Genomic DNA, 140,273 nt, shown 5'->3' on the forward strand with positions numbered 1-140,273 from the left:
CCAAAGAGTTTATCACTTTTTTATTATTCTATGGTTTTCCCCACAGCCCCGGATTATAACCGCTGGTCTGTCTCCCTTTCCTCTGGACTATGCACTCCCCTGAGCCAAGCTAGAGCAAGCGCCCCTCTGGAGTCACCTGGACCAGGTTTGAATCCGGCTCCACAACTTACTAGCTGTGTGACCTTCGTTTAAAAACTGGGCTTCTCTGGGCTCTCCTCTGGAAAGTGGCTAAGTAATGTCACAGACCTGATGGGGCTGTGGAGGGACAGAATCTGATCAGGCAGATTAAGTGCTTGGCCTTTATTTTGTCAAGCCTCAAGGTTCTGTTTCTCAACAAATCTTTGGTGAGCAGTAGGAATTTGGCGACAGTGTCCAGAACTGGAGTCGGGAGCTTTGACTTCCAGCCCTGAACGGCCGAGTGACCTTGGCCAAATCCTCCTCCCCTTTTCAGGTCGCAGGTCTGGGGTCTGAGCACAGACGGAGTTTATCCTGGCGAGGCCCCTCCCGGTTGGTGACATTCTAAGATTCCAGGAGCGAATGACTTGGGGGGTGGAGGGGGGGGGGGAGGGGGGACGGGGGGAGGCGGGACGAGCCCGATTGGGCCCCGCTCGCCACGTGTCCGGCCCGGGAGCCGAGGACTGTCCTCCCGGCCCGCCCCTGCGCTGCGGCTGCTGCTGCTAACGGGCTCTGACCCAGCGAGCTCCGCGTCCGCGCGTCCGCCTGCTCGTCTGTCTGTCCGCTACAGGAGGCTTCCGCCGCGCGGTGAGTAGGTTGAGGTAGGAGATGGGATCGCTCCAGTCGACTCCCACCCCTTCCGGCGGGCTGCAGGGGTGCGGGGGGCGAGCCATAAATGCCCAGTCATCGCTGACCCACGCCTGCCGCCGGCCCCGGGGAGGGGCGCGGGATGTGGGGGGCCGCGGGGCCCGGGAACCCGAGGGCGCGGGAACCCGAGTGGGTCGCGGGCAGGGCTCGTCTGGGGCAGCTCAGTGGAGCAAATCCACTGCCGCAGGCGGGGAAGCGGAGGCGGACGGCGGGCGGGCTGCGGAAGGGAAGGGAAGAGAAAGGAGGGGAGGGGGAGGGAAGGGAGGGCCGGCTCTGCAGAGGGTGTGGTGGAGGGGCGGGGGGCACCTGGGCCGGGGCCACGCAAGCTGCTGGCCGTGCTTTGAGGGACTGAAGCGACTCTGAAGGCCCGGGGCTGGAAGCAGCTGGACGGAGGACGGACCCGCAGGGAAGGGTGTAGCTGAAGCCGAAGACTGAGGGCATGAAGAGTCCGACCCTGGGCTGCACCTGAAGTGGTGGTCGTTGGGGCAGGGCTCTTCGTGTGCCGACGGATGGGGGACCGGCTGTCCACACCTCAGGGCCCTAGTGGACCCTCCCGCCCTCTTGGGGCCACTCCTCGCCTCTAAAGGAGACTCCCAGCTGGGCTGCAGGGGCCTTGTGATGGGCCAGAGGCCCCACCCTTCTTCCTGCTCCCCCTCAGCCCAGTTTCGGCCTTTCCAAAGCTTGGGGGCGTCAGATGACTCCGCAGATGCTAGCATGGGAGTGAAATACCCTGAGTCGGAATCCCAGCTCCACCAACAACGTGCAGTGTGACCTTGAATCCCTAGCTTTCCCTTTCTGAGCCTCAGTTTCCTTCCTCAAGTCCAGAGCTGATAAACCCAGCCTCTCAGAGGAAACAATGGCTGTGAAAATTGATTTATCTGTCAGCTGCAAGGAATGATTACAGGTTTGGGAAGTCTTGATTACAGGCCTGGGAAGCCTGGCCTACCCAGCTAGGCCGTGCAAGGGGATGGGGTGGGGGGGTCGTTTGGGAGGATCCACCCTTTGCTTCCTCCCTCCCCCTCCTTTTCTCTAAACTCTGGTGGGTCTTCCCCAACAATACCAAATTTGGACATACGGCTCCTGGGTTTGTAAAAGAACTCTGGTTTCCCCGGTCCGCCCTTTTCCCTCACTTCCCCTTCCTCCCCTCTACCCAAAGCACACCTTAAACCGCCCGCCCCACTGACCCAAATGGGATATCGTGACCTGCTTAGCCCTCCCTTTGGAGGTGAATGACTGCCCAGTTTCAGCTGCCATGGACCCTGCCCCCTCTGGCTGGCAGGCCCTGTGCCATGGCAGAGGGCACTGGCCTAGGGGCCAGTGGAAAGCTGGGTCACAGTTCCAGGTGCCAGGGGTCCTTGGGCAAGCCCCTTCCTTCTCTGTGCTTTAGTTACCATTCTGTAGCAAAGTCTGCTGAACTGGCTGACCCCTTGCAGTGCTGGCGTTCTAGGATTCAACTGTTCTAAGATTTAGGATTGTGGGAGTAGGGTGGGGCAGAGGCCTCTATCCCCCTATGCAGCTGTGACAGTCACTCACCCATCTTTCTTTGCCTTCCACTCCTTGTTCCCAAGGCGCGGGCTGCTGGGATACAGAAAATATTTGTGGTTTCCGGGTAAGGGTCACAGCTGTTGCTGGGGCAGACTGTGGATGTGAATGTGCAGAGGAGGGGGCTGCCCCTGGGAAGTCAGGGACCTGGCCTCTTGGGGCTTGTTCCTGGGACAGGGTCGGGGAGCTCTGCAGTGTTGGGTAGCCGCCAGCATCTGGAACATCTGCACTGCAGCACCAGAGGGAGCCCTGGGCCACCAGGCTCCAGCCACACCCGGTCCCAGCCTCTGCCCTGCCACTACCACCTGGAGCCCTGGGGACACGCCTACCCCTCTGAGCCTTAGTGCCTGCCTCTCTAGAGGGACAAGAGCTGTGCCCAGGGCACCCAGCTGGTAAAATGGGTTGGAGTTGCCTGGCTCTTCTTCATGGCCATTCTAGAATTTTCCAGGGACGTCCAGTAGTGTCACCAGCCTCACCCCACCCAACCCCTCCAAGATGCTTCCTGGGTGGGGACAAAGCACAGGATGTGGTCTCTACCTTGATTTTCAAGCAAGCATGTCCCTCTACCTCCCTCTCAAAAGAGGAGAGGAAGTCTTGGGTGAGGGTGCCTTTTTTCATCCTTTTAAACTTCTTGGTTTGGAATCCAGCCATACTCCCTTTCCTCCTGGGGTTGAGAACCCTCCCCACTCACCCCACCCCCAGACTGGCTAAGGAGGAGTGCCTGTCCTTGGGTTCTTGGAGCCTCAGATCTCCTACCTGTAAAATGAGGATGAGGTTGATAGCCCCCTCATGAGATTATAAGATGGGAGATGTGAAAAAGTGCCTTGTAAACTGTGGAGTGCCCTGCCCAGAGAACCAGGTGCTACTGTGGTGTGGTGCCACAGAAGGGTGTGGTGCTTGAGAAAGCAGGTGACCCGAGCCTCAGGTTCCTCATCTGCAAAACGGGTGTCCTTGTAAATAATAGTAAAATAGTCACTTCTATTATTTATGGAACCCTTCTAACTTACCAGGCCTTGGCTGAACCCTATGTTAGATGCTGTTACCATGCCCATTTTGCAGATGTGGAAACTCAGCCCTCAAAAGTTTAGGGTAGAAAGAATATTAAGACTTACATAGGGTGTCCTGTGTGCCAGGGCGTCTTCTAAGCACTAGATATGTCTTAATTCTTTTCACGCTCACCACAACTCCCCTGAGGTGAGCATAATTTTTATCCCCCATTTTACATTTGAGGTTAAGTACGTGCCCAAGGCCACACAGCTCCTAAATAACAGGTCAGGCTCCGATCTCAGGCAGTCTATGCTTTGCTGTCTCTCACAAAAGTGACCTGAGCATTCCAACCCAGGCCAGTCCAACTCCAAACCCGGGGCCCCTGGATCATATCCTGGGGCCTTGTCCTGCCTGAGGATCAATGATTCTGGGTCAGGAGAGGGAAAGACTCTGCTCTCTAAGAAACCCTAGTGCCCTCAGCTGGGGGGGTGTGCCTGGGCACAGGGCCAGGAATGGTATTTACTCTGGCTTCATTAAAGGCAGGTCCTGGAGGGCGGAGGGGCTGCTCTTTGGTGTCTCCCTGCAGACTGGGGGAGGAGCCATCAGGAAAGGGGAAAGGGAAGGGTCTAGATTTTGTAGGCCAGGGGCCTCCAAAGTGAGGTACATACAACCTGGGAGACACTAAGATGATTTTCTGGGATGCCGGAAGAAACTGTTAGACTTCTTACTATATATGCTTTTAATCTTATGCTTAAAAAAGTATATGTTTGTTTATCATGATGAATGATCATTTTTTTTCTTTTGTTACTGGTGGTGTATAGGATCAAAAAAATTATCAGATCACTGCACAAAAATTTGTCAGTTTCGTTGGGGTGGGAGATTCGTCTGTCTCATTGTCTGTTCTACCCCCAACTCCTGCCAATAGGCATGCAGGAGGCGCTCAATAAATAGGATTTGAAAAGTGAGCCTCTGCTTAATCACTAATTTTCCTTATGAGCTGGGCAAGTTACTTAACCCCTCAAGTTATTTCCTCTCCTGGCTGTATAATGAGTCTGAAAACCAGTAGGCAAGGTGATTCCTTTTTATTCTGTGATTTTTCAAGGGAGTCACTAAAGAAAGCATGAAAACCACTCAGTACCTTTCACTCAACAGTCCTTATGAACCACACTTAGTAGTAAGGGTACATTAAGGAAGCATATACAATAATTTTAAAGAAAAGGTAAAATCATCCTTCAGATATAAAAATGATCATGTGCTAAAGATTTTATTCTACTCAATAATCAGTGACTGGACCAGGCAGATGTTAGAACCAGCTCAGAAGAGAATCAGCAGATGCCTCTATATTGAAAGGAATGTACAAATGGAGGCAAACTTGTTTTTCCACCAGAGGTGGGGGAAGGGAAGGGAAGTCCACTGAACCTTTATCAGATAGGACAGAATGAGCATGTCTCTAAGGATTATCGTGCATTTTTACAGATTTTTTTTTTTCTCACAATACCTTGGAGACAAGCAGCCTCCATCTAATTGAGGAATGATAAATCCACAGTGGTGGACCCAAGCCACTCACGAGTAGATGGTTTTAGAGTCACACTGTGGTTCAGAGGTGGGAGACATCCCTCCTGGCTTCCTAGAAAAGTTAGCAGAATCACCTAGGAAAGTTTTCAAAAATTACCAAAGCCCAGGCTTCATCCCTGGCCTGTTGAATCTCTGGGGGTGGCCTTATGTGTTGGTAAGTTCGAAACACTCCCCAGGTGGTATTAATAAAGCCAGAATTGAAAAAGCACCGGTATTGATGCTAGAAGGCTGGTTAGAAAATGCCAGTGGAAGAGATTCCTGGTTTAGGGGGGAGAGGGTGTGGTAGTGGGTGATGAGGAGGAAGGCGAGGGCAGACAAATCAGGAAGGGTGTTAGGGGCCGTGAGTGCAGAGCTCAGAGGGCCTGGATCGAAGGGGGGCCGTTGGAGGTGAGTGGGCAGAGTCCCTCCGGCACTCCTGGGGCGCAGAGGTCTGGGTGATTTTTTTTTGCATGATCTTCCAGGTTATTTATAAAATTTTTCTCAATTTGCCCTTACCCCCCACACCTGATCTCACCCCCTAATACTCAACATCTCCTCCCTCCTCTCAAAAGTACACTCTATTCCACCAAAGCCCACAGGCTACATTTTGAGAACAGAAATGCTTTTTCTTATGCCGGTGTTTCTTCTCCCCTCTTTCTTCTCCTTCCTCTGCTTCATTCCATCGAGTCCAAACTTTTTTTTTTTTTTTGGTTGCAGCAGGCGGGCTCCTTAGTTGCATCATGTGAACTCTTAGTTGCGGCATGCATGTGGGATCTAGTTCCCTGACCAGGGGTCGAACCCGGGCCCCCTGCATTGGGAGTGCAGAGTCTTAACCCCTGTACCACCAGAGAAGTCCCGAGTCCAAACTCTTGATTGTGTACTTCTATCAGCCCTAATATGCATCTTTAACTTCATATATGTATAGCAGACATCAACAATGGAACATGAAAGGACAAGATCAATTTAGAAAGTTGTAATATTCTCATTCTGCACCCCAGTGGATCGTTGTGCCCAGTACCCCACTTTGGAGACCACGGCTGTAATAACGGTGATTGTGATAACAGAAGCTACCACTTACTAAACATTTACTCTGAACCTGACCACGCTAAGTATTTTACCTGCCTTACGTCATTGAATCTTCACAAAAACCTTATGAGATTATCATTTCTGAGATGAAGAAACTGAGTCAGGAATGATGTAACTCACCCAAGGTCATGAGCAGTCAGGATTTGAACTCAGGCCATGACTGCAAAGCCCGCATTCTTTATTACAGTGCCACCCTGACTCCTTTGTAAATGTTTGGGACTTCGTATGCATCTTGTAGATGTGGAAATTGAGATTCATATTTAGGTAACTTACAAAATTACTAATTGCTGGGGAGCCGAGCTGTGACTCAGTCCTTTTGCAGGACTTGGACAAGACCTTCTGTCTGGCTCTCGGTTTCCCCAATGCTATAGTTAGGCAGTGGTGGTTGAGCCAGCCCTGGTATTCTCTACCCCAGAGTGTTCCTTCTGGAGCGAGTCCTGATTGCTTGCAGCCTAAAGGACTAAGGCAGGAGGTGGCCAGAGCAGCACAAGGCCACCAGGCAGCTCTATCCTTGAATGGGTTTCTGGCAAATGGGTTTCTGGAATGATTTGCCATCATGAGCCTTCATGGAAATCCAGGTCCAAAGAGATTCAGGGTTCCTGAGAAGAGAGAGGCACTGGTGTATAGTGACCATACCTGCCAGTCTTGAGAAGCTGTTTCAACCAAGATGGTGAAACTTGCCTCTTGGGGGTGGGGTGGGAATAGAGAGGAGTCCTGTGGCCTTGGGGGAGAACTCTCCTAGGACTGATATTCTGAGATTTTGCTGTGAAAATCCCTGGTTGATACCTACAAAAGCCTCTCACATCCACTCTGGGTTTTCCCAGAGAGGGAGTGATATTATCCACATTTTGCAGATGAAGAAACTGAGGTCTAGAGAGACAACCTGGCTTGTCTGAGGTTACAGAGGGGCAGGCTGGGAACCAGAACCTGGGTCTTTTCCTTCGGCCTCTTCCTAACGTCCCTGTTATTACCCGGGGGTGGGATGCAGGGATGTCAGCCATTGTCTGGGCCTGGCAAGTCACTCATCCTCCCTGAGATGCCTTTACTTCATCTAGAAAGTGAGGGGCTTGGAAGTGATGGATTGTTAAGGGCCCTCTGGGGTTCTGAAACATTGGATATAAAACATTTGTTCAGGCAACCTGAGAAGTGTGGTCTGGGTCGCCCTGGGAAGGATCAGAGCCCCTCGTAAAGCCGGGGTAGATGGCGCCTCTGTGATTACCTCCAGAGCTTCCCTGAAGCCTCAGAGGAGGGGCTCTGGGAGCTTGGCCCCCCTGAACTGCAATCAGAACATCTAGTTCTGGAAGTTTGCTTTCCATGTATACACAAGACGTGCACTCACAAGAGGCACATATAAACTGCTCTCAGAGCTGAGAGTATTTTCCCAAAGACTCGGAGGCCCCTCCTCTGAGCCGTCCAGATGGGCCTGGGCTGCTGCCAGCAGCTGAAGTTTCCAGCAACAAGGCCAAAGGAAAATGCATCGAGGCTGGAGGTGCAGGTGACGGGCCTCAGCTGACTTCCTGGGCCTCATGCAGTCCCTTTTTGTCTGCTGGCCTTGGAGCTCCCTCACCTTTTGCCCACACCATCCCCCAGAGCTGGGGAAACCCAGAGCTGGCTCCTGGCCAGACCCTAGGGTAGATGTGGGTTCCCGCGCTCCCCCTCGGGGGAGTTTCTATTTCCTGAGGAGAGCTCAAGTTTGTACCAAAGGGCCCCTGGTTGTCAGGGAAACAGCAGGGTTTCCGCAAGTTCTGCTGTCAGCTCGCCGCGGTTACAGGCAGATCACTGCCCTCTGCTCTTCACTCCCAAGCCCATCATGTCACGTCTGTCTGCTGACTGTAGTTTGGGGGACTTATATGCAGGCAGTGGGGACATATGGGTAAATATGACAAAGCCCTGTCCTCAGAAAGTCCCCCTAGCACACTGAATGCCACCATTTACTGAGAACACATCTCTGCCTGGCCTTGACATAAGTTGGGTCTCATCCTCCAACTCTCCAAGGCAGGAAGGGGAAAGCCCCAATTCTGTACTTAAGATAACCTTGAATTCAGAGATGAGCAATGTGCCCAAGGTCACATAGCTAGTAAGTGACAAAACGGACTTGAATCCAGGTCTGTCTGTCTGACTCCAAACCTATGTTCTCCCTGCTGTGTCACATGTCTCCTGTGGCCCCAGAGTGAGAGCAGGATTATGGACTGAGATCAGGGGCTGATTTCCCCTCAGTGTTTTTTTTTTTGGCGGGGTGGGGTAGGGTTGATGGTATGTGAAGAACTGGAGAACATTGAGGTTACGCATCTCCTTTGTTTCTACCCTCTGTTCTAGTTCAGTTCCTTGTAGCTCTTACTGGATATAAGTCTGATAGAGTTTGTAATTTTTACTTTTAAAAAGTAATACATAGACATGGTTTAAAAAGATCAAATTGTGCAGTCCTGACTACAATGGACAGCACTGGTCCTTCCTTCTCCTCTTATCCCAAGAAGATTGTGGCTCTCCGTCTCTGCTCCTGCAGAGAGCTCTCAGTAGCCCACCCGCTCCCCCTTCTCTTCCCCTTTCCAAAGCAGCAACGTCCCTTTTTACATTTCTTTTTAGATAAGATATCTTTGTTTCTTATTCCTTCACTGCAGACCCTGTGTCCTGACACCCCTTTCAGTGAGGTCGTGTGTCCTGTTTGTTCAGTTCCCCACCCTCACCCATGATCTGTCCCATCAGAGAAAAACCCAAGTCTTTACAGTGGCCTTAGGCACTGGTCCCTTGATGCCGCGTCTTACCAATGTCCCCACCCCACTCCCTGCCGCCATATCAGCCACACTGAGCTCCTTGACCTCACTGCCTTCAGGTAGCCACGTGGTTCAGGAGGCCTCTGGCCACTCCACCTGAGATCACACCCCTTGTCACTCTCTCCCAACCAAGCTTCATCTTTTCTCCTTAGTTTTTATCATATGTTTGTTATCCTTCCGCATTATAGACGAAGCTCCAGAAAAGCACATGTTTTAGAAAGTCTCTTTTATTTACTGATATATCCTCAGTGCCTAGATCAGTGCCTAATAGGAGTAGATGCTAAAGAAACCATAGCCCATCAGATATTTGCAACAGGTGACCCAGAGCCCCTTGAGGGTGCCCATCTACAGACTGTTAAGCCCTGAATTCTGGAACTGTTCTTGGTGACTTGGAAAGAGAGCATGCGTGGTGCAGACGGCATGGACCCTGGGATCTAGACTTTGTTGAATTCAGGGTCTTTTTTTAATTTAAGTATAGTTGATTTACAATGTCGTGTTAGTTTCAGGTGTACAGCAGAGTGATTCAGCTTTTTCAGATTCTTTTCCATTATATGTTATCACAAGATATTGAATGTAATTCCCTGTGCTATGCAGTAGGTCCTTGTTGTTTATTTCATATATAGTGAATTCAGTTTTAAGCTGTATGATCTTGGGCAAATTATTTAACCTCCCTGAACCCCCATCCTCAGTTTCCTCCTCTATAAAAAAGGGGAATTTGACTCCAGGAAGGCTTGCTGTGAGGATTAAGTGAGACAGCATCTGGGAAAGTGCCCTGCATGGCCTGGAGGAATCGTGCTGGTTAGTGGTCGTGCCCTTTCCCTCTTTCTAGTTCTCCTGGTTCCAAGAGTCTTTCCCATCCTGGTGTGAGCATCTGGACACTGGCTAGTCCATCCATTATCCTCCAAAAACTGTGCCTGGCCCTGAGCTGGGTCTTTGGGTGTGATTGAACCTGAAGGGCTGGAGGCAGCAGGAAAACAGCAGCGGGAGCACACTCTCCCTTGAAAGGAATGAGGCTGAGGAAATTTAGGGGAAAGAATGGAGGGAATCACAGTGCAGAGGAATCTCATGGCATTTCTTTTTTCTCCACAGTGTTTTCTGCTGCAGAACCCGAGACCATGGCCAAACTAGCACAGGTAAGGAGCCTTTCCCCTCCTATAGTACTTCCCCTGGGCTTGGGCTTCTCCTAGAGTCACTGGGCCTGCAGCACAGATCCCTGGTATCTTCAGTTAGAAAGGAGCTGGGGAGGTTCTCAGGCTTTGCTTACTCCTATTATAAGTCACAGCTCTTTCAGATGCAAGTAACCAATGACAACACACAACATCCTAAGCAGAAGGGAGGTGTATTGACTCACATGACTGAGAAGCCCAGGGCTTCAGGTCTGGCTGGATCCAGGGGCCCACGTGATATTGTCAGGATTCTGCCTCCGTGAACCGGGCCTCCTCTGGGTGGCTTCATTCTTGGACACATTCTTCCTTAATTGTTCATACTAGCCATCAGCAGCAGCTCTAGGCTTCCATTCTGCTTCCTGGGCAGCGTGCAGGATACAACATAATTTATACCAAACGATTCCAGGGTAAGTCTTGGGATTGGTTTTCATTGGCTGGGCCTGGGTAACTTGAGTCCAGGCGGTAGAGCTGGTCCCACCTGAACTGCCTGGCCCAAGAGTGGTTCCCCCAGGAAGAGAGACAGATGCTGGATAGGTAAAAGCATTAGAGGGTCCTCTCTGCTCTGGAGGTGGATTTGGGTCCTCTCTGTCACATGCATTTGGGATTAAGTTTCCCTGGCTTGGGAGACACCAGTCTTTCATGCTGTCTGAGTGCTTTGCTGGGCTGTGGAGTTTGCGGTGTATCAGAGCTTTTACTCCTGTGTGTGGCCAGGATTAGGTTCTGTCCTTGGTCAGAGCTAGGTGTTGTTCTAGGGTCAGGGTTTGCCTGAGAGTGATCCCTGTTGGCTGGCCTTAGAGAAAAAGACGTGGTCACTGCAACAGTGGGGTTGAAAAGGGAGAATAAAACAAAGGGACCCCTGACTTGGCCCCTTTGGTCCCTCATGTCGATCATAGAGCTAGTGGCGACAGACATAATACAGGAGCTGTGTGTTCTTGGGTGAGTTCTTTACCTTCTCTGCGACCCCAGTTTCCATTATGAGGTGATTGAGCTCAGTGATAACTAAACTTTGTCCGCATCTTCATGACTTGCCACCCAATGAACAAGGGCCTTAAGGATGTCTATTCACAATTTTTGAAGAGCGCAGTGTGTTATATGATGTAGGATCAGTACTCAAAAAAGTCTTAGCCGTGGCCTGCCTGTCGGCCTCTGAGGAGCACACTTTGCACAAGTGGCCTCTCTGACCAGGAGAGAGAGTTAGTGGTTATAGACGAAGATATACCACTTCGTCTTGCTTCGTTGTTGCTACCCATTTCCCATGGGTAATCGTCCCAGAGTTACTTCCTGAGAGGCATTCGAATTGCAGGGTTCTGGATGACCCAAGCGGACAGATCAGGTCCTGGGAGACCAGGGTGGCCAGGACCTAGGGCACACATCTTTGGACTCCTGGACCAGTGCTCCCAGACCCTGCTGTCTGCCTAGCTGACCTGTGCTTTCTTGTCGCCATGGACCAGCAGCCGTAGACATCCTACAAGCGAGAGTCCTAGGATGGAAGAGCCTTAGGGGGCCCCTTATCCTGTGGGATGAGTTGGAGCCCCCATGCACAGGGCTAACGCTCTGGTGGGAGCAGGAAAGGAGCTCTGGGGGCACGCAGGTTGAGGAAATAGGAAAAGCTGCCTGGAGAGAGCTACTTGAGGAAGAACAAGGGAGCTGAGAGTGCTTTAGGTAGAGGGGATGCTGGAACAGAGGGGCAGAGGGGAGAGAACGTAGTGTGTGCAGGGCAGTAAAAGCAATTTGGATGCTTGGAGCGCAAGGGTCGGGGGAAAGAAGAAGGGGGCTGAAGACAATACAGATCTTCCTTGACCTACAATGGGGTTACCTCCCAGTAAACCCATGGTTAGTTGAAAACATCATGAGTTGAAAATGCATTTAAATCCACCTACCCCGCTGAACATCAGAGCTTAGCCTCACCTACCTTAACTGTGCTCAGAACTCTTCTATGAGGCTACTGTTGGACTAAATCATCTAACACACAGCCTATTTCATAATAGAGTGTTGACTATCTCATGTAATGTATTGAATACGGTACTTAAAGTGAAAACCAGAATGGCTGGGTACAGAATAGCCGTCATAGTGTATTAGATGACCACCCTCGTGGTCGCGTGGCTGACTGGGAGCTGCGGCTTGCTCGTGCTGCCCAGCATCATGAGAGAGGACCCTACAGCATATCGCTAGCCCAGGAAAAGGTCCAAATGTACAATTCGAAGTACAGTTTCTACTGAAAGTGTATCACTTTTTGAAAAATCGAAGTTGAATCAGTTGGGTACTTCCTGTGCTAGGGAAGAGTGAGAAAGGTCTTCCTTCCACTGAGCTGAAGTGTGTGTCTAATGCTCCCAATTATTAGCACCCCAACTCTGCTCCTGTGCACCCCTTCCCAACACACACATGCGTGCACACACGTGTACACACACACACACACACACACACAAAGGCACAGAACAAGCCACTCCCTCTTTTCTCTGGTCCAGGTCGCCCCCAGTTACTTCTACTGTGATCTCTGTGCCAGTTCTCCCTCTTTCCTTCCAGAAGGAGGGACCCTGAGGCCCAAAGTCATAAAGAAATAGTGTGGCGTCATAGAAAGGCCCAGAGGCATGGCTCTGTGACCTTCATTTCACAGGGGTGTTCTGGGTTTGAACGTGAAGGTGAGCATAAGAACGCTTAGGGGACAGGGCGAGAGTGGCAGGTGTTGGTGCCTGCAGCTCCAGGAGCTGCAGAGGGGAGGCCTGGGCCAGGCCCACTCAAGGCGGCTCTCAGGTGGAGTCCTGGCTGGGCAGCCACCTCTCTGACTCACGTGGCTTAGGTTCCCGAGCGGCCTCGGGACTCCTGCTCTAGCAGCAGCCTGGGTGGAGCCTGGGGTCCAGGCTGCTCACCAGCTGGCATCGGGGCCTGCTGAATATTTCAGGGTGGAAAGTCCTTTCTCCTCTTCTCTCCCCTCCCCTCGCGGGTACTTGAGGCCAGGAACCTGTGTGCCGGAGGAGTGGCAGGCAGTCAGGGTGAGGGGGAGAAGTGGGGACAGCTGTGCAGGTGGCACTTGGAGATGCAAATTCACCAGGTTGGTGTGAGAATGACCAATGTTGGGAAACCTGGGTGACTTGAAGGACTGTCCCTGCATCTCTAAATGTGACCAGTGCTGGGGCCCCCCTGCGCCACCCTCTCCCCATGGCTGTGATCCTGCAGGGTGCTGGGATAACTAGTCTGACAGCCTACTTATTCTTTTTATTTTTATTTTTTTAACGTCTTTATTGGAGTATAATTGCTTTACAATGGTGTGTTAGTTTCTGCTTTATAACAAAGTGAATCAGTTATACATATACATATGTTCCCATATCTCTTCCCTCTTGCGTCTCCCTCCCTCCCACCCTCCCTATCCCACCCCTCTAGCTGGTCACAAAGCACCGAGCTGATCTCCCTGTGCTATGCAGCTGCTTCCCACTAGCTATCTATTTTATATTTGGTAGTGTATATATGTCCATGCCACTCTCTCACTTTGTCCCAGCTTACCCTTCCCCCTCCCCATATCCTCAAGTCCATTCTCTAGTAGGTCTGTGTCTTTATTCCCATCTTGCCCCTAGGTTTTTCATGACTTTTTTTTTTTTCTTAGATTCCATATATATGTGTTAGCATACGGTATTTGTTTTTCTCTTTCTGACTTACTTCACTCTGTATGACAGACTCTAGGTCCATCCACCTCAGTACAAATAACTCAATTTCGTTTCTTTTTATGGCTGAGTAATATTCCACTGTATATATGTGCCACATCTTCTTTATCCATTCATCTGTTGATGGACACTTAGGTTGCTTCTATGTCCTGGCTATTGTAAATAGAGCTGCAATGAACATTTTGGTACATGACTCTTTTTTAATTCTGGTTTTCTCAGGGTATATGCCCAGTAGTGGGATTGCTGGGTCGTATGGTAGTTCTATTTTTAGTTTTTTAAGGAACCTCCATACTGTTCTCCATAGTGGCTGTGTCAATTTACATTCCCACCAACAGTGCAAGAGTGTTCCCTTTTCTCCACACCCTCTCCAGCATTTATTGTTTCTAGATTTTTTGATGATGGCCATTCTGACTGGTGTGGGATGATATCTCATTCAGACTATACTACAAAGCTACAGTAATCAAGACAGTATGGTACTGGCACAAAAACAGAAATATAGATCAATGGAACAGGGTAGAAAGCCCAGAGATAAACCCACGCACATATGGTCACCTTATCTTTGATAAAGGAGGCAAGAATATACAGTGGAGAAAAGACAGCCTCTTCAATAAGTGGTGCTGGGAAAACTGGACAGGTACATGTAAAAGTATGAAATTAGAACACTCCCTAACACCATACACAAAAATAAACTCAAAATGGATTAAAGACCTAAATGTAAGGCCAGACACTATCAAACTCTTAGAGGAAAACACAGGCAGAACACTCTATGACATAAATCACAGCAAGATCCTTTTTGTTTTTTTTAAATTTTATTTATTTATTTATTTATTTATTTATTTATTTATTTATGGCTGTGTTGGGTCTTCATTTCTGTGCGAGGGCTTTCTCTAGTTGCGGCAAGCAGGGGCCACTCTTCATCACGGTGCGTGGGCCTCTCACTGTCGCGGCCTCTCTTGTTGCGGAGCACACGCTCCAGATGCGCAGGCTCAGTAGTTTTGGCTCACGGGCCTAGCTGCTCCGCGGCATGTGGGATCTTCCCGGACCAGGGCTCGAACCCGTGTCCCCTACCTTGGCAGGCAGATTTTCAACCACTGCGCCACCAGGGAAGCCCCACAAGATCCTTTTTGACCCACCTCCTAGAGAAATGGAAATAAAAACAAAAATAAACAAATGGGACCTAATGAAACTTAAAAGCTTTTGCACAGCAAAGGAAACCATAAATAAGACCAAAAGACAACCCTCAGAATGGGAGAAAATATTTGCAAATGAAGCAACTGACAAAGGATTAATCTCCAAAATTTACAAGCAGCTCATGCAGCTCAATATCAAAAAAACAAACAACCCAATCCAAAAATGGGCAGAAGACCTAAACAGACATTTCTCCAAAGAAGATATACAGATTGCCAACCAACACATGAAAGAATGCTCAACATCATTAATCATTAGAGAAATGCAAAGCAAGACTACTTATTACTGTTGTGCAAAGACCCACATGGAAGAGAGACCGACTTGCAGCTGGCCAAGCCCGCCTCTAAGGGAGCATTTTGATCGGGCCTTGTGTCAGCTGTTAGACTTTCTGTCCTCCAGCATGGCATTGCCTCAGCTTTCAGGTGCAGCCTCTGCCCCAAATGCTGCCTCAACCACCGCACTGGGTGAGGAGGGAAGAGAGGGAGGAGGAGGAGCAGCAACAGGAGAGAAGGTGTCAGCTTACTGCTGGGACCTCTTCCCTTCTTCCTGGGGGCTCCGCTTCCATCCTTCCCCTCTCCTCCTCCTTCCCTCCTGGCCACTTACAATCCCACGATCTTGGCAACTTTGGGCATCCGCAAGAGCCCTGAAGAATCTGGGCTTGCTTTCCTGACTGTTCTTGTGTGCTCTCGGCTCCAGGCCTTTGCCATGCTGTTTCTCTGTATGAAGCCTTTTCCTTCCCTCCCCCACCCCTTGGGCCAGCTGTTGCTCATCCTTTAGGGCTCAGCTTAGCATTCCCCTCCAGGAAGTCTTCTTTGATTGCTCAGGGTATGTTCACAGTCATGTATCCGCCCGTACACCTATCCACCTAGGAAACAAATAGTGCCTAGTTGTGGCAAGCCTTGAGCTAGCTGCTGGGAATACATCAGTGAGCAAGACAGATACGCGTGGAGCTTTCTAAAGGGAGTATCTCTTTTCTGGTCTGGGTATCTGGCGTGTGTTACTCTTTCTTTCTCTGCCCAGCGGTGTGATCAGGTTGCAGGGGATTCACAGGTGGCGGGAAGAGGGCCGTGTCCCTTTCTGGTCATCCTCCCTGCCAGAACTTTAAATAGCAACCCTGCACCCACGCATGCATACCTTGGAGGAGCCAGCAACGGCTGACATAAACCAACAGAGCGTTCAAATGCCAGGCCAGGTCCTGCAGTGCAGGTGCCGGGAGACACAGGACGTGGTCGGAGGCTCATTTGCTGCCTGCCGTGCACTTCTTACTGCTCTAGGCACAGTTATGCGAGCCACCTCGCCCCTCCCATGAAGCCTGTCCTGGTTCCCTCATCCAGCTGGAATTGCCCCCCACTGTTTTCCCAAGTTGCTTTGCCTTTGTCATGGGGTATTTATTGCGAGCTCTATGCTAATTTGTGTTCTAGTCTCTCTCCTCCACTGGGTCAGAAGCTCATGAAAGTCAGGCTCGGGTCTTCTTTTTCCCTGAATCTTCAGCCCTTCGCATCGGACCTGGCACAGGCTAAGTGCCCTGTCACTGCACTGTGTGCTTAGTGCCCTGGGCTCTGGCATCCGCAGCTATCCCAGCTGTCGCTGCTCTCCGGGGCCCCATGGCTGACCCATATCTGACTTCTCTGTGAACCAACCCATTGTGCATTCAGCTTCGATGTCTAAGATTCTCTGACTCTGCCTCTCCCCGCCTTTGTCCCAAGGACCCAGCCAGCTTGTCCTCAGATGCCAGTTCATGGCTCAGTTCACTGGGCCCAGAAGAGCAGCACCTCATCTGGGTGTTGATTCTGAGGGTGGCTCTGGGCTCCCCACCCTGCGCCAGGACCCCACCCTCAGAAGCTGGCAGCTGCAAGGTTTCTGGAGCTAGAGAGCAAAGGGGAACTGGACAGAGATGTGGGTTCTGTGTGACCCCAGCGAGTGGCTTCCCTTTGTGGGGCTTGGTTTCTTTGTTTCCGTGATAGAGATCATCTTAAGCGCTTCTACAAGACACTAAAAAAATCACACTCATGGAGGTGAAAGGGCTTTGTACACCGTAAAGTGCCGTAAACATATGTGGGGCTCTGGTTACTTTTGCAAGAATCATTCCCACCACCTGCACTCAGTCTGGCTTTTATCTCTCCTGGGTCCTGGGAAAGTGGTGCAGAGCCGGGGGCTTGGCTGAGCTCTCCTCCCGTGGGGAAATGGCACCACCCTTGGGGCAGGCGGTGGCAGGAGGTACAGGGAGAGTCCTCCGTACCCTTGCCTGGGCTTTCTGTAGCCAGCGCTCCGTTTTAGGGGCGGGGAGCTCAGCCAAGCTCCAGGTGAGCGACGACGGTGTCTGGGGTAGGACAGTGCAGGTGGGGATGGAGAGCAGTGGGCAGATTCCATCTCACCGTGTCCTGGGTCTCTTCAGAGAACTGTGAAAATACATCCCTGGGTCTTGCCGTGGCCATTATGGGGACTGGGTTTGGGGATTTGTGACAAATATCTGATCATTTTAGGGACAGCGGGGACCTTTATCCTGTGGCTAGGGCTGGGAACCCCGTTCAGGGCCAGCACCTCACCCTCTGCTGTTCTCTCCACAGGGTGCCAAGTACCGGGGCTCCATTCACAACTTCCCGGACTTCGACCCCAGCCAGGATGCCGACACTCTGTACAACGCCATGAAGGGCTTCGGTGGGTGCTTGGCCGCCAGGAGTGGGGCCCCAAGGAAGAGAAGCGGGATTCAACTGGGCTTGAGCATGTCCCCATACCAAAAGGACAGCCCTTTGGGTGGGCGGTGGGGTGGGATGGTGAGATGTACTCGGTCATTCTTTGGTCTCCTCTTTTTATTCTTATAATTTTATAATGAACTGTTCCAGACAAATAAAAAGATCTAAGGAGTAGGAGAAACTTTACCCATAGACCTGCCACCCAACTTGAGAAATAGCACTTGCTTCCTCATACAGTTGAAACCTTCGTGGTAGGTCCCCCTCCTGATAGCATCACTCTGTCTTTTCCCTTGGGGGTAAGCACTACCCTGAATTTGCTGCTTATTATTCTCTTTTGTTTTCCCTGTCACTGAAAGAACCCTGTCCTGGGCGTTAGGACACCTGGGTTTTTCTAAACCAGGCTCATTGGGAGACCTTGGGTGAGTCGTTGCTCCTTTCTGGGCCTCAGTTTCCTTATCCGTGTGATGAGGAGCTAGATCACGGGCCCTCTGAGCTCAGATAGTACATGTGCTAGGATCTCTCTCAGTGGTGGCTTGTCAGGTCCCCATAGATCCCCCCTCCAACGTCACTGCCTCACGCAAGCAGAAGGCTGATGCTGAGGACTTGCAGGGAGCAGCCCTGGCGGGCTTCCTGGAGGCAGGTTGGGGTAGGGTGACAGGTGCCTCCCCTCTTCTAGGCAGTGACAAGGAGGCCATACTGGAGCTGATTACTTCCCGGAGCAACAGGCAGAGGCAGGAGATCTGCCAGAACTACAAGTCCCTCTATGGCAAGGTAACCATGGCAACTAGAGGGCGGGTGGGATGGGGGGGTGAATGATTTCATTCACCTGTGTGTTCAGGGCCTTTCCTGAGTATTTTACTCCAGGTCAGCCTCTGTGCTGGCAGTTCTGCCCTTTTCTTTTTCTTTTTCTTTTTTTTTTTGGCTGTGTTGGGTCTTCGTTGCTGTGCACGGGCTTTCTCTAGTTGTGGCGAGCGGGGGCTACTCTTCATTGCGGTGCGTGGGCGTCTCATTGCAGTGGCTTCTCTTGCTGCGGAGCAAGGGCTTAAGTAGTTGTGGGCGCGTGGGCTCAGTAGTTGTGGCGCACGGGCTCTAGAGCACAGGCTCAGTAGTTGTGGCGCTTAGTTGCTCCATGGCATGTGGGATCTTCCTGGACCAGGGATCAAAATTGTGTCCCCTGCATTGGCAGGCGGATTCTTAACCACTGCGCCACCAGGGAAGTCTCCTCCTTTTTTCTTCTCTCAGGCAGGGACCATTCAGCCACTGGAACATCTAGAGCACCTGCTTCACACTGGGCACTGTGTTATGGGTTAGGGCTACACAGGTGAATAAGACCTGACTGAGGGTGTTAACCCTATGGACTCACGGACCGTGGGAGAGACACACAGTGAACAAGTAAACAGAACACGGCGGGGAAGAGGCACAGTGCTGTGGACTTGAATTCTGCCATTTGCTGGCTGCGTGCCTCTGGGCAGGTTACCTGATGTCTCTAAACCCATTTCTGAAGGCTGATGATAGTATGTACCTCCACGAATGAGGATTAAGTGAGATTACTTAGCCCAGTGCCTGTACAGAGTAAGTGCTCATTAAATGTAATTCTTATCATTATAACTGCTCTTCCATCTCCTCCTCCCTCTGCCCCGCAACCAGGACCTCATTGCAGACTTGAAGTACGAGCTGACAGGGAAGTTTGAACGACTGGTTGTGGGTCTCATGAGGCCACCTGCCTATAGCGATGCCAAAGAAATTAAAGACGCCATCTCGGTATGAAGCCTGGGTCTGCGCATGTGTGAGGGTTGGGGGCGTGGTTAATGGGAGGTTCCAACCTCTCCAGCAAGCGTTCAGTGAGCCCTGCACCCACCCCGCACGTGTGCCCTGCTTCGAGGCAGCTTGCCCAAATCCTATCCCGGGGGGGCGCCACGGTCTCCTCCAGATGGACAGCGGTGGGACAGGTGTCGGTGTGAGGCCCACACGCCCACCCCAGCAGCTTACAGTCCCGAGGAAGCAGGACACAGGGAAGTGGAGACAGATTGTGTCCAACACCCAAAGGCCAAGGGCGTGTTAAAGGAGGTCATGAGGACAGGCCCTGGGCTCGGGGTGGCTGGAGAGGGCGTCACAGAAGATGAGAGGATCGAGCTGGGCCCAGAGCCTGGAGAGGATTTGGTTGATCAGAGTGGGCTGGAGAGGAAATGGCAGGAGCGGCTGAGGAGGTGTGTTCAGGATCTGAGGAGCAGCCCAGGCTAGTGGAGGTAGAAAGTCGCTCCCCACCAAGCAGGGAGAGACCAAATGCCCTTGAGTGTACTTAGCACTTTACAGTTTATAAAGTGCTATGATCTTTGCCTCAGGTGAGCTAGTAAACATGAATTTGTTTCTAACTAATAAACTTAGCCAGGTAAGAGGTTATCACCTTCTCATTTTTCCTGTGAGTTCAGTAGAGCAACTAGTATCATCTCCATTTTATAGATGAGAAAAGAGAGGTGCAGAAAGATAAAGTTTTTTTAATGAGCAATCATAAAGCAAGCTGCAGGCAGAGGTGGCTCTAGAACCCCTGTCTCAGGGCAGCAGCTCCAGCTTGGTGCCTAAGAGCTGTGTTAGGGGCACCCTGAGTGCTGCGGGTTTCCTTGCTCTGACCACCCCAGGTTCCCATCTCGGGGCTGGTGGCCTCCCATCCCAACCCTTGACTCACATGCCCCTTCCCTTCTCCCAGGGCATTGGTACCGATGAGAAGTGCCTCATTGAGATCTTGGCTTCGCGGACCAACGAGCAGATCCACCAGCTGGTGGCAGCGTACAAAGATGGTGAGAAGAGCAGGAGGGGCCATTCAGGGTTTTTCAGATGTGTAATGAAGGTGATCACAAGAGTAGGGACCCTAAGACTCTACCCGTTCACCTTTTTTTCTCCTTCCCTCTGTTCTGTCCATCCATCCAATAAGTACCTGCTCTGTGCTGGGCAGTGTGCTAGGTTCTCAGGATATGGCGGTGGGCATCCGTATAGTTCCTGCCTGAGAGCTTATAGATTAATGAGGTAACGAGGGATACAGATAATAAACAGGTAAACAAATGAACATGATGATGACTTGTTGTGGCGAAGAGTTATGAAAGAAACAAACAGAGAACAAGCATCCGACTTTAACTGGGGAGGACGTGCTTCAGACAGGTGGGCAGGGAAGCCTGTCTTGGGAGGAAACGAGAAGGATCCAGTTGTACACAGAGTGGGGAAGAAGACCCAGGAGAGGGAATGGCAAGACCAAAGGCCCTCGAGCAGAATAAGCCTGGTATCCAGTGCGAGGCTAGAGCAGTAGAGGGCAGGACAGGATTACACAGGGCAGTGTAGGCCAAGAGAGAGAGACAATGTTTATTCCAAGCCCAGTGGGAAACAGAGGAGCCCACGATGAATGTGGGCTTTAAGACAGTCCCCCATGTTGCTGTGGATTGGAGAAGCAGAGAGAACAGTCAGAAGGCTGTAGCCACTGTCCAGGTGAGCGACGATGGTGTCTGGGGTAGGACAGCGCAGGTGGGGATAGAGAGACGTGGGCAGATTCCATCTCATCACATCATGGGTCAGTACAGAGAACTGTGAAAATACACCCTGGGTCTTGCCATGGCTGTCCTGGAGACTGGGTTTGGGAATTTGTCACAAATATCTGATCATTTTAGGGGCAGCAGGGACTTTTATCCTGGTTTCCTGGGGTGTCCTGGGGATGGGGCTAGAGCTTGTGTTCCTTCCCCGCAGCCTACGAGCGAGACCTGGAGGCTGACATCATTGGGGACACCTCTGGTCACTTCCAGAAGATGCTCGTGGTCCTGCTGCAGGTTGGTCCACCTTGGGGCCCTCCCCAAGCTCTCTGCCAGGGTGCAGGGGGCTGTGAGCACCTTCTCCCTGTTTTCTCAAACAGGGTGGCCCGTGAGGGCCTCCTTGGTGGTTCTGCACATGTAAAGTCCTCCTTGGTGTTTTGTGGCCTCCCCTCCCCCTCTGCCCATCTTATCCTCAAACTTGAGATGGTTTCTCTCTGGCTCACCTGGGTGTGGAATCTGAGCGTCCAGGGTCTATTCTGTCCCCTGTGGCTTGCACAGGCAGGTGACCTGCATTTCTTTTCACATACCCTGTCTCTCTTGTGCTCCTGTGTCCTCCTTCCTCTCTCCACACATACCCCTTCTCCCTCCTCTCCAGCCTCGCTCCTGCCATGGCTTCCCCAGCCACTGCACCTACCTGAGCTCACCAGCAGGGGCGCCAGCGGGGGCATAGCATCTCTGGAGCTGCCTGCGTGGCATTCCCCCGTAGCCAAGCCCTGCTACTCCCTCCCACCCACGGATGACAAAAAAAGAGAGCATAAAGATGCTGCACACAGTGTCCATGGCTGAGTTCTGCCTGCCCAAGTTGGGTTTTTTCCTTTGTTCATTTCCCCCCACATACGTTTTTTTTTAAAAAAAACACTTTGAGTTAGTTGCTAACATTTAAAACTAGGGAGATTTTGGTCCAAAACCAGATCTCTAGATTCTTTTGAGTAATCGAAAGCTCTGGCAACAACAGGCCTGCATTCTGCACGACTGCGGTGTCTGGAGTACACATCCCACCCTGCTGCTTATCCTCTCCCTGCCCAGCCCCATGGAAACCTCTGTGACCGCTGGCCCCTTGGGAACAGGCACTGAGGTATCTCAAGTCCAGCTCCAAGGACCAAACTTTTAGGGAGCTTTATATATAAAGCCACCTCTTTGTTTCTTTCATTGCCCTCCCTCCCCCCGTATTACAGCAGCTGCTCCCAGTTCTCTTCCTCGTGTTACCATAACTATCCTCATTCCGTATTAAGCAGCTGCGGAATTATCAGGAGATGATCTTCAAGAGTGGGAAAGCGTGGCCTTTGCCCCCATTTTCAAAGCGCATGTTCCGGACAGGAGCGTTCCAGCCTGTATCTTGGAGTCGAGGATGTGGCCTCCTCAGTATCTAACATCTAGCAGGCGGTTACATAGCACCGATTGTAAGCGTACCGGCTCTGTCTCCTTAGGCTGACTCCCAAAGAGAACCAGGGGGTTTGAGATCCTGAAATGCACAGTTCAGGGGGAACAGGAGATAAGCATAGGCTTGACCTCTGCCCACATAACTAGGAGCCCAGTATGGCTGGCCCCTGGCCCCCATGAGTATCCCCCTCTGTCTGATGGGGCATAGGGCGTGGGTGGAGTGACAGGAACACAAATAGGATTTGGTGCCTTCACAGCTTGTGAGCTCAGATCTCAGGCCCCCAGTCTCAAATCCTCATTGGTGAATTCCTTGGGTTAAGATATAGGAGCCCCTAACAGAATGCAAATATGCAGACTTTTGACCCCTATGATATTGTTGGATGGCCTCGTGGGCCATGCCAGGACTTGTGGCAGGAGTCCTATCCTCAGAGATGTTCTCATTACAAGGCTTCCTCTGGGGTGGAGGCACCTAGGAAGACATTGGTTATTCTCAGGACTCCCCTGTTTGGTCCAAGCTCCAAGGATGAGGGAGAAGCCAGTGGGAGGGGCCCTATGATTTGCTGCAAAATAGATGCTGTGGTCTGTTTTTTTTTCTTTTTGTTTTTTTTTGGCTGCACTGCGCGGCGTGTGGGATTTCAGTTCCTCAACCAGGGATTGAACCCAGGCCCTCAGCGGTGAGAGCTCGGATGATAACCACTGGACCACCAGGGAATTCCCAGGTGCTGTGGTCTTGATCCAGTGGCTGCTGTCAGTCTCTTCTCCTGGACACTCTGGGCCACCACGGTTTTCCCAGTCCTCCCTGTCTCCACCACTGGCATCCAGGCTTTGTCCTGGCTCTGGTATTTGAACCACGTGTTCCTTGTCTTTCTGCCCAGGGAACCAGGGAGGAGGATGATGTAGTGAGCGAGGACCTGGTGCAGCAGGACGTCCAGGTAAATCAGCACCAGTGGAGGTCCCCGGGCACAGCGAGGCAGCCCTGAGAGAAGGGGAGAGGTTGGGCATCCAGGGAAGGGCTGGAGGCAAAGTAATTTGCATCAGATACCAGAAATAACTGACTCACAGCCATCATTTATACAGTGCTTTGTTGAAGAAAGGACTTAAGTTAGCTTTCAAAGGTACACAGTATGTAAAGTTGGTGAGATGTATTTTGGAGCTTTTCATCATTTGTTCATTTATTCATTCAGTTAATTAATATTTATTGAACACTTACTATGTGCCAGGCATTCTGCCAAGCACTGGGGAATCCTAAATGAACAAAGTCAGACAGCACTGGGGAGACAGGCATATATTAATCACACAAACACCTTCCCTATGGATATACCATACATTCCAGGTGTTTTGAGCTCCCACTATGTGCCAGTAACACTGCAGCAGTAGATACAGAGAATATAAGACATAATTCCTGTTCTTGAGGAGCCCATGTCATAGTGGGAAGCAAGGCATATAAATATTATAATATACACTGGATCAAAGCTATAAAGAAACAGGAAGCCTAGAAGAGGGAGTGAAGGAAAGAGAACTCTGCCTAGGGACATCAGGAAGTGCTTTGAGAACAGGTGGGACGTTTAATCTGGGCCCTGAAGTTTGAGTAGGAGTTTCCCCAGAAAGAAAGGGAGAAAGCTGTACAGGTGTATGCAGATGTCCTGAGGCTACCAATTACCGGCATGTTCAGGGATCTGACAGCAGTTCTGAGTGGCTTGGCTGGTGAGTTCTGTCTCCTGCGGTTTCCTCTTTTAGTTAAGTCCCACCTCTTCCCCTTCAGGACCTGTACGAGGCAGGGGAACTGAAATGGGGAACAGATGAAGCCCAGTTCATTTACATTTTGGGAAATCGCAGCAAGCAGCACCTTCGGTTGGGTAAGCTCCAGGGAAGACCTACAGCTGCCCCCTTGGGGTTACGCCAAGATTTCCTTTCTCTTTTCCTTTTCTGCTAAGGGAGCATGATCGCTGCCTCGTCCACAACCCAAACACTAGTCTTGATTTTATTAGACGGTGGTTTGTATAGGCCCTCATGAGAGGCCTTAACAGGATGTTCAGCCCCTCCGTCTCAGTACCAGTCCTGTCTTCATGTTGGAGCAGGAGGTGTACGCAGTCCCTCACAGCGGACGCAGCGAGGCTGCATGGTGGCTGGTGATGTGCACGACCTCCCTGACCCTCCCTAAGTGCCAGCCCTGCCTTCATGGTGGCACTGTGGTCCTGGCCACTGTGCCTCCCCCTCTGAAGTCCCCATTCCTTCCAGTGTTATGGGGGTGCTCTTGACACCCCGTTCTCTCTGTCGGACTCAGTGTTTGATGAGTATCTGAAGACCACGGGGAAGCCGATCGAAGCCAGCATCCGAGGGGAGCTGTCCGGGGACTTTGAGAAGCTGATGCTTGCTACGGGTACGTCCTGACATTGCATTCCCGGGGCCTTGGAGGGATCCAGGGATTCTGACCCAGGAACAGGGGAATTGTATGGTATGGAGGTGGGAAGGAGAAAACCAGATTGTTTGCAAGCCAGACATTTCAAGAGACAGTATGTCAGCCTGGGGTAGGTTGTGTGTATGTGTTTCTTGGGGGAGAGCTACGGCCCAGCCCTCATCTTGCCCAGAGCTATCCCCCACCAACCCTGACTATTTAAAGTAGTCAGGTTCTAGCCCACTCTGCCAGCAAGATCCAGAGGTTCAGCCGGTACCTTTCTGTTGAGGAACTACCTTTCCCAGCCCCATCCCAGATGCTTCCCCATCTGACCCAGTTCCCTGTGAAACCCCGAAGGACCAGAAAGTGGAAGGGGGTCCTTGCAGTGCACTCCCCACATTACAACAGGCCCATTTCCCAATTTCTCTATCCCCTGGGTTTGTGATAAAAGTGGTGGGTCTGGGGTGCTCTAGGACTGCGGCTTATCAGGAACCAGGTTCTTCCCAGGTTTGAACTTGGTGGCCCCCAAGGAATGGAAACAAAAAAGGGCTCGGGCCACCCCTTCGTCCTTCCGAGGCAGCCAGAATAACTACCTCTTCCCCCCTCTTCTCAGTGAAGTGCATCCGGAGCACCCCAGAGTATTTTGCTGAGAGGCTCTTCAAGGCCATGAAGGTGCGTGGTGGGGTTGATGTGAATGAGGTAGGGGGATGGGGGCTCTGCACGCCTCCGCAGGACTGTCGGGTGTCTGGCAAATCCTTGGGGTCCACCGGCCAAAGAGAGTGTTCAAGGCGTTGACCACAGGACAGCATGATGGCACTTTGTCCCAGGTGAGCTCCAGAGCCTGGAGTGCTGCCCGGTCACACACCTGCCTACCCAGTACCTGCCCTGTCCTCATGATTGATCAGAGGGTGCAGTGACCGCCTGCACCCGATCCAGCTAGCCAGCTGGGCTGGAAGCCCATGCTTTTTTTCTTTTTTTTTTTTTTAATTTTTATTGGAGTATAGTTGATTTACACTGTTGTGTTAGTTTCAGGTGTACAGCAAAGTGAATCTGTTATACATATACATACATCTGCTCTTTTTTAGATTCTTTTCCCATATAGGCCGTGACAGAGTATTGAGTAGAGTTCCCTGTGCTATGCAGCAGGTCCTTATTAGTTATCTATTTTATATATAGTAGTGTGTATATGTCAATCCCAATCGGAAGCCCATGCTTTTTAAGTACTATTAAACAGAATGTTTATATACAATGTACGTAAATAAGTGAAAAACACTTTGGCATTTTCTGCCAAGATTCGTGATGTTCATCCCTGGGACCTGGGTACTGAGGATAGTGCTTCCCAGGACTTTACACACATGACACACAGAAAGTGGTGATATTTCCATAGTGCACCAGGCTGAATGAACACAGTCACTTGTTGCCAGAGGCCATAGGCCCAAAGTCCCTGCATGGCCGTCCCACAAGGACAAGTGGCCTGTAGCCCATCCTCTGTCTTCCAGCGCCAGAGTGAGCTGGACAGTTTGCCTGTATGATGTGTTCATAAGGACGTTACAATAGCAGTATTGTCCATATTATGAAAGAACTAGAAACAACCCAGTGTCCATCAGGAGCAGCATGGACAAATAAATGCATAGTGGTGTATTTACAGAGTTCCAAAATGTGCAAACCTAAACGACGTATTGCTTAGAGTTACAAAGTTAGGTAAAATTATGAGGGTATCAAGGATGGGAATGACATGAGGTGGGGGGAGGAAGGAGATAAAAGCAGGAGGGACACACAGGGAGCTTTGGAGGGATTGGCAATTTGCTTCTTTCGTTCTTAATTTTAACATTTTATCACAAAAAGTTGTATTTTCAGTTGAGCTGGGGGCTGTCAGCACTCCAGCCTCCTCTCAACTCCCCGTCCCCCAAACCCACTTGTCTTGCAGGGGCTGGGGACTCGGGACAACACCCTGATCCGCATCATGGTCTCCCGCAGTGAGCTGGACATGCTTGACATCCGGGAGATATTCCGGACAAAATATGAGAAGTCCCTGTACAGCATGATCAAGGTGAGGCGCTCACGGGGGTACAGAGAGGGCTGGGGAGCTCTCCCAAGAGGAAAGGCACTGTCCTGGAAAGCTGGGCATCTCATGGGGATTCCAGGAGCCTCAGCCTGTGGCACCTTCAGGGAATTTAAGGCAGCCCAACAGAGGAGCAAGTGTCCAGGGTGCTTGTAAGACATGAGGCACCTCTTTAGAGGAAGGCAGGGCGGGGCCGTGAAGAGCATGAAGTTGAATCCAGATTGAGGACTCCATCCCTAGGGCAGTGAGAGGTCAGCCTGCTGAAGGCAGCAGGAGGCACTGAAGAACACAAAGGAGGGTTTATTGGACCTGTTGGCCCTGGGCCAGGCGATGACTCTGGGCTGTCCAGCCCACGAGACTGGAGACAGGAGACAGATGCAGAGCTGGTTGGGTTCTCCTTGTTTCGGGTGAGTGGGATAAAGCTTTCTGAGTTCAAGCTGTGCTCCCCAAAGTGTGTTTCTTTTTTTTTTTCTTTATAAATTTATTTATTGATTTATTGATTTTTGGCTGCGTTGGGTCTTTGTTGCTGCACGCAGGCTTTCTCTAGTTGCAGTGAGCGGGGCCTACTCTTTGTTGCCATGCTCGGGCTTCTCATTGCGGTGGCTTCTCTTGTTGCGGAGCATGGGCTCTAGGTGTGCAGGCTTCAGTAGCTGTGGCTTACGGGCTCTAGAGCACAGGCTCAGTAGTTGTGGCGCACGGGCTCAGTTGCTCCGCGGTATGTGGGGTCTTCCCGGACCAGGGATCGAACCCGTGTCCCCTGCATTGGCAGGCAGATTCTTAACCACTGCGCCACCAGGGAAGCCCCCCAAAGTGTATTTCTAAATAGGAATTGTATAGGCATTGTGTGCAAAAATGTCCCATGGAAAACGTTTGGGAAAAAGTAGAATAAGCAAAGATAAGTCAGCTTCTTTACCTCAGAACTTCTCACAGCCTTCACTATAGTATGTCCATTATGAGGCTCCAAGAGGGATGTAGAATATGCCGTGTCTATCAAATGTACATTTGTTTGTTTGGTTTTGGCACTCCCAGTGTTTTTGCTCAGGGAGCCCTATTTTATGGACTATTTCATGTGGGAGAGCGCGGCTGGGGATTATCTGGTGGCAGGGGTGTGCTGACGCCAGCTGTCTGGGGACGGCATCTCTTCTTAATTCCACATTCAGTAAAGGCATATCGGTAGCTTGGAATTGTCCATTGGAGGTATTTACACCACGGAAATTGGCAAATGCTACAAATCAGGGCGTTTTTTTCTTTTTTTCCCAGACAGCCAGTTGTTAATACTCACCAGTACACCACTGTTTGGTCTCAGCCACCTCCAGACAGGAGGAGAGTCAGGGCTGCTGTGAATATGTGGTCAGCCTCCCCCTGTTTGGGGGAGAACCTCCCCTCCTTGTCTGAGAGGATCCCAGGGCTGAGTGAGAGGTAACCTTTCTCTGTCTTTCTCCCCAGAACGACACCTCTGGCGAGTACAAGAAGACTCTGCTGAAGCTGTGTGGGGGAGATGATGAGTAAGTGACCTCCTGGCCGAGGACTGGAGGGCGTGGCCGGTCAGGATTCTCTTGGCCTCATCTGGATGGATGGGTGGATGGATGGATGGATGGATAGATGGATGGATGGATGGATGGATGGATGGATGATGGATTGGATGGGCTTGGGGATTCCCCGAAGGTCAGAGCACCACACAGATGAAAGTCTGCATGTCCATGTATGTGCACATGAGTGTGGTCTCCCATACATGGAGACGTCTACTCCTGTGAACTTGGAAATTAGTCTGGGGGTGTGGACCAGGAATCAGAATGTGAGGGTCTAGGCCCCGCTACTTTCTTCACAGGTGCTTCTCGGTTTCATCATCTGTTAAATGGAAAACATACAGATGCCTGCTCTGACTGCTTGTTTATTCAGCGTCTCTGTATTAAGTATTCTCCACGTGCAGGCATTGAGGGGAAGCACAGTGATGATGCCTCCGGCCTAGAAAGGCATACAGACCAGGGTGTACGTACATGATGGGGAAGTATACGAGCCTCTGAGAGCCCTCAGAGGGTGCACTATCCCAGACAGGGCGGGGAGGCTCCTGGAGATAATGAGGCGAGACGCAAGGAGGAAGGCGAAGAGGTGAAGACAGGGGCTGGAGGGCGAGTGTTTGGGGTGGAGAGAGGGCCTAGAGAGGAGAAGGCACCACCTGGTTCATTTATGTAACTGAGGTCGCACTTTTGTAGCATGCTGGGGAGAGATGAGGCTGAGAGGTGGGCAGGGTCCGGGGCCTCTTCCTGGCACACGGACCTCACCTAAGGGTGGCAGAGAGCCAGCCATTGGAGGCGTTAAATTGGGGCATGACTTGACCAGATTTGGGTGCTAGGAAAGGAACTACAGGTACTCTGATTTCCCTTCTCTGGGGCTTATAACGATCCAGTTAAGTAGGGAATACGAGAGCCTCCTGTTTACCTTTGTTAAGCGCCTTAGGGGCTGATTCAGTTCAGCAGATATTTACCTGGCAACTAATAAACCGGGGTGCTTAGCAGAAGGAGAGGTAGAGATGCCATGGCCCTAAGCTGGTCATGGACATGTCTGAGAGGGGAGACTTGGATAGAAGTCACTCAAATTATAAAGAGGAAAGGGGAGGTTGAGGGACTAGAGAAATCATCTCCTGCATGGGGCCTGGCGCCAGGAAGGCTGCTGCTCAGAGCCAGCATGGTAGGGGGGGTCACAAGAGAGGGTAGAAGTTTCTCAGAAGTGGAGGGAGGGCTATGGTGAATGGGTGAGGCCCAGGCTGGAGAGAAGGGAAAGCCAGATGGATTTACTTAGAGTGTGTGTGCATGAGTGTGTGTGTGTGTGTGTGTGTGTGTGTGTGTGTGTGTAAGCGTGTGTTGTGTGTGTGAGTGTTGCCCATGATGACCTTCCCTCCTGTCCTCTCCCTAACACCCTCCATTCCAGTGCTGCTGGCAAGTTCTTCCCGGAGGCAGCGCAGGTGGCCTATCAGATGTGGGAACTTAGTGCAGTGGCCCGAGTAGAGGTCAGACCCTCCCCCCCTCCTGCTTGACCTCTTGACCGCAGCTTCCACTCTTCCGCTCGCACCTTCCTGCTGCTCTGGTTGGCACCCAGCTGCCCCCTGGTGGCCAACCCGAGACGTTGAGTCTCACGTCTTGAAGCTTCCTGTTCTCCGCAGAGTGATGGATGGGAGGGTGGGCACTGTGGTGTTGGCATCTGATTCCTGCGTTCACCTCTCACACGCTGGGAGGTGTTCTGCCCCACTAACTACTAACAGACCTTGCCAGATGGAGACCTGGTTGGTTCAATAGCGGGGCCTATCCCATCCTGGGTCCGACAGTTGGGTTTTGGAGGCATGAAAGCTGAGAACAGATGGGCACCCCTGGGTGCACTGGGGGATTCTTGGTCATCCTGACCATCCTCAGACCCAGGGCCCGCACAGGGCAAGAAGGAAGGGTTTCACAAAAGTACTCAGGGCAAACGCATCCAGGGACTCTGGTAGCACTTGGCCCCTACGAAAATGTTTGGAACCTAGGACTCTATTACTCACTCGCTAGCTACCTTAGGCAGGTCCCCACCTCTCTCTGTCTCCATCTCTCAGATGAGGCTGTTAGACATGGCAGTCTGGATGCCCTCCAAGGGCTCTTGTGCTCTGATGTTCTAGGACAGCGTTTCCCAAATTATAAGGCAAGAGCTGTCATTGCAGATGATCTTCAGTCATATGAGAAATGAATTGAGTTTTTTTTCTGGGGAGGGGGACCTCCATGGCATTAAATAACCCTGACTCCACATAGTGAGAAAGCTGCTCCACTTCACTTTCATCAACCTTATTGTTAATGTCAAAGAAGGAGTCTCAGTTTGGTGCCACATCTTTGCCATAGTCGCTAATTTCCCCTTTTCACAAAGAGCTGAGAGAGCTAGCTTCAGGTTCACAGCTTTTGGCAAGCAACGGTGTCTTGTTAAATTTGGTGGTATTTGAAAACATGTTTTTTGTTTATATGACGTTTATTTTCATGGGTTATTATCAGTTTATGGCACATGACACCAACTTTCTATTCATGATAGTGATATAAAATTATTTTCATTCATTAATTCATTGAGCAAATTTTTTTTTGAGAGCTTACCCCTGTGTCAGGCACTGCTGCAGGCTCTTGGGATATATCAAAGAACGAAATGGACCAAAATCCTTGCCCTTTAGGAATATTTAAATGCACTTCAAAATGAATGCATTTAAATAAAACAGAAAAGAAGCTGAATTAAGTTAAAATATTAAGAAATAGCATAGGGCGTACACAAATATAGAAAACATTATGAAGGTCATTCAGGAGTGATTGAAATTTGGGCAACTCTGTTCTGGTATTTCAGAACATTTCAGCTGCCTTTTCAGGGAGAGCGTTTCTCTGAGAGGCAAGAAGACCTTGGCAACAGGGCAGGGTTCTGAGCGACTGGGTTCCAGTGCAGCTGGGCCAGAGCTGACTCCTGGGGCAGGAGCCCGGCCTCTCTTCCCCTGACAGCACTTGCCCTGCTCCCAGACCTGGGTCTGTCTCTCTCCTCCCTCTCTCAGCTCTAGGGCAGGGGTCTGTCTGCTGTGCCTTCACCCCCGCCTCTTTCCCCCCAGGCTGCTTGGTTTGGGGCTCATGGGGAAAGCCTCCCCTCCCTCGCATGCTCCTGTCTTGGCCTGGCCCCTGGGGGGGCCTCCAGGCACCTGCTGAGTCACCTTCTGCTTCTTGCAGGTGAAAGGAACTGTGCACCCAGCTGGTGACTTTAACCCTGACGCAGATGCCAAAGCCTTGCGGAAAGCCATGAAGGGACTTGGTAAGGGGCACGTGAAAGGGACCAGGTTGGCCTCTGGAGCAGCAGGGGTGGCAGGTGTGGCAATGGGCCTGGCAAGGGCAAGAGCTGAGGCCTCAGACTGGGGTCTGCAGGATGACGGGCACTTTATTTGCTTTGAGTCTCCACCCCCCTGGAGTCTCCAGCTCCCATGGTATAGGGAGGAGGGAAGTGAGGGGGTTTGTAAGGAACATTCCCAGAGACCAAGGTGCTCCCAGGCCCTGGTATAGAAAAAAGTACTAGGTGATAAGGCTGGGTTTTTGCTCTGGCTTTGCTGCTGACTCACTGTGTGACTTTGGGCAAGTCCCGTAACCCACCTGGGGGTCTCAGTATCTCCATGCATAAAATAAGGGGTGTGGACCCTGTAACCCAAGAGGCCAGTTCTGGCATGGGAACACCCCCTGCTGGTTACCCATGTCCAGGCCTCCATTTGGCTCAGGTGAGAAGAACCACCTGTGGGTGGGTGGCCTGTCCTCAGGAAGGCCAGCGGGGACAGAGCATCTGGGTTTGGCTTCCATTGCCCTTTCTCCCCGATCTGTCTAACAACACCTCCCAGGGGACCTCGGGCTAAGTCTTTTACCTTCTGGGCCTCATTTTCATTTGTCTCATGGGAATAATAATATCTACCAAGCATATCTAGGACTGTGAGATGACAGGGGTAAAAATGCTCTTGAAAGATAGAGTCCTTAAAAAATTAATTAATAAATAAATAAGGACAGAGTCCTGTGCCAGGTCTGAGGTTGATGGCATTGATCTGAGGGGCAGGAAATGGTACCCTGATGCCTTCCAGAGTCAACCTGCTGTGGTTAGAGGGACTTGGGGTCCAGCTTTCAGGGCGTTATAGAGAAAGGACACAGGGTCCCCAAAAGGACTTAGGTTGTCAGGTTGGAAGGATCCCTTAGTAACCCCTCCAGCTCTTCATGAAACAGAAGGGGAGGGGACTTGTCCAAGGGGATAGCCATTGCCAGAGCTGGGACTGGAACTCAGAAGCCCTGGCTCTCAACCCGGTGCTCTCTGCTCCCCCAGGGGTCTTTTTTTCCTCAGCTAGTGACAGAGCAGAAAGAAGTGCAGAAGGAATCCAGGGGAAGTTAGTGGCTTGGGCCAGAAGCAAGGCTCCTGCAGGGACTTGGGGGCATAAGACTGCCTAGCCTGGCCTCTACCCTGACAAAGGTGGATGGGGCCCATCACTGGGGGACATGGGGGAGCTGGGCCAAGGCCTTCCTCTGAACTGTGGCTTTGGGGACTCAGGAACTGATGAGGGCACCATCACTGACATCATCACGCACCGCAGCAACGCCCAACGGCAGCAGATCCGCCAGACCTTCAAGTCTCACTTCGGCCGGGTAAGGACCTCAGCCTGGGCCCTGGGCCCCACATCCACGCTCCTCCTTGGAGGGAGCTTGGCCTGTCACAGCCAGCTCTGCACCTGGGTCTTCATGGCAGTGGGACCCCCTGTGGCCACGTGTTCTTGGAGTGTCTCCAGCACTGGATTTGGGCTGCCTGCACACACACCTCTCCCTCCCACTGCACCCCAGGTTCCTTGTGGTCAGCAACACGTGCGTGACTGGCTCCACTTAGAGCTTCGATCAGGGATATGAGTTGTGTTAGTGGCATCTAGTTTTGGCTGACCGGTTTTCGCAGGATGGAAATGGCACTGCCCCCTTTCCTTCCCCATCTCCTGCCTCCAAGGAGAACAAGCGGGTCTTCCTCCAGCTTGGTTTTTTTCCCCCACCCTCTTTGGCTTCCTCAAAACAGTGAACCCAGCATCAGCCAGGACAGACACAGGCTCCCACGATCCCTGCATCCACTTGGAGCGCCCTCTCCTCCTTCCATGTCTCCTCCCTCCATGTCTCCTCCCTGTCCCAAGTCACATGTGGGCAAGTGCTGTTGTTGGCATGACCTTGGCTCTGCCCTCTGCAGGACTTGATGGCTGACCTGAAGTCTGAGCTCTCTGGAGACCTGGCGAGGCTGATTCTGGGGCTCATGATGCCACCGGCCCATTATGATGCCAAGCAGTTGAAGAAAGCCATGGAGGTAAGGTGTGGGCACCACGGGAGTGGGGTCCAGTCTATGTGGGTGCTGGGGGGGGACACAGGCACTCTTCCCAAGCCCAGGTGTGTTGGGTGTAACTCCTTGGTAGAGCCCCTCCCACGCCTCTCCTGGGCTCAGTGTCTTAGCTCAGTTCCCTGTCTCATCAACTCACAAGGCAAGGCTTCTCTTTTGTCCCCATTTTACAGATGAGGAAGCTGAGGCTCAGAGCTTAAGTTACTTGGTTAAAGTCATAGCACTAGGAAGTAGCAGAGCTGGAATTCGGATCAAGTCTGTCTGATTCGAGCGCCTGACTTGACAACCACATGAAACCACTAGAGTTTTCGGCTCCTTAAGGATTAAGAGGAGAACAGACATTTCCTGGGCAAAGCAAATTGAGATTATTGTCCTTTTAAAATTCCTGGACAAAAAAAAATGAATGACTTAAAAACATGGAATTAGGAGAAGGATGGGGCTAGACCATGGATCTCAGAACACTCTGAGGATAAGGCTGTCCTCATCACACACCAGCTTTTAATAAAGAGACTGTTGAAGCTCTCCTTCAGGTCAGAGAACCCAGGGACCGGTTGACCACTGCGCAGTAACCTCCCAGGACAGAGACACGTCTTACCTTTTTTTATAGCCATTGCCCCAGCAGCTTGCACAGTGACTGGCACATAATGGCTGCTTAACAGATATTTGAATCCATCAGTCAACCAGTATTGTCTGCCTCCTTCCCGCCCCCAAAGTGGGGACCTGAGAATAATGGGTTCCCCAGCTGCCTCAGTCCACGTATCGTCCATCAAATCCAAATGTAAACAAATGTAGCTTGTTGTTTTCCTTAAAGCACGGAACTTTTTTTTTCTTCTGACAAATATGTGTTCACCATGAAAGCTTGGGAAAACATACACAGAGCAAAAAAGAAGAAAATAAAAATCATCTGTGATCCCTCACCCACCCGGAGACCACAATCACTGTTACGCTGTGATGCATGTCCTCTGTCCTTTTTATGTACTTAGATATAAATACTTATATTCAGATATATATGCATATAAGCATTTTTGTACACACACACATACCCATATCCTGTATATTCTTTTCTTTTTAAAATTTTTGGTCCAAAGCACTTCTCATGGGAGGTTCTGGAAATCTTTACAAGCTAGTGTGGTCCCTTGATCGTGCCAAGGTCTGGTCTGGGGGCCACATCTGAGAGTAAAAAGAAAACTAGGGAAGGCTTGGTCTGAGCGTTGACGTCCTGCGTGGTTTCTTGGAGCAGGAGTCTCTTTGACCTGGGCCCCTCGGGCCTCTGCACGGGGGTCAGGGCTGTGGTTCAGATCCTCTTTGCCTTGACCTTCTAGGGAGCCGGCACAGACGAAAAGGCTCTCATCGAAATCCTGGCCACTCGGACCAACGCCGAAATCCGGGCCATCAATGAGGCCTATAAGGAGGGTGAGTGTGGGAGGCCTGGGGCCAGTGCCGCTGGGAGGTGGGGGGTGGAAGAGCAGGTCCCCCAGCTCCTGGCTTCACCCTACAGCCCTGCCCCATCTCCCTCCTCTCAGGCCACGAGGCTTTGATAAGCCCGTTGGGTGTGCCCAGCCCTGTGTCTGGGGAAAGGGTGCCCCAGACGGAGTCCCAGCAGGACAGAGGCCTGGAGGTAGAAGAGGGTTTGACTGGGAGTGGGAGAGAGAGGGTGGCTTCATGGGCGTTTGGCCTGTGCAGTCACACAGGGCCCCGCATTCAGAAGGCCCCGTGCCTGGTTACATGCTTTGCTGTCACCGTCTTGAAATTTTTAATAAATTTTTAACAAATGATCCCATATTATCCTGAAGAACCTTGCGTGTCAGTCAAAAACCTTTTAAGCATTTTCTCTTCTGAGCAGCTTTAAAATGGTAGAATCTTTGAGCAGGGAAGTGACATGATCAGAGCTGTGCTTTTGGGTCCAGCAACTGCCATGCAGGAGCGAAGGTAGGAAAGAGAGTGAAGACAGAGAGGCCGTTGTATGGGAGAGGGGAGAGGCACTGAGCCCTCAGCAGGGACAGGAGCAGAGGGAGATGATGGACCGATGGGCACATCACTGTCAAAATCAACAGGAAGGTAGCTGGATGCCCCCAAGAGCCAACTACAAACTCCTTCATCTCCACCACCCCGCCAGCACTGCTCTGACTTCAGTCTGCACTTCTAGGACCCCTTCCCCATCCCATGTCCTTCTTGGCCAGCAGGTGCCCACACCTCCTTTCTCTGTCTTAGACTATCACAAGTCCCTGGAAGATGCTCTGAGCTCAGACACGTCCGGCCATTTCAGGAGGATCCTCATCTCTCTGGCCACGGTGTGTGAATTCACGGCCCCAGGCCTGCTTGGCCCTGTGCGTCCCTGGGAGTGGGGGAAGGGTTGCTGCAGGGAAGGGCAGGGAGTTAGGAGTCCACTCCTGATGAAGAGAGGATGTCTTCCCCTGCTGCCTCCTCAGAGTCTTACCACTGAGGCAGTTACTACTTGTGCAATGCCTTCTCCATTGTTCACTTTTCAAAGCTGGCTTAGTGCCCCCTTCTCCAGGCAGCCTTCCCTGATTGCCCTCAACCTGGCTTTTTGGGCCCCCAGCTGACAGGACAAAGCCATGTGGGTGACCTTTCCCTGTGTCATCATCCAAGAGCTTCTGTTACCATCTCTTGAATTCTCACAACCCAGGCGCCAGGCCCTGATGCACAGTTATGGCAAGTTCAGTGTGTCTGAGTGAGACATTGGGCTAAGTGCCTTCCCAATGTTTGTGTTAATGCTCATGACTGCCTACCTTATGAAGGCAGGTTTATTGTCCCCATGTTACACATGAGGGAGAGGGTTCAGAGAGGTGAGTGGCTGAGCAAAGTCCTGTGGCTACTGAGGGACAGAGAGGGTGGATGTTTGGAGGCTGAACTTTCTTACTGGTCCTGCTGCAGGGGAACCGTGAGGAGGGAGGAGAAGATCGGGACCGGGCGCGGGAAGATGCCCAGGTGAGACACCCCACCCCACCCCATCCCCTGCCCAGTGACTCCAGCTGACACCTGTCCATGCCAGGCCCTGGCTGTCTGGGAGTGGGGAAGGCATCTGGCAGGACATGGCTGGTGTGACCGGCTACACTTAGACTCTTGGCCCCTGCACCTCTCCACCCTTAGAAGTGAGACTATGACAGTTTCCAGAACTTTCAGAGAGATGCTTGGGAGGGTGGTGCTGATTCTACTGACATTTCCTGTGTGAAGAGTAGAGCTCGAGCCCTAGACCCTCAGAGCTAGAAGGAACCTGTGGATTGTCCAGGTCAGACCCCTCGTGTTACAGTTGGAAATTGGAGGCCCTGAGAGCATGAATGACTCCTGAAAGTCACACAGCAGATCAGTGGCCCAGGTGGAACTGACCCAGAGGGCGCTGGTCTGGGAGCTTGCTGGGAAGGGGGCCTAAGTGCTAAATGTCTCAGTTTATTATCTATAAAATGTGACCGAGTTGAAGGGAATGAATGTCCTGGGAGACCTAGAAAGGGAGTTCATCTAGGGCTGGTATCTTTGTTTTGCTCACTGATGTATCCAAAGTGGCACATGGTTGGTACTCAATATATATCTGTTGTTGAGTGAATAGGGGGGCAGGGGCTTCTATAGGGTCTCTTGGCTGCTCTGCTGCTACCCTGCTTCTAAGGCTGATGAGCTTGAGGTGTGGAGATGGCTTCTCATGGAGGATGGACAACCCCAAATGCATTGTCCCTCTGGGTCCCCATGGATGGGGAGTCCCTGTTGAAGCCATCTGCACTGTCCCCCCTCACCTGTGCCTTGTTCCCAGCATCCTCTGGCCCGGCCCAGGTCCAGAGGTTGGGCATAGATACCACAGCCAGTGTTTTCAGCCCCCTTCTTTTACAGTTGGTGGGTTGAAAAGAGCCCTGATAGACTGGGAGTCAGGGCACCAGCCCTGTTCTGAATACTGCCAACAGAGGTGTGAAATGTTACAGCACCATCTGAGCTGAAGAATCTGTAGCTGTAACCCGACAGCTACAGAACTATCACAGTGTGTACTGAGTGTGATGCTGAGGCTATTTCGTACTTTGATAGGACCCCGTTTTCTTACTGGAGGAAAAATGAAGCCCCTTACCTATCCAAGGGTACAGTTTCTAAGTGGCCATGGTGTGATTTGAAGCCAGGCCTGCCTGACTCCAAAACCTGCACTTAATACCATTTAATATCCTCCAGGACCCAGTATAGTCATTTCCCTGCAGCTTCCAAACCATGTAGCTGCTGGTGTCTAGTTTTCCCGCCCCTTGTTTGGAATACAGTTGTCAGAAGCTGCAGGGTTCCATTCAGATAAGGTATTCCAAATGTGTTATAGATATGTTTATGGGGGCTAGCCTGGGAACCCAGTCTAGGGAAGCCCCCACCGCTAGACTGGCTTGCTGAGGCCACATTTCATCCCCTCATTCAGCAGGTATTTATTAAGTACTGCTGTGAGCAGCCCCATTGTGCCGTTAAGGGTCTTTGAACCTGGCTTCCTCCTGAAAGCTCATCCCAAATCCATCCTTCACCCTGAAATTCATCCTCCGGGGAATTCTGCTTGGCGCCTGGTCCGCCTAGGAGGCTGTGCTTCTAGTTTCTGCCAGCAGGGGGCAATGGTGGACCTTGCCGGCAGCCGCTTTTCAGGAGAGAAGCCGGGAGAGAGAACCTGGGTGGAGTCAACCAAGGGAGCCAGAGCCAGGCCCCGCCCAACTCAGCTGCTTCTCCAGATTCACAGTTGCTAGACCCTGATCTTAGTGTGGACTCATTTCCTTATAGCTAGAAATATTTTGTTTCTCAAGTAATACATATTCTTTTGTTGAAACTTTAGAAAATAGACAAGTAAAACCAGAAACAAAACCCCATAACCTACTACTAATAATAGCTATTGTTAATATTTTAGAATATATTATTCTAGTTGTCTTTTTATGTATTTATAAAAATGGATTCCTGATTTATAACAGTTAAAAATGAGTATTCTGTGAATACGGTAACATATCATTTTTAAAAAATCAATAGCATCATTTAATGGCTAAATACTCTTCCATTTAAGAATCTACCAAACTTCTTTTAAAAAGCCCTCTCCCTGGTAACCAACTCTCATCACATTCATGATTTTTTTCCTTAGAATAGATTTCTAGAGGTGCATTGGGAATGCTGGAGGAAAATGTATGCAAAAATTGAAGGCATTTCATATGCAGAGCCAAGGTCCCCCAGAAAAATAATGACATTAGTGCTTGACGGTGTGTGCTTGCTGGTTTTACACCTCCTCCTTCCCAAGCTCTCGCTCTGGGCATCGAGAACAACCTCAAGCTCTTGGAAATCTGGGTCTGTTATGATCAGGTGACATATGGCCAGTGTTTACCTGTTGCCCACAGTATTGCAGATAGCTTGCCCTTTACTCTCAGTGTTCCAGTGTGAGCAGTAAATCATGTAAATGATCTAATTATTATAGAGCCAGAGTGAAATGAAGAATTGTGGCCATTTTTAGATAATTCAATCTCCAGGTTATTTTTTAATATAACAGCTTTATTGAAATATAATTTGCATACTATCTATTGACCTATTTAAAGAATACAATTCGGTGGTTGCTAGTGTCTTCACAGACTTGTGCAACCGTCACCACAGTAATTTTAGAACATTTCATCACCTTAAAAAGAAACCCTGTACATATTGCGGTTCCTCTTATTTCCTCCCAACACCCCAGCCCTAGGCAACCACTAATCTACTTTCTGTCTATATAGATTTACCTATTCTGGACATTTCATATAAATGGAATCCTACAATATATGGCCTTTTGTGGCTACTTTCTTTCACTTTATTATAATATTTTCACAGTTTGTCCATATCATAGTATATATCAGTACTTTATTCCTTTCCATTGCCAAATAATATTTCATTGTATGGATATATTACTTTTTTTTTTTTTTAACCTCCATTCATCAGCTAATAGACATTTGGGTTGTTTCTACTTTTTAGCTATTATGAATAATGCTACCATAAACATTTGTGTACAAGTTTTTATGTGCACGTATGTTTTCATTTTTCTTGGGTGTATGTCTACGAGTGGAATTGCTGGGTCATGTGATAACTCTAACTTTTGGAGATTAATTTTGGCATGAAGTGGCTCAGCTAATAAGGAAAAGCTTTTGTGTTGAATATCTGGAAAATTATTGTAGTTACCCACTGCATTTTTCATATTACAAATAGGATGGTCTTAAAGTGCTTTGAAAAAACAAATATATCTGGGGGTTCTCTCATCCAAATAAGTAAAGAATCTTTGACACTTTAGATTCCATTTTGTTTAATTTTTTAAACATTTCCCTCTTTTTAATAGCAATACTAGACTTTTTAGCATAACTTTTTTAAAAAACCTGTGGTAAAATACACGTAACACATCGTGCAATTTACCATCTTAACCTTTTTGAAGTGTACACTTCATTGGCATTAAGTCCATTCACGCTGTTGTGCAGCTATCTCCACCATCCATCCACTGATCTCTTCATCTTGCAAAACTGAAACTCTGTACCCATTAAACAGCAACTACCTACTCCCCCTCCCCCCAGCCCCTGGCAACCACCACTCTGCCGTCTCCATGAAGTTGACTACTCTAGGGACCTCATATATTTGAAATCATACAGTATTTGTCCTTTTGTAACTGGCTTATTTCACTTAGCAAAATGTCCTCAAGGTGCAACCAGGTTGTTTTTAATATGGAAAAGTGATAATAAAAACCAGAAGCATCCCATAATCCTAGTAGCTCTGATAACTCCTATTTGACTTAAAAAAAAAAAAATTAACGTATTTGCATGTTGAGGAAATGTAAACATAAAATTTCAGGAAAAAATAAAGCAAAATGCAAAAGCTCTTCCCCCCGGTCCTTCTCCTTGAAGAAGGTAAACCACTGTCAACAGTATCTTGACTGCCCCTCTAGCACAACTTCCCCGTAAATATGTAAGAGTGAGCATACATTTATCTTTTCTCATCTAGATAAAAGGAACACTTATACACAGCATGCTGTATTTGACTTTTTTGCTTAATTTAAATGGAAACTCTCTCCTTATCAGCCCTGTAGTCCAGTCTCATTCTTTTTACTAGCTGCATGGATTTCCATTACTAAATGAACCATTGCCTGTTTAACAAGTGATCTAGTAATGGTTTCCAGTTTTTCTCTATTACAGTGAACAATATTTCCAAAGACTTTTGCTGGTTTATTTGTGAGAGAAATTCCTAGCAACGTATAGTTGCTTGATCAAGCGGTGTGTGCATTTTGAGTTTTGATAGACATTAAAAATTTATTTAATGAAAAGGTTTCTAAAGCCTAAGGCTATTGAGATGTTTATAAAGAGGATGATTTCAGTCTGCCCAATAGAATAAAGTAGTTGGCAGAGTTTCGGAAAAAAAAGAAAAGGCAAAACTCAGTCTGGGGTACACAGGACTGGCTATATTCTGTTCCCAGGCCCTGCGAGTCACAGCTATTTGCCTAACAAAATAGTGTCCTAACCTCAGAATTTTGTGTTCAGCATAACGTGATGATGAAAATTCACCCTTGTAAGATGACTTGAACAGCTGGCATCTTCCCACCTGATCGGCTGCACATCCCCTCCAGGCCTCAGCTTTCCTGTCTCCTGTCTGTAACATGAGGGGGTAAATGACAGGTCTCCTGAGGACCCTTCAGCTCCAAATGTGGTAAAAGGTGTAGGAAACAGGGCACGTCTCACGTCGAACGTCTCAGTGGCTCTGAGGAGTCGCCCTAGGTTGCCAGGCATGAGGGGTAGAGTGTCCTGTCCTGTGCCCTCCTCTTGCCCCTCCAGTAAACACTTTCATCGTGAATTCCCAGACCTGTCCTCATTTTGAGCTCCAGCCCAAAGGTCAAGGGAAGGTGTCTCCTCCCAGCCCCTTCCCCACCCCCCACTGTGGGACCTCTGCCACCCTGAGCCAGGCTCCCTCCCCTGCACCCCAGGGCCCCCTCTGACTCTTGCCTTCCCCTCTCTCTCTCCTGTCTCCTCCTTGCTCTCAGGTGGCTGCTGAGATCTTGGTGAGTGCCCTATTCTTCACGTGGATTTTAACGGTCTGAGTCTGGCTGTGCCTCTGGGCGGAGCTGAGGGGCAGAGTCAGGCAGTGATCTGGGGGCGTGCCCCCCAGGTTCTCTCTCTCCCCTTCAGGGCCTCCAAAGAACCCCGGTGGGTGACATATGGGCCGGGCAAGTGTTTCCCAAAACTTCACCACTCACCGTCCGCCTGATTTGTGCCACATACCACCAGATGTGAATAGTTTTCTTTAAATGGACTCTTTTCATTTTAACCCAAAATGAGTTATTTTAAAGGAAATTTCATATCGATGTAAATAGAACTGATAGCTGGCTAGAAGATCACTGTGGAAGCCTACATATGCGGTGTGTAAAAATATGTTTGCCTGTTTACCCCACTTGGGGGAACACTGGCTAGGCCATTTTTCCTTGCACACGTGCACAGACGCACTTCCCCAGAGGGGCTTTCAGAGGGGTTTAAAGATAGAAGGAGAGCTCTGAGTCTCCATGCCCAGTGCCTGTTTGCCCCTCCCCTGGGCCCAGTCCCGTGACCCTGAGGCCAGGGTGGAAGTGCTCTGTGCTCAGCTCCTCTGGGTGAGCCCACGGGGTCTCTGGGAACTGAAGCGGGGATGTGGAGTCCGAGGAAGAAGGAAGGGGCCAACGTCAGCCTCCTTGGGTGGCTGAGTTAGCCCAGCTTCTAACTGCCCTCGGCCCAGGCAGACATGAAAGTGAATAACAAACAAGGCTTTCTCGTGTCTTCCCTCTCACATTCTCGCCCCGACCTGGGCTCTGCAGGAAATAGCAGACACGACCAGTGGAGACAGATCTTCCCTGGAGACACGTTTCATGACGATCCTCTGCACGCGTAGCTATCAGCACCTCCGGAGAGGTGAGGCCTGACTCCCTCCCCCTCCCAAGTCAGCAGGAAGATCCCCTAGTCTTGACAATAGGAGCCAGATGCCCACCCACCCACTCCTTACCCTAGCAAGGGAGTATGGTGGCCGATGGGGACCAGGAGCCAGGTCTAGTCCTGGCTCTGCTGCTAACGGCATCATTCAGCCTCAGGCCAACTCTCTTCACCTCCTTTGGGAAGCACGTGGGATGCCTGGGATAAGAGATGGCAGGTGGCTTTTCCCTCCAAGGCCCACTCCAGTGGATTGGTAGTGGCTGCCTAGAATGCTGTGTTGAGAAGGATTCGAAGGTTCTGTGTCATGATTGTTTGGTGACGTCTGCCAGGAGCAAGGCAGTGAGGGGTGATAATGACACAAGGACCATGTACACACACAGGCTGCCACGTGCACAGGGCACACCTATATGTGGTGGCCCTGACATTAGGTGATGATGAAGTGCCCTTACCACTAAGACATGGACATTTTGACGTGCATATGCCTGGCACTTGCCAGTAAAAGTGCTTTAGCACAGTGACTAAAAGAACGGACTTGGGAGCTGGAATGCCTTCACTCAGATCTCCCACTTATCAGTTGTGTGACCCTGGGCAAGTTACTGAATATCTGTGCCTTAATTCCCTTACCTGTAAATTTAGGATTTTAATTCTACCTCACATGACTGTTGTGAGGGTACAAAAAATAAATACACAAAAAGCACTTAGCACCTGGTAACTTCCTTGGTGTTATCATTGTGATTACTTACATTAGTCTCTATCCCGACTTCCCTGGTGGTCCAGTGGTAAAGACTCCACGCTTCCACTGCAGGGGACATGGGTTCGATCCCTGGTCGGGGAACTGAGATCCCGCGTGCCTCAGCACAGCAAACAAGCAAACAAACAAACAAACAAAAACGCTATCCAGGAGGAAGGGGAGGCCCAGAAAGGGGGAGGGGTTCACCCCAGGTCACTTGGTAAGCTTGTGGCAGAGCTGTGAATAGGACACATGCTCCTTCTACTACCCATGCCTGCGTTCCTGGAACTTGTCCAAAGCTCTGGGGCAGTGTCTGACTTGGTAGAGATTTGACTCTGAGCTCAAGGCAGCCCTGAGGTCAGAACATCCCTTCCACAACAGTCCTGACCAATGCATTTAGGTCTGGGCTGCAGCCATACCTGCTGCTGCTGGGTGGGTTGGGGAGGGGTGATCTTCCCCCCTTCCTCTGAGTCAAAGCTCATCTCCCACCTCCGGGGCTTCTCTTGGGGCCAGTCTTCCAGGAGTTCATCAAGATGACCAACTATGACGTGGAACACACCATCAAGAAGGAGATGTCCGGGGATGTCAGAGATGTGTTTGTGGCCATTGGTAACTGGTGGGGACCAAGGGAAAGGGCTGGGGGGCACAGGGAACATGGCCAGATTCACTGGATGAGTGTGGCCTGTATAGTTTCCTAAGCTACTAGTACTGGAAAATAAGCACTGCCACTTCTTGGGCTCTGCCTATGTGTGATTGGCAGGATAACACAAGAACTTGTTCTGGGTTGCAGGGCAGGATGAGGAAACAGTGCTCTCTGGGTAAGTGGCTGGGAGGGTGATGGCCAGGCTGGGTAGGGGGTGCAGTGTCCTGCAGGACTTGGGTGTGTACACACACACACAAACACACACACACACCTACCTTTCCCTCCTCCCAGCACCTGGATCTCTTTGGTTACTCTCTTATTGTGTAATTTGAGTTCTTGCCTTTGAAAAAGTCTTTCCCCTTTTGGATCTCAATTTCTCCATGTGTATAAACGGATGAGTAGATACGAGCAAAGGTCAAACTTGTTTTTATTAGTATTAGTGATTAGCAGTATCTTATTTATGACTACAAAATGCATTGTATTGATGCACATTTTTTCTTCATCTTACCTGGAGGTGTCAGTGAAAGGTTTTCACATAATTGCCATCAATTACAGGATGCATCTTGATTTCAGGGACTTCAAATTCGAGGAAAAGGTGTTTTAGAACAGATGGAGCAGAGGTGTTATTGTTGTGATGTTATTATTTAACTTTCAGTGGGTCTTTACCACCTGGGAACAATACCTAGGAGGCAGAATAGCATAGTGAATCCGGGTAGAGTCCCAGCCGTGCCACTTACTATCTGTACAGTTACATCCATTGGCAAGTCACAGAAACCCTGTGCCTCAGTTTTCCTCTTCTGTAAAGTGGATGTGATAATAGTACACAGATTTAAATGAGTTAATTATACAACACTTAAAAACATTGCCCCCTGGCACATAGAATGCACTGGATGAATGATAGCTTCTATTATTATTTCCTGCCAGGCACTGTGTGAAGCCAGTTGCACACAGCTTTGGTTGAATCCTTATGAGGTGCTTTTATCTGCTTATTTTACGAAGTGAGACACTGAGGTTCAGAAAGGTTACATATCAGTGGTGGAGGCAGGGCTCACACCAGAGGCCGCCCGAGCCCAAAGCTCACGCTCGTATTAATCACCAGAGTGGTTGGTCTATGGAGACACGTCTAGACCTCGCTTTCCTCGTGTTTCTCCCTCTGTCCTCTCTCCTCCCACCTAGACCATGTGTATGTGCGTGTGCACGAGTGTGCATACTGACACACCACTCCACCTCCTTCCATCCCACGGCAGGCCCCGGGGTCCTCTGAGACAGACGGCGGGCTTCAGGTTCTGGGGAAGGTTTTCGGGGTCAGTTGCAGAGGATGGAAGTTTCTGCCCAGTCTGCTCCTTAACCACACTGACTGAGCCCCAAGCTCCGAGTCAGAGTCAGGGCAGGCTCCTTGGGGGAGGTGAGGGGACTGGGGATGTGGATTCGGGAGGTAAAGTAGTGGAAGGCAGACAGCAAACTTCTCCTCACCAGGAGGACAGAGGCACAAAGGAATTCACAGAATGTTCAGAGAATGGGGAACAGAGGCAATGAGAGAGCAGAGGCCGGCAGGAGCTTTGATTTTCAGGCCAAGGAGCTTAGGGTTTGTCTGGGAGGTGGCAGGGAGCTACATAAGGAACTGGGAAGGTCAGTATGGAATGTGATCTTTCCCACGGGTTCCCGAGCCTGCTGCAGGGGAGGGTACAGGCCTGTCTCCTGCGTGACTGTGCCCTTGGGATGCACAGCTTCAGCCTCTCGCCCCCTGCCTTCGTGATAGAGATACTTTTATATCCAGAGTCATTCTGGCTTTCTGGTCCTGGCGTCTGATTCCTCCTCCTTAAGCTGTCTGAGACACCCTCCCACGCCCATGAGCTCTGGAGCCTTGGAATCCAGCAGCTGCTGAGGGCTAGAGACCCCCAGGCCTTGCGAAAGTGTGGGAGGTTGTTAGGCAGGCAGTATCTGGGGTAGGGGTGGGTGGGCAGCAGGGGCTGCCAATGGGGCAAGAGTGGGCAACACTCAGCCCTAGGGATTGGCACCGAGCCCTAAATTATACTGACAGACATTCTTTGGCATAGTATTTCTCTCAATCAGTAGTTCTCAAACATTAGGCAGCACCAGAATGGAGTGACCAACCATCTGGGTTTGTGCTAAAATCAGGAATGTCCCAGGAAAAGTGGGATGGGTTGGTCACCCACCTTCCGAGTTGCAGATTCAGCACATCTCGGATGGGTATGAGAATGTGCATTTCTACCAAGCTCCCAGATGATGCTGATGCCTTCCAGGCACTATACTTTGAGAACTTCTGCTTGAAATATTCCTTGAATCTGGTGGGTCTCTAGGGTGGAGCCCAAAACCTGAGTTTTAAACAAGTTCTTCTTTGATTCTGATGCCCTTAGAAGTTTGAGGCCCTGTACCTTGGGTTCACAAGTGGTTTCTTCCCTTTGAGTCCTCTACTAGCCTTAGTTAGCTGCAAGCACCTTAGCAGGAAGCGAGTTGCAACCCAGTGAGAGCCAGGTCTAGGGATGAGACAGAGAGGAGGCGGCGTCAGGAAGAGGGAGTGAAAGTGTCAGGCCCTGGATATGACCCTGGCGTTGGCAACGATCCTGGGCCCAGGTTGCGGATAGAGGAGATGCTACTTCTCTAGCAGCAGTAGCGGCCCATGGTCTGGGCACATCTCCTCTGACCAAGTTCCCTGCATCTCTTTCCTCTTCCTACCAGTTCAAAGTGTCAAGAACAAGCCTCTCTTCTTTGCCGACAAACTTTACAAATCTATGAAGGTAAGAAAACTTAACTTGTCTGTTCCTTTCCCTTCGAGCACTTCTGCCCCCACAAACACAGATGTGCGCCATCCCCTGGATCAGGAATTGTGTTTGTTTCCACCCATTTGATACGTATCAGCATCTGCCTCATGCCTGGTTCTAGGAGAGTAGTTCTCAACCAGGGTTTACGTTGCCCCCCCGGGAAACATGTGACAATGTTCAGACTCATTTTGGTTGTCACAACTTGGGGAGTGTTGCTTTTTGCATCTGGTGGGTAGAAAGCAGGGTTGCTGCTAAACATCCTACAATGTACAGGACAGATCCCCGCAACAGAGAATGATCTGGTCCCAGGCGCCAAGGTTGAGAAACTTATTCTGGGGACTCAGGGCTGAAAAGGACAGTCTCTGCCCCTTGGAGCTCACATTCGAGCAGATGACACAGTGTCTCCTATGACCAATGATCACGAAAGGAAGCAAGTGCTCAGCTCTGGGACTAGCGCTGGCTTCCTGAAAACCCAAGCCAGTCTGGCCACCCTCTCAGCCCAGCAAGTAGAGTGTCAGCTGCTGACAGAGCCTGGGCAGGCAGTTTGGTGGGAGCGAGCCTGAGAGCCCTGTCAGCCTGCTGTCCACAAACATGACAGCCATCTCCTGAGCCCCCGCCATGTGCCGGCTCTGATTCCTCAGCTGGTGTTCAGAGCTCCTTGGGGAGCAGAGGTGGGCCTTGGCTGCCCATATATTTTGTGTCCTGTGTCTGCTCCTTGGGCCCTGTATTAGTTTCCCAGGGCTGCTGTCCCAAATTAAGTGACAACAGAAATGTATTCTATCACGATTCTAGAGGCCAGAAGTCCAAAATGAAGGTGTTGGCAGGACTGGTTCCATTTGGAGGCCCTGAGGGAGAAACTCTCCCATGCCCTTCTCCTAGCTTCGGGTGGGCGTCTGGAATCCTGGTGTTTCCTGGCTTAAGCATGAGTCCCTCCAGTCTCTGCCTTTATCTGTGTGTATGTCCATGTGTCCTCTTCCTGTAAGGACACCAGTCATTGGGTCTAGGGCTCACCCAAATGCAGTAAAACCTCAACTAATTATGTGTGCTAAGACCCTATATCCATATTAGATCACCTTGTAAGGTTCTAGGTGGACATGAATTTGGGGGGCACACTATTCAACTCATACAGACTGTTCTTGCCTCTGTCTGGCCAGTCCTGGCACAGGGGAGTTTGAGTCAGGACTGTTTGTGGAAGACAGAGGCAGGATGTCCCATCCTGGTTTTGGGGGAAAAGGGAGAGAGGCAGAGGGACACCCATGAGTTCCTGCCTGACCTAACCCCGTTTCTTCTCCTGCCCTGTGTTTCTCCCTGTCGCCTGGCTCCACCAGGGTGCTGGCACAGAGGAGAAGACCCTCACCAGGATCATGGTCTCCCGGAGTGAGATCGACCTGCTCAACATCCGGCAGGAGTTCATTGAGAAATACGACAAGTCTCTCCACCAAGCCATTGAGGTGAGGGGCGGGGTGAGAGGTCAGTGGGGGAGCGGTGAGTGTCAGGTGCTTGAACATAGATTAGAAATCCTTTTTATTCCCAGAATGTTACCTCCTAGAACAGCCAAGACGTTGCTAAATGAGAGTAGACCTGCCTCACTGTTTATACCAAAATAGATTTCAGATGGATGGATCAAAGGCTTATAAAGATTTCCAAATAAAACAAGAGGCTTTTTTTTTTTTTGGCTTTTTAAAAGCGATTTTATTGGAGTGTAATTTAAATATCATAAATTTTATGATATTTACTCATTTAAGGGCATCAGTAATTTTTAGTAAAGTTAATGAGTTGTACAGCCTTCACCACAATCTAGTGTTAGAACATTTTCATCACCCCACTGATGTCCCTTGTACCTGTTTACCTATTTCCACCCCCAGCCCTAGGCAGCCTACAAGTGACTTTCTGTCTCTATAGATTTGCCTTTTCTGATTATCTCATGTAAGTGGAATCATGTAATATGTGATTTTTTGTATCTGACTATTTTCATTTATGAAGCCCATTTCTTTGATTTTGGGGACTGACCAAAATCTTAAAGTTTGATGCTATACTTGGTTGACAAGACCATGAGGAAGCTCACAGGCAGTCTCATAGAGACTTGGTGTAAATGTAGCTTGGTAGCACGTATTTATTATTTTTTTCTTCCAGTTTTATTGAGATATAATTGACATATAGCATATATAAGTTTAAGGTGTACAGCATGATGATTTGAGGTAGATACATCATGAAGTGCTTATCACAATAACTTTAGTGAACATCCATCATCTTATATAGATGCAAAATTAAAGAAATAGTAAATTTTTTTGTGTGTGTGATGAGAACTCTTAGGGTTTACTCCCTTAACTTTTATATATAACATACAGCAGTGTTAATTATATTTATCATGTTGTACATTACATTCCTAATACTTATTTGTCTTATAGTTTGTACCTTTTGACCGCCTTCATCCAGTTGCCCCTCCCCCATCCCCTACCTCTGGTAAACACAAATCTGATCTCTGTTTCTATGAGTTTGTTTGTATGTTTGTTTGTTTTTGAAGTATAATTGACCTACAACACCAGGTTAGTTCCTGTTATACAACATAGTGATTTTTTTCTATGCATTTCAAGACAATCACCATGATAAGTCTAGTTACAACGTGTCACCATACAAAGATATTAGTTATTGACTATACTCCCCACGCTGTACATTTCATACCCATGACTCATTTATTTTGCAACTGGAAGTTTGTGCCTCTAATCTCCCTCACCTTTTTCTTTCCTCCCTCTACCAGCTGTCCTCTGGCAACCACCTATTTGCTCTCTGTATCTATGACTCTATTTCTTTTTTTGTTATGTTTGTTCATTTATTTTGTTTGTTAGATTTCGAGTATAAGTGAAACCATACAGTATTTCTCTTTCTCTTTCTTACTTATTTCACTTAGCATATGTTCTAAGTGAACATATGGCAAAGATTTCATTTTTTTAAGGCTGAGTAATATTCCATTGTATGTATATACCACATCTTCTTTATCCATTCATCAATTGATGGGCACTTGGGTTGCTTCCATATCTTAGCTTTGTACATAACGCTGCTATGAACATAGGAATGCATATATCTTTTCTAATTAATATTTTTGTTTTCTTTGGATAAATACCCAGGATTGAAATTGCTGAGTCATATGGTAGTTCTATTTTTAATTTTTTTTCACATGACAATTAAAAATATGGTGACTTTATTTCTATCTTCTTACAGTCCCCAGTATCACATCTGGTAAGAATCTTCATATCTATAACACAAAAATATCTCAAGAAAGCATGTTACAAGACAGTATATATAAGCAACAGTTGGGCAGAATTCTAGTTCATATTCCCCCCCCCAAAAAAATTTTTTTAATTCAAATATAGCAGTTAACTTTATCTAACATATGTTATACTTACTACTTAAAATACCATGCTCTAGTTAAATAATTCATCAACAACACTGTATACAAATAAAATATTACACAAAATATATTTAAGAAAATGTTTTGGTATTTGATCTGAACAATAAATAAAAACACAGGCATTTCTGCACTGAGACAGGAAAGCAGTCACTACTCAGGATAATAATTTTGTATAAGCAACATGTAACCATATGGCAAGAATAGAATTCTGCAGTTTTAAACTGACAAACCACTGATAAAAAGGTCTGCCACTTAAATCTTTTCACTTAAAGTTCAAAAGTTACATATGCTTTCCTGGTTCACAATGAAAAATCATAAACACAATATGGTTGCCAGGGTCAATTCAATCTTCAGTTTGAAGATTATGGAATCATACTCATTATTTTCAAATACTAAAAAAGAGAGAACTATCACAACACCACCCAGCAAACCAAATACAAGATAGTTAAGCTTTCTCCTTATTATGACCATAAGACCATAACAAGATAAACTGGATGCATGTCACACAGTGATTCCCATTTTGCAAAACTGATTGATTAGATTAACACAAGGAAATGTTGTGGCGGCAGGAAATTTTGAAAGAAGTCAATTTTTCTAGACAATTTAAAAAATTCATCCAAATTTCATGAAAATGTTATTCCATTTCACAAAAAGCATTGAGTCATATATAACAATGTCTTTGTAGCCAATAGGTTTATGAATACCTAAATCGCAGATAGTTCACTCATTATAATGGGAAATAGGGTTATCATCATATGAGAGCAAAACAAAAATAAAACAAAAGTAACACGATCAAATTCCAGAAACATGATTTCAGATGACAAGGGGGACAAGTTAGAAAACAATGACCACTAGCCAGCAGGAAGGGTCAGAACCATTCGTCCTGTCGTATCCTACATAAAAATTAGGATCTTCTGCTTTCCCTCTTCAGAAAGCACTACACTGAAAGGTTTAGAGGCCCTCATATGGATCCTACTCATAAAGGCAATTTTGATGGTTTTACATAGAAATTACCTCTAATGTGAGAGAACATAACATGGGAACTATTCGAGATTCATCTTTCTATGCAAAATTTAGTTTGTACATAATTTAGCCACTTAAATAAGCATTTTGCAACCGAGACCAAATATCAATCATCTCTTGAGGTTTTCTACTATGTACCAACATCAAACCTACATAGGAACAAATGTTATTCCTGTTTTTCTCTTCTATATCAAATGTCCTGAAGCCTTTGTGTTTCTCTGGAACGAGGCCAAGTTTCTGAAGGCACGTTCCAGTATAAACGTCATCGATGGGGTAGAGAAGGACCTGGTCAGTTACATTTTATAGCCTCAGGGCCAGGTGGCCGGAGTACAGGAATCCACCTCCCCCCTGCATAAGGCGGGTAGACGCCAGTGTAAAGAACTTCCTGGACGTAGTACTTCAGTTTCTTATCCTGACGAGGTCCAGCACTGGGAATCACATCAACTATAAACAAATCTTTGGCTTTGTTCTTGGATAAGCTATTCAAGTGATTCAGGATGTAACGGGTGTTCACAAAAATATCATCATCACCCTTGAACACGAACTCAGCATTTGGGCAGGAAGTGCTCACCCACCTGAGAAAGAGTACTTCTTTCAGAGATAAATTGAAGAAGGTATCTCTGTAATTCCACATAAGAATGTCTTGGTGCTTCTCACTCTCAGTTTCAGCATATCTGAAAGGTCAGGATGGTTGTCCTCTGGGGAGGTCTGGCCCAGTAAGAAGACTCGCACCATTGTTTGGTTCCCCACATTGGTTTCTTTCCCCCAAGGTTCCCGAATCGCTTGCCTTCTGTCGAAATGTGAAGTAAGGGACTTAATCGCCAGCAATAAGAAGGGCTTCTTTGCACACTTATCTGGTTGATCTATAAGCAGTGAATTATTTCAACATCTCAAATACAACAGAAAGTCTTTAAATCTGTCTGGCAAACTGTCGAAACCTGAAACTACTGATGTGACCCTCAGGTCAGGTTCACCATAATTCAGATGGCTTATGTTGGAAAATCCGTACGCTTCCCATGTCTGGTTGGCTAACATGTTCAAAATGGGATTGTACCTCCTGTTCAGCTTTTCTTGTTCCCTGTTCCAATATGCCTTGGGAGGGTCAGATATCTTCCAGAACTTTTCTTTGGGTATTATTACTTCCCCTTTTCCATTTTTTTCTTGGCTACTGCTTTTGGAGACTGCCACAATCAAATAAATGAAGACATTTACCATCATCAGGATTCCCAACAACTTTATTCTTCGACTTCCAACACTCATTTCTCGTGTCTTGTCCGGGAACATTTCTTGCTCAGCGGGGCTAGGGCGGGTGATCACAGCTGCTTGCTCGTCCAGGCAGCTCCGCGGGGCTCAGCCCAGGGACCGCCTCCGCTGCTCTCGCTCCATACGTTGCACCCGCGATGGGCAGCTGGGTGGTGTCTGAGGCAGGACTGCTTGGCCTCGGCTTGGCCCTGGCTCAGCTCACCTCCGGTGTTTGTTCTATTTTTAATTTTTTGAGGAATTTCCATACTGTTCTCCATAGTGGCTGCACCAATTTACATTCCCACCAAGAGTGCACGAGGGCTCTCTTTTCTCCACATCCTCACCACTTGTTATTTGTTGTCTTTTTGATAATAGCCGTTCTGACAGGTATGAGGTGATGTCTCCTTGTAATGTAAATTGGTAGCACATCTTTAAAGGGTCGTTTGGCAGTTTAAAATTTTTAAATGCATATACTTTGGACTTGGTCATTCTACTTGTAGGAGTTTATCCTATGGACATAGCCACATGTGTTCGCAAAGACACGTACGGGAATAGTTATGCCAGCATTCTTTTATAGTAGCAAAAGATTGGAAGCCCTTCATACAGAACTGGTTAAATAAATTACAGGGCATCCATATGATAGAGTACAGTACAGCCATGAAAAAGCATGAGGAGGCTCTGTGTGCTGATTTGGGATCTTCTCTAAGTCAAAAATTATGGCCCAGAATAGTATGAATGCTCTGCTGAAAAGGGTCATTATACATATATACATATTTGTATATGCATATGGAAAAGCATTGCTAGAAAATCACACAAGTAAATACAACAGTGGCTACCTCTTGATTTAGGAAATTAGGGGTTGGGGTAGGAGGGAGACTTTTATTGTATAATCCTTTGATTTGAATTGTTTACAACAATGATTTTTTTTTTTTTAAAGAGGAAAGTTCCTCTTTTTTTATATATAACTTTATTTATTTATTTACTTTTGGCTTTGTTGGGTCTTCGTTGCTGCCCTTGGGCTTTCTCTAGTTGTGGCAAACAGGGGCTACTCTTCGTTGTGGTGTGGTGGCTTCTCTTGTTGTGGAGCACAGGCTCCATGCACACAAGCTTCAGTAGTTGTGGTACGTGGTCTCAGTAGTTGTGGCACGTGGGCTCAGTAGTTGTGGCTCGCGGGCTCTAGAGTGCAGGCTCAGTCATTGTGGCCACGGGCTTAGTTGCTCCATGGCATGCGGGATCTTCCCGGACCAGGGCTCAAACCCGTGTCCCATGCATTGGCAGGCGGATTCTTAACCACTGCACCACCAGGGAAGTCCTGATGTATTATTTTTAATCATATATCAAAAATTACAAAAACAAAAAATATGATAAAAATGACAGGAGCCCTCTAAAAAGAGGGAGAAAGTCTGCTCCCTCCCCCCCATAGCCCTGTCGTATGCCAGACAATACAACATAAATCCAATGATGGTCACATAAATTCTTGCAAGGGCCTGTTACCCAGTAAGTGCTCGATAATGTTTGTTCAAATAAGGAATCCCGTAACACAGGGGTCCCCAATCCTGGGCCGCAGATCGGTACCGTTCCACGGGCTCTTAGGAACTGGGCCGCACAGCAGGAGGTGAATGGCGGGTGAGCAAGTGAAGCTTCACCTGTCGCTCCCCATCGCTCGCATTCCCGCTGAACCATCCCCCACCCCTCACCCCCAACCATGGTTCGTGGGAAAATTGTCTTCCACGAAACCGGTCCCCGGTGCCAAAAAGTTTGGGGACCGCTGCCGTAACACTTGTGTTAATGGCCGTGGGGGGAGGGTTAGCAGGGTGCAAGGCAGCCATGGGAGGAGACAACATAGAGGCAGGAACGCTTCACAGAGGAGGGGGCATCTGATGGCAGACAGGATTTGGGGGCAGTGTGGAGGGCGTGCTAGGTGGAGCAATGGTAGGTATATAGGTAGTAAGGTGACCAAGATGCTCCCGGAAGGAAGTGGGGAGGTGAAGCCACAGAGCTTCATGAGGGTCAGACCCCACAAGGCCTTGAAGCCAGGCCTAGAGCTTGGACACTTTCCTGAGGATGATGGGGAGCCACGGAAGGGACATGGTCACATTTACGTACTAGGGAGACATCCAGGCTGCCAGCAGCTGGGAGGAGGGGGCCTTGAGGTCATCAGGATTGTTTCACTCACTCTGCTCTCCCTCTATCCCTGCCAGGGCGACACCTCCGGTCACTTCCTGAAGGCCTTGCTGGCTGTCTGTGGAGGCGAGGACTAGGACCGCCGGCGCTGGCGGGCACCTCTGCTAAGAAGTGGTTATCCCCCGCCACGACCCAGCCTGATGCTCCAGCTTCAGAGACTAAAGAAGGGACAGGGGTGGGGGGAGGGGCCGGGGTGGGCTCTTGTCTTCAACTGGGGTTTAGGAAAAGCTCCCACTCCCACTAGCCAGTAAGGGCACGGCACAGTCACTCCTACTCACGTCTGAGTGGCTGAAGAACCGTAGCCATTGATCCCGTCCACCTCCGCTCCCCATCTTCCTCCTCCTGCCTTCACAGCTTCCATCCCTTGTCACAGTCCCTGCCCTGGTTTGGGCTTTGTCGAAGCCAAAAACATTCTGAGCCTCTGAATGTGAAGCGAGTGATGTGTGTGCTTTGCATGGTGGGGTGTGGTGGCAGGTGCCAGTTCTGGGGGTGGGGGGGAGGAAGAAATATCTTCGGGCCAACTGACAGTCCTCCCACCGTTTCACCACCGCCTCTGTCCCGGTTATTGTGCTAGGCCACTGAACCAGGAGTCCAAATACCTGGGTTCAAATTTGTATCCGCCACACACTTGCTTTATGACCTTGCACCAGTCTCTTTCCCTCCCTGAGTCTCTATGTTCTTGGCTACAAAATGAGAGAGTTCGACAAAAAGATCTTGGCTTTGTAACATTGACATTCTAGGATGTGCCTCCAAATCATTTCCTTTCCATTTCTCCTCTCTTTAAATAAAAAGAGACATACAGACACATAAATACATTTCCAAGAGGGATCTGTGGTTTTGACCTAGAACCTGCAGCCCAGATTGTTGCCATTAGAGCTGAGGTGTTAACCTGCCCAGGAGTGACTTTCTATCTTCCCATCCCTTCCTGGGAATCCCGAATGAGGGTCTGAGCTCAGGTCAGCCTGGGAAGGCTGGCGCAGCCGGGTCTGGGTCTTGGGTCTGCTCTCCTCCCTCTGCTACCTGGATGTTTCTCTGTGCACGCTTCATCCATGACATCTGAGCCCAGACTTCTCTTTTGAACTCTTCAGGGGCACCAGATGTGATCGTGATCTGGGGAGGCCTGTGGAAAGCTTCCACTTTGTGAAAATCAGTGATCAACGGGAGGTCAGCTGCACTTTCTCCATCTCCCTTCCCCCAGCTCTGCTTCTGCCGTGGGACTCGGATCTAAAGTTATCTAGCGACCACGGCATGTGGGTGCCTACTGGCTGGAGGGCTCTGCTCCCTGGCCCGGCTGACCTGCCGTCTCCTGCAGTTCAGCGTGTGTTTATTGTAGTTGCTGAGCAGGGAGTGGCGTCGGGACGTTGGGAAATGTGCTGCGTCTGGTCTTTTTTTTTTTTTTCTTTACTTTTTTCTTTTTTTCTTATTTATTTATTTTTTTGGCTGCATTGTGCATGGCATGAGGGATCTTAGTTCCCCGACCAGGGATCAAACCCGTGCCCCCTGGCAGTGGAAGCACAGTCTTAACCACTAGACCGCCAGGGAAGTCCCGAGTCTGGTCTTGTGTGACCTTGGACCAGCCCCTGCCCTCACTGGGCTTCAGTGACTCCATTTGTACAGTGAGGGGTTGGACCTAACAGTCTCGAAGAGCCCTCTCTTCATCTCTGATGTAATGAGTCTGAAAGTCAGGCAGTTTACCTTGTGTCTTCCCCACTTCCTTCCCTCCACCAGGCTGTGAGCCCAAACCCCATGAGGGTCAGCTGAGAGCTTGTTTGACTCTTTGCCCAACTTAATTTAACTGTTAGCGAAGATAAATTAACACAGTGGTTCAGAGCTGTGGAGTCAGACCTTTGCCACTAACTGACCGTGAGCATGTTATCTCTCTGAGCCTCAGTTTCCTCGTTTGTAAGACAGGTCCCAGTCCTACCTATGGCACAGCCTTTGTGGAGTAAATGAAATGATTCGTGGAAGTTTGGGGCCGTCTGGCTCCGAGTCAGCTGCCAGTACCACCTGCCCTGAGCCAAGCCCCATTGTAGAAGCCGGGAGGTGGCTCCCAAGATGTTTCCTTGAGCTTTGTTTTCAAAAAGTCATCAGCTGCGCACCACAGAGGCATCAGAAGACAAATATGGAAGCGCCTTAAAAGTATGCACCGAGGGGGAACTTTGGTGCTCCAGTGGTTAAGACTCCACGCTCCCAATGCAGGGGGCATGTGTTTTGATCCCTGGTCGGGAAACTAAGATCCCCTCACGCCACACAGGGCAGCCAAAAAAAAAAAAAAAAAACTCCGAGGGAAAAATAGTCTGGGGATGGAAAGGAAAGAGTGATGGAATCTGAGGCCATGGGAAGACCTCATGAGGCTGAGGGGAATACACAAGTGGAGAAACCAGGAATTTCTAGAATTCCTGGAAAGCAGGAAGAAGGATAGCTCAAACGGAGCACTGGCCGTGTACCAGACATGACACTAATCCCTCAACGTGCAGTTTTCACTTAAGTTAACTTGAGTTTTCAGTTAAAGTATGTTGCATTCTGGGATTGGTCAGCAGTAGGAGGGGAGACCCTCAGCGTTTTGAGGGGAGGTAGATGAGATTAGAATTGGGAGTTTGCATCCAATTAGAGGACCTTGTAAGTCAGGATTTTATCTCATAACCCAGGGGGAGCCTTTGGAGGTTCTTGGCCCGGGAAGGTAAGCCTCTATGAATTTAAGGAAAGCCTATGAAGGGAGGGTGGCCAGTTGGGAGGCTACTACAACAGTTGCGCTAAGTCCCAGGTTCCTGCAGAGCAAACCCCGCTTTTTCCTTGGAGCTGTGGCAGACGAGGGAGTAACCACTATTCTGAATCCAAGGCACCTCATTCATTCATTCATCCATCCACTCATGCACCTTATGCTTACTATGCCTCCTATGTGCCGTGCCATGTGCAAGATGCTAAAGATAGAAAAACTTAGACCGTTGTGGTCCTAATCCTTAAAAGATTATGTTCAAGTGTCCCTCCCATCCAGCCGTCTCCAAAACTGTACTAAACAACACTGGAGGTTGTTTCTGTGGCCAAAGTTCAACGGAGAGAAGTGGTGGGGACTAAATTAAAACTAAAAGGAAAGAGAAAGCAGAAGCCCAGACGGCTGCTGTCTCAAAGTGGGAGCACAGGAGGATGGTCGTGATGCTCTCGTGTGGAAGGGGCCCTCAGAAATTCTCACCTCCCTCTCAGCCAGTCAGACAACTGTCACTTCACAGAGAGGAAGCATCAGGCTTAGGGTCACATAGCCTTTCAGCGGCAGAAAGAACTGGAACCGTGCAGTCCTGGCCCTGGTCCAGTGCTTCTGTCAACACCCTGCACGTCCTTCCACTTTCTTCAGTCTTCCCCTCTGAGAGGGCTTCAGCCCAGAGTTGGCTTCCCTCCAGCTCCTGACTGCTCCCCTCCTGCCCTGGGCCGTGCCTTTTCTCTCAGGGCAAACACTTCTCGGCAGCTCCGGACTGGGCTGCGCCCACCTTGGTCTTTGGGACCAGGAGGAAATGTCTGAAGGAAGTGGCTGGCTGGGAGGAGGTTGCCCTTTTAAGCTGAGCAGAGAGCGACTATTTGGGAATCGCTGCCATCACATTTCCTGCTGTTGGAGAACATTGTGTGAACTGTTCGCTGTTTACAGCACCCTGATAACTTGCTGTGCCCGGCTTTGCTGAGAGCTGCGAGTCACCATCGCCAGAGTGATCCCACTGGAGTGATCCCCCTCCTCAATAATCCTCTGCTGCTGTGCAGGGGTGAGCACCTCATTCTACTAACGAGGAAACTCAGGGTCCAAGTGGTGACGCAAATTGCCTGAAGACAGCACATCATGGATTGACTGAGCTGGAAATGGTCTTAGAGATCATCCAAACCAACCCTCTTATTTCCCAAGTTTGGAAATCGAGGCCCACAGAGCAGACTGTGGCCGTGCTGTGAGCAAGGGCTAGACCTGCAACTAGCACCCGGGTCTCCTGATTCCGGCTCTGCTCTCTCGGATGACACATCCTCCTCTTCCTCCTGATGGCAGAGCTGAGAACAGGAGGGAGAAGTGTCAAGTTGCGCAGTCCAAATTTCAGAACCCAGAGCGGTAAATCACTGCTCTAACGGGCCTCCCCGCTCCCCTCAGACCTCAGGTTTCCCAGGGCAGACTTCCCCACTTCACAGCTACAGTTAGGCGAATGGGAAATTCTAGTTCTGTCACTGAGCCTAGTTAGATCTATGGAGGGAGGGAGGCAGGCAGACCGGCCTGGATTTGAATGCCAGCCAACCACTGAGAAGTAGATAAGTTGCTTGGCCTCACTATGCCTTGATGTCCTTATCTGTAAAATGGGAACAACCAAGGTTTCTATCTCACAGGGTTGTTGTGAAGATGAACTAAGGCAATGAATGTCTATCTCTGGGGACACTGTCCAGGACACAGCAAAGACTCAATAATTATCAACTCTTTGTTATTAATGAATAGGCTGGATTCCATTTCAGAGCAGAGAAAGACAGAGAGGAGGAGTCTCTTTCAAGAGCCTCTGATGTAACTGAGTCCCTACAACTGTTCTCCTTACCTTCAGAGAGCTAAGTCGGGAAAGATTATAAGAAAAATTCAACCAAACACGCAGTAGGAAGGGGTACCAAGTGCAGAGGCCACAGATTAACTACAGAGAGGCCTGAAAAATCTCCCTGGAAAGAGGGCATGTGAGAAGCACCTCAAAAGATGGGCAGAGAAGCTCTCAATAGTAAAAGATACTGAAGGAGGGAGAGAGTGGCAGGCAGGGACAACTTGAGTAAAGGTACAGAGCTGGGAATTGGAGGCGGTGGGGTATGCTCGTGGAGGTCCTGGGCCCCGCACCCAGCGTGAAAACACCGTTTGGGAAGGTCACGGAGAGTCCGGGCTGGAGTGCAGCGCTTACCCTCTGGGCCCTGGCCAGCCCCTGAATGCGCTGGGGATGGGAGCAGTATGATCAGAGACATCCTTTAGAAAGCCATCTCTGGGGCCCTGCGTGGAGGAGGAGACCAGCCCAGCGGCTGGGAGACCATCGGACAGGCTTGCAGTTATTCCCCTGATATGGAGGGATGAGGACCCGAGCCAGGGTATGGGGAAGCAGGGATGGAGAAAAGAGAAGAAAGACACAAGAGGGAACAAGAAACCAAGGAAACTGCCTGACCTGCCGTGGGAAACAAGAGAGGGAGGCCGAGGTGAAGCCAGGTGTCATCACCTGGGAACCCAGAGGCAGCAGGAAGTGCTTTAAAGGCAGGAAGAGGCCAAGGTCCCTGGTGCGGGCCATCCCATTGCCCTCCGCTCAGCTAGGTGAGGACGGAGGAGGCCCTCAACCAGAGCCATCTGGGAACGGGCCCTTCCCCCAGGCCCAGGTGTCTAGCAGTTAACAGATTCTGTGGGATGGTCCCACCCCTTCCTCTAGCCCCACCACCTGCCTTCAGCGCTGCCAGCTGTAGCCAGAACCCCCTAGTGGCTACCCCACTGAGATGGCCATGGACCTTGACCTGGAGATAGCCATGGGTGGGGATGGGAGGGCCTGATAGGAGAGCAGGGAGGGCGGGGGATGACACAGAGATCCCAAGCCTGTGCTGGGCCAGCGATCTCCATTTCCACTTTCCCACACATCGGGTATCCACTCAAAGCCCATAAGTACTACTTACCACACACACACACACACACACACAATTCCAAATCACCACCAGACACAGCCACAGGGACACACACTCTGTATACCCAGAATCAGAAACACACGTTCTTGACCACAGAGAGAAATATGATTAGGCCTCCACAACACGGTTTGTCACAAATAGAAAGACAGACATCGCTGCCCACAGAGGCACTGCTGGCCACACAGGAAGGGCCTCACACAAGCACCCAAACTTGCTTTTCACACACACTCGCTAGGGCACGTGTGAGCTCATGCTTTTCTTGGCACACAGCCTTGCTGTGCAGCACACAACTCTAGGAACCTGTGACCTGCCTGTTCCTGTGTGTGTACTTCGTTCTGTTCTTCGATAGGAGGAGAAACAACCAGGCTGTCTGGCAGGCAGACTTTGGGCCTAACTACGCTGCCTTGAGCTCTGGGGAGGCAAGACCAGCTCCCTGGAGGAGGGGGCGGAAATCAGCCTTGCAATGGAGCAGAATCCCTGGGAAAGGATTCCTGGAGGGAGTGAGCCTCAGGTGAGTGAAATGTAAAGATGCAGGAGGGAGAGAGAGATTTTCCTTCAAAAGCCTCCAGCCCGTTCTCCCCTTTTCTTGGAGTGTTCTAGAAGAAGCTGATGGTGAAAGGGTTAACAGCGCCAGCTGCCACCCCACAACCTCATACCCTTGAACCTGGGAAAACTTGAGGACTCGGATTTGCCCACAGGAAGTCAGGGTCACTACATCCCTGATGCCTTTTCTCTGTTTCCAGAATAAAACTCCCCAGGTGAGTGAGATGGAAACCTAAAACGAAACTGCCAGACTTCTCAGACTTGGGCCCCATTACTGTCACCTTAGTCAGCAGCTGCAGCACCAGACCCATCATCATCATGGCCTCTCCCCTCGGGGTCAGAATGTGCTGTGCTTTCTCATGGGCAAATGTACCTTCCCCTTACTGGGTCTCAGGCTCCCAACCTTCCTACTTAGGAGGATGTCTCAGGAACAAAATGAGATTAAGCACACAAAGACCCTAGCACAATGCCTGGTACCTGGGAAGTTCAGGCCCTATTACCTGCCTTCCCAATTCCCTGCCTCTCCCAGGGTCCCCTCTCTCCCCTGCCTCTCTCCCATCCTGGGGTCCAGGTTAATTGGAGTGCAATATTTGCATAGACGTGAGACCTCACCCCGGGGAAATTCCCCCTGGTGACCAGGCTTCCTTTCTGAGGTCAGGCCGCATCATCAGACACTGCTCCTTCCTCTCCAGCTCCCCCCAGTCTCCCGCTGGCTTTCGTCCCTGTCATCTGGCCGGTGTAGATCCAGGCTCACAGATTTAGTCCCATCCTTTGATCCTGGGTGCTGTCCAAGAGGGTGTGAGGGTAGAGGGTGGGCTGGGAATCTGGAACAAAAGCAGAAGTGATACGTGCTTGAGGGACAGAGTAAAGGGCAGCAGGCAGGAGGTGTTCTGGAAGCCTGGATTGTAAAGCTAACTCGACCTTGGGCACATGCCTCCCCCTCCCTGGGCCTTAGGTTCTCCTTCCATCTGGCCAGGGGGTTGGTCTGGATAATCTCAAAGCTTTGTTCCAGAGCTGATATGCTAAGAAACCACTTCCTTCAGCAGCGCAGTCTTGCAGCATTTGTCCTTGGATCTTCTTCCTTTGACTCTTGCTGCTGCCCTGTTTCTGCTTCCTTGGAAAGAACAATTTTGCAAAATGCATCCCTGAATTCCATTTTTCAGGTGTTGACAGAATTATATGTACCGCCTCTCCTCGTAGTGACTTGGTTTGAGTTTTAATTTTTCCTTTCACATCCACCATGAATGATGTCCTGTGACCCACAGAAGAGGGATAGAGCTCTCCAGATGCTAAGATCTGTTCTCCTCCTGGTCTCTGACACTGGTACTGAGAAGCTACCTTCCCTGGTACAAAAAAAGGAAACAGTGAGGTCCTGCGACCACCTGCATCAGAACCAACTGTTAGAAAAGACCTTTGAGAGCAGTGGTCACAACTTTGAATCACCTGGGGAGTTTTTATTTATTTATTTATTTTTAAATTTAATTAATTTATTTTATTTTTATTTATTTTTGGCTGCATTGGGTCTTCGCTGCTGTGCGCGGGCTTTCTCTAGTTGTGGCGAGCGGGGGCTACTCTTCGTTGCAGCACGCGGTCTTATTGCAGTGGCTTCTCTTGCTGCAGAGCACGGACTCCAGGCGCGCGGGCTTCAGTAGTTGTGGCACGAGGGCTCAGTAGTTGTGGTTCGCGGGCTCTAGAGCGCAGGCTCGGTAGCTGTGGTGCACGGGCATAGTTGCTCCACGGCATGTGGGATCTTCCTGAACCAGGGCTCAAACCCGTGCCCCCTGCATTGGCAAGCGGATTCTTAACCACTGCGCCACCAGGGAAGCCCTGGGGAGCTTTTTAAATACCAATCCCAGGCCACACCCCCCTGAGATTCTGCTGTAATTACTCTGGGGTGGGGCCTGGGCATCTGTATTTTTACAAGGCTCCCCAGGTGATTCTGATGTGCTGCCTGGATTGAGAACCGCTGATCTAAGGCCCCCACCCAAGACCAAATGGATCAGATGATTCTGACGGACACTAAAGTTGACAAACCCCTCACCTATGATATTCTTTTTTTTTTTTTTTCAAAGAGAATTTTCCCTTTTTTTTTTTTTTAAATTTTATTTCTTTATTTATTTATGGCTGTGTTGGGTCTTCGTTTCTGTGCGAGGACTTCCCCTAGCTGCGGCAAGTGGGGGCCACTCTTCATCGCGGTGCGCGGGCCTCCCACTATCGCGGCCTCTCCTGTTGCGGAGCACAGGCTCCAGACGCGCAGGCTCAGCAATTGTGGCTCACGGGCCTAGTTGCTCCGCGGCATGTGGGATCTTCCCAGACCAGGGCTCGAACCCATGTCCCCCGCACCGGCAGGCAGACTCTCAACCACTGCGCCACCAGAGAAGCCCCCTATGATATTCTTTATGAAATCATCCTAATGGGCACACCTCTACGCACAAAGCTATTCCCTGGTTATAGATGGGCAAAGAGAATTGACCGCTTTTCACAAATGAGGAAGGTGAGAGACAGAGAGAGGAAATTTCCACTGAGGTCACATAGTGAGTCAGCAACAGCAATGGGCCTAGCACCTAGTGGATGCTTGTGGACTCAAAGCATTTTTGCAAAAGTCACAGATCTGATGTTTGGGTGACCCAGAGAAGTGCTAGCATACTTGGTACTTCCCGCTAGTTCATGACGGTGAGTTCTTGGCTGCCTGTATCTGAGCAGGTAATTCTCACTTTGGAGTTGGAAGACCCAGCTTAGGGAGCTTGGACTTCTCAAACTGCTAAGTACTATGACCACCCCTGAAAGGTTATTTAAAGTGCCATCTCTAGGGCCCTATCCCCGAGAGGGTCTGATATCTCAGGTCTATGGTGGGATCCAGAAATCTGCCCAGAGTCCTGGTCTAGGTTCAAATAGCACCGGGGGAGCCTTCAACAGAATTGATGAATCAGGAAGCCCACAGAGTCAAATCCATTCATTCGCTAAATAAATATTGATTGACTATTATGAGACAGGCTCAATGCTATTCCCACAACATCAGCAATGGGACCAGAGACGTCAGGGTGGGAGAGGAAATTAAGGGTGGGGTGGGTGGTGGGGTGTCTGGATAATTAAGTAGCAAAGGAGTGGGCCTGTGAGAGCTTCCCCCTGTATATCCAAATCTCACCCATCTTTTGAAGTTCAGCAAAGGTCTCATCTCCCACAGGTAAGCTCTGGAGACACTAATTACCTGAGTTTGAACTCCAGCTATGCCACTTAGTAGCTGTTGGCTTAAACCACTATAAGCCTCAGTTTCCTCATTTGTAAATCCGCAGTACCAATCTCATAGGGTTCTGATGAGGAATGCATAGAAGAACGCATTGAAGAGCACTTAGTACCATGCCTGGTACATGTTAATCTTAAGTATCAGATATTACTGTTATTATTTCCTGACCATCTTGGCCTGCTCTGATTTCTCCTTCCTTTGAACTTTTAGACTTCCTTACAGTGTCAGAAGGGAAGGTCGCTTAGTGATCATCTAGTCTGATTCCTTCATGTTATGGAAGGCAAAGCTGAGAACCAGAGAGGGGAAGGAACTTGCTCAGGGCCACACAGCAGAGCCAGGACTCAAACTCAAGTCTTCCTATACCCAGTCCAAGGGCCTCTTCTTCCTTGATGTCTATCCCTTGGCCTGAACAGGGAAGGCAATTTCAGGAAATCCATGGCTGGAAGAAGGAAGAAGGGGAAGAGAAGGTGGGAGAAGCTGATTGTTCTCAGCATTTGAGCAGGGAAAGCCCAGAGCTAATCTTCCCACTGGGTGCGCAAACCAAGTGTTCTAACTGGAGATTGCAACTCATGTGGGTCCAGCTACTTGAACCTCCTTAGCCCTTTAAGGTCCCTCCACCATTTAGGACTCCAGGAGCAGGAACCAGTCTAAGCTGAGTTTTGTGAATTCACAGAGGATCTATGATGATTGTGGCCTCTGGAGAGAAACTACTGTGTATAGGGGAAATATCACAATCCCGGAACATCAGGGCTGAATTACACATTATACTAATGAGGAATCTGAAACTCCATTTCCTCTAGGAAGGGACATTCCTCAATTTCACAGAAGGCTCTGGCTGACTCAGGGGGCTTCACAAAGAGAGCCAGGAGCAAGATCGCTCTCCCTGATGCTGAGTCCTGCCATCATCCCAAATGCCAGTTTCTGAGCTGTTGGGGACATGAGTAAGGGAGGCCTTGCAATTTGGCATCAGAGGACAGAGATGGGAGCATCTGACAACATGGGTGTGAGAAGGTATATTTTCACTCCCTGCAGAGAAAAGAGTTTACATGCAGGGAAGCGTATCACCCTTTGCGCCTGGTCTAGCTCAGGGACTGGTGTCATTAGTCCTGTAGGACTTTCTGCGTGGTTTGGTATGGTAGCTGCTTGCCACATGTGGCTATTGAAACATTTAAAAAGCAGCCTGTGCAACCGGGGGACTGAGTGTGGTGTGGGAAAGAGCACTGGACTAGGAGTCAGGAAGTCCCTCGATTAACTCACTTGGAAAGTCACTTCCCCTGTCTGTTCTTTACTTCCACATCTGTAAAGTGAGACTGTTGGGCCAGGAGGTGTCTCTAGCATTCCCCGGGCAATCCCAATCTGAAGGGCACAGAAACAGTTGAGGATCAGAGTCAGTGGGCTCTTCCACTCCGTCACCCCCTGTCCCCCTACCTCCCAATGCCCTGCCCAGGACTGATATGGCCTCTTGATATCTGGCCCTGGGTATTTCTCCAGACCCACCTCTGTTACTTCCCCTTTGTTTGCTTCAAACTCCATGGTCCACTCAGAGTGAACAATTTTCAGTTCCCTGAATGTACTCTCTCTTCTCTTTGCATATTCTATTCCCTTTGCTGAGAACACCCTTCCTTACGCTCTTGCTTGGCTACTTTCGGGTCTCAGCCAAGGTGTCCCTTCCTTTAGGAAGACTTCCCAGTTCCCAAATCCTGACGAGACGCTCCCTTGTCCTGGCTCCTATAGCTCCTTGTATTCCTCCTGTCAGAATACAACTCTACCACACTTGACTGTAGTTACCTATTGATTTGCCTGCAGCCCCCAGAGCAATGCTATCCAATAGAACTTTCTGTGGTGATGGAAATATTCTATACATGTGCAGTCTAAGGTGGAAGCCACACGTGGCTCTTGAGCACTTGCAATGTGGCTAGTGCCACTGGGGAACTGAATTATTAATTTTATTAATTTCAACTAATTTATATTTAAATAGCCATGTACTGCTAATGGCTACTGTACTGGACAGCGCAGCCCAGAGCCTGTGAGCTCTGAGTGGGCAGAAAGTGGGTCTGACTTGTCCACTCCTAGGTCTTCAGTGGTCTATAATGTTGTGCAAGAATGACGAAACTCCAGAACCGGGAATGATGGAGAAAGGCCAGCTCATCCAGATGGTCCCCATCCATCTCCTCCTTAGGCATCTTTTCAGCAGATAATGAACTGAGACCTTACGTTTGTAAAGTAATCAATAGTTTACAAAGAATGTCTGTAAACTATCATTTTATTTTAATTACCATCGCAGGAGGCGGGCAAAGCAGGACTCATTATCCCCATTTTACAGCAGGGGATCACTGAGGCTCAGGATGGGGAAGTGAGCCTCAGGAGTTAGTGCAGAGCTGGACTGCTCATTGGTGGGTAGGTCTCTAAGGCCCCACTCAACATCCCAATGAGATCCGGCACAGAGGGAAGGAGTGGGCTTTTTCCTACCCTGTGGAGAAGAAACTAAGTGGAAACAGATGGGAGAGGAACGGGGAGGGGGGATGGGCAAGAGGATGTGCGCTGGGCGGCTGGTGATTTCAGCCAGGACCCTGGGCGCTGGAATCCCCCCACCTTAGGCAAAGGAAGAGATCGAGGTCCTCGGGAGAACCCCACACTGGGGCAGGGTGGGCCAGGCCGGGTTGCCTCTGCCCCTGGGCCAGTTCTCAGTCCAGCCACAGAATCATCAGGCTTCCGGGCGGGCTCTTACCCAGAGCCCCCTCCCTGCCCTGGAATTCACAACAAGCGACAGCCCGTCTGGGAAGTGACAGGTGGGGAACTGACAAAGAAGGGCCCTGTGCTCTGCCAGGGGGCGGGATGGGCCTCAGTCGAGTCTGCGGGGCTGCCTGCGTCTCCGTCGTGGGGAATTCCCCTCCTGCCTAAAAGTCAGCCTGGCCCAGCTCTCCTTCCTGCAGAAGCGCAGTGAGCCGAGGAGCCTTCTCGGGTGGCAGCCCCGCTGCACAGACCCCGTCCTCCCCTGCCCTTCCCCAGGTGAGTGACCCGGCACGGGGGCCGTGAGCCAGGACAGGGCAAGGGTTCACCGCACAAGACTGCCGGGGCCACCAGACCCTCCTGGCTGAGCCACGAGCCACCTGGCCCCCCTCCGCTTTCCTGCCAGCTGGGATCTGTGTCTGCCCCGGCCCAGCTCCCTCTCCCCCCATGGGCCTGGGCTCTGGGCCTCTACCTCCTTGCCCGGCCTCGCTCTCCTCTTGCGTCTCTCCCTCCATTTCTTATTTCCTCTTCCTGCCCTCCTCTTCTTGCTCTGCCTTCTCAGCCAGTCTTTTTCTCTCTAGTCACTGCCAGTTTTTCCAAAGGGAAGGAAAAGAAAGGTCTGTTTTTGTCTTATCCTTCTCCCAAGAAAAGGGGGTGAGTAGGTTTGCAAGTGTGAAGGCAGGTGTGTGTGTGTGCATGTGTGAGAACGTGTGTCTACATTTGTGAGCATGTGTCACGTCTCCCGAGGTGCCTGTGTGTACGACTGTGTGAGCAAAAGTGTGTGAGCATGTCTATGTGTGTGTGTGTGTGTCCGTGGGCGTCTGTGTCTGGGTCATTACATGATTATGCGTCTGTGAGTTTTTGAGGGTAAGTGTTTGGGCATGTGTTGGGCACTTCAGTGGTCTAAAGCTAGATAGGAAGAGACCAGGTGGGAGTTTGGCCCCGCCTCCCTTGGGAACATGGTGGAAGGCTAGGGCCCTCCTTAACACCGGGGAGAAAGGACGTCTGGAGGGCTCTCCCACCTGCTCTCCTCCAGGATCAGCTGGACCTTTATGTGGTTGAGCCTTTAACACAGAGAGAGCCCGAGGCACTAGGAGTGGGTGATGGGCTGGCAGACAGTGGTGATGCGGCCTCATCTTTCATCACAGTCAGTCCAGATTTTCCAAAGCTGGGCAGAGGCCCAGCCCAGGGAAGTCCCTGGCTAGGAGGGGCAAGGAGTGGAGGCCAAGTTGCTGTCACAGTGGCTTCTGGGCTGGAGAAGAATGGAGGGAGAAGTGGGAGGGGCCCTAGAAGAGGGTGCATGGGAGAGGACTTGGGGTGAGGCTGAACAGCACCGTCAGGGCTTCCCAGGATTAGGAAATGCTCTGGTTCCCATGGGTCTGCCTCATTCAGGGGCTGGGCTGAGCCTGGCTGACCTCTTCCCGCTTCCAGGAGGATGACAAGGGGCAAACTTGGATCCAAACCCAGATCCACTTGACATTCTGAGCTGGAGACAGGAAGGCCAGAGGGAGAGGAGCTGGCCTGGGGCTCCTAGGAACTGTGGGAGGGGCCTGGCTAGGCCACGTCTGCTACAGGCGGGAATTTCCCCCACTGTCACTTTGCCCTTTCCTCTCCTCCAGCGGTGCCCTAGAAAGCCTAGAGTAAGAGGCAAGCCCAGGGACGCAGCGGAAACAGTTGGGATGAAAAAAGAGGAAAACAGGAAAGACCCTGGAGAAAAAGGAGAAATGCCTTCTAGGCCTGGTGTTTCCGAGAACACTTTGTGAAGTCTAGGGCAAGTTCCTCCACAGCTCTGGGCCCTGAGGTCCTCACTGGAAAGAGTAGATGAATAATCCCTGCCCACCCTATAGGGCTGATCATAAGTATCATTGTTGCCTCTCACTGATGCCAGGTTCTGTGACGTTTCATTCTTTCTACCCTGTGCATTGGGCACTGTTTTAGCCTTCTTGTTATTGATGAGGAATCTGGAGGAGAGTCATCGCGAGGTGTAAGTGGCAGGACTGTGATCTAAGCCAGGGTCTATCAGACTCCAGAGTCCACCTCCTAACCCTTGCATGACATGCCTCTTGGAAGTGGGGCAAACTGTTAATATGAAACGGTTTAATTCACCTTAAAGTGCTGAATGAATGTGAAAAGTTATGGATTTTCTTTTAAAATAAATTTATTTGCATTTATTTATTTATTTTTGGCTACGTTGGGTCTTCGTTGCTGCGCGCGGGCTTTCTCTAGTTGCGGCGAGTGGGGCTACTCCTCGTTGCGGTGTGCGGGCTTCTCACTGTGGTGGCTTCTCTCGTTGCAGAGCATGGGCTCTAGGCGTGCAGGCTTCAGTAGTTGTGGCGCGGGCTCAGTAGTTGTGGTTCACGGGCTCTAGAGCGCAGGCTCAGTAATTGTGGCACACGGGCTTAGTTGCTCCACGGCATGTGGGATCTTCCCGGACCAGGGCCCGAACCCGTATCCCCTGCATTGGCGGGCAGATTCTTAACCTCTGCGCCACCAGGGAAGCCCAAGAGTTATGGATTTCTTAGCGCCATTGTATCCATCCTCTCATGCAGTTATTTGGGATGTAGATAGAACTAAAAATGTTTTCTGGGGCTTAGGGTGGGAAGCAGAGACCATAAACTCTGCTCATTTATTTACTCTTTACCCCCAAATACGATTACCTAATACAATTTCAGCCAACACCATGTGCTTGACATGCATTTCTCATTTATCACTGAAATCTCCCTCTCATATAAACACACACACCCAACACCAAAAAGCACCTAGAATCCATCGTAGGATTTTCCATTCCTGAGATTGCCTCTGCCTATGGAGATGTGGGACTGGATCTAAGGAAGGGACCCAGACCCAGGACTGCTCCTTTCTTAGTTCATTAGCTGCTCATCACCCCTAGCGAAGGCCCAGACTCACTAATTCACCTATCAAGAGTGAGGCACATGTTCATTTGTCTTAGAAGCTCTGTTTCCCATGACTGAGGTGTGTGGAAATAGCATTGCTCCGGGAGCAGGAGACTTAAGTGCTATCCCAAACTTGCTGTAAGACTTGTGACAAGTCCCTGGCCCTCCCTGGCCCTCAGTGGCTTCATCCCTGTAAGAAAAAGGCTGGGTTTGATCCTTTCTAAGGACTCTTTAAGGACTGGCATTTTGAGTTCTGTGCCTTGCTAGCTGGCAAGACTCCATAGCATAATGCTCAAGAGCGTGAAGGGTTTAAGAGCCGGGATCTTCATGTTCCAGTGATCTGTTGCTGCTGAAGACCTTGTGGAAGTCACCTAACGCCTCAGAGCCCCAGTTTCATCTGTGAAGTGGGGGTGATAATGGTTCTGACCTCAGAGGCTGGTTGGGAGATATGTGAAAGTGCAGACCTAGCACACAGCAAATATGCCATAAATATTACCTTCTAATGTTTTTAATATGCAGCTTTCACTCCTTTTTAGGCCCTTGATTTAGAGCTCAGTCACTTATAAGTTGAGGGTTTTCTGGTATGTTTTTCATATCCCTCAAATGTGGATTTAGGTGTTAACTTTGGAGCAGCCTTGGTGGAGGTGGTGGAAGGGGGCGGGGGAGTGGTAGAAAGGAGACTGGGAAACCGCCTGCCTTAAAACAAAACAAAACGAAACAACGAAACAACGCACAGGCCTTTTGATTCTCCTGCCAGGTGGGGCTTTGCACGGGTGCTTGTCCTCGCTCTGGAAGAGCAAGAGGTTCCCAGCTGACTGAGTCACTCAGTTCTCAGTGTCAGGCCCAGCTTCCCAGCTTGGAAATTTCCTTCCAGGGCTGCGGGGAGAAGGGGGTGCCAGGCTAGGGGGCCCATCTCCTACCCTGCCTAGCCCCCAGAGTCTAGGGTCCCAGAGAGTTTGTGGATGGTGGGACGGAGCCTGGGGAGGTTGCATTCCTGGGTTTAACAGTGAAGTTCTACTCAATGCATGCAATCCACATCTACAAACCACTATCTTTTCTTGAATGCTTACTGTGTGCCAAGCTTTGGGCTTTACTTGCATTATCTCATTTATCCTCATGATCACCTAAGGGGTAGGTAATCATTATCTCCATTTTTCAGAGAGGAACAGAGACTTAACCCAGGAAGGCAGTGGTTGAGTGGTTAGAACCCCATTAGTTAAGTCCATAGCCTACGTTCATCATGAGTGTTGAGTTTCTGTAAGAAAGTAAGAAAAATCAGGACACTGTAAAGACAACATGATGCAGTGGAAAGAGCACATATGACCGGGAGCCAAGGACCTGGGTTCCAACCCTGGTTTCATCACTCCATGTGCGTGGCCTTAAGTAAGTTATTTACTACATTGAGGACTCAGTTTACCAATCTGCCAAATAGGGGATTGTGATCAACGGTCCCATGGCCCCTAACATGGAATGTTTAGAACTCAAACAAACTGAAATGGATGGAAGAGGTGGATGTGGTCATGACTTAGAAGAGATGCATCTTCTCACACATTGCAATTGTTAAGAAAAATTATCCAAAAGGAGGGAATCAGGCAAAAAGATGACTGTGTGACCTTTTTGTGCCATACTAGAGCATTGTCCAACAAGCCCACCTCTAGGAGTCACCTGGCACTTTGGGGAATGAAACCATTTGCCTAATTCTCTAAGGTCAGACATTTACAAAAACAGCTGGAATAGTCTGGAAACAAAATGCAAACAGTTGGAGACTCTTCACTTTTTAAAGTAAATTTCAGTGTTCATGAGAAGGACTTTGGTTGGGATTAGGAAGAGTGCATTCCAGGAAAAGGCAAACTGGGAATTACAGACAAGAGCAGGAAGAAAACCGGACAGGGCAGGGGCGGCGCACAAATGGGTGAGGTGATGCCTGAGAGCTGCGGTATGAACCAGTCCAAGATCGTAATCTCCCGTTGATTAGTGACACTCAGTGGTGCTTTGTTTGGTGTTTGCATCCCTCTCTCCCTCCCCCTGTTGAAATATGTGTACTTATTTTCATAATTAAAATGAACTAGAATTAATATCATTTTGAGACTTTGATAACCCCTTTGAAGTAACTAAAAGCATCCCAGGATGTCACAAAGCCTGAAAGGAGAGTTCTTGGATTAGGCATATAGTTGGGTAGGTTGTGTGTGTATGTGTGTGTGTGTGTGTGTGTTTTCACACAGAGTCACAGTTAATTTACAGAGCTCTCCTGTAAAATGAGAGCCTGTATGAAATAATTCCCCAAATCCTTTCTGAGGATGAGGGCCTGTCAATGACTAAGTTTTCAATAGTTCCGGTGAAACGAATCTTTTGGAATAAGTTTTTCATAAAGCTATATTAACCCAATTTAAAGAGCTGTCCTATATTCCAAGGTTAGGACTTCCCACTTTTTGAAATTAAAATTTACCCTCTTTTAAATAAAATGGTGGGCTTAAAAAAACAAGTGTTCCCAACCTGAAACCAAGTTACTGCTCCTTCCTGGTCTGGGAAATCTCACAGCCTGTTTGCATGATCTGGCCCACATATAGGTAGACAGTGTAGAAAGTGGGCTACGGATTTGCTCACTTGGGTTTCAGTCTTGGTTCAGCCACTTACTGAGGTCATCTAACCTCCATGCGCCTTGTACATTAATTTATTTATGGTAAAAAAAAAAGGGGGGGGATAAAAACCATCTCACTAGGGTGACTGACCGAATTGAATAAATAAAGCATGCAAAGTGCTTACCAAGTTTGGGGCAGTAAGTATGCAAAAAATGTCAGCTGTGACAATAAGATTCTTTAAAGGTACTTTCACCTCTGAATTTCTGTGAGCTCTGTAAGAAGTTCGGGGGAGCCCTGGACCGAACTCTAGCTCTGGCTCAGCTACAAATGCTTACATGCCTTTTGGCAAGTCCCCTCCCCGCGCTCCGGCCCCTGTGCCCCTCGGCGCAAGGAAAGGGTGGGTGGTCTCTTCGGCTCGTCTCTACTCTGAAATTCCGGCTTTCAGGGTGGCCCCAGCCTCATTCCGGCGCCCGGAGTTTCCGCAGCAGGGAGGGCCCCGAGGGACTGTCCAAACCTGCAAAGGCTGCAGCCCGAGGCAAAGGCTACCCAGGGACCGGCCTGCTCCGGCGGCGGCTGTTTACCTCTCTGCGTCCCACCCCGTTGGCTGCGGACCCGCCCAGATGGCGCAGCGTGATTGGGCGACCGGCCTGTCAATCGCTGGGGACTTTCCCAGGGGGTGGGGCGGCCCGGCCCCCAGCACTTCCTAGTCCCCGGCCCTGTCTCCTTGCCCCGACCCGGGATCCTGTGCAGTGCTGCGGGGCCAGAGTCTGGCCCAGGCCTCTACAGCGTCCCTGGACTCGGGCTGGACGCGGAGAGCGGGGCGCGGTCTCCCAGGGTCCCCACCCTCAGGTAAGCCGGCCGGGCAGAGCGGGTATGGAAAGGAAGGGAGTCTGGGGCTGGGCCGGTCCCAGCCTCGGTAGTCCACCGGGCGTGGCTGGGGGGAGGTCAGGCCCGGACTGGTGGCCTGGGCTTCTTGGCTCCTGGGCTCCGGCGCCCGAGGTCCCCGGGCGCAGGGCACCTCCAGGGGCGGCCGGGTCCGGCCGAGTGGGGAATCCCTGACCTGCGCGGAGGGTGGTGGGCGCGCGTGCGCACTGAGTGGGCAAGCGTGTCTGGGTACTGCAGGCGGGCTGTGTGCTGGGTGTGCGGACCCGCGGGTTGGAGGGTGTGTGTGCGGGCGTGGGTCTGTTTATAGTGTGGGAGACCAGTTTTGGAAGCCGTGTGCACACGTATTGAAGAGGAAAATAACTCTTATTGGGCGCTTTCCAAGTGCTGAACTAAGCTCTTTACATGTATTAAACTCGTTTAATTGTCACTTCCATCCTCAAAACGAGTATGATTATTATTATCCACATTTTACCGGTTAGGAAACCGAGGCCCTTGGAGATTGGGGTCATACAGTTAGAGAGTTGCGAAGTCAGGATTTGAACTATGGCGTTTGACTCCAGACTCTGTGCTATACTGTTTCTGTTGAACATATTTTGCCCACTGTCGGAGACAACATTTGGGTGCATTTGCAGGGTAGCTGTAGTGAATTTTGGGGAGCGATTTGGGGTGTGGAGTTTCTACATATGCGTGAGTTTTCCGCTGTAGAACATTTGTCTGCAAGAGTGTGTGAAGTTGTGTGTACATGAAAGTGATTGTATTATATATTCATTAATTGTATGGGAATTTTGTGGGTGGGAATTTTGTGCAACTGAGTGAGACTTCGTGTTTTGGTTGGAGGGGGGGACTTTTGTGGATGATGCAGAAGAATCAGCAACGTTTATCCCCACCCCCTTGCAGAATGACAGTGCAGAGAAATCTGTGGATTCCTAATGCATCATTTTTATTTCACAGCATTGTCAAAATAGAATTTAATCAGCTCTTACTCATTTTCCAAACAATGCGGTAGGGTAGAGGGGAATTCAGCACCTGATGAAAGATTCGGAAAGAGGACTCTCAATTTTTTTTTCATTCCTGACAATGGATATTGCATTAGGAGGCTGGAGTATTTATTAGCACAAACTCATAGCAATCCTATGATGTATTAATATCACTATTTTACAGCAGAGAGAACTGAGGCAGTGAAAAACCAATAATGGTAATAATAACAGCTTCCATTTATCAGCACTTTCTGTGTGCCAGGCACAGTGCTTTATGTTTAGTATCTCATTTACTCTTTTCAGCAACCCTAAGAGAGAGTCACTAGTAGTAGCCTCAATTTTGAGGTGAGGAAACTGAACCCCCAAAAGGTTAAGACTTGCCCAAGACTAGTAAGCCTTGAACCCTGGGCCTTGTCTCCTTTCCACTATCCTGGCTGTGTCCTGGAAAGATAATGTGATCAGGGCCTGGCACTTCACTGGAGCACTTGATCATGTCCTTCTGGAGGCTGCAGCCGTGAGTGTCTTGTGTTCTACATACTTATGTGACCCTGTTTTCTCCCACCCATGTGTGTCCGTGGGTATGGCATGGCACTCATGCTGAGGGTTGCTGCCTGCCCCTATTCCCACCCCAGGGCCTTTGGGGCCCCAGGAAGCCGTGGGGTCTGACTCATACGCTAACCCCCAGTGCTGCCTGTGCCTTGGGCCCCGGATGTTCTGGGTTGGGTTGGCCGACCTGATTTGAACACCTCAGAATTGTAGGAGGTCGGTTGTCTGCCCCCCTCTCTGGGTACTACTGGGTAATATTTTATTCTTGCACTCACTGTGATTTAACCACAGCAACCTGCTTTTTTTCCCCTTGGACAGGCCAAGTTTATTCTTGCCTGAGGCCTTTGTATGTACTGTTCCTTCTGCCTGAAACACCTCTCCCCAGCTCTTTTCATGGCTGGTTCTTCCTTATCTGTCAAGTCTCAGCTCAAATGTCACCTCCTCAGAGGGGCCTTCCCTGACCTTTCTATGCAAAGTAACCCCTTTTTTCACTTTCTGTCATATTACTATTATATGTATTTTTTAATACATTCATCATGCCCTGAAATGATCTTGCTTATTTGCAATTGAGAAAGTACGTGTGTAGATACTGTATGTGTCAGGCATACAGTAATTTTTACTGCTTGCTTGTTTGTTGTCTTCCTCTTTTCCTAGAATAGAAGGGAGAGAGCAGGGACCTCTTTAGTCTTCACGTGTGCGTTCCTGATACTAGATAAAGAGTGTCTGGGGTAAGGCTTTGCTGGGTTTGTTCAGCAGATGAGTAGAATAGAAGCAACTAGAATAATGGTGCATTTCACAGATGAGAAAACTGAGTCCTAGAGATGGGAAGGCTCCTGTCCCAGAGAGGTAGTGGCAGAGTCAGGGTGAGAGCCAGAACTTGCTTCCCAAGGCATTTGTCTTTTCTTCTGATAGTCAGCAAACACTTCCTGACAGCCCTCTGGCCTGGTGTTGTGTGGAGTGGCATGGTACTCAGGTGAATAAGGTACTGGCTCTGCCCTCCAGGAACTCGTTGTGGACTGGGCAGAAATGTGCCATGAGCGCTAGCTGGAAGGCATAGTGTGCCAGCAAGTGCCCGGTAGTAAGTCTGACTGGGGTGTGGAGCAATTTGGGGGTGCCAGATGGTCAGGGGGCTTCTGGAAGGAGGTGACTTCAAGGCCGGGCCCAGGCAAGATGCTGAGGTGCAGAGGGGGGCCTGGGCCCCTTCTGCAACTTAGGCTAAGAGGATTTGGGCTAAGGCTCTGCTGCACTGGGGGAGCTGACCAGCTGGGCTAGGAAAAACCCTATGGTCTTGACTACCAGGCAGAGAAGTGTCAGTTTTTCCCCCGTCAGCAGCACTGGGAAGTGATCAGAGCATTGGCAAACCCAAGCGTGCATGAGAATCCCCTGGGTGGCTTGTTAAACAGATTGCAGGGCCGCGCCCCCAAGCGTGTCTGATCCAGCTGGTGGCAGCGGTGCTGACGCTGCCGGCCCAGCTGCTCTCTGAGAACCTGTGGTGTAGTGTGCCTGATTTAGGGTTCAGCACACCTGGGAGGGTGCTGCGTCTGCTTCCTCTTCTATAGGATTACGTGACATAAGTGCTACTTCCAGGGTGGTGTGAATTAATGAGACAGTGTGTGTCAAGCGCTCAGCACAGGGCTGGCGTGGGGTAAGTGATCCATCACTGCTGGCTGCCGAACATCGTTAAATCTTATTAATGATGCTGATCAGGAGGCTGTTGAAGGGATTTCAGTGGGAGATGATGCAGATGGTCTGATTTTGCATGCTTCGGGATAACTTGCCTTGAATCCTCTGCCACCTCTGGACCATGCTGTGTCCTCCCTGGATGGGTCATCCTTTGTTTTGTCTCAGACGTCTTTCCATCCCTGTTTGGAATAGTGGCAGTAGACATGTGGGAGGGCCGCAGAGGACATCTGGCCCGAATTTCCTCAACAGCACCCAGCACCCCAGCAGGTGATCAGCCAGCCTCCGCTTGACCAGCCCCAGTGCAGGTCAGGAGTGAACTGCCTTGTAGGCGGCCCCTTCCAGTGTTGTTACAGGTGGCTCCCCGTTGTGGGCCCACCTCCTCTCTCATCCCTCTTTTTTCCCTCACTGCTCACCTGACCACTTGGAGGGAGGGAAGCGGGACGAGAGAGAGGGAGGGCAGTAGGAGGTGTGGTGAAAAGAGCACGCACCTGGCCACCAGAAGACTGGGTTTGCTTCCCCTCTGTGTCACCGCTGTCCCCGCAGCCTTGAGCAGGTCCTCCTCCCTTGGCTGGCTTTGGTGTCCCAGCTGCAAAATGAAGGGATTGCAGTGGCAGGCGTCTTAGGGCGTTCTCTTCCAGAAAACTGTAGCCCAGTGACTGGGCCGCCCTCCCTGGCTCCAGTAGTTGCCAGGCCTTTCTGTGCCCACCCGCCCGGCTTCTTGCTGCTGCCCCCCACCCCCGCCTGCCCCTCCTCTTCCTGTTCCTCTTTGGAGAGTGTCTGGAGCCCCCTGGAGAGTGCCCAGAAGGAAGGCACAGGGAAGCAGGGAGAAGCGCCCCTCGTCCTGTGGGAAGCAAGGCTCCCTGGGCCGCAGAGACAGACCTGGGCGGCCGCCATGGCCTGGCCTGGCCGCTTGCAGGAGGAAGTCCTTGATGTTTTTCCCCGTGACCGGCCCCGGACAGTCGCTCTTCCGATAGGAACGGATGACTGGGCTGAGGAGCTCTGGGCTGAGGGGCGGCTGGCTCTTTGTCTGGGGGCTGTCCCCGGGCGGGGCTGAGCTCTCCTCTCCCCAAGGAGCCCACCCCGAGGCTGTTGCCTGTGTCCTTGAGCACCTGTGGGGTGGAGAGACCCGGTGGCCCAGGCAGATGTGTGAGTGTGTGTGTGTGTCGGGGGGGAGGGGGCTGGGGGCTGGGGTGTCGTGTCACCAGGGAGTCATCTACTCAGAGACCAGAGCTGGTGCTTTTAGGGCAGGCGTGGGGGTGTCCCATGAGTCAGGGGCCCTTGGTTTGGTCTCCACCCGCAGTGGAGGACGCCTGTACCGCTCTCACGCTCTCAGCTGGCCAGCACACCCTGGTCCTGTGCCTTCCTCACGGCCAGCTTCATCTCAGTGGTCTGAGGGACCCCAGTTCCTGCCACACCCCCACTGCTGCCTCTGAGGTGCTGCCACCCCCCACCCCCAACCTCTGGGAAGAGGAATGGGGGTCTGAGGACGGCAGCCCTGACTTCTAGAAAACATGAAGGAATCTTTCAGACACAGAGGGTAACATGCAGACACTTGGGCATCCACCCATCCAGCTTAAGAAGGAACGTATTTTCTGTTCGTGTGAAATTTCTCCCCGATCATCTCCTTCCCCACCCCTCCAGAAGCAAACACGTGTTCTGAATTTAGAGCTTATTCTCTTGTATTTCTCTAGTTTTATTATTATAAACGTATACATATGTATTCAATATTTAGTATTATTTTGTTTGTTTTCAAATGTTATTTAGATGCCATCATACTGCCTGTGTTCTTCTGCAACTTGCTTGTTTCGCTTAGTGTTATATCTGTGAGATTCATCCCTGTTTGTGTCTCTAGCTCTGGCCTATTTGTTTTGCACAGCTGTATAGTATTAGCATTCCCTGGTGTGAAATGGCTTCAATATCTTTATTCATTTTCTTCTTCATTAGGTTGTTTCCAGCCTTTGCTATTAAAATAGGACATCTCCGGCTTTTATCTGGGCGGTCTTGCCCCCAGAAGCTCTCTTCCTAACCACTGTGGCTCCTGTTGGGATAGTCTACAGAGTGTTCTCTGGCTCCCAGTGGGTCCTCACAGCATTTCCACAGGGAGAAGAAACCAGGAAAGTGAGGACTGCTCAGGCTCACTTGGTGAGGGAGCAGAACCAGGAGTTGAACCCATTAAACCCTCTTTTCACCATATTTGGTACGAGGGGAATTCTCAGAAGTTGTCGTCTTCCCCCTTGGAGGAGGGAGTTACGGGGCTGGAGAAAGCCTTTGTTGGATAAACCAGCTTTGGGCATTTTGGGGTCAGGTAGACAGGAGGACAGTCGAGTCTCCCTTCCCTTTTGTCCCAAGGTTGGGCCTAGTGCCCTTTGTCCCTGTGGCTGCTAGTGGATGTGCTCCTCCTAGGTGAAGAGAGTCACAGCTGCTGGGAGGGAAGCCGGGCTTCTAGGCGCGGAGTATTTGCACCTGTGGATCCCAGGAGCTGTGAGGAGGCGAAAGAAAGCGGGCTGGGGTTGCTTGCGCTGCCTTCTCAGCCCTTCTTAGGGGGCTGTTGGCAGTGGGGAGTACAAGCTGGGGACTGATGATCAGGTGGGGCTGTTCTCCTTTGTCCCTTGGGAACCGTGCCACCTTGAGCCCAGCTCTGCACCTGTCTTGACTCGGCTTCCCCTCCAGCAAAACAGGTATAAGGCCCCATGTGAGGGCCCACAGGCAATGGGCGGGAAGCTTCGCCCTTGTTTCCAGCACCAAAGTCTGGTGCTTTTCTTCCCGCCTTTGTCACCTCAAGCCCAGCCCTGACCTTCCTGAAGCCAGATCCTTTCTGGCAGGTTCCAGGTTGAAACTCTCCTTTACAGTTGCCAAGTCTCCATCTACCGAAGTCCTTGATGAGAAAACTTGTCCCTGGACTTTTCCTCCTTATTTATGATTCTGTCTCTATAGCCTGTCTGTCCACGTGAAGCAGATTCATAATAAGGAGGCTCCCATCCCTGCCTGCAGCCCTCCAGCCTCATTTGGTGCCAGAACAATAGCCCTTTCCTATTGTTCTGGCCCTGTCAAGCCACTTAAATTAAAAACAAACAAACACAAAATTAAACTCTCCCTTTAAAAGTGTTACAAAATAACATGTATTCATTAGAGAAAACACTCCAAAAACTCAAGCAATACTAAAGGTATAACGTAAAAAATGAAAGTTGTGTTCTTTTCTCCTTCTCTCCTGCCTGTATTTTAAAATTAATTTTAAAAATAGAACAGGACTAGATTCCGTTGTAAAGAGTTAAAAAACTGTAGGTAAAAGAAAAGTTTCTTTTGATTCCAGTCCCCTAGCCCAAGTCCTTCTCTAGATGTGTCTATGAGCAGCAGTTTGGTGTGGCTCTTTCCAGACCTTTTTCTATGCATATTTAAGATTTCATACATATACGTATATATACACACACACACACACACACACACACACATATATACACACGTAGTTGTGTGTTGTTTAAAAAATAGTATCCTATTATACATACAAATCTATACTTTGGTTTTTTCCTTAACAATTTTTTTTTTAATATAAATTTATTTATTTATTTATTTATTTTTGGCTGCTTTGGGTCTTTGTTGCTGCGCATGGGCTTTCTCTGGTTGTGGCGAGCGGGAGCTACTCTTCACTGTGGTGTGCGGGCTTCTCATTGCAGTGGCTTCTCTTGTCGCGGAGCATGGGCTCTAGGCGCACGGGGTTCAGTAGTTGTGGCGCACGGGCTCAGTTGCTCCGCGGCATGTGGGCTCTTCCCGAACCAGGGCTCGAACCCGTGTCCCCTGCATTGGCAGGCAGATTCTTAACCACTGTGCCACCAGGGAAGTCCCCATAACAATATTTTATGGGCACCTTTCTGTCATTGCAAAGCAGTCTGCGCCATTCTTTTTGATGGCTGTATAGTAGTCCATTGAATGAATGCACCATAGTTTATTAAACTAGTCCCCACTTGATGAACATTCAGGACATTTTTGCTGTTACAAAGTGTGTGGCAGTGCACATCTTTGTCCAGTCTCTGTGTACAGTGACACAGAGATTCCTGGCTTACTTAAATAGGCGATTACCCCAATCAGTTACCTCTGACTCTTTAGATAGTTGAAACCTCCTCAAGTATACTTTTCTACAAGAGAACTTTCTTCTCAGCCAATCAGGCATACAAGCGTGATTGTTGATGTCATTGAGAAAGGACATTCTTTAGTGTGGGCAGCCAGCTATAAGAAAAGCAAATGTCCACAAGGCGGTGAAACTTCCTCTCTTTGGTCAGGCAAACCACACCTGGAGTGTTGTGTCCAGTTTCAAAGCCAGCTGCAGATAGGGTGGGGGTGGAGCGTTGAAGGGGTGGATGGGGAGGGGTCTGGAAGCCAGTCCCTACAAAGGGCGATGCAGGGAACAAGGGCTAATCTGCTTTGAGAGAATGCTGCAGGTTCCAAATCTCCTCAGGGCTGAGATGGAGAAGAGGGTCATCTTGTTCCTTATTCTAGGGGACCCCAGGAAGCAGAGCAAGGGTCAGTGGAAGCAGAACTGGGAATAGCCTAACTACAGCCAATGCTGGCTGCCCAGGGGAGGCTTCTTGAGGAGGAAGTTGGTCTGGGTCACTAAAGATGGTCAACCAGAGTCCCCTGGCTCCCCTGGGGACCAGATAAGCACAGGACCGAATTTCCCCTGAGCTTCCTTTCATCCTGAGAGTCTAAGCCTTGTTGACTGCTGGCAATCAAGGGCAGACTGGTACCTGATGCAAAGTTAGCTACACATAGAGGTAGGGACCTAGAACCTGGGGCATGTTCCAGATAGTGGGACAACAGGCAGGACTGGTGTCCTCCCCATGAGGCACAGAGCCCTGTGCCTCTCAGTCAGTGCAGGCCAGTGGAAAGGGCACCGATGTTGGAGTCTGATAGATCAAGGCTGGATTCTTTGTTCTGCCACTAACTAACTAAGGCTGTGTGTCCTTAGGCAAGGGACTTAACCTCTCTGAGTCTGCTTCCTCATCTGAAAAATAGGGATTGTGCTATCTAGCCGAGAGGATTGGTTTCCTTGCTGGAAAACAGGAATAAGAATTTTTATCTCTGTGTGGTGAGAAGAAAATGACGTAATAATGTTGGTAATGATGCCAGCCTAGTGCCTGGCATATGGTAGCACACAACTGTCAGGACCTCTCCCAGCTTTAGTTAGATGCTCTTTGGTCGACTTATGCAGCGTTTCCAGCCAGCTGATGGCCCTGGTCCTCCCCACTGTCCCTAGGCTGATAGTGTAGAGCCTGGGTCTTGGAGGCTAAGTGGGGGCAGTGGGGCTCCCTCTGTGGGTGAGTCAGTGGAGGGGAGGGGGGAAAGAAGGACACAGAGACGTGTGCCGTGTTTGAAGGACACAGTTCTCAGGCTGAGCTGGAGAGCCTGGGTGCCGGCCAGAGAGGAGGGCAGGACCTGGGGAAGGGCTGCAGACATCATCCAGGGGTTTCTCACTGCTCTTGGGGAGGCGACAGCACCCCTGATAGCACTGCAGGAGGATCGATGAGGCAGGGAAATCTGCTTGGGCATTGGGAGGGGTTGGAGCTGGGGAGAGCAGGCTTTTCAAGGCCAGAAGGTTTTAGAAAGGGATGACAATAAATTGCAAGTTCTGGAATGTTAGAACTAGAAGGGGCCTTAAAGTTTGTCCAGTCTTCCCCGTTATGTCGTATTATTGCTATTGTTGCTAACCTCTCCTTTTAGAACACTGAGGCTGGGTGATGGACGATATCTGCCTTGGTGTACCTTGACTGGATCCTATGATTCCTGAGCCCCACCTGTTCCTCATATTACGCCCCATGCCTGCAGCCTCTTTATTACTGAATTGGTTGGAAAGACTGATTAAATCTTTGGCTCCTCACTGGTGAGGATGCTAGGGCGGGCTCCCTGGGTACAAACCATCTAAAGTAGGTGCTGTCTCTTTGCTGACAGTCATCAAGAGGGCACCGCCTGCTCTTTGATGGTTGGACCTGGAGCCCCAGTTTCCCTGATTGTGAAATGGGTGAGGAGGACTGGTGGTCATCACGAAGTGCAGATGTGGACAGATTTTTGCTTTAGTTTGCGAGGTGCTTTCATGGTGCCTCACTTCCCGTTAGCCCTTGCGGGACTTGCAAGATATTCCCATTTGCAATTGAGGAAAATGAGACTCAGATGATTCCTAATCTTTCATGAGCATGGCCTTGGTCGATGGGCTTCTTGTAGCTTCAGCTTCACCAGCTATGGTGTTGTCCCAGTGTCCCTGCTTAACGATTATTTGCAGTTCACAGAAATTAAGTGGATGCCACAACCAATCAGCTGGGCACAGTTATGGGGCTGCTTCAACCTTTTAGTAAGAACCTACTGAGTGCCAGGTACTTAGTGAGGTACTATTATTATTATTGTTTAGGAAATTTTATTATGAATTGAATACATTTCTTTGTTAAATAAGCAATTGGGAAGTAGAAAGTGAGAACTCCCTTCCAATTATACATATATTATTTCATTTAACTTCCTTAATCTGACGTGCAGTGGATTCTGTTATTATTCCTATTTTGCAGATGAGGCAGCTGAGGCTCAGCAAAGGTGAGGGGCTGGTCCAGTATCACACAGCCTGCAGGGGTGGGCAGAGCTCGACCAGGGGGAGGCAGGCGCAGGTGAGGCCCCAGGTGCAGCGTGTAAGGAGGGCTCCCGCTCAGGGTTGCTTGCGTGCACTTGGGCGCCCCCTTCTGTTTTGCACCCTGCGTGCCTCACCTGCTTACCCCCAGATCCCGCCCTACTGGGGCCCTTTCTTCCTGACTCCAAGGCTGTTTTATCTCCAGTGTGCTGGGTCCCCTCTCTTTCCTTGCCTTGTGGCTGGCTCCCAAGCCAAGGCTTGGGTCTCCATGGATCCTTAGGCCAGTTTTAAGTCATCACCCAGTTTCTCTCTGGTCCAGGCTCCTCCCTGTGCCTATGAGGGAACTGAGGTACAGAGAGTGGACAGCTTGCCCATGGCCATCCGAGCAGGCAACAGAGTAGACATCAGGACCTCTGATTTCCTGTCCTGTGCCTTCCTCCTGAAGACCCCTTCCCTTCACCACGCTGTCACCCCCACCCACCAGCATCCCTGCCAGCCCCTGCCTTTGCCTGGGGAGGAGGCTGCTGGCCACCGTGACCTCCCAACTCCCAGTACCAGAGATCTACTCAGGAGTTTTCCTTTGGTCCAGGGAGAACTTCACTTCCCCCAGAGCTGCAGGGTCTAGCTGACCTCAGGATGCAGCCAGTGCCCAGTGGCATTAGATCAGACTAAGTTCCCAAGTGGTCCTCAGTTTCCTCATCTGTCGAACAGACATCAGCCATGCCTTCTTTCCAAAGCTGTTGTGACAGAAAAACAGTGCTTGGGAAACTCTAGGTATTTTGCTAATGTTACTGGCTATGCAAATTCATATCATTCATTCATACCTAGGAGCCCCTACTTCTGGCACCAGCACATGGCTGATCACAAGGCAGCTTCTGATGGGCTGAAGCATTTCAGTGCAGAAGCTGGAATGTAAATTTAATTCTGAATCTAGCCTTTTTCAACCGTCATCGTCCTCTTGGGTGGAGGTTGCGATTTGGGCCCACGTTCCCACCCCCCGATCCCCTTAGCTGCTCACCTATCGTCCTGTCATGCTGGCTCCTCCTCCTCCTCTCTTGGGCTGGTGGCTCCTTCGGTTTCAACAGGATCACCTCCGTCTTTTCACTCTGTGGTCATTGCCTGACCTGCCATCTCTCTGGGCCCTTTTTTGCCCCTAAATTGGGACTTTCTGGTTCCAGTGGGCACCCCCAGGCCTCTCAGGGTGGGCTGTGGGATCCCACCCCCCTGCCCTGAGCCAAGATCTTGTCTTGGAAGAAGGTCTGAGCTGGCTGCCTCTTCCCCACCGACGGTTTCTGTTTTTGGAAGGCAGGTTGGTGTCCACTGCTGGTGGGTCACCTGATCTGTAGCTTTAAATTTAAAGGAACCAGGCCCAGGTGGGTATGGAGTCTAGGCCAGACTTGGCAAGAATGTGGATGGGGCCTCTGCTTTGCAGTGGGATTGCAGCACAGGAGCAGAAATGGAGGGTGGGGGCAGTGGCAGACTGGAGAGAGAGCAGGCACCTTCCAGCTCCATCCTGACGTTTTGTGTGACCTTGGTCTTCCTGCTCTGGGGCCTGACTGCTGCCCTCACACCATGAGGGAGGGTCAGATGAGCTCATGCCCCGGGACGCCTAGGCGCTGAGCTCCCGTACTACCCCATGCAAGGCGTGTGGGTGGTCAGCGCCTCCTTCCCCTGTCCACACCCACTCCTGCGGTCTGTGACGGAGGGGAAATGTGCTGTCAGCCGGGGAGGCAGGACAGTGATGCAGCCTCGCATTCCGAGAGCTCTGGGGCGCCTGGTAACGGGCTTGGCCTTGTTGCCCTTGGATATTCCTGTCCAGCTCTGTCATCCTGGGAATGAGTCCCCTCTCCAGGAAAGGCCTAAAAACCACACAGACCAGGAGGAGAGTTCCCATCTGCCCGGCGGTCATCCTGGAACTGCCGCTGACCATCTGGGCATGAGGTCAGCAGAACGTGGAAATTCCCCATTCCTCTCTTTGTGTTTCTTTTCTCCAGAAGTCCAGACCCTCCCTTGGGCAGCTCCTCTGATCTCCAGAGAGGACTTTCTCACAGTAGACTGTTTGGTCTGGGCTCCCTCTGCCTGTAGCCTGTTTCTCCCCCTGCCCCCAAGCTGCCCAGGCTGGAGTCAGGAGAATAGCCCTGCCTGCCCCTCCGCTGCTTCCCGTGAGTCCGCTTCCCTGTTGGCTCCCCAGTGCTGAGGGAGAGCATGCGTGGTTTGGAGGATGTGGAGGCGGGGTTTCAGTTCCTGTATCCTGCATCCTGCTCTGTCGCTTGGCCTTACATCTGGGCATCTCTGAGAGATTTTGGCTGTGCCAGCCTCCATTCTAGAAGTATATGGCTGTCCAGGTGCCTCTGGTCCGTGGATCACGGTTAGGCTGTCAGGATGTTTGCACATGGCCTGTCAGGAGACAGGCGTAGGGTCAAGGGGTCCTCTGGCTCTTTCTGTCTCTCTGTTCTGATTAGAGATTTATTGGGGCTCTATTCTGGACTACTCTGAAGATACCCTGGTAGGCCAGGTGATCTTGGCCCCTGCTCTGACGGAGCTTCTAATCTATTGGGCAAGCCAGATGTGGAGTAAAAACATTCCCAAATCATCACATAATGTCAGCTGTGAGTTCCATGTAGGGTGAGTGTGGAGTGGTGAGCAGGAACCCAGACACCTGCTGTCACTTATCACCAAAGGTGGCTACGGCCCTTCCGGCTCTTGGTCTCCCCATTTGTGAACTCCATTCAGCTCTTAATCACGGCTCACCTCCCAAGTGCCAGGCCTGTGCTGGCAACAGAGATGAGGAGAGCATGCTCCTGCCCCCAGGAGGTTCTCAGTCAGATGCACATAGGCTTACCCCAGTCGTATATATTCCATACTGGTCATAAGGGCTTGCTGGAGAGGCACACAGGAGAAAGGGGAGCATAGAGGAAGGACGCCCCCAACGTCTACCAACGTTTCAAGCTCCTTGCTATATGCCAGTCATTGTGCCAAGTGCCTTACCCACACTGTCTTTTAATTCAGTGACCACTTCAAAGCTTTATTGCTCTGCTGTGTAACATTGACCTTTCAAGTTAAAAATAAGTCCCCCCTAGCTGACTGGTGACTTTTGTGTTGGGTGTGTGGGCAGCTGTCCTTTGCCTCTGTGGGGCTCAGCAGGGCGTGGGTGCCTCTCAAGTGTGTGATTCTCTTTTTCGTTAGTCTTTGGCGGAAAGGTCCCACTCGCCAGAACTTTGTTTTTCCTCCCGGCTCATGGCATCGCATGGTAATGTGGACCCTCTGGGCAAAATCCTTGTTTATCTCTTGTGCTGCAAGGCAGGGGAAACAGCCCAGAGGGTACCCGATTTATAGCCCCATGTTACCCTACAAACAGGCCTGAACTTGCATTTTGCCAGTCTGGCCTGAGTGTTGGCAGCTGTGTGAGGATAGCAGGTGATTAGCTCGGCTTTCTTAGGTGGAACTGGATTTTCATCTTGGCCCTTACTTGCTGGCGTTGTAATCCTGGCTGAGTTACTTTACTTAACCTCACCAAGCCTCCATTATAAAGTGAGGATAACTTACTATGTATTTTAGGGTTGTTGTGCAGTTTGAGATAATGCATCTGAAGGGCTTAATGCAGTGCCTGGCAAGTAGGTTAATGAATGGTGGCTGTTATTATTAGTCCCTTTTTACTCTTTTCTTGCAGTGAGCACTTGTGGGTGCTCAAAGGGCCTTTGAGGACTCGTGACTGAAATCGTTTTGGCCCTGGGGGTGGTGATCTAGGGAGGGAGGTTTCGGGGCCTCAAGTCCTTCTGAAGTCCCCGGTGGAGGCCTTTGGAGCTCTTTCGTGGTTAGTAAGCTCTTTGTAGGGCTGGAGGCTGAATCAGTTTTTCAGCCTCAGGGCCTTTGCACTTACTATTCTCTCTGCCTGAAATATTATTCCCCCAGATATCTGCATGGCTAGTTCCCTCACCTCCTTCTATAAAGTCCCTGCCTCAAACTTCCTGCTTAATTTTTGTCCATAGATGTTTTTTTCACCCCTAATACTATGTTCATCTCTCTCACTATGTATCTATTTATCTACCTCCATTACTAGAATGTAAGCTCCAAGAAGGATTTTTGTCTGTTCTGTTTGCTGATAATTACCTAGCACCTAGACTAGCACCCAGCACAGAATAGATGCTCAATAAATAATTGTGGAATGAATGAATGCAAGAAAGAAGTTTCTCTGCTAAGTCACAGAACTCGGATTCTGAAATCACTTTGCCCAGTGGTTTCAAATGAAATAAAGCCGGTGAAATTGAACAGAGCACTTGCTGCACAAGTAGATGGTGCTTTGATGGAAAATCCATCTGTTCATTAGAACTGGAAGGAGGAGGTTGACAGTGTCAATTCGTGTAGTAAATATTAGTCAGGGGGTTTTCTTCTTGTTCTTTCTTTTAAAAAAGATAGTGCACATATAAATGGAACTTCGGATTGGATTGACTTGCTTATCCCTTTGGGCACAAGCATTTCATTTTAAAGATCACTGATTTAGTGTAAGACTTTCATTTCCCCTCCTCCGGGAGGGGAGGGGACTGCCCACAATCCCACAGTGAGTTAATAGCTAGACTATTTATTCATTTGATAAGTGTTTATTGGGCATTCCTGTCATAGCTAACACCATGCTGGACGCTGTGGATGCAGTGATGCAGGGTCCTCTTCTTCTGGACCCTGTCAACAGGACATGAGCTCAAGTGTTTTGACTCCAAGGCCCAGTGCTCTTTCTTGTACTCCACATTGCACCTCACAGTTGACTGCTGTTCCAGATGAACCGGTGGTACAGTGAGGCTGCTAAAAGAAACTGATGCCGTTCTTAGGTTGCATTAATAGGGGCAAAGTTTCCAGATCAAAGGAGGTGACTGTTCTGCTCTGCTGTACTGTGGCCAGCCAGTCTGAAGTGCTGTGTTCTCTTCTGGGTTATGGTGACTGCCTTCTGGGGCACTGATTGACTAGGACGCCTCAGTGGCTTGGCCAGCCCCCTGACATACTGCTGTTGTCCTTACAGCCAGGCGGGCACCACGGCAGGGGCTGAGCCACCATCATGGAAGGGAGAGGACCATACCGGATCTACGACCCTGGGGGCGGCGTACCTCTGGGCGAGGCGTCCGCAGCTTTTGAGCGCCTAGTGGAGGAGAATTCCAGACTGAAGGAAAAAATGCAAGGGATAAAGATGTTAGGTAAAGCAGACCCTGCACTCTGCCTGCAAGCCTCCTCCCTGCAGCCTGCAGTGCCAGCTGGCATATGCTTCTGCCCAAGTCATCCCTCTCCCTCCTGCCCCACAGCTGTGTCTTTGTGTACTTCTGTAGCACGGTGGCAGTATTCCCAGCCCTGTATCCCTAGCACCCCAGAACCATGATGACAAGACTCAGAATACCTTGAGGGACTGAGGAGGAGGCCTGGGGTGGCGGAGAGGGAGCTGGCAGGCCCAGTTAGCAGACAGGGAAACAGAATGGCCCATCTTCCAGAAGGACCAGAAATGGGGAGAGCTGGCATCACCAGGGCAACCAGGGTACGGTCTCCAAGTGTTAGAGCAGGGAGCTGAGCTTGGCTTGAAGCAAGGCGGGAGGAGGCCCCTTGGTTTCTCTGTTCCTGGCTTTTCCTCAGCATGTCGCCACTGCTCAGAACAAGCCTGCTTACCTCCACATGACTGACTGGTCCCCATCTGTCAGTACCCAGCTTAGATGCCATCTTTTCCTCCATGAGAGGCTTTCATTGATTTCCCCATCCAGAGGGGACTCTCTTTCCTCCAAACTCCTAAAACTCTTCCTTTGCCTTGCTGCAACATTCTCCGGGCCTAGGCTTTGGGGGTGAGCACAGCTCCCGATTTTCCAAATGCTTTCTCCTTGCTTGGCAGATCTCTCCTTGGAATGGCAGATTGGGGGAGGAGGGATGGAGTTTCCCTGTCTCCACTTACAAAAGAAGGCAAACGAGGCCCAGAGGGGTGGCTGATGTTATGGAGGGTCTCCTCCCTTCAGGCAGTCCCTGACTGCGGGCCGTAGGCTGTGGGTAGCCCCCCGGGACCATGATGGTGGGCCTAAAAGAGCCCCTGGCTTTGTGGAGTCCCCAGCCAGGTGCGATGGGAGTGGGGCAGGAAGAGGGTGCCGGGGACCAGGAGTTTGTTCTAGATTCCCCTCTGCTCCTTTTCCCCTGGTTGCAGGGCTCTTCCTTATCAGGCCTGTTTCTGGTTGTGGGCTAGAACGACGTGTGTCCCACTCAGCCCACAAGGTGATGCAGGGAGTGAAACCCAGGGCCTGCAGCTCCAGAACCCAGGTAGAAGCAGGCTTAGAGGCTTGGGATGGGAGAACGAGCACACTGAACTGAGTAATTCCTTTTGTTCCTCCTTCCCCCATTGTCTCCCCAGGGGAGCTTTTGGAAGAGTCTCAGATGGAAGCGTCCAGGCTGCGGCAGAAGGCAGAGGAGCTGGTCAAGGACAGTGAGCTGCTCCCACCGCCGTCTCCCTCTTTGACCTCCTTCGACCACCTGGCTGAGCTCACAGGTACAAGAGGAGCCCAGGCGGTCCTCTGCCTTGCCCGTACTCCTTACTCTCTAATCCCTTAACCGTGGACTCCCTTCTTTTTTTTTTAAATTTATTTATTTATTTATTTATTTATTTATTTATTTATTTATTTATTTATTTATTTATTTATTTATTTATTTATTTATGGCTGTGTTGGGTCTTCGTTTCTGTGCGAGGGCTTTCTCTAGTTGTGGCAAGCGGGGGCCACTCTTCATCGCGGTGCGCGGGCCTCTCACTACCGCGGCCTCTCTTGTTGCGGAGCACAGGCTCCAGTTGCTCCGCGGCATGTGGGATATTCCCGGACCAGGGCTCGAACCCACGTCCCCCGAAGTGGCAGGCAGATTCTCAACCACTGCACCACCAGGGAAGCCCTGGACTCCCTTCTTAATCAGAAATCCACCTCTCCTTCATTTATCCTTAGGCCGCAGGCCATTCTCCCAGTCATGTTCTGGCTATAGAATCCTCAGAAGGTCAGATTTGGAAAGGACTTGAGAATAACCTTGTCCAAAAATAGCTGGTGACTCAGGAGTCCTGAGGCCCTGGCAGACATTAGAAATGGATCACAGCAATCCACTGCACCCAGGATGTGGACTCAGGATCTTTATCAGCGTAACTTATTCAGCAAATATTTAATGAGCAGCTACTATGTGCCAGGCATCGTGCTCCAGGCAGCCACTTCGGGTCACTAGAGTTGGCATCTGAGTCAGAAGCTCTCTGGTCTGGCCCCCCTCCTTCCATTTTACAGGTGAGGAAGCTGAGGCCTGTGGAAGGACTAGACTTGCCTATCAGCCTGCTGCAGTGTCTTTCAGATGTCAGGTCCATATGCTACCTATTAAAGGAAAGCGTTGACTATGACTTAGGGTTAAAGTCCTGTGTGTGATCACCGTGCATTCCTCTGGCATGTCTCCAAGTCCAGGACAAAGTCTGGGACTAGGGAGGAAAAAGTTCCGCCCCACATGGGGCTCTGATGCCTCCTGCTGCAACCCCACCTTACAGTCTCAGCCCAGGCCAGCATGCCAGCCTTCTATTTGGCTGCTGGCTACATTTGCTGAATGGACACATGGAGGAAAGTGATGCTCGCAGAGTCCACTGTGCTGCAGGCAATGGATGTTTCCAGCTTCCACTTGTCCATTCAGTAGCGTTTTCTGAGTCCTGGATGGGTGCCGGGCCCATCCCCAGAGGGAGCCGTGCAACTCCCCTCAAGGGGCCCCCTGTGGCCAGAGCCCCAGGAATTCGGGGAAGGAGAGCTAAGTTTGAGTCCTGGTTCTGCAGTTGCCAGCTGTGTGACCGTGGGCCAGTTGGTGACCTTTCCATGCCTCAGTTTTCTTACCTTTAAAATGGGGACACAGAGCTGTCTTGAGAATTGGCTGAGATAATAAATATAAAAACACTTTGTTAATTGTAAATTGTCATCCTTGTCATCATTGAGGCAGGTCCAGGGTAGCAAGGGGCAGTGGCCACCTTGGGATTTTCCCAGCAAATCCAGGGAAGATGGTCTCTCTGCCCAGGTTCTACTCCGTCATTCCAGAGCCAGTCGTTCTCCCAGGCTACTTTGCCCTGCTGGGACCACCTCCCATTTTCCCAGACTCGTGTAGGGAACTCTGTCTGAGAACTTTCCTGGCCAAGGCTGTCCTTAAGGGGGCAGCATCTGGGCTTTTCCCCTTTCCCTGCTGCTCACCCATGTTTTCTCAATTCTCCAGGAAAGGATGCAGATGTCCCAGCAACCCCCGCTGACCCTGCACACCCCAGTGACAAGCCAGAGCCAGTCCCCAAACCTCCAGCAAGTGTAAGTTGCATTTGGAGTCATGGCTGAAAGTTGCCTGGATTTCAAGGTCCCATTGGCAGAACAGCAAGAGAGAGGTTTGGGGTCAGGAAACCTGGGTTCTGACTTGCTGGGTGATGTTGGCAAGTTGGCAAGTTGATCTCAATCTCTCTGGGGCCTCAGTTTATCCATTTTCAAATGAAGGTCGGAGTTAAATCTTACCAGGAAGACCGTGATATGTACAAGGAGTTCCTCCCATTTGCTAGGTTGCATAATGTTAAGCGTGTATCAGCTGCACAGTGCTCAGAAAGTAGGCAGATGTGACAGGGAACTCACCTTCTCAACAGGGGCTCAGAAACTGTCTTCTGCAGATTTGCCTTGAGAAGTTTTGCTTGGTATCCTAGGACTGTAAGGGACCCAGGTGGTCGTATCATTTATTTTTATTTTTAAATTTTTAAAAATATTTATTTATTTATTTATTTTTGGCTGCATCCGGTCTTAGTTGCAGCCCGTGGGCAAATCTTTTGTTGGGGTGCGCGGGCTTCTCTCTAGCTGTGACGCGTGGGCTCTGTAGGTGGCACACGCGTGCGCACGGGGGCTTAGTTGCCCTGCGTCATGTGGGATCTTAGTTCACCAACCAGGGATTGAACCCGCGTCCCCTGCATTGGAAGGCGGATTCTCAACCACTGGACCACCAGGGAAGTCCCAGTCGTATCAGTTAGAGTCTGCATCCCACAGATCAGATCCAGAGAGAGAAGAACATTTTGTGAGGTCATGCAGACAGCTGAGGAAATGTAGAGGTGAAAGGGAAACTTTCTAGGGTGGCGCCGAGATCCACAGCTGGGCCCTTGGTGGCCATGGGGCTCAGCAGAACCTGAGCCCGGAGGTCCTCCCATCCCTGCCCTTTCCTGGGATGAAGGAAGGCTGAATTAGCCTTTGTTCGACCAGGTTTAACAGCAATCCCAGAGCCAGTTGCTGGTCCAGAGGGACGATTGGCCCATCCTCTGGTGGCACAACGAGTACCTTCTACTTGGAGTGGCTGGGAGATGTGGGGGAGACTGGAGTCCTTGGCCTCCCTGGATTTGAGTGTGTCCTGAAAAAGTCTCTCCAAATTTGTGTTTGTCTTGTTGGGACTTATCCCATATCAGTCCACTCCCCTGGGATCTCAGGGGCTGGGTTGGCAAGGCAGGCACAGGACCACCATGGTTGTGGCCACACTAACTGTTGTCTGTGTTCTCCAGGTGACTAGTCAGAGACACCTAGGCCCAGGAGACAGCTCTGGTGCCATAGCAGGAATGTTGGATTTGCAGTCCTTGGAATGCAGTCCTACTTTTGCATTTATTAATGATATGCCTTCAGTTTCCTCATCTGCCCAATGGGGATATAACCTTCTGACCACTCCATGGGTTGCTTTGAGAAAAAATGGAGTTCATGAAAACATTTTAAAAGTGTAAAGCCATTAAGAAAGATACGATCCTAAAGTGCCAGCGGTTTAAAGTCAGCTAGTCCAGTATCCCTGTTTTACAGATGAGGAAACTGGCCACAGAGGGATGTGACCTTGAGTCACACAGTGGGTTGCGGACTGACTTGCTGGGATTCATTCCTGCTTCGTGGTCCGTGAGCTCACCCTGGGCCGGCTCCCCTCCTGCCCAGAGGACTTGGACGTGAGAAGGGGTTTCCTCCTTCCATTCTCTGACCCCACTGTACTCTCAGCCATGGGGCCCCAGAGGAGGGGCGAGGTGTTTTTCTCTCAGGCAGCCCCTGACCCCCTTTTTCTGCACAGAGCACCTCCTCTGAATTTGAGGTGGTCCCTGCCGAGGGGCATTCTTCACCAGAGAGCAGCGGCCACACCAGAAATACCATGGTGAGTGGACGGCAGGTCCCTGGGCATGTCCCCCGTCTCCTCTCTGTTTCAGTCACCTGGCCCCGCGTGAGAGGCACGGGACCCGCTTATATCTCCTGGGCACCCCGGAGTCACTAGGGATACGCTTAAGGGGCCAGCACCAGGGGGTGCTTCTCGCTCACATATGCAAATCCGTGGCTGGTGACTTCCCTGTGAGCCACACAAGCACCCGACCATTGTGAAAGCCCAGGCACATCGCCAGCCCCGCTGGCCTCCGCCAAGCGCCGGGCACCTCCGCAGGCTCTGACTCAGCCTTTGGGCCTGTGGGCTTGTAGCCTGGGTAGAGTAGAAAGGGTCAGAGAAACCCAGAGCAGCTTGAGGCGGGTGTGGCCCTTCTGTGCAGGCTCTTGGCTCCTCCCAGGCTCCCCTTTGGGGCATGCAGGTAGGAGGTTAAACCTTGCACTTACACACACACACACGCACGCACACACGCATGCACGCAGGCACGCGCACACACACACTCCCCTACAGTTCTGGGGTGTCCACCTGGCATCCTCATTCTCTACTTTACCCTACTTGCTGCCTTTATTCCAACTATGTTGTCCTGTTCTCTCTTAAAATGGCAGACTTATTGGGGAACCACTGAGAAAGGTGCGGAACGTTCTTCAAAAGTCTTCAAGTCCTGCCCTCTCCTCCTCCTTCCTCCTTCCTCACTTTGAGATTTTTTGATTGTTATACAGGCAATAAGTGGTGTAACCCTTCACTGATACCTTGGTCTCCACTGCCTCATTCTACCAAGGATTTGGGGCACAAATGTTTCTCTTTACATGTAAAGTGAATGGCTTTGGGAAGTGGTAACTGGGACGTGGAGGGAAGTGAGACAGGAAACTGCTGGTTTCCATTACAAACCTTGTAAAACAGTTTGACTTTTTAAGCTACAAATAGTTGATTAAAATGTTAAAATTTTTAGTTAAAAGCCAAACAATTAGTTGAAGTGCAATTAAATTAAAAATATTGAATTAACAAGGCCAAAAAAATGTTGCTCTTTAGTTCACTGATTGCATCTTGTGTCTGTCAGTCCCCAGTGCAATGTCCCCATCAAGTTGTCATGCAGCTTACACTAGCATGCCTTCAGTGATGAGGGGCTGCTCTGAGTATCAGAAATGTTCTGTGTTTTGTCCCCTGGGAACTTCTGTCCCCTTGTCCTGTTCTATCCCCAAGGGCTCTGAGAAGCTGGCCGAGGAGGCGAGACCCCCCTGCTCAGAAAGCATTTCACTCTATGACCCCGGACTTCATCTCGTTAATAGGTTCCTCCTTAGCCCCACCATGTGCCTAGTCTGTGCTGAGCAAAGACAAGACAGCCTCCCTGCTTTCTGGGAGCTTGTAGGCCAGTCGGAGAAGCCAGGGCGATGAAACAATTCACCAGCCTTCAGTAGAGCACCGTTCACCACCTCAGACCCTGTGTGGGAAGAGGCAGTGGGGGAATGAAGGCAGAATTGAAGAAGCAGCAGCATCTGATAGAATACGGTGCTAGGAGTATTATGGAGGCATTCGCTGGACGTCACGCTGTGGCTGTCAGGGCATTTCCGCTGCTGCAGAGTTCAGATGAGGGAAGTGGCCATAGATGGAGAGTCAGGAAGCCCGAGTTCCAGTCCTGGCTCTGCCACTGACTCACTGGGCAACTTTGAGCAACCTCCTTCCCCCCGAACCTTCGTTTCCAATCCCGAACCCTGAGGCTCCCTGTAGTTCTGGCGGCCTGTGACTGCCATAAATGGTAGGGGAGGCCTGCTAGAGCAGCTGAAACACGGGGGCGCTGGGAAGGCTGAACAGAGGGGACACCACAGGAATGAAGCCCGAAGAGGCGTGGGGCCTGACGGGTAGGGGCTCAGGCAGGGGAAGGGGGGGACTCGGACGCCGGGCAGGAGCTTGATGCAGTCAGCCGTCAGCTACCCCTGTGGATCCTTGGACGTGCTGTTGGCATAGCTAAGGCGCTGTCTTTGCCAAGAGTGTTCTAGACAGAGGAAACAGAGAGAAAGAGAGAGACAGGGAGTGATAGATTCTGAGATTGGACTGTATTGCCCACGGTTTGCTTCCTATCTCATCTCTCTGCTAGATCGGGATTCTTTGAACTATCTATGATTCCTAACGTGTTTTGAGTCTTGGGTCCTCTGAAAAGTTGGTGAATGCTTGGACCACTCCCCAGAAGACACACGTATAGACATAATAGACAGTTTTGATGTCTGCTGGTCAAGCCTTCCTGAGCTGAAGAAGCAGTACTGTGTATTGAGTGATACCCCTTTCCTGGGCTTGCTGCTTTCATGTATCATTTCACCTGCATAAGAACCCTGTGGGGTAGAAGGGAAGAAAAGGGATGTGTACATGTAATAGATGAGGATTCTGAGGCCCTGTGGACGAGTGATTTACCCACAGGCACTCAGCAAGGCCCAACGTGTGGGAAGAAGGTGGCTCCAGCACTCGTAAGCCAGCCAGTGGCCCGGGAATCCCGGGTCTTGCCCTGTGAGTCAGCCCCAGACAGGGAACCTGCATAACTGGAGAATGTCCCTGGGCTGAGCTGGGATCAGAGGGGGGAGCTGAGTCATGAGGAATGGGGAAGCAGGGGGAGAAAGGCTGGCGGCACCTACTCAGACTGTGGTGAAGAGCGGTCCGCGTCCCCTCCCCCCGCCAGGAGCTGGGCCCCCTGCCCCACGAGGACGGCAACCTGATGCTGCACCTGCAGCGCCTGGAGACCACCCTGAGCGTGTGCGCCGAGGAGCCTGACCACAGCCAGCTCTTCACGCACCTGGGCCGCATGGCCCTCGAGTTCAACCGGCTGGCTTCCAAGGTGCACAAGAACGAGCAGCGCACCTCCATCCTGCAGGTGAGGCCGGGCCCGGGGAGGGTGGCCTGGGGTCTGCCGTGTGGCTCCCCCTCTGCTTCCTCCTGCTCTTCTGGGGAGTCCAGGGTACCACGGGGACTTCCGAGGGTGAGGATGGGGACCCGACTTGGGCTTCTTGTTCAAGGCAGTGAGCAGGGTAAGGAAGTGGTGAGAAGGGACGAGGAAGGCGCAGGAAGCTGGGAAATAGTGGTGTGGGTGATGCAGATTTCATGGTTGGGGTTACTCTCGAGGCTGTGGATTGGTAGGTTGGCAGCAGCCTTGCCTTTGTTCTTCACATACAGGTGGGGAAAGGGAGGGGACAGAGGCCGGCCCCTTGTATGTTACTGCCCCTGCCCCCTGAGCCAGGACCATCATTATCCGCACTTCACAGGTGGGGCCACAGACCTTGAGAGGTCATTTTTTTTTTTTTGCCTAAGGTCCCCCAGTTAGTAGATGGTGCAGCTGGGATTTGAGCCTCGATCTGTCGTATTCCAGAGTCCATGCTCTGAACTCCCATCCCAACCTGCCTCCCCAGTGGAGGAGGCTTCCTTTTACAGCCCTTCCTGTGCTGTGGGAACGAAGCCAGATTTCCTTCCTAGGCCAGGCCAGGCCTTGGAACCATAGGGTCCTTGGTTCCAGGAGACTCTTTATTGCTCTCTGACCTTGGGCAAGTGACTTATCCTCCCGGTTCCTCACTGTCCCCATCAGTAACATGGGGCTGGAAATGCCTCCCTCGTGGAATTGCTCTGAGTATTAAATGAAGCCCCTTGTACAGTCTAGAACATAGTAAGCGCTCAAAAAGTGGTCACTGTTAAGATGTTATGGTGATGGCTCATCCATACTGGGCAGGGGATCTGAGCCTTGAGGGCTGCGGGTAGGGAGGGATTCACAGATGGTGAAACTGAGGCTCCGAGAAGACCTGCTCAGGACCTGAGTGTCTGTCACCTTAGTGACAGAGCTGTAACTCCAAGCCTTCCTGCCTCCTGGACCCTCCTCTGGGCCAGTCACTGCCCTGTTGTCTCACTCATGTCAGCAAACATTCGAGGGCCCAGTTGACGGATGGGGTGCTGGGGTGTCCACTGTGTGCAGCTTTGGGAAGGGCCTGGGTTGACAAGAGCAGGAGGGGCGTCCAAGCTGGAGACAGGTGTGAGGAGAGACGGGGGAGCAGAGGATTCCCACCCCCACCTTGGGTGAGGGGCCACACTGGGAGGCTGGAGGAGTGATTGGAGCCTGGAGGGCCAGCCCGAGGGAGACAGCCTTCCGGTGTCAGCAAGGCCCAGAGATGTCAAGTGTCAAGGCTAAGCACTGGGGAGGCAAACCTGGTGCGTTGCTTGTGGTGGGATCACTTTGAGTGTCAACTTTTCAGCTTTGTTGTTGTTGTTGTTGTTTTAAATTAATTAATTAATTAATTAATTTTTGGCTGCGATGGGTCTTCGTTGCTGCACGCGGGCTTTTCTCTGGTTGCAGAGAGCAGGGGTTACTCTTCGTTGCAGTGGTTTCTCTTGTTGCGGAGCACAGGCTCTAGGCGTGTGCGCGTGGGCTTCAGTAGTTGTGGTTCGTGGGCTCTAGAGCGCAGTCTCAGTAGTTGTGGCGCACGGGCTTAGTTGCTCCGCGGCATGTGGGATCTTCCCAGATCAGGGTTCGAACCCATGTGCCCTGCATTGGCAGGCGGATTCTTAACCACTGCGCCACCAGGGGAGTCCCAACTTTTCAGCTTTGAAATAAGGATTGATACTGGGCCTCATAAAAGGGGTCCTGCCAACCCTTGTTATTTAAAAAAAAATTTTTTTTATTGGCGTATAGTCGATTTACAATGTTGTGTTAGTTTTAGGTGTACAGCACGGTGATTCAGTTTTATATATAAATATATATACACATACACATATATTCTTTTTCAGATTTTCTTTTTTTTTTTTTTTTTTTGGGCTGTGCTGCACGGTGTGCGGGATCTTAGTTCTCTGACCAGGGATTGAACCCGTGCCCCCTGCAGTGGAAGCGTGGAGTCTTAACCACTGAACCACCAGGGAAGTGCCCCCACTGTTATTTTTTTATCAGGCTCTTGTTTGTTTCCTTCTTAGCTCTTATCATAGTTTGTAATAATTTTATTAATTGGTTTCTTTACTTTGTGTTTGGTTTTTTCCCCTTGTGTTCCCTGCTAGAATGTAGGCCTCACAAGAGGGGCAGGTACCTTGTCGGTCATATTCACCACTGCATCCCAGTGTCTGGCACTTCACAGGTGCTGAATGTACATTTGGTGAATGAACAAATGAATGAATGAACTAATGAACTCACACATGAGCTCTCTTAACTCCTTTGATGGAAGGTGATGACTTTTGTGACAACCTCTCTCCGTCTGCTTTGTGCCCAGGGCGTTTGCCTCTTGCCTAGAAGGAAAGCACATGAGGCCTTGTCCTGGCCTTCCCTTAGAAACCACAGCAGGATGTTCTGTTCCCTGGAGTCCCCACTCAGGGCTTTTGCATCCTGGGTACTTGCCCAGCCTGTGGGTGGTGGTAGATTAATCTGGTTCCTCCTCATTCATTCACTGATTAGTTTCTCGGTTCACTCAGCATTTCCAAGGCCGGGTATGGCATGAGGCCTCTGCTGGGCATTGCAGCTAGTCATAATGGTTTTCTGTTCCTCCATGTCTGACCACTCACCAGTTCCAGGCTGTGTTCTCCATTCAGCCTTCTCAAGTCTTTCCTGGGTTAGTCAGAAAGGGCTCGGTTTTGCTGTGGAAACAAACAACTCTGAAATCTCCCTGGATAACATCAAAGTTTTCCCTCATATTCTGTGTGGCAGGGGCTTGTTTCTGCTCCACAATCACATTGAGGCCCCAGCTGTCTTGTGCCCTTTGACAGCCATAGGGAAAAAGAGACCAGAGAATTGTGCATGAGCCAGCCCAGAAGTGACACTTGTCACTACCACTCACCTTCCATCGGCCAGAACTGGTCACATGGTCACAGCAAGTCTGGGAAATGGACACGGAAGGGAGCAGATAGAAGGTCTGGTGAATATCGCTCACCGTCTCTTCCCTCAGCCCAGCTCACAGCCTGCCACCTCCCTTCTCTAATCGTTCATCACAGGCGAAAGAGGCACCATTTAGGATCTGCCAGATGGAGTTTAATCCCCTTGGTGATTCCAAGAGCTGTACAACCTCATGCACATTATTTCACCTGCACTAGCCTACATTTTAAAACTTTTGGCCACACCGTGCAACTTGCGGGATCTTAGTTCCCTGACTGGGGATTGAACCTGGGGCCTCGGCAGTGGAAGCATCGAGTCCTAAGCACTGGACTGCTAGGGAATTCCCTGGCCTACATTTAAAATAGAGGTGAATTACGTAGCTTTGGGGAAGCTGTGAGGCTCCACCGAGGTGGTGAGTGGAAGAACACCTGGCCATTTACGGGTAATGGGTTAGGCGCTCACTAGGTATTTGTTGAGAGATTGAGTCACTTAGTACTGACCTGGGGCATCACCCTTACTAGTCAGAACCTCCCTTCCCGCCATCTGTGAGGCCCTGAGTCTGGCTGCCCATCTTCCATGCCCCCTCCACCTTGCAGCACTTCAAACATGTCCTCAAAGGTGATCAAGCGCCTGGCAGCTCACGAGGCACTTGCACTCTCCCGGTCTCGTTTGTCCTCATAGCAGCCCTATAAAGGAGGCAGGGGAGGAGCAGTTGTCCCACTTTGTAGGTGGGGGAACTAACTGTGTCTCAGAAGTGAGGGAATCCTGAGCCACACTGGGAATTGGTGAGGTCTTGACCCGATGCCCTGTCTTCTGACTTGCCGGCTGACAACCTTGCACCCCGACTGCCTTGAGTACTCTCCAGATCTCCTAAGCTCTAGGCCTACTACGACTCAGGTCCATTCAGCCAACCAGTCCTGCATTCCTTCAACAAAGTGTCGAGCTGAGCTGGGCCCTGGGCTGAGGATCCCGCAGTGGACAAGAGAGCGGCGAGGGGATCCCAGCCGTCTGGGAATTCATGGACTAGTGGGGTGGGGGGGACATTAATAAAGTAACGACACTGATGGTTCTTTAGCTCTAGTTGTCACAGGTACCAGGAAGGGTGAGAGCAGGGGACTGTGAGTGAGGATAATGGAGGTGACCTAACTCACCTGAGATGTGGGAGTCAGGGAGGACTTCTCAGAGGAGGTGACGTTTAGGCTAAGACTTGAAGCAGGAGTAGAAGTCAGCCAGGGGAAGGCTGGTGGGGAAGAGCATTCTAGGCTGTGGGAACAGCAGTGAAGGAGAAGGAGGGATGGTGCTCTCTGCCTTGGAGGAACAGAAGGCGCTGTGGCTGATTCCTGGTCCGGCGTCCTCATGGCTGGCTCCTGAGGGAGAGGATGCAGAGAGAAGCCTGGGTGGGCCTTGTGGCTTGGCTCCTGCTGTCCCAAGAGGGCTTGGGTGAGGCCATTGCAAAGGGGATACTGTGTCGGGACCTGGTGTGGCTATAGCGCCCCCGCCCCGCCCCCCAGCATCAACCTGCATTTGGGGTGCACCCCTTCCCTTACCTTGCCCCCATCTCCCTCTCTGCCCTGCAGACCCTGTGTGAGCAGCTTCGGAAGGAGAATGAGGCCCTGAAGGCCAAGCTGGACAAGGGCCTGGAACAGCGGGATCAGGCTGCTGAGAGGCTCCGGTAAGTCCAGGCTCCTCAGAGGAGGGGTAAGGAGTCAGATGGGCAGGAGGAGGGCGGTGGTGCATGGCACTGATTTCCGGGCTGAGCGCTCTGAGGCCTGTGCCCAGAGCCCTGCTTTGGATGTCAGGTCTCTTGGTCCTTCTCCTTGGGTGTTTCCTCTCTGGTCCTTTTAATACCTTGGGGAGTGTTTGTGTATAAAGTGCCTTGAGAGCTTCAGAAGAAGGTCTGTACAAAGTGCACTCCTTCCTTGGGAACTTACCCCCTCCGCCTGTTAACAGCAGCTAGCTGGCTGTTGGAGAGAGGGCTCTGGACTTTGCTGCCCCCTGCTGGTCACCATCCTGACCTGCTCTGTTTCCTGAGAACAGTCAGGGGTATGCTCACCTGGGCTACTACTGGGTCTCAGACTTAACTGTGCATCAGAATCACTGAGGGTCAGGAAAGGCATTGCAAGTTTACACTCCCACGCCTCTCTCCTGTGCTGAGATTCTGGTTCAGTGGGTCTGGGGTGAGACCTAGGCATCTGCATTTTCCAGTGGGCCTCTCTGATTACGATGTAGGTAGACCCAGGATCACACCTGAGAGGCACTGATCTTGACTGTCAGAGCTCAAAGGGCCCTTTGAGATCATGTGGGCCAAACCCCTCACCCTGCAGAGGGAAACTGAGGTCCAGGGAGAGGCCTGTGAGGTCCAGAGGGAGTCAGGTGTGACTACTGCTCCACTGTGCCGTTTTGAATCAGCATATATTTACTGACTTCTGGATGGCCAAGCAGTTGGAGTTTTATAGCCATAATGACTCCATCCATGGATCCAAAAACCCAGGCTGAAGGAAAGACCCATGATTAGAAGGCGAGGATGCAAGTCCCCACTCTGTGACCTTGGGAAAGCCATTTTACTTCTGTTTTCCTATTATCACATGGAAACCAGCTGGCAAATAGAATACAAAGAAATAGTTTCCATATTTCAGTCATACCTGAGTCCACATCACCATTTTTCTTGTGTCCTGTATCACCTACCTTATTATGTACTTAAGAATTTAATTTGCATCATGTTTTTGCTTAAGATTATTATAATGAAAACTTGCACTAGAGTAACTGGAAAACAGCCTGACCTGGAATAAATAGAAGATACCTCCAATAATAAACACAACAAAAATGGAAGGATGTTAATTAATTTTGGCGAATTGCCCGCTCAAGGCTCTGAGGCTGAAGGCTGCTCTTTCTCTGTTAACATGGGAGACTAGCAAGCACTAGAGAGGCACTCAGGACCTATCAGCACCAAACTGAGACTTTCCCCATGCTCCGCACAGGATGTCTGAGGATAATTGGAAAGGGTGGAATTTTCTCAGAGAGTGCGATCCAGGGTTCTTTAATGCAGTATGGATGTATCCTGAAGATCTCATGTATACAGATGTCTCACAGTTGGGGAAACCCTGTTGGTGAGCATCAGAAACTTCTAGGGAAGCCGAGCAAAGTGGCGTAAGGATGCCCTATGTGGTTACACCTGAGGGCAGGTCTCAGGGACTTGCCTTACTCCCCACGTCTCAGCTGCAACTCAGATGAGTAGCAGGTCTGAGGTCCCCAGGATCCTCGACCCAGGGCCAGCAATATGACCTCTCTCTTTGCCTCCAACCAGGGAGGAAAACCTGGAGCTCAGGAAGTTGTTGATGAGCAGCGGCAAAGATGGTGCCTCCAGATGGCCAGGCTCACCAAAGACGGAAGGCACGGGCAAGAAGGGGGCAGCCGCACAGCAGCAGGTATGTGGTCAGAAACTCCTTCCCCAGCACTGCAGTGGCTGGTGCCCAGCCTCCAGAGGCAGTGAGCCAGCCCCACTGCTGGAAGATTCTAGTTGTTAGGCAGCGTTTCCTTGGCTTGTCCTGAGAGTCCACTTCCCTGTAGCTTCCACTCCTCAGCCCTTATTCTGCCGCCAGCCACATGGAGCGTCCCATTCCCTGGGACACACGCTCAGCCTGCTGCCTGTGACTCTGGCCCCCTGGCTCCCACATGCCTTCTCTTCTCCAGGCTGAATACCTGCAGTGCCTTTGGTCATTTCTCATAAAGGTGGTGTCGTGTCATTTGTGCAGTCTGGGCATATCCCCTAAACACATTCCAGTTTGTCGAAGTCTTTCTTACAGGGTGGCTCCCAAAAATCAGTTTAATGTCTCAGATACCCCTAGTGGTATTAGGGTGTTAGGTTGAGAAAGCCCCTAAAGGGACTCTGTTAAGCTCCTAGCTGGGAGCCTCTGACATGCAGAGAACAGGGTGTGGGCTGATGCAGCAAGGCCTGCTAATGCCCCGGGCTGGCCCACCTGCCCCCTTCCCACCACAGCTCCCAGCGCTGGCTCACATCCAGTTCCCAGCTAGGAGCTGGCTGGCCCCTTGCCTGGTCTGTGCTGTGCTACAGAGCTGAGTCCCAACTTTTTACTGACATATTTTTCCTCTTTAATGGGGTTTAATGGCTGTACAGCAGGACTCAGTGTCTTTAACAAACCCCACACTTGTGTAATAGTAATAATTATCCTAATAACTTAATTCCTTATTACTATGTGGCAATGTAGAGTTTACCCGGGATTTGCAAACTCATTATGTGATTTGGACGTCCTCTCTACATGTCAGGGAGGCAGGGCTGGGACTGTTACTCCGTGAGACAGCTATGGCAGGAGGTTCGGAGAGGTCCTGTGACATCACATCATCTAGATTCCTGCATCCACCTGCTATTAGGCAGACGTGGGGTGTGAGAGGGCAACGTGCCAACGAATGGCCTTCTGAATCCCAGCCCATGAAGCCCCTCTCTTCTTCCATTTACCCCTCAAGTCAGAGCCTGCCTTGTCTGCCCTCTTGAGGAAGTGACTTGTGGACTCTCCTGATCTCCCCTGGGTTCTCGGAAGTGTGTGGGCAGGCCTCTTCACTTTTCCAAAGCCCTTAACCTCACTGACTTCTCGAAAGGCCAGATGCCCTTATTGCCCTGCCGGGGAGGGAGGTCCCGTAGGAGGCGTGCGTTCTGGGCAGTGGTGAAGCCTGTGCCCTGGAGTTGCATGTGGGTTGAATGCTGACTCTACCTCTGGTCAGTGCTGCCACCTTGGACAAGTTGCATAACCTGACCTCAGTTTCCTCCTCTGTGAAATGGAGATAATGACACCTACCTCAGAGGGTCATTGGAGGATTCAGTGATGTGACGCCTGTATAAGTAGGTTTAGCACTTGGCACATGGTAAACAGTGAACATTGGCTGTCACTCTTAATGGCAGATTTGGTGCCTCTCTTCTCTGTGGAGGTTAAGGATGCACCCAGGAGCACGGCACCCCCCTTCCTCCTTCCCCAGTAAGGGCAGGCCCATCTTTCACTTTTCCTAAAGGAGGTGAGACTGTCCCTGGAGGGCTCCCCCAGCCTTCTCCCTTTACTCCCGGGCTCTATGGTGTACTTACAGACCTCAGCCTGTAGGGGCGCTTGAGCCTCACAAGTTCACTCAGCACCGTCCCCCCCACCCCCCACCCCCCACCCCCAGCCACAGGGGAGTGTGGACGGGAATGGGAAGGCAAGGAACAGAGAGAATGTGGGCAACGACTCCAGGACAAATGCTGTCGGACCCACAGGATGTCAGAGGTTGGGGCCCATCCTGTTTGATCTCTTTGTACCGAGGCCCAGAAAGGGTGTGGGTCTTGGCCTATATCAAGCAGGGCCTTGGAGATAGAGCTGGTGTTCAATTTCTGAATTGCTAGCATCATGCGGCACGTGGGATCCTAGTTACCCGACCAGGGATTGAACCCGCACCCCCTGCAGTGGAAGCTCAGAGTCCTAACCACTGAACCGCCAGGGAATTCCCAACACTTCCTATGTATAAAAAAAATTTTTTTTTAACTTTTTATTTTTAGATAATTTTAGACTTACAGAAGAGTAGCAAAATAGTCCAGAGAGTGCCCCTCTCCCCATCACGTTAACATCTCACCTAACCGTGGTTCAGTGATCAAAACCAGGAAATGAACATTGGCACAATACTATTAACTAAACTACAGACTTTGTTCAGATTTCACCAGTTTTTCAGTCATGTCCTTTTTCTGTACCAGGATCGAATCCAGGATCCCACATTGCATTTGTCAATAGTTGTCCTGTCTCCTTGGTTTCCTCTGTCTGTGACAGCCCCTAGTGGTTCTTGTCTTTCATGAGCTTGAGGCTTTTGAGTTATACTGGCCAGTTATTTTGTAGAATGTCCCTCAACTTGGGTTTCTCTGATGTTTTCTTATGATTAGACTGATTTTATGGATTTGGACAAGAAGATCACTGGAGCGACATCTTGCATCATGTCAAGGGTACATGATATCAATGTGTCTATTTACATTCAATCTTGATCATTTGGCTAAAGGGGTGTCTGTCAGCTTTCTCCATAATAAAGGGACTAATTTTCCGTTTGTAGTTAATAAATATTTACTTTTGAGGAGACACTTTGAGACTGCAGATGTCCTGTTTCTCCTTATACTAATTTTAGTATCCACTGGTGGATCTCACCTGCAGTGATTATTACTATAGTCTTCTAATGGTGATTTTGTGCTTCCCTCATTCCTTCTCTATTTACTAATTGGAATTTTTCTTCTCCCCCATCTATTTATTTATTTATTCATTTATTTTTTTTCTATTAATAGGGACTCAAGGATATTTATTTTATTCTTTGGCTTATAATCCAGTACTATCGCAATTTGTTTTCTTGTTCAAATTGTTCCAGCTTTGGTCGTAGGAAGCTCTTTCAAGTTGTCTCCTATGCCCATTTGACGTGCCCTTCTTCTTCGTATTATTATTATGATTGAGCACTTCCTTACTTTCTGGCACCACAAGTCGCTCCATAATCACCTTATATTTTCCCTGCCCCAGGCCTGAAATTAACCATTTCTCCAAGGAGTCCTGTTTCTTTTTGTTAGAGAATGGTATTCAGAAACCAAGATCTGTGCTCATTGCTATTGGAGTGACACTGCTTTAGGCTCTCTCAGAGGTCAGAGCTAGGAAATACATGTACTAATCACACATGTACACAAATCTTTATTTGTGTATCTTTTAAAAAACATTTTAAAAATAAACATTTTATAAAATGTTAAAAAAAATGTGTAACTCTTGCCTTCCAGGCTGGAGCATTTTTGGCTGATGGGTGGGGGAGGAGGGGGCAGCTGGCAATGCCTTAGAGATAGAGCCTGAGCAGGAAAAGAAGTGGCCATGGAGGTGGGGTGGGGGGGAGGGAGAGGGAAGGGTCTGGGAGCCACAGGGTCAGGGAGGGGGAATAATGATCTCCATGGACTTCCCGAAGGGACTCAGTCATAGCTGGGACGAGTAGCAGTGTCCTGGTGGGTGGGAGGGTAGAGAGGCACGAGACGGAGGGCTGGGCCTCATGGGTGAGCAGCCTCAGAGGAGCACTGAGTAGGGAAGAGAATTGTTACTTGAGGCTCTGCTGAAGGCCCCTCTGTGTTTCTCCTCAGGCTGGTGTGACAGCAGGTAAAGTCCCAGAGGTGGGAGCCTTGGGTGCGGCTGAGAAGAAGGTGAGGATGCTGGAGCAGCAGCGCACGGAGGTAGGTGGCTGGAGGGAGTGGTGGTGGTCGGGGAAGACCCCTCCTCACTCCCGGGACCAGCAGGACAAAGACCCTCCCTGGCCCCCTGGCTCCGGCTAGGCCCAGGTCTCTGTGATGCGTTGCCATGGTGACTACTGAACCATCTGCCCATGGGTGAGAGATGCTGCTTTGCCCTGGCTCTTGTCTCCTGATCAGTTCCCCTGCCCACAGGAGTCACTCTGAGGAGGTGGCATTTGGGGTATGGCCTAAAATTGCTGCGGGGGGTAGTTTAGGAAGGCTCCCATGGTAGACCCTGGATGGTGGAGAGAGGTTGTGATAAGGGGCAAGGTTTAGCATCAGGAATGGGGAGTCTGGGGTTCATCTGTCACCACGCAGCTGGTTCAGGGAGGGACTGTCACAGAAGGAGAGATCCCATACCTGCTTGCAGCACTGCTTCTAATCAGTTGAGAGTCTCCAGAAGTTGAGGCTCTTTCCTTGTGTCTCGTGCATAGTCTTCCTCTGTCCCCCACCCCCGGTATGTCTGGACCAGAGGTGGGAGCCCCACCCTCTCTATTCTCTGAGCCCCTCCTCTCCACACAGCCCGGTCCTTGTCCCAGACCCTGGGCCTTTCTGCCCTCCCTGGTCCTCCAGCACATTTGAGAGTCAGGTTCTCTTGGTCTTTTGTTTATATGCATATTCATTTTAGTTTTCTTTTTGTATTGCTGTAAGGTTTTTGTTTTTGTTTTTCTGATTACAGAAGTTATATAATGCTCATTATAAAAAGATCGAGAATCTCACCTCCTGGAGATGACCACAGTTGATAACAGTTCATTGCATATTCTTCAATTTTGTCTATGTACTTACTAATGTATGATGTTTGTAAAAATGATATCATACATACCACATTGCAGATTGCTTTTTTTCTTTCTTTCCTTAAAATTAACTATATCTTTGAGGGTATTTATTTATATGTAAAACATACCCTATGTTTCTTTACTTCTGAGTACTTTTTATCATATTTTAATGTTTTTGAACTTGGGATGCCCTTTCCATTGTTAATTTAATGATGTTGGATTGTGTTTCTTCCTCAAATTGTCATTATATCAAGATTATGGCAAATAATTAGTATCATCTCAGAACGGAGGCAATGTATTAGGCACCTGAATTTCTGAAGGGCTGTGCAGTGCTCCATTTTCTGTTTATTCTATCATTTCCTTAACCTGTTTCTGATGCTCAGGTTGGCCTCTAGATTTTTTTGCAATATGAACATTGTTGAGCTGATCAACAGTACACATAGTTTTTACACACTTGTGCAAGTCCTTCTTTTGGTTACATTTTTCAGAGTGGAATTATTTGGTTAAAGAGAATGAGAATTTGAAATTTAAATACAAAGTCCCAAATTGCCCTCCACATGGGTGTGTGTTCCATAATTCTACAATAACAATTGTATGCTCTTTCTGTGTCTTGGTGTTAGTCTTGCCTTCCCGGCAAGGGTAAAATGTGGCGGTTGATAAAGGTGATTTGCTTTGAGGAACGTTTTTGAGAAGCGCAGGATCGAGGCAGTGTGTGTAGCTGCCGTCCGCGCACGCTGCACACGCCTGCGAAGCTGGTGTTGGAGGAGTTGGCTCTCTCTGGTCGTTCTCTGCTTATCTCCTGCCCACCCCAATCTCTCCCCCGCAGCTGCTGGAAGTGAACAAGCAATGGGACCAGCATTTCCGGTCCATGAAGCAGCAGTATGAGCAGAAGGTACTGTGGGGGTGATGGGAACTCAAGGCTGGAGCCCTGCTTCACAGCTGGGCTCTCCGGGCATCCCCAGCATCCTGCATGCTGCTTCCCTCGCAGCAGCCTTGAACTTTGGATGTTCACCCCCGGCCCTCACACTCCCTTTCTCTGCCTCTGAACTCAGATCACTGAGCTGCGCCAGAAGCTGGCGGACCTGCAGAAGCAGGTGACGGACCTGGAGGCCGAGAGGGAGCAGAAGCAGCGTGACTTTGACCGCAAGCTCCTCCTGGCCAAGTCCAAGATAGAAATGGAGGAGGCAAGTGTGACGGTTGGTCCCACAGCTTCAGCTCCGGGGCGCCAGCCCTCTCCTCCCCACAGTCTGGAGCTAGGGGAGTGAACAAGCAGGGGTGGGACTCAGGAGACGCGGGTTCCATCTCTGACTCCAGTACTCAAGGGCTGTGTGGCCGGAGGCAAAAGCAGTTTCCTTGCCCGTGCCTCAGTTTCCCATCTGAAAATCGAGAGTGGATTAGTTATTCTTTTCATTTTTTTCTTGTTTTTATACCGAAGAGCTTTTGGTTCAGTTAAAATCTTATGATCTAGGGAACTGCACAGGGAAGCACAGAATGTAAAAGAGATTCCGCAGGCCTGCCCTAGTACACTTGATGGGCTAGGTGCTGCTGAATGTGTACAGCGGTGATGGCTGTTTGTGGGCGAGGGGCTCCAGCATTAGACAGAGCTTCCTTCAGTCCTTCCTCTGCTCAGTGTTCAACAGATCATGCCCTGGGCACCGTGCTGGGCACACAGACTCAGCAGTGAACAGTCAACCCCGCCCTCGGGGGAAGAGACGCGGGACATCTAATTACAGAAGCAAATGAGTAGACCTGTGTTAAGTACGACACAGGAGAAGTTACAGGGATCAGGGCGAGAGCATAAAGGGGGCCTGGATTCATTCTGGGGGGGGCCGGGAACAGGTCCCCTGAAGAAGTAGCATCTGATCTGTCATGTGTGTGACTGACACAGGCCAAGGCCCTTCAGGATCCTGGAGCAGCTTAAAGAGGAAAGGCCATTTGACCCCCAGGCTCTCTGGAGATTTTATTTCTGTCACCATGCCTTCTCCTGGGTACGGGCTGCTTTTGCCTGACTTAGAAATGGCCATTTCCAGCAGAGTTCCTTCCCATCAGTATGCGACACCCAGGAGCCTTCTCCTAACGGTCAACCTGCCTTGGCGACCGCCCCGTACCTTGGAGATGTGTGTTAGGGAGGTCACTGCCTGTCTTTTCTGGTGAGTGCACAGTCACAGCTTGGGACTGTCAGCCAGACCCTGGCTCACGTTAGTGGGTGGGATAAGTTCCTGGCATCTGACACTCTTCCCTGTCAGCTGGGGAAAAGGCAGGATGTTTCAAGACAGAAGCATGGCCCTGTGGTTAGGGACACATGGCCACAGAGGCCGTGCTGACCCGGGAGCCTCTTAAGCCGGGAGTCCGCAACAACTCCCACAAGATCCAACCAAGGCTGCCTTCGGCCATCTTTGGCTGAAAGCAGCAGTTTGTAGGATATTGACATGTTCACACAGTACACATACAGTGAGAGTTTCCCTGGACCGTCTCCTCTCACCACCCCCACCCCCCAATTCCAGGCCCTTCCCAGTGGTAACCACGGTTACCATTTTGGTATATCTTTCCAGGCCTCTTATCACAAATAAACACACAGAAATAGACAGGTTAATATGGGTGTGCCTGGTCTTTCCTCTGCACTGTGCTGCCCTCTTCTATTTTAAACACTCCCTTTGACTTTCAAGGGGACAGAGAGCACCAGAATTAGGAGACCTGGGTTCTAGTCTAGCCCCAGCTCACAGCGTGGCCTTGGGTAAGTCACCTCCCCTCTCTGGATAGTCATTTCCTGTCGTGTAAAGGGGCTAGGACTTGATGCTCTCTGAGGGCCATTCCAGATGTGGCTCTTTGCGATGAAGAACCTGGATTGTTCCATAGTAGGTATGGAAGCAGTGCTTCCACCTTGAAGCCTTCCCTGGTTTCTTTTCAGCTGTAGTATTCTTTCTTTTAACCTCACAGTAGTACTTTGTTTCTCCGTGGAGGAACCCTTTCTGCCTTATGCCGCATTTATTTCTATGAGGGTCTTATCTCCTCTGGGCTCAGAGACTGTAAGAGCTGAAAGGTCCTTTGGAGACTTTCAGTGGCTTATCACTTTCTGTGCATCATAGAAGACCCCTGTGCGAATCTGGTGAAAACTGTGGCTTTTCTCTCTAGAAGGTTGCACAGTCAAAATTGTGTGCTCGGTTTGGGGGCTCACAGACCTCCTGAAGCCCACCTGTGACTCCTGTTACGAACCCCTTACCCATGGCAGATAGGAGAGCTTAGACCAGAGAGGGCTGGGTCAGTGCCCAAGGGCTCAGCTCACTGTTGGAGGAGCTGGTGGCAGAACCCGGGGCCTTTCATTCACCTGAGCCACCCCTTCCTTGAGGACAGGACCATGTAGACATTACCGCTGTCACCCGGGTGCCTCGCCTGGGGTCTTGTGCACGAGCATCGTGGGGCAGCAGAGTGAGAGCGAGAGGGGAGGCATGGCCGTGTGCAGGGCGGGGCGGGCAGTCAGGGAGTCTAGGCCTCCTGGAGAGGCTCCCTGCTTACCAGTCCTGTGTTCCCTGCAGACCGACAAGGAGCAGCTGACAGCAGAGGCCAAGGAGCTGCGCCAGAAGGTCAAATACCTGCAGGATCAGCTGAGCCCGCTCACCCGGCAGCGGGAGTACCAGGAGAAGGAGATTCAGCGGCTCAACAAGGTGGGCGCCTCGGCTGTGGTCCGTTGGGCGGGCAGGGCTTCCCTGAGCCAGCCGCGGTGCCCGCCCTGTGGCCGGTGCCTCAGACCCTCAGCTCAGGAGGGGCGACTCCTGGGTCAGGGCGGAGGCGCTGAGGCTCTCGGTGCTGCCCCGTGATTTCCGCCACCTCTGCCTTCCCCTCCCCGCACGCTGAGTGCCAGGCTGGGACGACCGCATGCTTGCTCCCCTGTGGCCCTTGGACGTGCTGTTTGCTCACACAGTGCCACCCCCTCATCGTTCAGGTTTAGCTTTAACACTGCTTCCTCAGTGAGGCCTTCCCAACCCAAGTCTCCTTTGAGCTCCCTATTCTGTGTGTCTAAAGTACCGGCAGCTTCTTTCACACCCCTTCTGGCATCTTCTTGTCATTACTTATCGATGACCTGTCTTCCCATCTGACTGTGGGGGGTGTGCGTCTTCACCAGGGTACGTATCCCCCAGCACCTGGCGCCAAGCCCGTCCGTGTTCAGGAAAAACTCACTGAAGGGAGTGGATGATCACTGGCCTGAGGTTCCTGCCCTCGAGTAGGGGGATCCAGGGAGATGGGGCTCGGGGTCGGGGTGGGAGAGCCCAGGTAAAGCGGGAGCCCTTTGCTCTGAGCCACGGTGAGAGGCGGTGGGCCGGGCTGTTTCTGGTCCCAGGTTATAACCCCTGCCTGCCTTCCAGTGCAGGGGCTAAAGGAACAAGCTGACAGGAGGGGCTTTGAAAGGAAACTTTCTCCTAAGGCTCAGCTTTTCCTGCTGTGGAGCCTGTGCTCAGCGTTTCCTCCTGTCCTGTCTGTCTGCCTGCCTTTCCCTTCTGCCTGCTCTCCTGCTCACAGCGGGCTCTGCTGTGAGTTTGCATTCACTAGGCCCCGGGGGTGACCCTTTCTGTTTGGTTTTGGTGTTTGGTAAGCGCTGATGATGCTGAGTGTGGGGCCCTGGGACCTGTTCTCTGGGAAAAGAACGATCTGTCCTGAGCTGTGGGAATTGGGGGTCTAAATCCAGGCAGAATGTCGTGCCTGCTGCTGGTTGTAGGGATGACTCAGACAGGGTCGCTGCCCTCCAGGTTTCTGTGGCGTAGCTGGGGACAGACACCGGTGGGGATGATTAACGCGAGGCTCTCCCTGTCCCTGGGCCTCAGCCTGCTCATCTGAAAAATGGGGCAGACGGAGGAGGAGGGTGAAGTGCAGCCGTAGCCGCCCCTTGAGCATCCTGAATTTACTCTTGGCTCAGCAGTTTCCTCATGTTTCTGGGGGAGTCTTGGAGACCAAGTGGGGCCCAAGTCCAAGTTGGGGAAGGTTTCCTTTATCTCCCCAGGTCCAGGGAGGCACTGTGAGCAGTACTGACGCATGGCCAGCAGAGGCCCTGCTGTCTAGGAGCTAAAGTCCAGGTGGTGATGGGGGTGTCCAGTCTCGAGAGGTGTTCCAGCGTTCTCACGCAACACGTTAACAGGGTTGAAGGAGAAAACCAGTTAATGGCAAACTTTTAAGAGAATGTGAGCACACTGTTTATGTAAGGAAAGGTATCTTGTGGACATGGTAAAACAGGGGGTGCTTTTTAAATTTTCAAAATGCTATTTGGTGATGTGTCAGCCCATTTTCAGGGTTGGAAAGGTAAAATATTAATTAAGTCAAAATTAAAATCCAGGCTAATCTAATACAGAAGAGCTGGGGATGGAGAGGTTGGTTTGGTGGGAATGGGTTATGGAAGCTGAAGAATCACAGGGCACGCAGTTGTCGAGGAGGCTGAAATTTCTTCCCCCAAAGGACTTAGTATTCTTTCTAGGTCTGGGTGCTAAGAATTGAGCCACTCATCCTCAGGGAAGGAGATTTCTCCCTTCTACATAAAGACCACAGGTTAGGCTGCTGGTTAAGAGCACACGCTGGCTTTGAGTCCCTGCTTTGCCACTTACTAGCTGTGTGACTTTGGACAAATCACTTCAGGTCTCTGAACCTCAGTTTTCACATCCATAAAATGGGGATGATGGTCACAATCTTTTCTTCATAGGACTGTGGCAAGGATTCAGTGAAATGATGTGTATAGTGTTCATAAATAAGATAGCACTTATTAAATAGTGGTGGTTATTATTATTATTATTGTTATCAGGAAAGGGGCCTTTCAGTGGGGCCTCACCCTTCCAATGAGGCCTGACTTCCAGGGGCTTTCTGCTGATGGGCCCGTCTCCTCTGTTCCTCATTCCAGGCCCTGGAGGAAGCACTGAGTATCCAGGCCTCCCCATCATCTCCAGCAACAGCATTCGGCAGCCCGGAAGGAGCTGGAGGCCTGCTAAGGAAACAGGAGCTGGTCACGCAGAATGAACTGCTGAAACAGCAGGTGAGGCTAGGGGGAAGAGGTCAGGTAGGAGGTGCCCAGTGGGAGCTGGAGCATTCCTGAGGGCCCAGGATGGGCCTTGAACAATGTGGAAGCTGTAATCTGTAGTCCACTTTCTGGCCATTGGCCAGGACCCCTGTCTGGATATAGGTTTATCCTCACCACCAGTGTATCCCTATCTAGGTCATTCCTCTACCACCATCATGGCTTAAACATTTCTGTGCCCCAGCTGTGCTATTATTTACCTAATGTTTTGAAAACAAATTTTAAAATAAATTCAATAAATATATTTAAAAGGGAACTTTAGATTTCTACTATAAATGGGAAAACCTGTTTATTATTTGCCATAAATAGAAAGTAACTGTAAGCAATAAATACAGTAAAAGGTAAAATAGTGTTGTTGAACTCTAGCTAGACACTGTCGCCTGATGAAGACTCTGAGCTTGAGTCATCTCTCCCTTTATTTAAGGGAAGTTAAGTACTAGAAACCTGTTAAAGACACAGTAGCATAAAATGCAGACTTTCTTCTTGAGGGACACAGAGAATTGAAAGGAAGTTGAAAAGGTTTTGGTTCTCTCACATGTTTCTGTGCTGTTTGGTGCCATGCTTTCGATCCTTCTAAATCATTTTGAGCCTGGTCGGCTTCTCACTGATCTGCAGTAAGGTTGTGAAACTTCAGAGGCAGAGACAGGGCCCCACCCCGTCCTTTCCTTGCCAGTGCACCCCAGAGCCTTGGGAGAGTTTGTAGGCCCTCTGCTCTCGGAGCCAGGAGACTGGAACTCCAGTCCTCCACTCATATTCTTTTTCTGTGACCTCCACCTCTCTGTGGGCCTCAGCAGAAGGAAAGCATGGGACTGGTTGATGGCTGTCAACCTGTTGTTTTCTTTTTTGGCATGGATCCTTTTTTCAAATAAAGCCTATGTTGAAGCCCAGAATACAAGATAGACAGACCCAGAGCTATCTGTTTGAATTTGCGGGTGGGGGGCCAGAGGTACACGTGTTCCCCTCCCCACGGGGATTTTTGAGATGCGGTGAAACCAGTTTTGATGTCTGACTCCCATCAGGAGGCCCGGGGTTCTAGGCCCGAGCAGGTCTGAGCCTCCACTCAGAACTGCCCCTCCTGCCTCATCCCTTTCTCACCACCTCCCCACCCCTTCCCACCCCTTCAGGTGAAGATTTTTGAGGAGGACTTCCAGAGGGAGCGCAGCGACCGTGAGCGCATGAATGAGGAGAAGGAAGAGCTGAAGAAGCAGGTGGAGAAACTGCAAGCCCAGGTCACCCTGTCACATGCCCAGGTGAGAAGAGCTGGACCAAGGAGGGGGCAGCTGGCTGTCCTCATGGGGAGGGGGCAGGGATTGGAGGGTCCCTGGTGAGACTGGATGTCAGGACACTCACTGATGCTCCTTTCAGCTCTGCTGCCACATTTCTGTGGCCCTCAGAAAGGCCCTTCCCTTCTCTGACCTCTAGCTCTGATTGTCCACAATCAGTTTTCATGCCTTAAAAGAGCAAAGTTAGGAGTTAGCTCTGAGCCATCCACTCTCTCCCACATTGTAACTAAAAGGTGTTAATGCGAAAGCACAGAAGCAGTGAGACTCACGCAACCCTCCTGACCTGTGTTCAGACCACCCCCAGTGATGGGTGAGCAGGCCTTACCTGCAGCCTGCAGCCTGGGCTGTGCTGTGTCTCATGGGGCCCTTTCCCAGGGCTGGGCCAGGCAGGACAGCCCAGAGCGGTGCCTCATGCATTGGCTGGTCAACCCTGCGGTCGGTTAGGCCCTGAATCCAGGCCTGCCCAGGAAGCACCCAGCCTAACAGTCTTCTCTCCTTCCCTCCTTCTCTCAGCTAAAAGCCTTCAAAGATGAGGAAAGGGCGAAAGATGCCCTGAGACAGCAGAAGAGGAAAGCAAAGGTGAGGAGGCTTGAGGGAGGAAGCAGCACTTACTGCATTTTACCTCCTTCAGGTGCTGCAGTCACTGGGCGGGGGCATCGTTTGCTCAGGTGCCCAGCTAACTAATGAGGTAATGTGGGTGGAGCATTCATAACAGTACTTGGTACAGCATACGTGCTCAGGACACACTAACCGTTATCATAGATGATATTCTGTGCCCGTGTACCAGTTTTTCATGCCCATATGCCACTCCTGTGTGCATGTGCCAGCCTTCCGTGGCCACGTGCCAGTCTTCAGAGAACTGAGATTCTAAGTGGAGAACGGGAGATGGGCTGGGTGTCACTGGGACGGCCCATGCAGCCTGTCACAGGCCAGAGCCAGATGTCAGCCTTTCTTGCAGACCTCGGCAGACCGCTACCACGTGGAGCCCCACCCGGAGCATCTCTTCGGGGCCTACCCCTACGCCTACCCGCCCATGCCCCCCGTTGTGCCGCACCGTGGCTTTGAGGACTGGTCCCAGGTCCGCTACCCGCCTCCTCCCACGGCCATGGAGCACCCACCCCCGCTTCCCAACTCGCGCCTCTTCCACCTGGTGAGTCTGTGCCCCTCTTTCACTCCAGGACACACACACAGGCCACCCAGACACATTCCAGAGGGCAAGGTCAAGTGAGGGAGTCAGAAGCTGCATCCTTGGCCCCTTCTGAACAGCACTGTGGTGTGCAGCCTGCTGTCTCAGGGGCAGGACCTTCCAGCCCAGGGCTGCTCAGGGTCACTGGTGTAGGACAGAAAAGGCCAAGTAAGGGAGTGGGCCCAGAAGGAGGGCTTTCTCCCGCCCACCAGGCCAGGGGTACTGGAGTTTGGGTTTGACCTTCTTTATAACCTCCACATGGAACCAGGTACCAGATCCTCACCATGCATTCTCTCCCTTTGCTTTTCTTTCTCTTTTCCCTTTTCAGTTTCCTTTCCTTTTCTCTTTTCTTCCATTTTTTTGGCTGCTTTTTTCTTCCCTTGCTTATCATTCTGTCTCCAAAGAGCTGCTGTCACCTGTCCCATCCTCTCCAGTGCCTCTGCCACAGCCCCCTCAGGCACCCCTGCTCTCACCTGGTGACAGCTGCCTTCCATCCAGGTTTTCTCCTATGACCATTCCTTACATGCATCTTTAAACACTGGAGTGTACTGTGGGGCTTAAGAGATTAGCTCCAGGATTATAGAGACCTGGACTCAAATCAAAGCTTGGCCACTTGCCTAACTGGACGACCTTCAACAAGTTGCTTAACCCATCTGAGCCTCAGTTTGCGAACCTGTAAAATGGGGGTGGCAACCTGGGTAGTTGTAAGGATTCAGTTATACTCGATTAATATGAACTTAGTACTATTCCGGCACGGTAGCTGCTACTGTAATTTTCGAGTGTGGTTATTGATTACTAAGCACCAGTGTTGTTGCAGCCAGAATACACCTGGCGGCTGCCCTGTGGAGGGATACGCAGTCAGAGCTCCCAAGTGATGGGCTCACCCACGGCCAGGCCTACGGAACCAGGTGAGCACGGTCCCCTGGTAATGGGCCTTGTCTTCCATGGGGGGAGATAACTTCTTATCTGACAGGATCACCCCCGTCTGGGGACGACGACGTTGCTACCTTCTGATCTCGGTGGAGGAGGAGGCCCAGCTTTCTGAAATAGTGTTGAGAAGAAAGGGATGGTGACTGCATCATGAGGGGGTTGAAACCATTCCTTCCTTCATTACAGTTTAGGGTCTAAATGCTGTGTGCTGTACGAGGTTCTGGGTAAGCTCGGATATGGTCCCAGCCCTCTGACCTTACTGTCTAGTGAGGGGGGCAGAAATGAATAGCTAAAATCACACCAATGGGCATACAACTGCACTCAAGTGCCCTGAAGGAAGAAGAGCAGGTTTCTATGAGAGCAGACAGCAGAGGGACCTGACCCAGCCTGGGGGCCATGGTGTTTGAGTTGAGACCCTCAGAATGAGTGGCATTAATGCGGTAAAGAAACAGAAGGCACGGGTGTTCTTGCAGAGAAAGGACAAATGCAAAGGCCTTGGTGGGAGGGGATGAAGAACTGTGGCCAACTTGAGGATTGAGAGAAGGCCGGCGTGGCTGGAGCCAGGAACAAGGTGGGGAAGGGGGGATGGGCAAGGCGAGGTCAGGGAGGTTGGCGGGTCCTGGCCGAGAGGGCCTTGCAGGCCACGGCAGGAGGGCTGGTCTTTATCCTAAGGATGATGTGCAGTCCTTGGACATTTTAAAATCAGAGTGGCATGGGAATTCCCTGGCGGTCCAGTGGTTAGGACTCTGTGCTTCCACTGCAGGGAGCCCAGGTTCGATCCCTGGTCGGAGAACTAAGATCCCACAAGCCCTGCCGTGCGGCCAAAAAAATAAATAAATAGAAAATAAAATAAAATCAGAGCAGCATGAGAGATTAGATTTGCATTTTGTAAAGCTCCCTTTGGCCACGGTGTCCTCCATAAACAGCTGGGGACTGGAGGTCCGTTCGCTAGTCACAAGAGCACCCTGGGCCCTTGGTCACTCCCTCACTTTCTGCGAGGCTCTCATGGGGCAGAAGGCACTGCCTTGCCTGTGGGGCTTCTGGGAGCAGAATTGCAACTAAGGGGAGCAATAGGGAGGCCAAGTCCATCTCAGCACGAAGAGGAGTTTTCTAAGGGTCACAGCTGTGCCAGGAGGTCGAGTGCCCCTCTGCAGAAGGAGTGGGAGCAGAGACTACAGGGTGACTTAGAGGAGTGTGGTTTGGAGGATCTCGTGGTTGGAAGGAGGAGGTATTGGGCTGGTCATTTTCTGATGTTTCCCTGCGGAGCCCTAGAGGTTCTGTGGAGCCCCTCGGAGCCTGCTTTGATGAGGGCAGAGGGTGGCCAAGTGGGCAGGACTGTCCCCTCCCCCAGAACTACTCCATTTCTGGGATCTGAAACCAGACTGACTAGGCGCCAGCACCTCCTAGACCTGGGACTTTGAGCGAGTTTTTACAAACCTCTCTGTGTCCCAGTTCCCTCCCCCCCATAAAGGGATAATAATCTGTCTGCTTCATAGGGCTGGGCAAGGACTGAATGACAAATATACCTAAGGCACTTAGCCCAGGGCCTGGCACTTGGTAATACCCAACAACCCTAACTGGTTTTTTCCACTCTTACTATATTGGTTTCCATAGGACTTTGAAACCTACTGTAGCACCTCATCTTCAAATCCTCAAAATTTTTGTTTATTTAGAGTCCACCAAAAATGACCGTGAGGGACCTCAGTGAAACCAGTTCCTTGGCTCCAGCTTCGTCTTGCAGAGCCAGCTGACTTCAGCTTACTGGAAAACTAGAGGCCACGGGCTCTCCGAGCCTCAGCCACTCGGGAGGCTGAGATGGATGGCCAACTTGAGCCCTGGCCCCAACCTGAACTGTTATAGAGACTCGGGAGGCTCCATCCAGAAGGCGTCCATCTGGGCCTTTCCTTTGGAGTGACTGGGAAAAACTCACTACTCTGCCACTGAGCGGAGAGAGGCGTCATCCGGCCTTGACCCACCATCCTCTGCAGAAAGTGCTGGCAGATGTTAATCTCAAGTGGGGTGCAGTCAAGACCCCTTCCTTTCACAACTTCCCCAGAAGTGGCTCAGCAGCCCCTCTGGGGACCACAGTCAGTTCATGTGTGTGTTTAGTTTTTGCTTCAAGCTCTGCAGTAGCAGGACCTGCCCCACGCACATCCCCTCCCCCTCTGAGGAGCTGCGGGAAGAGCGGGTTTGCCTCTGGGAGCAGAAGAGACAGGATGCTCTACTCCTGGGCCCTCCACTTCCGCCCACGGCAGCCTTGCCGGCACCACTGCAGCCTGGGATGAAGCCCATGCCGGCCACATCGGCTGAGGGCCCCCAGCCTGAAGCTGCCAGGCCCTCAGCTGGGGCTTGTGGTGCTGGAGGCCCGGATCGGGGTGGCTGTTGATCCCCGGACAGCTGTTTGCACGAATCTTGGACATAAATCCAAGTTGAAGATTAACATTTTGTGACTGGTATTCTTTTATGCCCTGATGAATGTTCCCCTCCTGGTCAACCAGAGTGCTGCTTTCCTGGCCCCCTCCCTCCGTACCCCATTCCTCCCAGACACCCCCGGGAGCATCACCATTACTCTTGGCAGATATCCCCTGGGGCCCTGCTCAGAGCCTCCGTGAGGGTCATCCAGGGGCTAGGGGTCAGGCACCCTGGGTTTACATTCTCGTCCTGCCCCTCACTTGTCAGGAGACATAGGGCAAGGCCTGGACCTTCTGTGAGCCTGTTTCTTCGTCTGTCACACGCACACCTCACCTGAGCCCTAGCTGCCGTGGAGAACTGTGGGATGACAGTAGACGTGAGCTGGTTTTACAAACTCCAGATGCCGAGTGAGGAAGCAGAGTGGGCCTAGGTAGAAACCAAAAAGCAAGGGCCCAAAGGTCTCCCTTCATTCCTTTTCTCTTCGTCTTCCTCTTCTCCCTTCCCCCCGGCGAGGGTGGCCCCATTGAGGAAGCACCACAGTAGGCTCAGCTGCTGCAGAAAGGCCTTTACTAGGCAGACAGGGGTGAGTCTAATGCCAGTGGGTCGGGGTGAGAGGAGAGGGCACATCCCTCAAAGGAGCGGGGGTGGCATCCCTGCCCAGGGGCCTCAGCCTGAATGCACTAAGGGCTGGCCCTTCAGACAGGCTCAAGGGAGGTCCGCCCACAAGGGCTTCGGGCCCCTCCTTCATGGAGATGCCACCCCTGACGCGGGGAACATGGCCCTTGCTCTCACATCTGCCTTGGCTACTCTCAGGGAACACTGCGGGGCGGGGTAGGGGGCTTGGGAGGGCCCTCAGGAAGGAGGGAGGCTGTGTGATGGAGAGGAGGATGGTCGGGCAGTATGGCAGACCCAGAAACTTCTGGGCACTTCAGGGGTGGTGTTTGGAGGCAGTGGGAGGTGCTGGCCCCAAGGGTTGAGGTCCAGGTTGAATCTAGAGCTGGTTTTTTTCTTTGGGCTCAGCAGGAAGTGAATTGTTGTCATTGGAATAGAGAACTGGAAAGAGGGGAGTTACTCTCTGGCACTCTCCACGGTACACAGCTGTCGCCACACACACGGTACACGTTCCTGGGTATTCGTGCACGTCAGCCCGTGTGGCCGTACACTTAAGTGTGTGCACACACCTGGTCACACACAGCTGTAGGCATGCGTGCAAACACCCATGTGCACAGCAGTACAGACACAATTGTATGCACACGTTCGTGTCAGGCTGAGGCTTTGTGTAATCGTAAGGGGTCTAGTGTGGGAGTATGGTGTGGGTGGAGAAATGGATTCCTTCCTGAACGGAGTCCTCCCCAGCCCCTGCGTGGTGGACATGGGGTGGGGTGGGCCTCAGTTACTTCCCCTTGGCCTCCAGGGCAGCCCGGCGCCGCATGTAGGTCAGGATGTCCATCTTGACAGTGTTGACCGTGGTGCGGTGGTGCCAGCGCATGATGGGAGCACCATCTGGCCCCACCAGGAACTTCTCAAAGTTCCAGCGGATGTCATGGACCTTCATGGGATCCCAGAAGAGGCGGCCCGGTGAGCCCAGGAGCTCCGAGGTAGGAGGACAGGAGTTCTGGAGCAGAGATGAGAATAGAGTCAACCCTGCTTGGGACCCCTCCCACCCTTATCCCGCCTCCTTCCCAGGACTTCTTGGGGGAAGGAGAATAGCCTGGCACTGAGGAAAGAGCACCAGTTTGGGAGTTAGAAAACTGAATCCCAGAACCAGTTTTGGCTCTAGCAGATTGTGAGACCCTAATCTTGTCCCTTCTGGGGCCCATCTGTAAAATGGGCTGATGAGACCCTAGGGTTTGCAAAGCCCTCTAGTTGGAATAATAATCAGATGCCAAGAAATTCCCCAAGAGCCCAGGAGCGGAGGAGGGTGGCACAGGCCTTGTCTTTCTGTGGGCTGGAGCCAGGAGCGGCTGCAGCCTGGTGCAGAGCCAGCCTCAGCGGGGCAGAGAGGCTCTGAGAGAGGTGGCTGTGTACTCACCTTCAGGAATGTGTAGAACTTCTGTTCTTTCTCCCCGTTCACGTCCCCTTTCTCAAAGAGCTGGAAATTGGGGACGAAGCCCCCACCTGGTCGGACATGCCTAAGAGCAATGTTTTTATGTGGGTCGCAGGGAAATGGGCACAGGGCTCAGAAATGAGAGGAAGGGACAGAACAGGGGAGGGGGTGTTGGGAGTCTGGATTTTATGCTACAGTGGGCAGTGGGAGCCAGTGAATATTGAATGGGCACAGGCATAATGTGGGTCTACAGTCTTTTTCCAGTTTGGTACCTTCTTAATAACCCCTGCCCTCCACCCGTACTCCCCTTCCCCCTCCCCGGTCATGTGCTCACAACCATCGTCCCTGTCTCTGTTCCTCTCCTGGCCCCTCTTCCACTCGTTCCACTAAATGGGGTTCCTGGAAGGGGAGAGTAGTTCTTGGAGGCTGATAAATATCCATTATGAATAGGGGCCGGTGCAAGAGATGCCTAGAGGCTAGGCTGGGGCGCTTTCTCAGGACACTGAGTCAGCACTCACCTGAGAGTGGCTAGGATCTCCGAGTTCTCTCCTGGTTCCTGTTTTCCGAATTGGTTGCAGGGGAAGCCCAGAATGACCAGACCAAATGGTGCAAGTTCTTCCTGTAGTGCATTCAGTTCTGGGCCAGGGAGAGAGAGAGCAGAGACTGGGGTAGCCTGATGAGGAGCCCTCCCTCCTGTGTACCACTCCACCTGCTCACCCATTGTACAGCTGAAATCACTGAGGCCTGACAGGGGAAGGGACTTGCCCAAGATCATCCACTGAGTGTGGCAGTGCTGGGATTCAAGTCCCATCCTATGGATTCCAATCTGGATAGGTTGGAGGTTTGGGGAAAAAGAGAGCAATATGGTTCATCAAATGAGTAATCAGTCACCCACTGCCAAGGTCCAATGATTGCCAGGCAGAACGTTCTAGGTCAGGTTGCCCTTGCCTTCCTCTCACACCCCACCCCACCCCCCAAAGCATTTTCTTGTGGGTGCTGTCAGATGCCTTTCGCCTGCCTGTTCCCTCAGGCTCTTGACTCTGACCCAGCTAAGGAGAAAGAAGTGAGGATACTGGGGATCATGAAACCTGGGTGCAACACCTGGTTCTGTCACTAACACCCGTACTCTGGGGACTCAGGCCAGTTGCCTGCTTTCCAGGGGCCAAGAGAAGCACTAAGGCAGATGGGGCTGAGGACAGGTGAGAAATTCTCAGGAAGACAAAGCTATTATTTCTTACTCCAATGAAAGGACGCTCCAGGCACAAACCCAATCTCCTCCCTCCTTCTGCTTTTAGAGCAGTTGAGGTGCCCAGGGATGAAGGATAACTGAGAATCTTCTAGAACATGTTTGAAGGTGATCAGACCTCAGGCTTACATAATCATTTTCAAAGAACCATGGAACACAGTAGGATTAAGATACAGGGTTTGGAATCTCATGATCACCGTCACCCCTTCCCCCTTGCACGGGGAAAGCTCCTGTGATTGGAATGTGCCCAACTGGCAGAAACAGCCCCAAATAAAGCAGGGGAAGAGGGATGGGCTCTTACCAACGTACTGGCCTGTCAGGCCTCAGTAGCTGGCCACGTTGACAAAGAGGATGTATTTGCCAGCGTACTGCTTAAAGGGGATGTACTCCTCCCCGTCAATGGCGAGGGCTCCATACTCGTAGATGGTGCTGCTCACGCCAGCATGGCAGTCCATCTGGAAGAGAAGACCAGCGCCGGGGAGCGGTTACAGCTGGAAGGGAACTTGGACTCCACCATTTCCAAGATAACAGGGAGAGGTGGAACTGATTGGCCCAAGTGGTCTTGACTTGCCCAAGACCACTCCAAGAATTAGAACCAGACTAGAAGTGAGGTCTCCTAATTCCTGTACAAGACAATAATTTTGAAAGCACTTAATAAGCTGGTGGGTGCTATGGAAACTTGGAGAAATACTTACTTTGGTCATTACTTCTGCATCACATGTCAATTTATTAACAGTCACTGGGCAGGCTCTGAGGGACACTCCCCCGATGCTGGTGTTGTGTTATTGGATGGGCTGGTGGAGACGGGGAGGCTATTGCAATAATGCAGGCGAGTGGTGATGAGACCCTGAACTAGACCATCGTGAAGGAAGAACTGAACAGAAATGAGGAAGCAGCAGTATGGACAGTGGTGATTCAGAGGTTCCCGATCTGGGGGACTGGAAAACTGATGCTGTTAGAAAATAGGGAAGTAGGATAGTAGCCAGGAATGGGGCAAGGCCTGCCATGAGGATTAAATGGGATGGTCAGGGTAAAGCTCCAGTGCCTGGCATAGATTCAATGCTCCCTGTGGGCGAGCAGCTGTGACAATGACCATTATACCTTCCTCTGCCCAAGCTGTTCCACGGTCAGCCTCCAGAACTAGTAGAGAGAGCGTTAAATGGGCTGCAAGTTGGGGAACCTGGATTCCATGACCAGCTCCGCCACTAACTCCCTGTGTGGTCTTGGACTAGCCCTTTCTCTTCTGTGGGCCGCAGTTTTCTCATTTATAAAATGAGAACCTTGAACTGGATCAGCTGTTCTCAACCACCATGGCTTGACAGCGTCACTCTCAGTGGGAGAGGAGGGCATGGATTACTGCTGGCAAGTGGGATGCTGCATTTACCCCACTCTACCCCATCTTACCTCTGCCATTTTTTGGTACAGACTACAAAAATCTGGGTCTACTCTTGAAAGAGTGTCATGGCATCACTACCATAATTAGCAGCTGGACGGGTAGTCCTGGCCTGGACATCTGAGAAGAGGTGAGAAGACAATAAACAAATCGAATGCAAACTAGCATTATAGACCAGAGAGACAGAGCCAGGTGGTTGGAGTTAGAGAAGCAAATTCATGTCCTCTCTTCCCACCAATCCTGGAAGACTTGCTGTTGTGGCCAGTTACACCTCTGCCCAACTGCGTGAAGAGAGGCATCTGGGCTGGCAGGGCGTGGCCCCAGGAGGGTGAAAAAAAGCAGCCTCTGTCTTGAAGACTCCGTAGCCTGCTGAGCCAGGGGAGCTGGAACTCCCTCCACGCGGCCATTCCCGGACAGCTGCAAGCTCTCTTCTTGGCTCCGGTACAAATTCCCTGCTACACGTGAGTCTAATATTCCATGCCCCGTGACTTCTGGTGGCTGCTGGAGGCCGGCCTGAGACCTAAGCTTGACATTCCTTCAGCCCCTGGGCTTCGTGGGCCCCAGCTGGGGTCAGCTCCACCTCAAAATACAGACAGCCAGGGCACAACAAACACACCCTAGCTGGCCACAGACGTCTAGCAGCCAGAAGGAAAGGCCTCCTGCCTGCCTCTCCACTCCACCCTGGTCTGAAAACAAATTGTGAAATGGGGAGAAAAAAAGCCAAGAGGTTGTCTAAATAATGGAAGCTTGTAAACAGCGGGAGGATCAGCTTCTGAAACCAGTTTCAGGGTGGGAATCTCCTCTCATTAGATTTGAGTCTTTGCTGGCTGTGTGGCCCTGGGCAAGTCACGTTCAGTCTGAGCCTCCATCTGCTGACGGGAGAGGATAATACCACCTGCCTCCCAAAATGGCTGCGAGAATTTACTAGCAGGTCAAAACTGTCTTGCAAGCCTCTTGGAAAGAAATCTGTACCTGCCCTCCGCCCCACCCACCCATCAAGGGATAGGGTAAAGGGCCCTGACGTTCCTACCTTATCATGAAGAGGGCTTTGATGTTCCCCAGCCAGTATGAAGAAGATGATGCACTGGGCAGGGAGTTTACAGGAGAAGGGATGTGTGACAAAGCCTCCATCCTTTCTACTGGGCCAGTGAAGCCAGTGCTGTGAGTTCCGACCGAGAGGGGTCAGAGAGCGCCTATGGTGGGGGAAGCCATGGCCTGCATTCACCACTGAGCACACGCCCAGTCCTTACGGAAGCCCCCTCCCCTTTTCTGGGCCCATGGAGTCCCAGAACCCTGCACCTTAACCCGGATGTCAGAGGAGTTGTGGGTGGAGGTGGGGAGAGGGAGTGAGGGTGCCTCTATCCTCCCACAATTGCACAAGACAGGAGAGTTTTGATGGCTTGAGAGTTGGAGGGGGGACCCCGCCAGGACCCCAGCTGGCTAGGGTTGCTGGTCCTGTGTCTTTCTCCTCACCCATCTTACCACCCCCACCAGTGTGAAAGTGTGAGAGGAGAGCTGGACTGGGGGCAGGAGACCTGAGTTCTGGGCCTGGCTGGGTCTGATTCTGTGTGACGACTCCTGTCCCTTCTCTGGGGCTCTGGCTCCTCAGCTGTGAGGCGGGGTCAGATTCAGAGCTGTCTTGAGGGCTCTTCAGCCCTGACTGTCAGCCGGTGGTTCCATGATTCTCTCTGCCTGGTTTAGTCACCTAGAAACCAGCGGTTACTAGGATCCCACGCACGTCAGCGGTTGTTATTCTCTCTAGCATCTGCAAAGTCCTTTTGTAGAGGAAGGACAGGGAGGCTGGGCAGCCTTAAACTGGACTGGAGAGGGGACACGGCAAGGAAAGGAGGATTCCCTTTGTTACCCAGCCCCTCCCTTTGAATTGGGAGGAGGCAAACATCCCTTTGGGGCTCTCACCCTTTGTCCATCCCATTCTCCACCTGCCCCTTGCCCCATCGCTTGGCCCTGGAGTTGGGGTAGGATAAGTGGTTGAGTCCTAGAACCCAGGGCTATGACATTTCAGCTCTCTCAGGACCTGGAGGAGAAATAGGCATGCCCAGACTGTCATCAGCTAGCAAGTCCTAGCTGGTTGTATCTGATATGATCACACCTCACCCTAAGAGTTTTCTAGACCATACCCACCCTGTTTTCTCTGAATCCACCTACTCCTCCCCAGAGTTCTACAGAGAACACATGGCTATGATGAATTATTCATGGGATCCATGTTCTTACCTCCAGCCTTCTTGAAGCAGGGCCCATCTTCCCTTCTCTGCTTCTCCCCAAACTGAGGTTATACGACTGACTCCAAGATACTGCCCTACCCACGGTCTACCCTCACTTCTACTCCACACCCCAATATTGAAATTCAGTACCATCCCTGCCCTGGAAAATACCTTCTGAGTTGGAGATTATGAACAGGACTGGATACAAAGCCAGAGGCTTAGAGGAAGTGGCCCCATAACCATCCAGTCTCAAGGCTGACTCCAAGCAGGGGCAGACTGATTGGAATTTAGGCTGAGGACAGGACAGGGGATAGAAACAGACAGAAGGAACCTTGTGTTTGGAATGGGCTTCCTGAACAGTAGATACGATTTTGGAAACAGAATCATGGAGTCATAAGATCTTAGAATTAAGACCTGGAAGATTTGAGAAACACAGAAGTGCAAAGCTTCTTCTTCAGCTTATACAAGCGTTGTGTGTGTGTGTGTGTGTGTGTGTGTGTGTGTACTGGGATGCTGGAGACATAAATCTCTCTCTTTGGGTCTATGCCTGGCTTCTGCCTCCCCACCCTGGGGAAGAGGAGAGATCTACAGTGCCCACTTTGGCATATACTGTCCAAAGAGATAAGCATGTGTGGTCACCCCTGCTCCCGGCCTCAGCATCTCCACTCTAGCTAAGGGCCACACACACTGCTGGGGATAGACTGAGGCTCAGGAGAATTCTGCCTCTCCTATCGAGCTGGCAGTCCCCAGCTTTCTCCAACTACTAGGTTTGCTCAGGCCAAGGTGGGCAGTGGGTGGTGGGTAGTGAGGTTGCCCCCAAACAGGAGACACTTCAGAGAACAGCGTGTGGATTTTGCAGCTTCTCCAAGCATCCCCTCTGAAATCATCAGCCTCATTGTGCCCTGCCCTCCCACCTGCTACAGGTGGAGAAACTGAGGTCCACAAAGGAAAAGGGAGTCTAGTCAGCATCCTGGGCATTCTCTGCTGCCAGCTCAGAGCTCCTTCTGTCACACTCTGCGTCTTCTACCAGTATCCCAGAATTCTACCTGCATTTATGCTTGGGCTAGACGGGGACCACACAGCTGCGTGTTCCTTCCCTTTCACCTTGCCTGCCATTCTCCCTGGGAACCTCTGCAGCCAACCCAGACCCTGAGTCTCCAGGCCATTTTCTGTGCCCCCCACCCCCTTCAGGCCCCACTGGAGGGGAATATCTCAGAAACAGACGGTGGCTTGGAGGTAGCAAGGCGACCCGGAGGTAGCCGTGGGGATGAAAGTGTGGACCGGGAGAGAAGACCCTTCCTCCCTCATTCATTCTGCCCACCCGGGGCACCCAGGTCTCCAACAGATGGAACCGCGAAGAGTCTGACGACGGTCTGGGTATGCTGAAGAGGGAGGCAACGGGAGTTAGGGCGTCTCTCGCACCTAGGTGTCACCCTACTTGGGGGGGAGCCCGGGAAGAAGGGTGCCTCACCACCGAGCGATGGACACCTGCGGACCACGTTCGATCCCCCGGCCACCCATCCCCGAGGCTCACTCACCTTCGACTTCTCCTGTCCTCGGCTCGGCGGAACGAAGCCGGCCAGGAGCAGGGAGAGAAGGCAGGATGCCCGGAAGAGACGGGCCATGGTGGGCTGGGGCCGCGTCTCGGACTCGCCGGAGACGCTGTCTGATCCCGGGCCGCAGTCCGTCTGAGGTGTCGTCCGCTCTCATCCACCTTTCAAGCCCTCAGCGATGACCAATCCGCGGCCGGGCCGGAGTCCTTGTAGCCAATCGCAGGGCGTCTGGCATTTCAGGGGCGGACACAACTTACCCTCCGCTTCTCCCCCTCCCCAGGCCCTGGGCGACAGTGACATAAGCAAGTCTGGACAGAGAGATGGGAGCCAGCTCCTCGTGAAACCGTGAGGCGGGCCCCTCTGCTTTAGACTCTAAAGTGCTGGAAGAGGCAGGCACAATGTCCTCAGCAGAGCCGGGGAATGGGCTTTGAAAAGCGCCGAAGAGTTGATGGCACCCCCAAGGTGTTCCCTGTTCCCTCCTGCCTCTATTCTGGTTGAAGGTATATTAAGGACCTAAAATGTCAGCAAGATCTGAAGTGAGACTTCCAGGAACATTTATTTACTCTATGTAGGTTTAGTGCTTAAAAAGCAAAGAGTGAATGCCCTAGGATTTTGAATGCAGCCCTCTCCTGGGAAGAACATTGGGATTCCTCAGCTGGTTTGAGAGCGGAAAATACATTTGCTCCCTATGTAGTCTTGAACATGTTGCTTTCCCTCTCTGGGCCTCAGTTTCCCCAACTGTGTAATGATGGGATTGGTTGATGCTCTCTAAGTCCCTTCTGGTTCTGGCTAGATGACTTGTTCTAAAAATAAGTGACAGACCTAGACCAGGAGTCCCTTGAGAGTAGGGACCATAATCACCAGCTGGCACAGGGCCTAGAACACAACATGTGCGTAATATTTGCAGCATTAATCAATCCATGACTTCGTTTCTCTGCTTCAAGATGCTGATGATCAGTTCAGGGAGCTCTAGGTCTGTGCTGTCTAGGTATGATTCTCTCCACCGATAGGGGAATGCGTTGGGATCAGTGCTTCCCAAATCAGACTACCAGCCACCTGAGAAGATTTTCATACAGATTCCCAGGTCCCTCTTCAGAATCAGTGCATTAGAATCTCTAGCGGCAGAGGCTGAGGCTCCACCTTCAGACATGTTCCAAAGGTGATTCTGAGGCAGGTGATTCTCTGTCTTCTGATGGAGAAGTGCCTTGAGATACCATGCCTTTACTATGATTTAAGATAGTATTGTCCCCATGAGAATTTGGAAGGTCTGTCTCAATCCCACATTCTCTGTGAAGCCTTCCTTACCTCAAACCACAGCCTGTTGAAGTGAAGGGAGTGTTGAAGGCCAGGAATTCTTTAAATGAGTTAAAGCACAGAAGCATTTGAACAGTGGCTGACACAGAGTGTGTAGTCAATAAATGCTATTTATTCAACCACCTCATTTTGCTGAAGCCTAGAGATGGGGAACAATTTACCCAAGTTCCCAAAGCAAACTGATGGCAGAGAGGGGACCAGAATCCAGGTCTAGACTCCATTCTCGGGCCCTGTTGACTTTGTTCTGGTGTCTCCTGAAGGTCATATTTAACCAAAGATACAAACATCTGTATACATATCAGTTTGTCAGAAATCCATTGTTCATTAGCATCAGCAGCCATCTAGGATCCCTCAAAATATGTGCCTAGCATCATGTCAACATGATGAAAGATGTCAAAAAGTTTTCTGGAAGTTACAATCCCTGCCTTCGAAGTGTGTCCAACAGAGCCAGGACGAGGGTAAGGCAAGTGCAGAGCTGGCACCTGCAAGTGAGTGCCTCCTTAAATGGTGCACCCTGAGGGCCTGACTTGCCTCACCCTAGTCCTAGCCTTGGTGTTTGGTTTCTCTGGGGGAGACAAGAAGGAGTCAGAGCCTGAGGCTTGCAGTGGGGCCACAGACAAGTTACTTTCTTTCTCTGGGCCTCAGTTGGTTAATCTGTTAGACAAGAGTCTTTGACAATCTCTCCATGGTGGTCTCTGTGGCTCTACAGTTCCAAGGGTCTAAGGAAGACCTGTGCTGCACCAGACTCGGGAGTACTGATCTCATGGATGGTGGGCTGGGAGGTTGAGGGAGCATGGCCTGCCGTTGGGTCGGGCCTTCATGTTGCAGACTACTTTCAAAGGAGGTCTGAGCCTCAGTACAAAGATCATGAAGACAAGGTTGAAAACAACACTTGCCAGTCTTTTCACCATCAGCCTTTCTAGCACATTTGGTTGATTTGTTCCCAGGAACCCTATGTTTTGAAAGATGTTATTCTCCACCAGGACGTTTCCCCTTGCCCTCAGGTTAAAGTCCAAATTCCTTAGCGCTTCAGACAGTATCCTCCAAATCCAGCCGTTTCCGCATCTTTTGCCACACTCCTCTTATTCTCTCTACCCAGCTGTACTGGACTGTTGTCCAGTTCTTCCAACATGCCATTCTCTCTCACCTCCAGGTCTTGTCTATGTTGTTGAGTTCTGTCTGGAACTCTCCATGTTCTCTCTCTTTTACTGGTTCTCTCCTACCATTTTCAGGTTTCAACATCATGCCAACACCATGGAAAGAGTTTTATTCAGGTCCCCTTGATTTATTCTATTATAGTTCCTAGAGTATTTGACATTTTCTACATCAAGCCTTTGTTGTACTTTACCATCATTTCTTGTTTGTCTGTTTTCTACAACAAATCATAAGGTCCACAAAGGCTTCATTCTCACCACTTTGCAGAGGGCTTAATACACAGTAGATGCTCAGTAACTATCTATTAAATAAACAAATGCCAAATAAAACACTATTTGGCAAATGGAATAAGCAGAGCTTCAGGTCAGCATGTGCTATCAAGTTTGAGCCCACGAAACTGGTCTGATTCCAGTTGCTAGTAAGATTTGAGATGTGTGAGCTTGTCAGAGGAGAGTAGATGATTTCATTTGGGTTTCAGGAAAGGAAGGGTGGAGACAGATACTCTAGAGGAATCATAAGCCAGTTTTGTTTCCAGCCTGAGAACATGCCCTACTGCATCCCAGATAAGTGGGCACCCAGTACCTCTTCACTCTCTCTTTTTTAGACATATTTGGGGAGCTCCCTATCTACCTGCTTGGTGGGTGGATGGGGACTGTAGATGATTAAAAGGAGCTTTTTAAAAAAGTGCTGATGCTCTGCGTCTTCGAGGAAGATAGAACATGAGTTAATAAATAAGAAGGGCAGTAAAAGTGAAAACAATGGAAGCCAGCCCTATCGGTGCTGAGTAAGCACTGGACTCAGTGACGGAGTCAGCCAGCCCAACTGATGGGTCCAGATGGCGGTGGCAGAAGGGAGGCCCAGCCCCACCACTTCAGTGCCAACTCAAATGGTGGCCCTGTTTTGCAATCAAGACAGGATTGCAGAACCTAGGTGGGGCCCTGAGGCTGCTGGTTTCCTAAATAATTGGCAGGTGCTGTCTTAGAGCTAGCCAGGGGACAGGAAAAGAGGTGGCTAGAGCCTTTGCTTTTCAAACCAGTGCCTTCCAAACTCTGGGCCTAAGTTTCCTCATCTATGGAATAAAGAGTTGGACAAGTTGACCTCAAAGGCCAACCTTTTGGATAATAAGAGGAGCAGCCAGCATTCACCCAACATCCTATATGTACCAGGTACTGCCTTAGATTTATTAACTTTTGGAAAAATCCCTGTAACTTCATGAGGTAGCTAACATTATTATCCCCATTTTAGAGATAAAGAAACTAACACATAGGTTAAGTCACTGCGCTTGAGGTCATGCAGCTGGTAGGTGGCAAAACCAGGATTCTGACCCAGATGTCCTGTTTCCAGAGTCCTTGTCATTATCTGTAAGCCTGTGCTGTTCAAAATGGCAGCCAATAGCTGGGTGTGGCTTGTGAGCACTTGGAATGTGGCTAGTCCAAACTGAGATGTGCTGTGAATGTAAAATACACACTGGTTTTTGAAGACTTAGTAAGAAAAAAAGAACGTAAAAATATCTCGATAAATTTTTTTATCATTACGTGTTGAAACGTTAATATTTTTATATATTGGATTAAAGAAACTATATTCTTGAAATTAATTTCACCTTTTTCTTTTTACTTTGTAAAATGTGACCAATAGAAAAATTTAAATTACGTACACAACTGACATCATATTTCTATTGGATCATGCTGGGTTTAAGCTGTATATTCATAAAACATTGCTATAGGATTATAGTTGTCTCTGTGAAATCTAGGCTTATCCCCTGTCTGAGGTCCCCAAGACCACCTCCCGGTTCAATGATTTGCTATCATCACTCACAGAACTCAGCATATAATCATACTCACACTATGATTTATTATAGCAATAGGTTACAGAACAAATCAACCAAGGGAAAAGGTGCATGAGACAAAGACTGGGTGAAATCAGGCACAAGCTTCCAAGAGGCCTCTCCCAGTTGAGTCACACAGGCTGTACTTAATTCCTCTAGCAACAAAGTGTGACAACACATGTAAAGTATCCACCAGGGAGGCCCATTAGACTCAGTGCTCAGTTTTTATTGGGGGCTGGCCATGTAGGCATCCTCTGCCTAGCATGTACCAAGATGCCAGACTCCCAGAAGGAAAGCAGGAATTCAGCACAAGCCACATTGTTTGTCCAAATAGTTTAGGCATAGTGAGCCACTCTTATCAGTTCTGGGAATGGTGGAAATCCTCCTGAAATCAAAGTCGCCGAACATCAACCCAGGGCCAATTGTGCAAGCAGATCTTTCTAAGCATAGCAATCTCAGGCTTGCATGTTAACTCTTTTCCTCAGATCTTGCAATTAAACTTCAGCAGGACCTGGCCTGGCAAATACTAGGTTTATTGAATTTCCCTGAAATGGAGTTAATGACTCTCACTTCGTCTAATGCCCACTTCATTGGAGGGAGAATTATAAAAAAGGGGAAGAGTCCCTAGAAACTATCTCATTCAACCCTCTCATTTGAGAAGCTGAGGTTCCAAGAGTCTGAGTGATTTGTCCAGGGACCCACAGCAAAGACAGGCATCTGCAAGAGTCACACCTATGCTGGATACAATTCCAAGCTTTCAGACAAAATGTCCCTTCCCTTCTCTTGGAACCTAAAACGTGTACCCTTTTCCCCGTTTCTTAGTAGTAGGGAGCCCTACCTATGTCTCTGCTGGCCTCATTTTTCCTGCCCTCCATCCTCTCTATGTTGTTGTTTGGCTGGGAGACTACTGTGCTGGAGTAGCAATAATGACCTTCATAAACAGTCACTAAACAGTGGACAACCCATATTCTACTTCCTCTGGTTAACTGACAATGCACAAAACCAATGAGGACTAGTGGGAACTAATAAACTCTAGAGTAGGACAACCAGATGGAGTGGGTAGCCCATCACCCCTCCTCCCTCACTTCTCTCAATGTGACCGCAGATAACAAATGGCCAGATCTGGTCCACATCATTGTCACCCCTTCCCCAACTCAGAGGTTCATATCAAGGGTATACTTGAGAAAGTTTTGGACTGAGAGTCTGGAGTCCTGATCCTATCTCCGTAGGTGCCATAGGCTAGTCCCATCTCTCTGAGCCCTGACGTCCCCAACTCTGAAACAAAGAAGTTAGAATTCTGAGGTTTTGTCCATCCTAGTCAGTCTCTGACTGTGCAGTGTCTCATGAACTGACCCCAGGAAGGAGTCCCTGAGGACAAATGGAGTGGTGGCCTGGAGAATCTGCCTAGTCGGGTTGGGTTACAGGGTGAGGGTGGGCTGTGGGTAAATCATGTTGTCTCCTCCTTTGTGGCTACCATCTCTGTCACCCTCAAGCAGTTATTTTGAGTTTTAGATGAGTCAGGACACTTAGTTCAGAGTCTGCCTGTTACCACCCCCATCCACATTCCCTGTATGATGAAGAGGTTGGGCCTGATGTCTCTGGGGCCCTAAACTTTTCAGATGCACTCTACTGCCGCCTGTCTGGGTAACTTCTGCTAAAGTAGATTCACCTTTCTGAGGCTTGACCTTCCCTAGCTGTTAAGTGGGGTCAATAATTTCTGCCCTGAGTGCTCTGTAAGCCTTTTAGGAGGCTCCGGTGGAGTATTAGAGCTGAAAGATGCTAGAATATGAACTCCAGAAAGGACTGAGAAATTATAATTTTTTTCTTCCAATTAATTCTTTGTCTCCAAAGCCATGCCTTGTCCATGTCTTTTCCTCATACTAATGAGCTCTTAAAACTTACTAAACTAAGTGTGAATTAATTCAACAGGTGTTTCTTAAACATCTACTACGTACTGTGCACTGGGCCAACTGTTGAGGATTCTATGATTCAGGGAGAACAAGACGTGATTCCTGCCCTCCAGGAGCTCACGGTCTGGTGCAGGGACAACAGCAAACTGGCTACACAGGGTGACAGATGCTCTTGAAGGAGAAAGTGCAGCACAAAGAGAGGCACCTCACCTGGATTCGTGGGAGCAGGGCTGGCTTCCAGGTGGTAGTAACTAGTGACCTGAGAAGGAGCAGGAGTTAGCTGGGCGAGAGACATGAAAGAAGTAGCGAAAAAGAGATCATGTTTGGGGCTAAAAGAACCACTAGATCAAGGGGCAAGTGGGCCCCTTCCAACTTTGATACGCAGGTTTTTCATGGCTGGAGCAGAGAGTTCAAGGTGAAAAGTGACAAGAGGTAAGGCTGGAGAGGTAAATAAGGGCAGATGGAGATGGGCTTTCGCAGCCTTGGACTTTATTTTGAGGACAATAGACAGAGGAAAACTCCCCGCTCCATCATTTTGTTTTGTAATTCTTTTATTACTTTCCACAATTTTAAATGCTCTCATTCATTTATTTATCTACCTACTTATGGTCTATCCCATTCTCCTTCCACCTAGAATGTAAACAGCATGATGTCAGAGACTATGTCTTATTCTCTGCTGTAACTTCAGCCTTAGAAAAGAACCAAGCACACATAGAGGGTATTTAATTAATAGTTGTTTAAGAGTGAATGAATGAATGAATGCAAAAAAAGAAAAGGGAGACACAGATTTGGGAGTGTCCCTTGCTCTTTGCCTTTATTTAGGGAGAAGCCTCTCCCTCCCCACCCTCCATAGGGGAGGGTTGCAGCTCAGAAAGTTTTGTCTCTTCAGGAAATGAAGTGCAGGTGAGGGTGAGAAATGGGCTAGGGAGAAGGATCATGTCTGACCCTGGAGCTGAAAGCCTAACTGAGGTCTGGACATCAAATTCCTTTTCCTTAAGGCTCTGTGGTCCATGGGAAATAACCTGGCCCTCACACTGAACTCCAAAACATTTTAGGGCATATGGGTCAGAATCTGGCCTTCTCCTACTTCTCAGGCTTTGATCTCTCAACCTCATTAGACTATCAGCCCGGAAGGGTCCTTGGAGATGATCTAGTTCCTTCGACTCCAAGTGTATGGTCCTTAGACTCCACTGCCAGACATTCCCACTGCTGCCTACACTGCTGCTGGTGTTTCTTATACAACGTTAAGTTGACGAATTCATATCAACTATAGACTTTATGTTTTTGAGAGGTAGAAGTTCTTTCTCAGGTTACCCCTTGCCTTACTTCTCTTCCCACTTTCCATCTATTCATGATCCTCCCAAGTCAAGGCTCTGGATGAAGTCTGGGCAAGTCAGGTCCTGAAGGTTCACCCCAGGCTCTAAGCCTTACTTCTCTGCCTCTTCCAAAACCAGCTACTGCTTCTCCCCCAACTCTAGACAGCAGGACCATACCTGTCGTGTTCAAAGATGTCAAGCCTGGCACGCAGCAAAAAGTTCCTGGAGAAGGGCTCTTCCTCTCCCAAATGCCCAAGAAATGTGGGAACCTCGTGACTGAGTTTGAAGTGATCTTTCCCTCAAAATTCCCCAGGCATCAAGAACCATGCTTGAGCAGGGTCTTCCTCTGTAGCCACCCGTGTTCCCTAAGGACTGACCAGGGAACTTTCCAGAACACAAGGATCTCTGGATCCATCCACGAGTTTTGGACCTGTGAGAGAGTAGGAGAGCCCAGGGAGGGCTCTCCTACTGCTGAATGTTTTCCAGAGAATATATTATAATCTTTCAAAGTTGTAAAGAAAAAATTAGTGGGGACAGATGGCATTAAGGCAGGGCCCCCAAAAGAAAGGACATGTCTCTCTCACACAGGGTCTGGTCTCTCTCTGTGGCTTGTGGGTCAAGGTGGACAGGGTTGGAAAGATGACTGGGGGTCCAGGCTCATCCATTGGTGCTATCTGCTTGGCCAGCTCAGTCAGACAAATGAAAGAGTCTTGTGTTTTGGGCTGTGGGTTTAAGCCCCAGGCACTGGGAAGCATAAAAGAGTCTTGTTGGCTTTGGCATCAGAGAAACCTGTATGCAAGCCCCAGATCTGCCCCTTTCTAGTTATTTCACCTTGGGTAAGGCATCTTTCCTCATCTGTAAAATGGAGATTTTATGTGGACTGAGAGAATGCCTGTGAACACATTTGGTGCAAGGTGTGCGATATGTTCCCCTGGTTATTATTATTAAAGATGCCAGTGATGACCCCAAGTATCCTAGCCATGCAGGGGGTGCCTGAACCAAGCATCCTTGAGGGCATGGAGCCTGGGGCTCTGACCCTCAGACTCTGACCGTCCCATTGTCCCCTCAAATCTGCATCTGCAATTCTACCACTCAGCACTGCTCTGTGATCTCAGACCAGTCCTTATAGTCTCTCTGGTCGTCTCTGCCCTTTCTGCCCCATGAGAAGTTGGAGCAGATAACCTCTAAGGGCTCTATCTGGCTTTGAAAGTCTTTGACTAGTTTCCTAGGGTCTCTCTGGGACAGTCAAGTACTTTGTGTACCTAGAATGTAAGCAGCATGATGTCAGAGACTATGTCTTATTCTCTGCTGTAACTCCAGCCCTAGAAAAGTACCAGGCACACACAGAGGGTATTTAATTAATAGTTATATAAGAATGAATGAGTGAATGAATGAATGAGCAATAGAAAGGGGAGACATAGATTTGGGAGTGTCCCTTAATCCTTGTACTTTGCCTTTATTTAGGCAGAATCTTGTGTACAAGTGTCTGATCTGTTCTTATCCAGAGGTCAACAAACAGCAGGAATGTGCGGTTTCAGGACTTTGTAATACTCTCAGAGGATGTCCTGCTCTTCCCACGTGCACACCACCCGTTCTCTTCTTTTTTTTTTTTACATACTAAAGCTTTTTTTTTTTTTAATAATTGAAATATGTTTGACATATAATGTCGTACCCATCCTGTTCTACCTCCCCATTTACACAGAATAGCTAAGATTAACTGAGTGCCTTCTATGGGCTAGGCTCTGTTCTAACTGATCTAAACAGACTAATTTATTTAATCCTCATAACAACCCTATAAAATACATATAAATTCCATTTTAAAATTGAGGCAACTGGGGGATAGAGAGGTTAGTAACCCAAGCTAGTAAGTGGTGGAGACAAGGTTCCAGCTCAGACAATCTGGCTCCAGGGCCTGATACTCTCCACTTTTATTCCACGCTGTGCTGAGCCCAGAGAATGAAGGGGACTTGCCCAAAGTCACACGGTAACTTACGCAATGATCTCTGACCATTAAGCCACTGGAAGAGTCATGTTGAGGGCAACAATAAGCCAAAGACTCAAGTATCTTAGCCTCTCCCTTCCTACATCCTCCCTCCACCCCCAAATCCTGTGGGCTATTTACTAAACGTGGAGAGGCTAGGGTGTGGCCTTGTGGTAAGTGCCAAGGCTGGCTGGCTGGCTGGCCCTACAGTGGGCCTCCCTCCTCAGGGCATGAGATGCCTCTCCCATCTGCCCAGACAGCAGAAGCACAGTCAGAGGGGCCGGAAGTGCCCCGGGGGCGGGGTGGGCGGGGTGGGGGGGGAGTTGGGGCAGGAAAATAGAAAGTGAAAAGGGCAGGGACCAGAGTTAGGGAGAAGGGATGGGGTGGAGAGGGAAAAAGGGAAAGACAAATGTGTTGTGTTTTTTTTAACATCTTTATTGGAGTATAATTGCTTTACAATGGTGTGTTAGTTTCTGCTGTATAACAAAGTGAATCAGCTATACGTACACATATATATATATCCCCATATCTCCTCCCTCTTGCGCCTCCCTCCCATCCTCCCTATCCCACCCCTCTAGGTGGTCACAAAGCACCAAGCTGATCTCCCTGTGCTATGTGGCTGCTTCCCACTAGCTATCTGTTTTACATTTGGTAGTGTATATATGTCCATGTCACTCTCTCACTTCGTCCCAGCTTACCCTTCCCCCTCCCCGTGTCCTCAAGTCCAGACAAATGTGTTTTAAATACCCACTGTGTGTGCCAAACACAGTGCTAGAGACCTTCCCATACCTCCTGCAGGGAGGGCCCTGTCATTACCCCCATATTATAAGGGAGGAAATGGGGACTGAGAGGGATGGATTACCTGCCCAAAGTTTTGGGGTATGTCTATTTTGAAAATGTATCCTTTTTCCATTATAGAAGATAGGAAAGGAGTGACAGGAGAAAGGAAAGAGGAGGAGAGTGGGGAGAAAGGAGGAGGAAGTGAGGTGTGGGTGTCTTGGCACTCTGCCCCCAGCAAGGGCAACGGGCCCAGAGTTGTCCTTGCATCCCAGGAGGCTCACTGGGAGAATGTTTATGAGAAACCTCAACTTTGAGGAGGAGCGTGACCTCCCAGCCTGTCTGTCCCTGCCCCGTGACTGCTTCTGGCTATAAACAGCCTGTTTATTAACCCCAGGAAACTGGCTCCTCTGCCACTTAGCTTTATCTCCTGGAATGGACGGGCTTGGAGAGCAGGGGCTGCCTGGCCAAGAGTTTCCAGACTGGGAGGAGCAGCTGCTAGGAACTTGATGATCCTGAAAGAACTGTGCCAAAAGCAGCCACAGACAGTCCCCATTCTGTCTGCATTCCACCCCCTTGCAGACTTGCTCAAGGCAGCATGGTGGGTTAATAGGCCGGAAAAGCCCTTGACCCAATGGTTGCCACTTTAAGGGAATTAAAGTTTGACTCACTCATTATCTTCCCTAATGATCCCCATCATTAGGTCAATGTGGTGACACCAAATGAAATCATGGCTATAAAGGCACTTGGCAAAATGAACCCCTTTGACCCCCAGTCCAGCACCTGAGAATTTGTTCCCTCACCCAGTCCCTTATACCTCCCCCATCTCTCTGCCCCCCATTCAATCGCCTATGCGATTTTGTCCTAACACTCACCCCCTACATGCTTACCACTACACATGAAGTCTCGGCTGTGAAATGAGCGTTATAATTGTATTGACCTACTAGGTTGCTGGAGGAATCAAATGAGATACTTTCTATGAAGTTTAGCACCACGCCCGGCACCTCTCTGTGCTCAATCAGTGTTAGCAACATCTATTACCAGGTGTCTCTTGAAAAATTCCATAAAAGGCCTCCCACAGTGTTCTTGTAAGTAACCTGGAGTGGGAATATTTTTGAATGGGGGACAAGAGATGAGGCAGGAACTGGCTAGGATTGGAACAGGAGGAAGTGGACTTCACCGGTAGCTTGAAGGACTGGAATGAGAACACGAAGAATGCTGGAATTTCTGGGAAAGGGAGGGCATGTGCAAACACAAGAAAAAGTCATAGGACATTTACAACTCAGGAAAGAACAGAACAAACACGGGCTCATTCCAAGGCTAGTGGTGGGACATGGTGACCTTTCCAGGACACAGGAGCTTGTGGCTATAATTGAAAGGTGTTGAAAACTAGCTGAGCTCACAGGGCTCATCCTGCTGGTCGCCTCTGCAGAGTCGGTGAGTGTTGTGATTCCCCCCTCCACTTTGCACTTCCAGAAACTTCTCCCAGTGTTCCCAATAATATTTCCCTACCCCCCATAGCTTTGGAATATGTCCCCATCTCTTCCATTCTCTCTTATTCCCATTGAATCTATATATTTTTTAATACTTTGAGAATTTTTATTCATGTAAGTCATTATGATTGCATTCTTATAAAATTAAAACTTGGCAGCTAAGGCTAAAATCCCATTTCACCCCTCTTGCTCTTCATTTTTTTAAATTAATTTTTATTGGAGTATAGTTGCTTTACAATGTTGTGTTGGTTTCTGCTGTACAGCAAAGTGAATCAGCTATACATATACATATATCCCCTCTTTTTTGGATTTCCTTCCCATTTAGGTCACCTCTTGCTCTTCATTTTTGTCACAACTCTTTTCCTCCAGCATAATTAACAGTACGTATATCCTTCCAGAATTTTCTCTGTGTGCACACACACCCACACACTATTTAAAATATATGTGACAACATTTTTTGTTTAGCTTCTTTTCTTCTTTTTTCATAAGTAGCATTACACATTATTATTATTGTGCTACAGCTTGCTTTTCTCTCCCACTCTACGTTTTGGAGCTCTGTCCATGTTAGCATTTTTTTAACTACTTAATTTTTAACCACTGCACAATGTAGCTGTTTTATGGTTTATTTACTCACTCCTCCCCTCACCCCACCTTTCACTGCTACAAACAATGCTGCTGTGAACATCCTTCATATACTTTCTTGTGCACGTGTGATTTTATTTCTCTACAACAGAAATCTGACAGTGGAATTACAGGTTATCAGGGTACGAACATCCCCTGCTGAATCCTAAGTATAGATTCTCCCTGGCCTGCTCCCAGTCATTTCCTCTGATTCTCGGGTACCACATCTAAATCACCAGCTTCCTGCTCCTAACTCCCCACTGAACATCTCTACCCAGAAGTCCCTCAGGTTCCTCAATCCTATATAGGAAAAGACACGTTCTCTCCCCGTGGCCCCCTCCTGGTGTACACGCTTACATTCTCCCAGTTGCCCAAACGTGTAAACCGTAATCATGGTTCTCTCCTCTCTCCCCGTTGTCTAATGAGATGCCATATCTTGTGGATTTTATCTCAGTAATGTCTTTCGGTTCTCATTTCTTCTCTGGTTACCTTTGGCCAGGATTATTTTAACAATCCCCTAATAGTCTCCTTGTTCCCTTACGC

General features: G+C 50.3%; 4 protein-coding genes, 1 long non-coding RNA gene and 1 pseudogene across 15 annotated transcripts in view; 2 read left to right on the forward strand and 4 right to left on the reverse strand.

Moving 5' to 3' along the window:
• The first annotated feature begins 628 nt into the window (after positions 1 to 628).
• On the forward strand, positions 629 to 55,090 carry ANXA6 (annexin A6). 3 transcript variants are annotated; one of them, XM_082455622.1, is made up of 26 exons: positions 629 to 762; positions 9,852 to 9,895; positions 17,340 to 17,430; positions 18,142 to 18,236; positions 19,113 to 19,226; positions 20,170 to 20,260; positions 21,195 to 21,274; positions 23,293 to 23,349; positions 24,180 to 24,273; positions 24,702 to 24,797; positions 25,426 to 25,484; positions 26,740 to 26,862; positions 28,321 to 28,379; positions 29,803 to 29,881; positions 31,590 to 31,671; positions 32,935 to 33,029; positions 33,607 to 33,720; positions 35,073 to 35,163; positions 35,962 to 36,041; positions 36,646 to 36,699; positions 41,735 to 41,752; positions 42,539 to 42,632; positions 43,894 to 43,989; positions 46,724 to 46,782; positions 48,135 to 48,257; positions 54,682 to 55,090. In XM_082455622.1, exons 2-26 carry the CDS (start codon positions 9,878 to 9,880, stop codon positions 54,739 to 54,741), a joined length of 2,022 nt encoding a protein of 673 aa, XP_082311748.1. In that variant the 5' UTR covers positions 629 to 762; positions 9,852 to 9,877; the 3' UTR covers positions 54,742 to 55,090. The 3 variants fall into 3 exon arrangements, with proteins under 3 accessions (XP_082311748.1, XP_082311750.1, XP_082311749.1); XM_082455623.1 differs by having other exon boundaries at positions 663 to 776; XM_082455624.1 differs by lacking the exon at positions 41,735 to 41,752.
• Positions 48,264 to 54,674, reverse strand: LOC309657759 (N-acetyllactosaminide beta-1,3-N-acetylglucosaminyltransferase 2 pseudogene; annotated as a pseudogene). The gene has a single exon. The product of its transcript is annotated as an N-acetyllactosaminide beta-1,3-N-acetylglucosaminyltransferase 2 pseudogene (transcript).
• An 11,908-nt stretch (positions 55,091 to 66,998) lies between the features above and the next one.
• TNIP1 (TNFAIP3 interacting protein 1) lies at positions 66,999 to 118,905 on the forward strand. Of its 8 annotated transcripts, none has more exons than XM_082455627.1 (18): positions 66,999 to 67,112; positions 88,010 to 88,181; positions 89,366 to 89,500; positions 91,222 to 91,307; positions 93,067 to 93,147; positions 95,813 to 96,004; positions 100,543 to 100,637; positions 102,270 to 102,390; positions 106,092 to 106,181; positions 107,841 to 107,906; positions 108,067 to 108,210; positions 110,548 to 110,676; positions 112,893 to 113,024; positions 114,191 to 114,316; positions 114,863 to 114,928; positions 115,308 to 115,499; positions 116,353 to 116,443; positions 118,139 to 118,905. In XM_082455627.1, the coding sequence occupies exons 2-18, from the start codon at positions 88,046 to 88,048 to the stop codon at positions 118,171 to 118,173; spliced, it is 1,917 nt and encodes a 638-aa protein (XP_082311753.1). In that variant the 5' UTR covers positions 66,999 to 67,112; positions 88,010 to 88,045; the 3' UTR covers positions 118,174 to 118,905. The 8 variants fall into 8 exon arrangements, with proteins under 8 accessions (XP_082311753.1, XP_082311759.1, XP_082311754.1 ...); XM_082455628.1 differs by lacking the exon at positions 66,999 to 67,112 and adding an exon at positions 73,008 to 73,155 and having other exon boundaries at positions 108,067 to 108,198; XM_082455626.1 differs by lacking the exon at positions 66,999 to 67,112 and adding an exon at positions 73,009 to 73,155.
• Positions 73,182 to 88,000, reverse strand: LOC309657761. Its single transcript, XR_014261882.1, has 3 exons — positions 84,017 to 88,000; positions 76,886 to 76,983; positions 73,182 to 76,576 (listed from the first exon to the last, which is right to left on the reverse strand). It is a non-coding gene; the product is annotated as an uncharacterized lncRNA (long non-coding RNA).
• A 522-nt stretch (positions 118,906 to 119,427) lies between the features above and the next one.
• Positions 119,428 to 127,491, reverse strand: GPX3 (glutathione peroxidase 3). The gene is made up of 5 exons (XM_082455634.1): positions 127,324 to 127,491; positions 122,472 to 122,625; positions 121,443 to 121,560; positions 120,910 to 121,009; positions 119,428 to 120,492 (listed from the first exon to the last, which is right to left on the reverse strand). The coding sequence occupies exons 1-5, from the start codon at positions 127,408 to 127,410 to the stop codon at positions 120,271 to 120,273; spliced, it is 681 nt and encodes a 226-aa protein (XP_082311760.1). The 5' UTR covers positions 127,411 to 127,491; the 3' UTR covers positions 119,428 to 120,270.
• A 9,742-nt stretch (positions 127,492 to 137,233) lies between these two features.
• LOC309657496 (zinc finger protein 300-like) overlaps positions 137,234 to 140,273 on the reverse strand; it is a 28,603-nt gene continuing 25,563 nt past the window's right edge. Inside the window, exon 6 of the mRNA XM_082455056.1 lies at positions 137,234 to 140,273. This exon is cut by the window's right edge and continues 1,604 nt beyond it. The gene's annotated coding sequence lies outside the window, so the exon portion shown is untranslated.

This window comes from Balaenoptera physalus (genome assembly GCF_965194825.1).
Source record: "Balaenoptera physalus genome assembly, chromosome: 3".
NCBI lineage: Eukaryota > Metazoa > Chordata > Mammalia > Artiodactyla > Balaenopteridae > Balaenoptera > Balaenoptera physalus.

Bases quoted from the DNA above. Each gene is read 5' to 3' on its own strand.
- ANXA6 (XM_082455622.1), top strand. The intron at 19,227-20,169 runs GTATGAAGCCTG...CCCTTCTCCCAG, and splicing joins AAATTAAAGACGCCATCTCG to GGCATTGGTACCGATGAGAA. The intron at 21,275-23,292 runs GTTGGTCCACCT...CTTTCTGCCCAG, and splicing joins TGCTCGTGGTCCTGCTGCAG to GGAACCAGGGAGGAGGATGA.
- TNIP1 (XM_082455627.1), top strand. From the start codon at position 88,046: ATGGAAGGGAGAGGACCATACCGGATCTACGACCCTGGGGGCGGCGTA. The intron at 100,638-102,269 runs GTAAGTCCAGGC...GCCTCCAACCAG, and splicing joins CAGGCTGCTGAGAGGCTCCG to GGAGGAAAACCTGGAGCTCA. The intron at 114,317-114,862 runs GTGAGAAGAGCT...TCCTTCTCTCAG, and splicing joins TCACCCTGTCACATGCCCAG to CTAAAAGCCTTCAAAGATGA.